Here is a 115,303-nt window from a genome sequence, read left to right on the forward strand (position 1 = left end):
AGACTAAAGTTGGCCAAGAAGTTCCAGAGAGGGCCCTCAGCAAAACGGGAGGTCACTCTAGCCTCTCAATAATAATCACAAGAAGAAGAGTTTCGTACCGGGCACAGAGCTGAAGGCTTTCTCTCATGAGGTTGGTTAATTGTCCTATGACCCTGACAAGGGGTTATCAGCATCTTCCTTTACAGATAGGCAAGATTAATTGGTTAACCTCTGGCTGGAGGTGGTGGCTCACACCTGTAATCCCAGCACTTTGGGAGGCTGAGGTGGGTGGATCACCTGAGGTCGGGAATTCAAGACTAGCCTGGCCAACATGGCAAAACCCCATTTCTACTAAGAAGTACAAAAATTTGCCGGGTGTGGTAGCAGGCACCTGTAATCTCAGCTACCCAGGAGGCTGAAGCACGAGAATTGCTTGAACCCGGGAGGCGGAGATTGCAGTGAGCCAAGATCGCACCACTGCACTTCATCCTGGGTGACACAGCGAGACTCCATCTCGAAAATAAAATAAAATAAAATAAAATAAAAAATGAAAAATAAAAACTGGTTAACCCCTAGACATATACCTGGTAAGTGGCATAAAGGGGACCATGGTCTCCTCCTCCCCTGGGAGCCCTCCCATCCCTAAACTCATACCCCTTCCTACAGCCTGCTGCCCTGCCCCTCACTCTCTATCTTGTTACCCTGCTTTGTTTCATTGTCACTCTTTCCCCCATAAATTCATCTCATTTACTTGTTTGTCTTTATCCCCTAGTAGAAGACACACATGCACCAGGCTGCATCCTGGGTGCTTAGCAAGGTGCTTAGCACATAGTGGGCACACAATGAATGTTTTTGGAAGTAAACAGAGTGGTGGCAGACGAAAGTCTCCTCTGAGGAAGTGATATTTGGGCTGAGGCCTGAGTGCTGAGAAGGAGCAGCCACATGGTAATCCGGTTGAAGGGCATTCTTGGCAGATGGAACAGCAAAGGCAAAGGCCTGAGGCAGGCCAGAGTGGTGTACCTGGGGAAGGACCACTGTGTCTGGAGTGAAGTGAGCAAGGCTCAGAGTGGTAGGTGACAAGGTCTAGGACATGGGCAGAGAGATCACAAACAGAGGACTTGTCAACCCTGGCATACAGTGGTATTGCCTAGGCACCTTTAAAAATACCAGGGCTGGCCGGGAACGGTGGCTCACGCCTGTAATCCCAGCACTTTGGGAGGCCGAGGCGGGCAAATCACAAGGTCAAGAGTTTGAGACCAGCCTGGCCAACATGGTGAAACCTGTCTCTACTAAAAATACAAAAATTAGCAAGGCATGGTGGCTTGCGTCTGTAGTCCCAGCTCCTCAGGAGGCTGAGGCAGGAGAATCACTTGAACCTGGGAGGCGGAGGTTGTGGTCAGCCAAGATCGCTCCACTGCACTCCAACCTGGGCAACAGAACGAGACTCTGTCTAAAGAAAAAAAAAACACACACACCGAGCTTACTCCAGACCTCTGGAGTATGGGACCCACGCATTGATTTGTTGTTGTTGTTTTGTTTTGTTTGTTTTGTTTTTTGTTTGAGATGAAGTCTTGCTCTGTCTCCCAGGCTGGAGTGCAGTGGTATGATCTCGGCTCAATGCAAGCTCTGCCTCCTGGGTTCATGCCATTCTCCTGCCTCAGCCTCCCCAGCAGCTGGGACTACAGGCGCATGCTACCACCCCCGGCTACCTTTTTTGTATTTTTAGTAGAGAAGGGATTTCACCACGTTAGCCAGGATGGTCTCGTTCTCCTGACCTCATGATCTGCCTGCCTGGGCCTCCCAAAGTGCTGGGATTACAGGCGTGAGCCACCGCACCCGGCTTTTTTTTTTTTTTTTTTTTTTTTCAACCTTAGTTGGCTGGGCATGGTGGCTCACACCTGTAATCCCAGCACTTTGGGAGGTGGATCACCTGAGGTCAGGAGTTCAAGACCAGCCTGGCCAACAAAATGAAACCCCATCTCTACTAAAAACATAAGAATTAGCTGGGTGTGGTGATGCATGCCTGTAGTCCCAGCTACACGGGAGGCTGAGGCAGAAGGATCACTTGAACCCAGGAGGCATAGGTTGCAGTGAGCCGAGATCACGCCACTGCACTCCAGCCTGGGCAACAGAATGAAACTCCGTCTCAAAAAAAAAAAAAAGAAAGAAAGAAAAGCTATAGTTGAGTGCCTCTGTCATGAGGCCTTGTAGTCCAAAGCAGGAAATCTGGATTTTATTCTAACTATAGGAGGAACTCACTGGAATTGGAAGCCAAGGCAATATTGGGATCAGCCCAAAAATCACCTCCTCCAAGAAGCCCTTCAGGATTCCCCAGGCTTTAGGACCCTCCTCTGTGCATGCTGAGCATGAGTGCTGACCCAGTCTTGGTCTCTCAACACTGGACCTTTTTTTTTTTTTTTAGATGGAATCTTGCTCTGTCGCACAGGCTGGAGTGCAATGGCCTGCCATCTCCGCTCTCTGCAACCTCCACCTCCCAGATTCAAGCGATTCTCCTGCCTCAGCCTCCCAAGTAGCTGGGATTACAGGCACACACCATCAAGCCCAGCTAATTTTTGTATTTTAGGTAGAGACAGGGTTTTACCATGTTGTCCAGGCTGGTCTCAAACTCCTGACCTCAGGTGATCTGCCAGCCTCGGCCACCCAAAATGTTGGGATTACAGGCGTGAGCCCTCGCACCTGGCCCAACACTGGTCTTTTAAACCCTGTTTGCGTGTCTCTTTCTCTGACTGCTCCTAGATGAGTTGCTTCTCAGGCTGACCTTGGGAAGAATGTCACAGATACTTGCAGAGCAGACCACAGTGAAGGTGGAGATGAAGGGTACCCATGGCTAAAGCAGGGGAGGAGAAATGCCTTTATCAGGAGCAGGGGGTTCAAGGAAGCAGGGTTGGCGGGCAGTGGGCTGCCAGGCCCCACTGGTCGGACTTGGGCAACCCTCCTTGGTCTTCAGTTGGCTATCTCGGGGCCCACACTGGAGGTGGAGGGGCGCACTGCCTCCACAGGAAGAATTTGTATGACCTCCCTTCTCTGTCCCCCGAGTATCAGAGTCCCTCTGGGAGGCACTGGGAAGCTGGAGCTGCGTCGTCGGGCGGGAACCAGCAGCTGTGGCCCCACACCTTGGGTGAATGGCAGACGCTGTTTCCTCTGGTTCGGGCTTCCGGCCTCTGCGTCTCAGTTCACCCGCAAAGGGTCCCCGGTTCAACGCGAATTCAAGGGTGCAGAAGCAGCTAATGGAAATACAGCTCGGAGGCCTTTGGGGTGGGACCACGGCTGCAGCTGGCCGATCACAGGCTAGCGAGCGGTCCCCAGTTTTTAAAAGGTGCTGCGGCGAGGTACCGCAGACCCCTAATTCTCTCTCAGCAACTGCCGGTGTTGGAGTGGATCTGAGCGGATCCCTGCATCGCCATCTACGGCGATGGCGTCAGCCAGCGGCAGGGTCGAATCGCCCGAGCTCTCTGGGCCGTGCTTCTCTTCAGCTGGCTGCAAGAGGCGTCGTCAGGGCTGCGCCTTAACAGCTCCCTGGGCAACGGATTGGAGAGCACTCGCCCGGCCCAGAGTCCCCGCAGCCTGGACGGCCTGGACTGGGTGGCGGGGGCAGTCCCGGCGCCGGCGCTGCGGGCACTGATTGCGGGCGCCTACTGGGCCCTGTGCGCTGTAGGCCTGGTGAGCAACGTGCTGGTGCTAGTCCTGGTTCCGGCAGCCGCGCCGCCACTGGCTGCTCAATTGCTTCCTCCTCAACCTGGCAGCCACTGACCTGCAGTTTGTGCTAACGCTGCCTTTTTGGGCCGTGGACACGGTGCGCGACTTCAGCTGGCCCTTCGGGGGTGCCATCTGCAAGGTGGTGCTGATGCTCACCGTGCTCAACATGTATGCCAGCAGCTTCTTCCTCAGCGCCATGAGCGTGGCACGCTATTGCACCGTGACTGGCACGCTGCCTCCGAGCCGGGCCAGCTGTGTGTGCTGCCTGCTGTGGGCTATGGCCGTCCTGGCTACAGCACCCACCGCCCTGTTCACCATGGCAGCTAGGGTGGGGGAAAAGCACTCGTTCCTGCTGCGCTTCCCCAACGGCGGCCCCAACTGGCAAACGCTCTACCACCTGCAGAGAAGATCGTGGTGGCCTTCGTGCTGACGCTGGCCACGCTGGGCACTTGCTCACTGCTGCTGCTGCGCTTCCTGCAATTGTGGCGCGCACGCTGGCCGTCGAGAGTCAGGCGCCGACTGCTTTCCTGTGTCACCTGCTCGCTGGCCTGCGTGCTGCTGGCCTTAGTGCTCTGTTGGCTGCCCAACCAAGCATTCACACTCTGAGGGATGCTGATCAAACTGAACGCCATGCCCTTGGACCGCTCTTACTTCCTGGCTTAGGCCTACCTCTTCCCGGTCTCCATCTGCCTGGCGCACTGCAACAACTGCCTCAGCCCACTGCTTTACTGCCAGCTGTGGCCCACTTCCGACAGGGCCTTCCAGAGCTGTGTAGCTAAGCCCAGCGCCCGGTGCCCCTCCCAGCTCCCGCAGCGCCCCAGCGTCTGCACTCTCCCAATGAGGGCCGCTTGTCTCTGCCTCAGTACCAAAGGCATGGGGTAAATTGGCTCATTTGGGGTTAGGGCGATGACATCAAGAAGCAGGGTCTGAAGTCTAGGCCGCTATTCTGGGGTCTCTCAGAAGGTCAGCGTTGGTCCATTGATGGAGATTACTTAAGACTGAAAGTCATCATTAACCTGCGTGTCCTAAGGTGAGCCCCATCTTCCCTGGCTTCAGTTTCCCCATTCGAAAAGTTTGGGGATGAGATGAATCCTGGGGACTCTGCCAGGTCCAGCACTTTGATCCTCCTAGCACAGCCTCCGCAAAAGGTATGAGCTCCATTCATTGCACTTTAAGGGACTTAACTGTCCTGGCTTCTGTTTTGTTTCCTTTCTATTTTTAGGAGGGAGCTCCCAGGGAGAGGTCTGAGCCGTTTTTGGAAACCTACAATGGAGAAACATCAGGCTCAAAGACAGCCCTCAATGACTGAAGATTTCTGAGCTTTCATCTTTAAGACCTTCCTGTTACATGTCCTCTTAAGATCCTGGGGACTTGGCTGACCCCAAGCAGCACTGATTCAGCAGTATGCTGACTCTGAGAATGTTAGATGTTGCATGAAAAAGGGCTGCAAGAAGCAGCCAGAGGGCTGAAGCTGTGCAGTTTGGAGAAGGGGACAGGGTAGTCACCCTCTCCCACCCCCAGGCTGGGTGAACCAGCAGTGGCCTGGGTGACCACAGAGGGCAGAACTAGGACCAGTGGTAGAAAAGTCATAGGAAGCAGATTTCAATCCTAATTATGACAGACTTTTTCCATTTTTGAGCAACTGAGCCTCATGAGCTCCCTGTCTTTGGAGGTATTCCAGCAGAGACTAGCTGATCACTTACAAAGAATGTTGGAGACAGAATTGATGCATCTAGTGAGGCTGTGGAGTGACTAGATGATTTCTGCAATTCCTTTTAGCCTGGTGACCCTGTACCTGATATGGGACCAGGTAGGAGTATAACTTCAGCGTTTGCATGCTGTAAGCCTTAGCAGTCAGCATCCTCTCTTCCCCTGCTCCCCAAAATCACCTGAAGGTTAATCTAAAGACAGCCAAGTTAGATCCTTTCTCTGGTAGGCAACACTTGAGTCTCATATTGATGCAAAGCCACCATAAAGCAGCATTCTCAATACACATCACTTGAGATTAGATGGCCAGAGGTCAGAATTTATATTTGGATGCTTGCAAAAAGACCTGCTCATAAATTTCATGCCTGTTGCGTTGAATGAGAAAGACTTGATGCTGGAACATAGAGAGAAAAACACATTCCACAATGCCTGCTGTCCAAGCAAAGAGCCTGTATAGGACCTTGTGTCAACCCAAATGTCTACAGATGTATCATCCCAGAGCAGCCTGAATTGGGGGCAATACCCATAGCTAGTGCCTGATGGAATAAGAGTGCCTGAACCGCTTGGTGTGGGCGATACTATTATTCCTTCAAAGTACTCCAGACTGAAGAATCTTAGCTCCTATCATAGTGGTTGTCTACTTAAAAGGAAAGTTACATTTTTGGAAAGAAGAAAACATAGTGTCAGTTCTAGGAGTCAGGAAACATTTAAAAGATAAAGAAAGAAGAGAATGCAGTGGTTCACAGGTAGCTCTAAACCTTGATTATTTTTCTTGGTGTTTTTTTGTTTTTCTGAGACTGAGTCTCACTTTGTCGCCAGGCTGGAGTGCAGTGGCAAAATCTTGGCTTACTGCAACCTCCACCTCCTGGATTGAAGCAATTCTCCTGCCTCAGCCTCCTGAGTAGCTGGGACTATACTACAGGTGCATGCCACCATGCCCAGCTAATTTTTGTATTTTTAGTAGAGACAGGTTTCACCATGTTGGCTAGGATAGTCTCGATCTCTTGACCTCGTGATCCACCAGCCTCGGCCTCCCAAAGTGCTGGGATTACAGGCGTCTGAGCCACCATGGCTGGCCTTTCTTGGTGTTCTTTTTAAAGTGAGTCATGGCCGGGCATGGTGGCTCACACCTGAAATTCCAGCCGTTTGGGAGACCAAGGCCGGTGGATCACCTGAGGTCAGGAGTTCAAGACCAGCCTGGCCAACATGGTGAAATCCCGTTTCTACTAAAAATACAAAAATTAGCCGGGCATGGTGGTGCATGCCTGTAATCTCAGCTCCTCGGGAGGCTGAGGCAAAAGAATTGCTTGAACACAGGAGGTGGAGGTTGCAGTGAGCCAAGATCGCACCATTGCACTCCAGCCTGGGCAACAAGAGCAAAACTCTGTCTCAAAAAAAAAAAAAAAAAAATGAAGTGAGTCATTTGTAGCTCATTTCTCCCTCAAGTGCAGGGGCACGTGTTTCGTGGGAGCAATAGAAGGGAGAAGAGTCCCCTACTAATGCTTTCTCCTATCTTCCTGCAGCCCATCCGCTGAGTTAGAACCAGTCCAAAGAATGAAAAGAGTGCTGAGGCAGGAGAATCGCTGGAACCCGGGAGTCAGAGGTTGCAGTGAGCCAAGATCCTGCCACTGCACTCTAGCCTGAGCGACAGAGCGAGACTCAAAAAAAAAAAAAAAAAAAAAAAGAATTAAAAGGGTGGAGGCCAGGCGCGGTGGCTCACTGCCTGTAATCCCAGCACTTTGGGAGGCCAAGGCGAGCCAATCACTTGAGGCCAGAAGTTCCAGATCAGCCTGGCCAACATGGTGAAACTCCATCTCTACTAAAAAAAAAAAAAAAAAAAATTACAAAACTTAGCCAGGCATGGCAGCACCTGCCTGTAATGCCAACTACTAGGGAGGCTGAGGCAGGAGAATCACTTGAACCTGGGAGCAGAGGTTTTAGTGAGCCAAGATCATGTCACTGTATTCCAGGCTGGGTATCACAAAGTGATAACCTGTCCCCCACACCCCGAAAAAGAAAGAAAGAATACCTTATTAAATAGAAGCCCAGGGCAAAAGTCACTTTTTTTTTTTTTTTTTTTTTTTTTTTTTTTGAGAAGGAGTTTCACTCTTATTTCCCAAGCAGGAGTGCAACGGCACAATCTGCAACCTCCACCTCCCAGGTTCAAGCGATTCTCCTGCCTCAGCCTCCTGAGTGAGTAGCTGGGATTGCAAGTGCCCGCCACATCCAGCTATTTTTTTTTTTTTTTTTTTTTTTGATGGAGTCTTGCTCTGTCACCAGGTTGGAATGCAGGGTCGAAATCTTGGCTCACCGCAACCTCCGCCTCCCGGGTTCAAGCAATTCTCCTGCCTCAGCCCCCAAGTGGCTGGGACTACAAGCGCCTACCACTACGACTGGCTAATTTTTGTATTTTTAGTAGAGACAAGGTTTCACCATGTTAGCCAGGATGGTCCTGATCTCCTGACCTTGTGAACTGCCCGTCTCGGCCTCCCAAAGTGCTGGGATTACAGGCGTGAGCCACTGCTCCTGGCCTACGCCCAGCTAATTTTTGTATTTTTAGTAGGCATGGGGTTTTACCATGTTGCCCAGGCTGGTCTCAAACTCCTGACCTCAAGTAATCCACCCACCTCAGCCTCCCAAAGTGCTGGGATTACAGGGTGAGCCACTGATCCCGGCCAACAGTCACTTCTAAAACCATTCTCTTTGAAGAATATTGCAGAAAGCTACACCAGTTACTCCATAAACACCATATAGTGGACAGCAGGGTCTAGAGGCAAAGGCATTCAACTTGGAGTCAGCCTGGTCAGAAGCCCCTGCTCTGCCTTGTCCTGTGACCTTAAGGAGGTAACTTTGCCTCTCTGAGCCCCAGTTTCCTCATCTATAAAATGAGAAAAGTTGAGTTCCTTGTGCATTTTTCAGATCAGTGGTTTTTACCCACTCTGTATTCTTTTCTAATTACTCTTTACGCACAAATTGTTTTTGGGTCATTTCTTGCCACAAAGTTGAGATCCTAGAAAATATTGAACTTTTAGTTTCTGAATGTTTTCTATTATCAAGGCCAGGGTGAAATTTTACTGGCTTTTGTTATAAAAGCATCAGGTTGTTCACCCAGAAGAGGACTGGCTCTTAAGAGGGGAAGATCAAATAAATACACATATTGCTAGTACTGGACTGTGCGCCCAGCTCTGAGCTTGTGCTCTTGAGTCCTCTGGGAACTGTTCTACAGTGTGGACATGGGTCTCTGGTGTGCCTCTAAAGGAAGGCATAGGGTTACACGGAGAAGATGGTCTGGATAGGGTGGCTGGAAGAGTGAGTAGTCAATGAATGCAGAGAAGAGAGACACAAAGGAAATGCATGCAGAAAAATGCAGAGTACATGAGGTTTCTGAAGGAAAGAACAAACCCCAGGGCCGGGCACAGTGGCTCACATCTGTAATCTCAACACTTTGGGAGGCCAAGGCAGGCAGATCACGAGGTCAGGAGATAGAGACCATCCTGGCTAACACAGTGAAACTCCGTCCCCACTAAAAATACAAAAAAAATTAGCCGGGCGTGGTGGCGGGCATCTGTAGTCCCAGCTACTTGGGAGGCTGAGGCAGGAGAATGGTGTGAACCCGGGAGGCAGAGCTTGTAGTGAGCTGAGATCATGCCACTGCACTCCAGCCTGGGCAACAGAGCGAGACTCTGTCTCAAAAAACAAAAAACAAAAAAAAAACCCCAAAGTTTGTAAAAGAGCCATGGGCTGGCATTTATTGAGCACTTGACAATGAGGCAGGTGCAGCACTTCATGTATGTTTAATCTTCACAAGTGTTTTTAGTGCATAATATTATTTATGCTGTATGGAAGAAACTGAGGCTCAGAGAGGTTATGAAATTGCCCATGGTCACACAGCTTATAAGATGGCATAGCAAGTGTTTCAGTTCACAGCTCCCTGATTCTGAAGTCCAAACTCTTGGGGCTTTTCATTTGTTTTGTTTTGTTTTTGTTTTCATCCTTGAGGCAGGGTCTCTGTTGCCCAGATTGGATATAGTGGCACAATGACAACTCACTGCAACCTAGACCTTCCGGGCTCAAGTGATCCTTCCACCTCAGCTTCCCTAGTAGCTGGGACCACAGGCACACAACACCATGCCCAGCTTTTATTTTCTTTATTTGTATTTTATTTATTTATTTTTGAGACAGAATTGCACTCTTGTTGCCCAGGCTGGAATGCAACAGTGTGATATTGGCGCACTGCAACTTCCGTCTCCCAGGTTCAAGTGATTCCCTTGCCTCAGCCTCCCTAGTAGCTGGGATTACAGGCATGCACCACCACGTCCAACTAATTTTGTATTTTTGGTAGAGACAAGGTTTCACCATGTTAGTCAGGCTGCTCTTGAACTCCTGACCTCAGGTGATCCATCCGCCTCAGTCTCCCAAAGTGCTGAGATTACAGGGGTGAGCCACTGCCTCCTGCCTTATTTTACCTTATTTTATTTTATTTTGTATTTAGACAGAGTCTCACTATGTTGCCCAGACTTGTCTTGAACTTCTGGGCTCAAGCAATCCTCCCACCTTGGCCTCAAAAAGTGTTTAGATTACAGGTATGAGCCACTGTGCCTGGCTCCAAACTCATAATCACTAATGGCTCATCTGCCAAGTGCCAAGAAGGGGAGCAAAGTGCTCTAAAAGGCCAAATAAGAACTTATATCCTGGTGCGCAGAGGCCACAAAGGAGCCAGGCACCTGGGAAAAGAATAGATGCTCTGGGTGAATGAATGAATGGCAGCTGGGTTGGTGTTGGTGTCAGATGCTGCAGAGGAGGGAAGGAGGGTGAGAAGCGATGTCCTGAGTAAATCATAAGCGTGTCTGATATTGTCATTCATCCCAGCACATCCCAGTCCCCTCAGTGGCAAATGGGAGAGGGGTGTGAGGGGCAGCCCTCGGACTCGTGCAGCCCCTCCAGGAGGGCAAAGGTGGGTGGGTATCTGAAAGAGCATCTTCAGCTCACAAAGGTGTCCCCCACCTCTCACAGCAGCCAGGCTTCTGCAGGCTAGGCCCTGTCAAGCTTTCTGTGCTGAATTCTCTCCCAAAGAGGGCAGGCTGCTTCTCTGAGCTCCCCACCCTAAGTCACACAGCCTCGCTAGCGCAGAGCCCCTCCTGACTCTGACCACCTTTGTCTTTTGCCCTTCAGACAGGACAGCCGCTGAGCCTTTCTTTTTCTTCTATTCCACTCACTCCTCCCCCTCCGTGGACTCTTCCAGGTGTTGGAATCTCAGGCAGAAATGTTCTAGTCCTGGCCAGGCGCGGTGGCTCACGCCTGTAATCCCAGCACTTTGGGAGGCCAAGGCAGGTGGATCACCTGAGGTCTGGAATTCAAGACCAGCCTGGCCAACATGGTGAAACCCCGTCTCTACTAAAAATATAAAAATTAGCTGAGAATGGTGGCAGGCGCCTGTAACCCCAGATACACCAGAGGCTGAGATACGAGAATCACTTGAACGCAGGAGGTGGAGGCTGCAGTGAGCTGAGATTGGCACTCCAGCCTGGGCGACAGAGAGAGACTCTGTCTCAAAAAGAAGAAAAGAAAAAAATGTTCTAGTCCTTTCCTTAGCCCCAGCCTACTCTCTTGGGGGCCCTTGTATTCCCACTTTGTGCCCACTGCTCTACTCCCGTGTGCCCTGTGCCCTTTCTCTGTCTGTATTGTGGCTCTCACTCTCCACTCCCGGGGACCTTGCACTTCCTCTGGCCTACCTGGCTCCCCCAGCACAGTGCTTTGCCTGTGAGGTATAGCAACCTGAATGCTGAGTATGTTTTCATGTCTTCTCCTCAATTATGAACTGTCAACGTGTGTCTGACTTTTGCTTGAATTGCTTATACAGTAGGTTCTCAATAAATAACCAATATGTGAGTGCACTGTGCAAGGTACATTCTCATTCTCCAGTTCGCCTGTGTATGATGCTGTCTTCGGTCTCTTTCCTCATTCCCTTAGCCTGAGCAGGGTCTGCCAAAGCCTCGCCTAGATTCCAGAAGGTTGCTCCTAAAATCCAAGCTCTTGAGGAATGGGCCAGCTGGCCTGAGTCTTCTCTGGCACTCACATTTGTTCAGCCTGCCACATTCCCCTTTATGTCATCATCTCAGTTCATCCTCATAGCATCTTTGGGAGCTGGATCTCATTATTGTTCCCACCTCCTGCAGGAGCAAACTGAGGCTTCAAGCAGAGGAGTGGCACGCAGTCAATCAACAACAGAGCTGAGAGACAATCCCAGGTCTCCCACCCTGCTTTGCCTTTAATAAGAGTTGTCAGACTGGAGTTAATCAAGACAGAAATGATTCAAGTAAATGTGGAGATTACTGATGGCTTGCTACTTTCTATAGTTGTTTTATTTTATTTATTTATTTATTTATTTTTGAGATGGAGTCTCACTCTGTCACCCAGGCTGGAGAGCAGTGGTGCTATCTTGGCTCACTGCAACCTCCGCCTCCTGGGCTCAAGCGATTCTCCTGCCTCCCGGGTAGCTGGGACTACAGGCACACTTGGCTAATTTTTGTATTTTTAGTATAGATGGGGTTTCACCATGTTGGCCAGGCTGGTCTTAAACTCCTGATTTCAGGAGATCCACGTGCCTCAGCCTCCCCAAGTGCTAAGATTACAGGTGTGAGCCACCATGTCCGGTCAACAGTTGTTTTATCTTAATAGAGGTTGTCCTAGAGACTTTTGGATTTGTGGGGGTTGCTTGAGGAGGGTGGACTTGGGTTTGCAGCAAAAGCTTCAAGATACTCTCTGAGAAACGGAGTCTTGACCACTGACTGATATAAGGCCACTCCTGGCTGAATTCCAACCTCCCAGGACAGGATGAGAGAGGCAGGGCAGGGAAAACCAGATCACAGCAGCTGGCGGAATAGGTGGGAGGTGAGGAGAAGAGTCTGCAATGTCCGCACATGGGAGCCGAGGAGCTGGGACTGCAAATGCAGACAGCCCTTTCAACATGACCTGGGATAGAGAAAGACAATGGGAAGTTGCCGTAGGGTTGTAAGAGAAGCAGGTGGCTCTTTAGGTACTTGTGGGAATGAGCCAGTAGAACAGAAGAGGCTGAAGACAGAAGAGAGAAGAGACCATGGAAGAGTGTGAGCACTTACGAGGGATGAGAATACCTAGAGTTATTAAGGGGGCTGGGGAGGTAGTTGTAGATAACATGAACCCCAAGATTGACAACCATATTTGAAAGAAGATGCTATTGTGCATTGAATTATGTCCCCCCACCTCCAAAAAAATATATTGAAGTCCAGCCCAAGATTAGAAGTATGGGAGTGGCCCCACATGGTCTAACAGGAAGCCACAGCAGAGGTTTTGGGCTCATGGAGGCTAGTTGAGTGGGAAGGACAGACAGCGTGAAGGTGAAAGTGGCTCTGGTTGCAGTAGAGGTAGTGTGGCACAGAGGAGAAAGCATGAGCACAGTCACTTCTGGGCTGTGCCTTCGGTTGTGAGTGAAGCATGCCTTAAAAAAATTTTTTTTTCCTTTTTTTTGAGATGGAGTCTTGGTCTGTTGCCCAGACTGGGGTGCAATGGCACAATCTCAGCTCACTGCAACCTCTGCCTTCCGGGCTCAAGCGATTCTCCTGCCTCAGCCTCCCGAGTAGGTGGGATTATGGGTGAGCACCACCACGCCCAGCTAATTTTTATAGTTTTAGTAGATGCGGGATTTCACCATGTTGGCCAGACTGGTCTTGAACTCCTGATCTCAAGTGATCCGCCCACCTTGGCCTCCCAGCATGCTGGGATTACAGGCATGAGCCATCATGCCCAGCCAAAATCTTGAGTTTTGTCTTCAAAAGTAGTCTAGTTGGTTGTCTGCTGCCTACTGTTCACAAGTTTATTTTACAATAAAAAAGAATGATCCCCTTCCCCCATCCTCAAGTGACTGATGCTCTTGGAAGATATTCCAGCTATATCCTGAGTAGCACTGTGGAGAGCCCCATTCTGAGAAGCATGAACTTTGAGAAGCAAGGTAAAGCCCAGAATCCTTTGTCTCCCCCATAGCCTTGGCATGGCCCAGACTCCCTCTCCAGTCTTCTCTGGCCACACCCCTCATGCCTGTGCCCTGAGCAAATCCACTTCCCGCTGTTCCTTCTGCCTGGAATGCCAGTCTTGCCCTGCGCTGCTGGGTGGGAGGTTTTCTTTTGTTCCCAAAGTCCCTTGTGTATCTGGTACTGTGGTGCTCTGTTGTCCTGGCTGCTGATCCCTAGACTCAGCACCCTGAGTCAGAACCCACTTCCCTTTTTGGCCTTCTTGCCTCTCAAAGCATTTTTTACCACCTCTTTTAAAGCACTCAGGTTCCACAGACAGTGGTTTGGGCCTGATGGAAATAATGTTTTAGATCCCCAGATATGGCGGAAATAATGTTTTAGACCGCCAGATATGGCAGATTTGTACTGATAAGTCATGCACTTGTTCAGGTTTCCTCTGGTTCCTGGGGGCCCTGAAGAGCACCTGCCACAGGGTGCTTCTGGTTCCATCCGTTGTGGGCATGGCACCCCCTTCCTGGGCTGAGCAGGAGCTTCTGGAAGCTGGGACCATGCTTCTCCTGTCTGTGTGTGTCTCCCCCACAACAGCCTCTGGCCTGGAGTGGGCAGTGGAATATTCCTTGCTGAAATGGAAATGTGTGTGACCCTGGCTCTTGACCTTTCCCCTCTAAGTTTCTCTGCTCTTAACTCCTTGATTAAAATGTCAAGTAAGCAGGGATCTGTAAACCCATTTTTAATTCCATGGGGAGTGGAACAGGGCTCCATTTTAAATGCCCTTTTGCTGTGGCTGGCATGAATAATCATCTCTTAAATGACACGCTTAGAGAATGGAAAAAGTAAGACTCTGTGTGCAGGGAGTGGAGGAGGCCACCCCTGCAGGGATCTAGTAGTCACTGTTTTTTCAGCACTGCCCCAGGGGAGTTGGCAATTTAGGCAAGGGACCAAAACATGCCATTAATCAACAAAACATTGGTTCAGAAACTGTGGAACATGTAAGCTAGAAGCATCCTCAGAGGTGCTATTGAATGTCCCTCCACCTTTTTTGTTTGTTTGTTTGTTTGAAATGGAGTCTTGTTCTGTCACCCAGGCTGGAGTGCAGTGGTGCGATCTCGGCTCACTGCAACCTCTGCCTCCCAGTTCAAATGATTCTCCTGCCTCAGCATTCCGAGTAGCTGGAACTACAGGTGTGCACCACCATGCCCAGCTAATTTTTGTATTTTTAGAGATGGGGTTTCACCATGTTGGCTAGGCTGGTCTCGAACTCCTGACCTCAGGCAATCCGCCTGCCTTGGCAGTGCTGGGATTACAGGCATGAGCCACCATGCCCGGCCTAAATACCCCTATTTTAGAGATGGGGAAATTGAGGTCCAGGGAGGGAGGCTGCTGTCTGAGGATACACCAGGAAAAGATGTCACAGCCTGCCTCTCTAAGTCTGACAGAGTCCCAGGAGGAAGCCAGGCCACCCCAGACAGGGTGACCAAGCATCCGGTTTGCTTGGGACTGAGGGAATTCCTGGCACGTGGCATTGCTAACACTGATACAGCCTCAGGCAAACACCGGTGGTGGTCATCCTACCCCTATGGGTCATGGGTCATGGTTTCTCTCTCTGGCTGTACAGCCTTCCAGACAAGTTCTAGAAAAGAGTGAAAAAGCAGAGGTATCTGAGGCCCAGTCTGTCACTTGGACCCAGCAGGACCAATGGTCCAGCTCGCAGTGAGGTGGGCCACCAGGCCTAAGGTGGCTGAGGCTCTAAAGTCCCAGTGTCTGCCTTGCTGGGCACTTCCCCCTGGGCCTCCAGCTCTGCCTGTCTTTGACTGTTGTGCTCTATCTGTACAAAAGACATGATTTTTAAAATCTCTCTTGGGCTATTTAACTTTGATCTCTGTAAACATTTCTTTCAATAAATGTACATCCACATGGTATGTATTTTGAGAGGCTCTGTTTAGCAATGTGCTGGCAAGTCTTTCTGATGTTCTGCAATTTAGGGAAATCCAGCTAGCTCTGTTCCTTGCTCTCTGTGTGACCCTGAGTAAATTCCCACATCTCTCTGAGTCTTGGTTTCCCCATGTATGAAGTGAGAAATGCTAGTATCTACCTTGTTGAGTTGCTCTGAGAAGTAAAGAAGAAACAATTGCAAATTGCCTGGCACCTAGTAAGCACTCAGTAAAAGATAGTTTTTTTTTGTTTGTTTGTTTTTGAGACTTTTTTGGTTTTTTGAGTCTTGCTTTGATGTCCAGACTGGAGTGCAGTGGTGTGATCTCTATTCACGGCAATCTCTGCCTCCTGGGTTCAAGTGATTCTCCTGCCTCAGCTTCTTGAGTAGTTGGGATTACAGGTGGATCTCATCACACTCAGCTAATTTTTGTATTTTTTGTAGAGACAGGGTTTCACCATTTTGGCCAGGCTGGTCTTGAACTCCTGTCCTCAAGTGATCTGCCCACCTCGGCCTCCCAAAGTGCTGGGATTGTAGGCATGAGCCACTGCATCTGGCCAAAATGTAGCTGTTCTTATCTCGACTCCCTGGTGGCTCTAGGTCCAGTTGGTCTCTACCTCTGAGGTTTGGAGGAGTCAGCCAGGGCTTAGTGAAAGCACTGGGATCCTCTGTGGATAGAAATTTCAGATTTCTCCTCCTGGCTCCTGCAGGTTCAGAACTTAATTCCGCTGTTAAATATGTATTAGTTTCCATGCAGAGGAAACTAATAGGCTTTTCACCGGAGCTTCTTTTCTTCTTAAATTCTCAGAACAGAGCTGGATTCTGAAGGAGGCTCATGTCTTCTGTATACAGAGCTGCCGTAATCCAACAGTAAGGGAGACCGGACGTGGGCAGGTGGAGGTGGAGTCAATGGAGGAGAGCAGGGCTGTGGGGCAGGACACTGGTCGGGGCACCAGGAGGCAGGGCTTGTCCCAAGTCCACCCCACATGTGAGAGATGTAAGCAAAGCCCTTTCCTCTCTGGGTCTCTGCTTCCCCTCTGTGAGATAAGTAGGTCAGAGTCAGTGATCTCCAAGGCTCTATCTAGGTCTTGATTCTTTGACTCTAGGCTCCTATATCCAGCCCTGTGCTACACACACAGTAGGCATTGATAAAGATGACATTTAATGATTGTTTAATGAATTGATACATGGGGCAGGGGACGTTGCTAACACTCATGGGGACTTTGACCCTTCCCTTTCTCTTCCATGGGAAGGGTCTGGCCCTGGTGTGACATTCACTTTTTTTTTTTTTTTTTGAGACAGATTCTTACTCTGTCACCCAGGCTGGAATGCAGTGGAGCAATCTTGGCTCACTACAACCCCCACGTCCTGGGTTCCAGTGATTCTCCTGCCTCGGCCTCCCTAGTAGCTGGTATTATAGGTGCCCACCACCACGCCCAGCTAATTTTTGTATTTTTTAGTAGAGACAGGGTTTCATCATGTTGGCCAGGCTGGTCCCGAACTCCTGACCTCAGATGATCCGCCTGCCTTGGCCTCCCAAAGTGTTGGGATTACAGGCGTGAGCCACCATGCCCTGCCGTAGGCACTTATTTGCTATCCATCCCTGGCAGCACGGTCCTGAAGAGAAGTGTTGAGGGCCGGGATATCTGTCTCCCCTCCCTGGGGTCCCAACCCTGACTTTCTCCTTCCAGGGGAGGAAACCTCTCTTCCAGCTGAGCTCCTCTGGAAAGCAACCAAGAAACCTCAACTCCTTTTATTCAAATAAACTGGTCTGTAGACCAAGGCTGCCCTACCTGATTTCTAGGATACCTGCAAGAGTGACTCTGGTTAGCCCAGGATGCTCAGGGCCCTGATGGCAAGAATGACCTTGACAAAAGAGCAGTTCAGGAGCTCTGCTGTTCTTAGAACAGATGGGGTGGGCTCGCTTTCCAGCTCAGGCTTCCCTGTGGGAGCTCTCACCTAAACTCACTGCACTTAAACTCTTTGCAACTGTTCCAAATCAAAAGGCGAGGCTCTCAATTCATACAGCAAAAGTTAGATGATGGCCATCGGTGTTTCCATTGGGAAGAAAAGGGATTATCCATCCTCATTCACTGGCCACAGCCAGTCTTCTTTCTCTTTCTCCTGTTATGATCAGCTCTTCCCCATTTGGGGCTTTCACTCTTGAAATTGGTTCTGTCTCTCCAGGACATTCTGCCCCTCATCTCCTGCCTCAGGTGACAGCCCTCGGGGCTCAGCTGAAATGGCACTTCTTCAAAAAGGTCTTCGCTGACCTCTAATCTAAAATAAGTGTCTCTACCACAGTTTTCGTTTGAGTTCTCTGTTCTTTTCCAAAATAATACTCACTGGCATTGGTGTTTCTTTTTTTGTTTATGTATGTCTATTCCAAGTTTCCCCTACTACAGTTAACGCTTATGGGGCGATGCCTTGCCTTTTTCATCAGTCTATCCCTAATATCTGGTCATCTTTTCATTTCTTATAATCTCTTTTTTCCCCTTTTTTGAATTAATATAGTCTCACCAGTTTTCTTTTCTTTTTCTTTCTTTCTTTTTTTTTTTTTTTTTTTTGAGACCAGGTCTTGCTCTGTTGCTCAGGCTGCAGTGGTGTGATCATAGGTGCCTCAAACTCCTGGGCTCAAAACAATCCTCCCACCCCAGCCTTCCCAGTAGCTGGGACTACAGGTACATGCCACCATACCCAGATAATTTTCTTTTCTTTTCTTTTTCTTTTTTTTTTTTTTTTTTGAGACACGATCTCACTCTGTCACCTAGGCTGGAGTGCAATAGCGAGATCTCAACTCACTGCAAGCTCCGCCTCCTGGGTTCAAGCAATTCTCCTGCCTCAGCCTCCCAAGTAGCTGGGATTACAGATGCCCACCACCACGCCTGGCTAATTTTTGTATTATTAGTAGACAGGGAGTTTCACCACATTGTTCAGGCTGTTCTTGAACTCCTGATCTTGTGATCCGCCCTCCTTGGCGTTCCAAAGTCCTGGGATTACAGGAGTGAGCCACCGCACCCGGCTTTTTTTTTTTTTTTTTTTTTTTCTGAGATGGAGTTTTGCTCTGTTGCCCAGGCAGGAGTGCAATGGCACAATCACAGTCTTGGCTCACTGCAACTTCTCACCTTCCGGGTTCAAGAGATTCTCCTGCCTCAGCCTCCTGAGTAACTGGGATTACAGGTGCACACCACCATGCCTGGCTAATTTTGTATTTAATTTTTTTATTTTAATTTTTTTTGTAGACGCTGGGTCTCATTATGTTGCCCAAGCTAACTAGCCCGCTTTATTTTAGTTAGTTGTTATGAGGCATATTTTTATCTGCGTCTATTTTAGGTGTTTCTCTTATAAACTTGGTTTTGTTTTACTTTTAATCCAGCCTGACAATTTTTTTGCCTTCCTAGTTTAGTTCATTCACATTTATTATGGTTTTTACTGTAGTGGCTAGATATGTTTCTATCATATTTGATACTTTATCATTATCTTTGTTTTTCTATGTTTTAATTTCCTCTCTTTTCATTTGGATTTAATTATTTTTCTCATTCCTTTTTTTCCCTCTAGTAGTTGGAGAGTAGTATACTCTACATTTAGTCTTTTAATAACTATCCTATAATGTTCAACATTTGTTCTTGTATCTCAAGCTTATCTGAGGCTCATTTTCTCTTTTTCTGAACTATTTCCTTTAAACATTCCTTTAGTGAAGGTTTGTTGATAAACTTAATTTTCCTTTGTCTGAAAATGATCTGATTTTCTTATCATTCTTGAAATATAGCTTCATTAGTTTAATTGTAAGTTGATTGTTCTTTTTATTCCTGCTCTTTGAAGACATTATTCTACTGTCCTCTGGTTTTCCATCCTTGCTTTTGAGAAGTCTGCTATCAATTTAATTGTTTTGTTTTGTTTGGTTTGGTTTGGTTTGGTTTTGAGACAGCGTTTCACTCTTGTTGCTCGGGCTGGAATGTAATGGTATGGTCTCCACTCACTGCACGCTCCACCGGGTTCAAGCAATTCTGTCTCAGCCTCCCAAGTAGCTGGGATAACAGGCATACGCCACCATGCCTGGCTAATTTTTGTATTTTTAGTAGAGACGGGGTTTCACCAGGTTGGTCAGGCTGGTCTCAAACTCCTGACCTCAGGTGATCCACCCACCTTGGCCTCCCAAAGTGCTGGGATTACAGGCGTGAGCCACCGCGCCCAGCTGATTTAATTATTGATTGATTTTAAGTAATCTGTCTTTTCCCTCTGGCTGCTTTAAGTTTTTGTTTGTTTGTTTGTTTTTTAAGAGACATGGTCTTGCTCTGTCATCCAAGTGGAGTACCGTGGCCCAATCATAGATCATAGCTCACTGCAGCTTCGAACTCCTGAGCTGAAGTGATCCTCTCATTTTAGCCTCTCAAAGAGCTGGGACTATGAGTGCACACAACCTCATCTGGCTAATTTATTTTATTGTATTTATTTTATTTTATAGAAACAGAGTCTTGCTTTGTTGCTTATGTTGGCCTTGAACTTCTGGGCTCAAGCACTCCTCTTGCCTTGACCCCCCAAAGTGCTGGGATTGCAAGTGTGAGCCACAGCACCTGGCTCCTTCCTATTTTTGTTAGCCTTTTGTTTCTTACTTATGTTTTCAAGTAGATCTTTTATTTCTTTAAACTAAATGTTATTATAAGTCTAATCATAGTAGCTTAAGTTTTTATGGGCATAATTATGCTGTCAGTCATGTCTGTTGATGTCACTTCTGATTGTGAGGTCATGTTTACATACACTTTATATCTAGGAATTCTTTGCCATCTGGATTGAGGGCAGTCTTCACCGGAGAGATTTTCATTGTTTCTGCCACTTTTAATTAAGATACAGCTTGGGCAGGGCACAGTGACTCACGCCTGTAATCCTAGCACTTTGGAAGGCAGAGGCGGGCAGATTACTTGAGGTCAAGAGTTCAAGCTGGGCGCGGTGGCTCAAGCCTGTAATCCCAGTACTTTGGGAGGCCGAGACGGGCGGATCACGAGGTCACGAGATCGAGACCATCCTGGCTAACACAGTTAAACCCCATCTCTACTAAAAAAATACAAAAAACGAGTTGGGCGAGGTGGCGCGTGCCTGTAGTCCCAGCTACTCAGGAGGCTGAGGCAGGAGAATGGTGTGAACCCGGGAGGCGGAGCTTGCAGTGAGCTGAGATGCGGCCACTGCACTCCAGCCTGGGCGACAGAGCGAGACTCCATCTCAAAAAAAAAAAAAAAAGAGTTCAAGACCAGCCTGCCCAACATGGTGAATGAAACACTGTCTCTATTAAAAATACAAAAATTAGCCAGGCGTGGTGGTGGGCACCTGCAGTCCCAGCTACTCAGGAGGCCAAGGCAGGAGAATTGCTTGAACCTGGGAGGCAGAGGTTGCAGTGAGCCAAGATCATGCCATTGCACTCCAGCCTGGATGACAGAACGAGACTCTGTCTCAAAAAAAAAAAAAAAAAAGAAAACAGCTTGTATTGTTTTGGACCACATCTTAGCACATGAAGTATATGCTTTAGGCCCTAAAACTATAAGCCAAAGCCACACTATAGTTATGAATTCTCAACAGGAGACTTTTTTGCCCTGGTTGCCAGGGGTTGGGAGGAAGGATGAAGAAAATGGTATAAAATTAGATAATGATGATAATTACACACACACACACACACACACGAAAAACCATTGAATTGTACAATTTAATTAAACAATTTATTTATTTATTTATTTATTTATTTATTTATTTATTTATTTATTTTGAGACGGAGTCTTGCTCTGCTGCCCAGGCTGGAGTGCAGTGGCCGGATCTCAGCTCACTGCAAGCTCCACCACCTGGGTTTACGCCATTCTCCTGCCTCAGCCTCCCAAGTAGCTGGGACTACAGGCACCCGCCACGTCGCCCGGCTAGTTTTTTGTATTTTTTAGTAGAGACGGGGTTTCACTGTGTTAGCCAGGATGGTCTTGATCTCCTGACCTCGTGATCCACCCGTCTCGGCCTCCCAAAGTACTGGGATTACAGGCTTGAGCCACCGCGCCCGGCCAAACAATTTATTGAATCTAATCCTCGACACTGTCTTGGCCTCCCAAAGTGCTGGAATTACAGGCATAAGCCACCGCGCCTGGCCTTTTTTTTTTTTTTTTTTAAGACAGGGTCTCGCTTTGTCACCCAAGCTGGAGTGCAGTGGTGTGATCTTGGCAGGTGGATCGCTTGAGTCCAGGAGTTCGAGATCAGCCTTGACAACATGGGGAAACCCTGTCTCTATAAAAATTACGAAAAATTAGCTGGGTGTGGTGGTGCGCACCTGTAGTCCCAACTACTCAGGAGGCTGACATTGGGAGGATCGCTTGAACCTGGGAGGCAGAGATTGCAGTAAGCTGAGATCACACCACTGTACGCTAGCCTGGGCAAAAGAGTGAGACCCTGTCCCCCATCCCACCCAAAAAAAAGTTAGTTGCCAACATTTAAAAATCAGGAGTTAGCCGGGCATGGTGGCTCATGCCTGTAATCCCAGCACTTTGGGAGGCCGAGGCTGGTGGATCACCTAAGGTTAGGAGTTCAAGACCAGCCTGACCAACATGAAGAAACCCCATCTCTACTAAAAATACAAAATTCCCCGGGCGTGGTGGTACATGCTTGTACTCCCAGCTACTTGGGAGGCTGAGGCAGGAGAATCGCTTGAACCCAGGAGGCGGAGGTTGCAGTGGGCAGAGATCGCGCAATTGCACTCCAGCCTGGGGAACAAGAGTGAAACTCCAACTCAAAAGAAAAAAAAAATTCAGAAATTTTCACTTAAAATCCAGATACCGGTTCCTTTCTAAATCAAGTCAGCAGAACCAGTGATCTTGGGCCTGCACGTCCAGCAGTGGCTGCCCCTTTAGATCAGACATTTAAAAAAACCAGTCTCGGCCGGGCGCGGTGGCTCAAGCCTGTAATCCCAGCACTTTGGGAGGCCGAGACGGGCGGATCACGAGGTCAGGAGATCGAGACCATCCTGGCTAACACGGTGAAACCTCGTCTCTACTAAAAATACAAAAACTTAGCCGGGCGAGGTGGCGGACGCCTGTAGTCCCAGCTACTCGGGAGGCTGAGGCAGGAGAATGGCGTGAACCCGGGAGGCAGAGCTTGCAGTGAGCTGAGATCCGGCCACTGCACTCCAGCCTGGGTGACAGAGCGAGACTCCGTCTCAAAAAAAAATAAAAAAAATAAAAAATAAAAAAACCAGTCTCACAGGCACCTCTGGCCCTTCACTCATCCAGTCAATGGCAGACCTGGGCACCAGAGCTCTTACAACTATACTTGAATCTCTATTCAGCCAATCAAGAAATTCTTCATAAGTCTATCAAAGTGAAAGGTCACATTCAACTGTCTGGTACATAATGGTAAGAGCATGGACCTTGGAGCCTGACAGCTTTATCCAAGTTCAAGCTCTGCCATTTATTAGCTGTGTGACCTTGAGCAAGTTACCTAACCACTCTGTGCCTCAGTTTCCTTATCCTTGTGATGATGACAACACTCCCTCCTTCCAGGATTGTTATGAGACTTACACGAGTTAACATACATGAAGTCTTAGGAAAGTCTCTGGGACATGCAAAATGAGAAGAGTTACAGAAGGAAGTTGACCGTGGCATTGGTAACTGGAGGCTTTGAAGGTGTCCAGGAGTGTGTGTGAAGCCCAGCACTGCCACTAGTTAGCTGTGCGGTATTGGACAAGTCATTTAGCCTTGCTGAGGTCCTTTTAGTACTTGAAGGGCCTCCCCAGAGTGGCGACTCCACAGATGGCTACTATGTTCATTAAGTGCCTGCTAACCTCTTGGCTTCATTCCGTAGCATTCACTAGCCCTGCTTCCCACCCCTTCCAGAGCTGGGGACTGGATACTGATCTGAAAGAGGGCTGAAAAGAACAAAGAGGCTCTGCTGGGCACAATGGCACCATTGTGAGCTCACAGGGCTCACAATTTCCTTTCTGTCCTTTCAACCTGAAGGGATGCCATTTGGGGCCTGGGTGGGAATGCATGGGGGCCCATACAGAATTCCACCAGCCGACTTCAGGGAGGGTCAAAGTTGTGCAGGATGCCAGAGGAGGGACAGCCTGCAGGATCCTGTGCAGTAGTCTCCTTGTTATGTAAATGGAGAGCCTGGAACTCCAGTGGGATGGAGACTTGCCTGGCACCACAGGGCAAATCAGCAGCGGACTTGGTGCTGGAAACAGAGCCTCACATGGGGGGCAGCAGGGGGCCCCACTGCTCCAGGCCATACCTTCCCAGAGGACATTTGAGACATTTTGACTCCAGACATTTGACCTTTTCTCCTTATGGAGTTGTCTATTCTATCATTAAACACACTGACAAGATGCAGCAAAACATTTATCTTGCAACTTAAATAAATATTTAGAAAATACCTAAACCCTGATAATCTTGTTTTGTCATGTTTTCCCTTCCTTTTAAAATAACAGCTTATTAAGATATAATTTACATACCACAAAGTTAACCCTGTTAAATCGTACAATTCAATGGTTTTTAGTGTATATATGTGTGCAATCATCATCATTATCTAATTTTATACCATTTTCTTTATCCTTCCTCCCAGCCCCTGGCAACCATTAATCTACTTTCTGTCTCTGTGGATCTGCCTCCTACATGGAATCATACAATATGTAGTCTTTCGTGATTGACTTTTCTTCACAGAGTAGAATGTTTTCAAGGTTCAGCCATGCTGTAGCATGTATTAGTACTTCATTTACTTTGTGGTTGAATAACATTCCATTATATAGAATATAATATTACAGAAGATTTTATGTCTCTACTCATCAATTGATGGACATATGGTTTGTTTTCACTTTTTGGCAATTTTGAGTAATGCTCCTATGAACATTTGTGTACAAGTTTTAGTGTGGACACGTTTTCATTTCTCTTGAATCTCTACCTAGGAGTGGAGTTGCTGGATCATATGGTAACTCTATGCATAACCTTTTAAGGAACTGCCATACAATTTGCCAGCTGCACCATTTAACATTCCTACCAACAATGTATGAAGGTTCCAATTTCTCCCCATCTCTCCAACACTCGTTATGATCTGTCTTTTTCATGCTAGCAGCTTGGCAGCAGTGTGGCCTTTCCTTGACTTTCAGGCTGCTCCCTTGTCATCCCCACAATGCCCCTGAATCTGCCTTGGTTGCCCCCTCCCTTACAATCCAACCTTATGTGATCTACAATACCATCTCCTCGATGTAAATGAGACAACTGGAGAGCTCATGACACCAAGCCGCTAATTTAACCGGCATCCCAGGCACAGTGGCTCATGCCTGTAATCCCAGGACTTTGGGAGACCAAGGCAGAAGGATCTCTTGAGACCAAGAGTTCCAGACCAGCTTGGACAACATAGGGAGACCCCATCTCTACTGAAACAAACAAGTAAATAAAAAATAAGAATTAGCCAGGTGTGGTGGTGGGGGCCTGTAGCCCCAGTCACTTTGTAATTCCAGCTACTAGGGAGGCTGAGGAGGAAGGATCTCTTGAGCCCAGGAGTTCAAGGCTTCAGTGAGCTATTATTGCGCTACTGCACTCCAACCTGGGTGATAGAGTGAGACACTGACACTAAAATAAAAATAAAAAAATAAATGAAAGAAAGAAAAAAAGGGCACCCATTAAGGGTAGAACACAAGTTCGGCTGAGTTCACAGATTGCTAGGAGGAAGCCAAGTGTTCTATGTGCCAGGCAGCACGTACCACACATATTCATTCACGCAGTCCTCACAATGCTCCTAAGAAGTAGGTAGGCAAAAATGCTCCTAAGAAGTAGGTAGGCAATTTTTAATGTCCTGTGGTTTTATGAGTGGCCTGGTCAGGATTTGAACCTAGGTGGTATCACCGGGTGCTTCCTCTCCGCACTAGCCATGGCAGAGGGACTGTGTTGAGTCAAAAGGGAGTACAGTCAAGTGTGGGTGTACGAGAGAGCACATTTGCCTTCCTGGTAAGCTGTAAGGCCTTCCTGGAGGAGGTGCTTCCTGATACAGGTCTTCCAGGATAGAGTTGAGAAAGGAGAGTGGGGAGCAAGTATTCCAAGGTAAGGGAGGAGTGCACTTGGCATCCTGGAAGCTTGAAAGTGCATGACTTGGCCAGGCACAGTGGCTCATGTCTGTAATTCTAGCACTTTGGGAACCTGAGGTGGGAGGATGGCTTGAGGCCAGGAGTTTGAGCCCAGCCTGGGCAGCATAGCAAGACCCCTTCTCTATAATTTTTTTTTTTTTTTTTGGCAGGAGGAGACAGAGTCTCACTCTGTCACCCAGGCTGGAATGCAGTGGTGCGATCTTGGCTCACTGCAGCGTCCACCTCTGGTTCAAGCAATTCTTGTGCCTCAGCCTCCCAAGTAGCTGGCACTACAGGCATGTGCCACCACGCACGGCTAATTTTTGTATTTTTAGTAGAGACAAGGTTTCTCCATTTTGGCCAGGCTGGTCTCGAACTCCTGACCTCAAGTGATCCGCCCACCTTGGTTGGCCTCCGAAAGTGCTAAGATTACAGATGTGAGCAACCGCGCCCAGCCAAATTTTTTTTTTTTTAGACGGAGTCTCGCTCTGTTGCCAGGCTGGAGTGCAGTGGTGTGATCTCCGCTCACTGCAACCTCCGCTTCCTGGGTTCAAGCGATTCTGCTGCCTCAGCCTCCTGAGTAGCTGGGACTACAGAGGTGCACCAACACGCCCAGCTAATTTTGTATTTTTAGTAGAGACCGGGTTTCACCATGTTGGTCAAGATGGTCTTGATCTCTTGGACTCGTGATCCGCCTGCCTCAGCCTCCCAAAGTGCTGGGATTACGGGCGTGAGCCACTGCTCCTGGACAAATTTTTTAATTAATTAAAAAAAAAAAAAAAAAAAAAAGGCCATTGCAGTGTCTCACTCCTGTAATCCCAGCACTTTGGGAGGCCGAGGCGGGCGGATCACAAGGTCAAGAGTTCCAGACCAGCCTGGTCAATATGGTGAAACCCCATCTCTACTAAAAATACAAAAAAATTAGTCGGGCATGGTGGTGAAGGCCGGTAATCCCAGCTACTTGGAAGGCTGGGAGAACTGAATGAAGCTGGGAGGCGGAGGTGGTTGCAGTGAGCCAAGATCGTGCCATTGCACTCCAGCCTGGACAACAAAGCATGACTCCGTCTCAAAAAAAAGAAAAGAAAAGAAAAGAAAGTGCCTGGCTTTGCCCTTTCCAGCAGCTCCGCATGGCTGGAACATCGGTATGGGTTGCCAATCAATTAGGCCCGAGAGGTAAGCTGAAGCTAGACCATAAGCAAGATGTGGTAGGCCTTGTTAAGGAGTTTGGACTTTGGACTTCATCCTGAAGCAGTGGGTAATTTTGCAGAGTTTTAGGGAAATATCAGAATGATTGTGCTGGCTACAGAGGTCTCCACAAATCACTGAGGAGTCTGGTTTAGCTGCAGTTGATATACAGGGGGAGAAGGGAAGGAGACTGGAGTCCAAGGGTTTTCGTGAGTCTCATCTCAGCCGTCTCCATGGTGACACTGGAAGATGGTACAGTTCCTTCTGATGAAATTTCCTTGCTGAAATTTCAAGTGTTTTGTTTCATGCTGGACTAGACCTTGGCTTCACCCCCTTCTCTCTGACACACAGAGGCAAACTGAGTAAGTGAGGGGATGGGGAAAGAAATACTGGGATGAGATGGGGAGAAGCAGAGGGGCCCCGTAGTGCCACCAGCCTGTGCAACCTTGGCCACCCATCCTCCGTTCTCCAGCCCCAGGCCCCTCCAGAACCAGCACCAAGTAAAAATCAAGTTGTGCCTCTCGGGAAGAAGAGCCTTTCTTCTTGTACTTACTCACACAGGCTCTAAATAGGGGACCAGCACTTTTGTCCAGGGTTCTGAGTGATCATCAATTCATGAGCTGTAAGGCTGGGAGGCTCTTTAGTGATCTCCTAAAGCCCTCCCTTACTTAGCCCTCCCTCTGTCTCTTACTCCGCCTTTTTATTTGTAGATGAAGAAACAGAGGCCTGCATTATGGAAGTGACTTTCATAAAGGTTAAAATTCCAAAGAGGCCAGGCGCGGTGGCTCACGCCTGTAATCCCAGCACTTTGGAAGGCTGAGGCAGGCAGATCGCTTGAGGTCAGGAGTTTGAGACCAGCCTGGCCAACATGGTGAAACCCCAACTCTACTAAAAAAAAAAAAAAAGAAGAAGAAATAGCCAGGCATGGTGGTGTGTGTCTGTAATCCCAGCTACTCAGGAGGCTGAGGCAGAAGAATTGCTTGAACCCAGGAGGCAGAGGCTGCGGTGAGCCAAGATCACACCACTGTACTCCAGCCTGGGTAGCAGAGCAAGACTCCATCTCGAAAAAAAAAAAAAAATTCCAGAGGAACGCTCAAAAAATTATAAATAGAATTACATGATTCAACAATTCCACTTCTGAGTATATACCCAAAAGAATTGAAAGCACGAGCTCAAACGGATATTCCCCATACCAATGTTCATAACAACATTAGTCACAATAGCCAAAAGGTGGAAGCAACCCAAATGTTCATCAACCGATGAATGGGTAAACAAAAATTCCCTGGTATATACATATAAGGGAATGTTATTCAGCATAAGAAATGAAACTCTGATACATGCTACCATACGGATGGACCTTGAAGACACTATGTGAAATAAGCCTGACACAAAAAAACAAAAATTATATGCGTCCATTTATATAAGTACCTAGAATACTCAAATTCATAGAGACAGTAGAATGGTGGTTAAATACAAAAATTAGCAGGGCGTCGGCCAGGCGCGGTGGCTCACGCCTGTAATCCCAGCACTTTGGGAGGCCGAAGGAGGCGGATCATGAGGTCAGGAGATCGAGACCTTCCTGGCTAACACAGTGAAACCCTGTCTGTACTAAAAATGCAAAAAAATTAGTCGGGCGTGGTGGCAGGTGCCTGTAGTCCCAGGTACTTGGGAGGCTGGGGCAGGAGAATGGCATGATTCCGGGAGGCGGAGCTTGCAGTGAGCCGAGATTGCGCCACTGGGCTCCAGCTTGGGCAACAGTACATCTCAAAAAAAAAAAAAAAAAAAAAATGGTGGTTGCAGGAGCTGATGAGGGGAGAGGGCAGTGTAAAGTTACAGTTTGCTAAGCATGGAGTTTCAGTTTGGGGTGATGAAACAGTTCTAGTGATGGATGGTGGTGATGGTCACATAATAATGTGAATGTACCTAATGCCATTGAACTTTGCACTTAAAAATGGTTAAGATGGTAAATTTTATGTAATGTATATTTTGGCACAATAAAAGGAAAAAAAAAGAGACTGGGCTTGGTGGCTCATGCCTGTAATCCCGGCACTTTGGGAGGCTGAGGGGGGAGGATTAGAAGGTCAGGAGTTCGAGACCAGCCTGGCCAATATGGTGAAACTCCGTCTCTACTAAAAACATACAAAAGTTAGCTGGGCATGCTGGCGGGTGCCTCTAGTCCCAGCTACTCAGGAGGCTAAGACAGGAGAATTGCTTGAACCTGGGAGGCGGAGACTGCAGTGAGCCAAGATCACACCACTGCACTCCAGCCTGCGTGACAGAGTAAGACTAATTGTTGGCCACATTTTAAAGTTTTATCTTTGCTTTACTTTATTTCTTCTTTCTCATGTACTTTTAAGAAATAACCCTTTTAATATTACAGAAGTATACATATGCATTTTAGAAAAGTTGAAAACAAAGACAAGCAAAAAATTTAAAAAGTAAAATGTTCAGATTCCCACTACCCAAATAACAATTATTAATATATTAGTAAATGGCCTTCTTTTTACCAAAATGACTGATTACATTTATTCTGTAACTTGCTTTTTTCAGCGAAACATCTCCACTTTCCATTACAGTAAATTTTCATCTCATCCAATATTTAAACTATATTCAAGTTTCTCCAGTTGACTCCAAAATCTCTTTGTAACTAGTTTTTCCAGAACAGTATCCAATCTAGGATCACCTGTTGCATCTGATTATTATGGCCCTTTTGTCTCTTTTAATCTAGCAAAAGTTGGCCAGGTTTGGTGGCTCACACATGTAATCCCAGTACTTTCGGAGGCTAAGGCAGGTGGATTACCTGAGGTCAGGAGTTCGAGAGCAGCCTGGCAAACATGATGAAACCCTGCCCAACATGGTGAAATCCTATCTCCACTAAAAATACAAAAATTAGCTGGGTGTGGTGGCACACACCTGTAATCGCAGCTACTCAAGAGGCTGAGGCAGGAGAATCACTTGAACCCGGGAGGCAGAGGTTGCAGTGAGCCGAGATTGTACAACTGCACTCTAGCCTGGGCCACAAGAGCAAAACTCCGTCTCAGAAAAAAAAAAAAAAAAAGAAAAACTAGCAAAAGTCGTTAAAAAAATATATATACTTGTTGAAGGTTAATTGTCCTGGAGAATTTCCCACCCTCTGACTTTGTGTTATTGGTTCCTTATGGTGTCATTCATCTTGTTCCTCTATCCTTTGTATTTCCTGTACACTGGAATTAATATCTAAAGGCCTATTGACATTTAGATACTAATTAATCAAAAACATTTTTTGACTAGAATAAATAATTACCATTGATTTTGTGTTGTATCACTGCTAAAGATACACTATCTATCTCGTTGAGGATTAGTAAAGCACTAGCAAAACTCAGATTAATTTCTGGATTAAGGTAATAACAACCTGAACCCACCATCATACAATGAGATTGTCCTTGCATCTACTAACCTGTGTGGTGTTACTTTGACCCTGTAAATATCCAGTTCTCCACCAACTATTAACATATAAAATTAACATAATGGTTTAGCCACAATTGATAACCCTTGTTTAAAAGGATTTGCCACTGCTGGGTGCGGTGGCTCACTCCTGTAATCCCAGCATTTTGGGAGGCCAAGGCGGGTGGATCACCTGAGGTCAGGAGTTTGAGGCCAGTCTGGCCAACATGGTGAAACTACATCTCTACTACAAATACAAAAATTAGCCTGGCGTGGTGGTGCACACCTGTAATCTCAGCTACTCGGGAGCCTGAGACATGAGTGATCACTTGAACCTGGAGGTGGAGGTTGCAGTGAGCCGAGATTGCCCCACTGCACTCCAGCCTGGGCAACAGAGCAAAGACTCTATGTCAATAATAATAAGAAGAAGTGAATTTGCCAAAGTATGCTTTTCTAATCCTGCTTTTTTTTTTTTTTTTTTTTTTTTTTTTGAGACAGAGTCTTGCTCTGTCACCAGACTGGAGTGCAGTGGCACGATCTCAGCTCACTACAACCTCCGCCTCCCGGGTTCAAGTGATTCTCCTGTTTCAGCCTCCCAAGTAGCTGGGATTACAGGTGCGTGCCACCATGCCCGGTTGTATTTTTAGAAGAGATGTGGTTTCACCATGTTGGCCAGGATGGTCTCGATCCGCCCGCCTCGGTCTCCCAAAGTGCTGGGATTACAGGCGTGAGCCACCGCGCTCGGCCTTTGTTTTTTTCTTACGAAGTAGGTTCCCTCATTAACTGGGACTGTTTGGCTACTGTGAAATCGTTTCTACTGGAAAACAGAATGAATCTTTATTTTTTTTGTTTTAGTAGGGAGAGGCTTGGAATAATGGTCCCTTCCCACACTGAGGTTCCATTAGTCTATGGAATAAATGTTTTCACTTTTTAGTTTTGAGCGTGAGCAAACTCTCTACGGTATTTTCAATTACTCGCTGAGACTGCTTTAGTTTTCCAATCTCTTGTGTGAACACCATGGTATGTCTTAGTTGAACCACTGTCATGCCAAAGAAAAGAATTCCGAAAATCTCTAAGTCACACGATCTCAAGAGGCCAGCCAGCTCTGCAGCTGGGTTTTCAGTTCCAATCGTTTCCAGAGAGTGTGCAGGAAGTTTCTCCCGAGACTTCTTTTGCAGTGGGCCACGAGGGTGCTGAGAACATCTCCGGTCCCCGCGCTGCAGGGGGTGGGCGCTCTGCCTGCGGGAATCTTTCGGATAAACTGGAAGCACCCCCACACTCACTCGTATTCTCCAGGCTGGAGTCGGCATCGCCTTCCTTGGCCCGCCTTACCTTTAAGGAAACGGAAAGGTGCTGACCACTAGAGGGCTGTTTACACATTTTTATTAAACAACAGAAGTTTGTGCGCACAGAATCAGACATGAAACACAAGTTTTAAAAGTCGTGGAAAACTTTGCAAAAAGTACATATACATGTATATAAAATGGAAAGATCGTTTGATACGAAATGCAATTTCTTGGAGCAAATCAGAACAATCACATTCCTTTGAAAAGATCTAGAAAGAAGGCGTTCTTGCGACTGCCCGGCTAGCTCAGTCGGTAGAGCATGGGACTCTTAATCCCAGGGTCGTGGGTTCGAGCCCCACGTTGGGCGGCGTTCATTTTGCTTTCATTTGGCCAACTTCAGGTCCCATCAATGTTAGTAATTTCACCAGTTTCAGTTCTCATCAACGGTAATAACAGACTTCAGCCTGGATGGTCTTATTTTCAAATAATTCAATACATACAAAACTACTAAAACTAAACTAACTTAAAAAAGGAAAAATGGGCCGGGCACAGTGACTCACGCCTGTAATCCCAACACTTTGGGAGGCCGAGGAGGGTGGATTACGAGGTCAGGAGTTCGAGACCAACCTGGCCAATATGGTGAGACCACCCCCCACACCGTCCCCCCGACCCCGCACCGTCCCCTCACCCCGCAACGTCTCTACTAAAAATACAAAAATCAGTTGGGCGTGGTGACAAGTGCCTGCAGTCTCAGCTGCTCAGGAGGCTGTGGCAGGAGAATCGCTTGAACCCAGGAGGTGGAGGTTGCAGTGAGCCGAGATCGGGCCGTTGCACTCCAGCCTGTGCGACAGGGCAAGACTCCGTCTCCAAAAAAAAAAAAAAAAAACAACAACAGTGAAACCAGAAAATTTCATCTTGTAAATTACGCAGTTAAAGGCTATCTGCCGTAGAAAAGTATTTGTTGCTGAGTGGCCTGCTTGAAGGGCAGCCGAACGCCAAAGGTTAGGGCATAAGAAGACATTAAAATTCACGAAATTGTAGAGTTCATAATATTGCCGAAGTAATCTCTGTTAAAACGCTTGAAATATTTTTTACTTAATATTATGTGATATTGAAGATTAGTTTGGAGAACAATTCTGCATATTTTTAAACCACCGTTAAGATTGTTTTGGTGATGAACAAATATGGTGGTTATTGTGAGCAGAGCCTTAGAACTTTTTTATCCTTTTTTTTTTCTGAGTGCTTCTATGTAGATACCCTTTTTCACTTCTTTCTTTCTTTCTTTTTTTTTTTTTTCTTGTTTTGAGACGAAGTCTGGCCTTGTGACCCACGCTGGAGTGGAGTGAGTCAATCTCGGCTCACTGCAACCTCCACCTCCCGGGTTCAAGCGATTCTCCTGCCTCAGCCTCTTGAGCAGCGGGGACTACAGGCACAGGCCACCACACCAGGCTAATTTTTGTATTTTAGTAGAGACGGGGTTTCACCATGTTTGCTAGGCTGGTCTTGAACTCCTAACTTTGTGATCCACCCGTCTTGGCCTCTCAAAGTGCTAGGATTACAGGCGTGAGCCACCGCCCCCGGCCAGAAGCTCACTTTCTTTGACCAAAACTATTGTATGTTGACAGTTCCAAGTTTTTTCCTCTACCTAAATATTTTTAGTCATTCCTAGCAATTCTCAAATGTTCTCCACAATTACTATATGTTATCTCATCAATTCAAAATACAGTTTCAGACCTTGGAAGAAAGATATTAAAAAATTTCAGCATCTGGCCGGGCGCCGTGGCTCACGCCTGTAATCCCAGCACTTTGGGAGGCCGAGGCCGGCGGATCACGAGGTCAGGAGATCGAGACTATCCTGGCTAACACGGTGAAACCCCGTCTCTACTAAAAACACCAAAAAAGAGCCGAAATTGCGCCACTGCACTCCAGCCTGGGAGACAGGGAGACTCTGCCTCAAAAAAAAAAAAAAAAAAAAAAAATTTCAGCAAATTTCAGCATCAGAAATGAAGATACCTAAACACCCCCATTATTACAGATGCATAATTAATCTCTAGGTGATGGGAGGTGAGGTGAATTTTTTATTTTTGTTTTTTAACTTTTTTTCTGAGACAGAGTCTTGCTCTGTTGCCAGGCTGTAGTGCAGTGGCCTGATCTCACTCACTGCAACCTCTGCCTCCCGGGTTCAAGCGATCCCCCTGCCTCAGCCTCCTAAGTAGCTGGGACTACAGCTCGCACCACCACACCCGGCTAGCTTTTTGTATTTTAGTAGAGAGGGAGTTTCATCATGTTGGCCAGGATGGCCTCGAACTTCTGACCTTGTGATCCACCTGCTTCGGCCTTCCAAAATGCTGAATTACAGGCATAAGCCACTGTGCCAGGCCCGGATTTTTTCCAGAGAAGTAAACCAGGTGGGAAAAAAACCAAATTGGTAAATTGATGAAAGGTCAATGAAAATGTTATATATTAATTTAAAATAGAAGAGTGGGGTTACTTGTGTCCCCCCCAAAATTTATATTTAAAGCGCTGACCCTCAGAGCCTCAGAATAAGATCTTATTTGGAAAAAGCTCTGTTGTAGATGTAATTAGTTAAGATGAGATCATGCCAGAGTAAGGTGGCCTCCTAATCCATTATAACTGGTATTTTTATTAAAAAAAAAAAAAGGGCGGGGGGGAGGAAATTTGGAAACAGACACACAAACCCAGACACCAACATCTGGAAACCTGGGAGAAAGCCATGTGCAGACAAAGGCAGAAACTGAGGTAATGCTTCTGCAAGCTAAGGAACACCAAATGCTCCTGCAAGCTAAGCAACGCCAAAGATTGCCAGCAAACCACCAGAAGCTAGGGGACAGGAATGGCACAGATTCTTCCTCACAGTCCTCAGAAGGAACCAAACCTACCAACACATTTATATGGGATTTCTAGCCTCTAGAACTGTGAAATAATACATTTATGTTTGGCACTCCTGGGAAACTAATACAATCAGTATTCCAGTTGGGAGGTAACTTTGATTTTAAATTTTTTTTTTTTATTATACCTTATATTAAGTAATTGTCATCATCTTCATTCTCGAAAAGTCTTTATGAGAAGCAATAGGTTTTTTTTGATGCAGTCCTAAATTAAGGTCAAGGGAGGAAGTTAGGATCACTGAGCCTTCAGAAGCAGCATTTTAACAAGCTTAATCTTAATGGATATTTTTTCTTATTGTTAGCTGATGATTCATTATGTTGAGTAGTAACTTATTGCTATTTGTACTAAAAAATGCAAAGATATACCACGTCAAATACATTTCATTCCCCCATGGAACTCATATTTGAAGATTTTATGTTCAATTAATCTACAAATGAACACTTTAAGACAGTCTGCTAATTCAATGCAGTCCAGTTTCTTCAACAAGTAAATGGCAAAAAAAGAGAGAGACAGAGATATCTTAATGAAATGAAATGTGTGGATTTTGTTTCCATCTTGATTTGAACCAGTCATAAAGAAACATCTATGAGACAATCAGGGAATCTGAACACAGACTGGGTACTTGAAGATAAGGAGTTGTTTGCAATTAAATGCAATAATGTCATTTAGAGATACATACTATTGTTTATGAATAAAATAGACATGATCTCTGGAATCTGGGTATATGCATTTTTTGGGGGAGAGGAATGAAGAGATATCAATGAAACAAGATTGGCCACATGTTAATAATTGTAGAAGCCGAGTGACCCACACAACAGAGTTCATTACACTATCACCTCTGCTACTGTATATGTTTACATTTTTCCATAAATTTAAATACCATTAGATTATGCAAAAACAAAACTGTCTTAACCTCTGTAGCCCAGTGATCACACTTAGCATCACTAACAGTGGGACAACCAGATATCATGTGCCTACTGATGTAATTTTATGAGAACTGCACAGCGTCACCTTTAAAATACTCTTGTCGAAACACTCAACTTAGATCTAATCAAGCCCTTAGACCTAACTTTACATTTATAGGAAATGTAAGTAACAAGTAACACTGTGAGTAAATAATCGGGTGAATTCAGAATGTCAGACATTCAACAAAGGCTTGGGCTCTTCAGAAAGCAAATACTAATACTAAACAAAGACTAATACCACTACTAATAAAGGGTATGTGTAGGGGGGCAGACTGTATTCGAGCCAAAGGCTTTCCCTCCAGCCCCACTGACCGTCTGGTGAAGCCAGTGAATTCTCTTCTCAGAACGTCTTAAATGCATTTTAAAAAAAAAACAGGCCAGGCGCGGTGGCTCAAGCCTGTAATCCCAGCACTTTGGGAGGCCGAGACGGGCGGATCACGAGGTCAGGAGATCGAGACCATCCTGGCTAACACGGTGAAACCCCATCTCTACTAAAAAATACAAAAAACTAGCCGGGCGAGGTGGCGGGCGCCTGTAGTCCCAGCTACTCAGGAGGCTGAGGCAGGAGAATGGCGTAAACCCGGGAGGTGGAGCTTGCAGTGAGCTGAGATCCGGCCCCTGCACCCCAGCCTGGGCGACAGAGCAAGACTCCGTCTCAAAAAACAAAACAAAACAAAACAAAAAAACCCCCACAAGATTATTAACAAAACTACATTGAAATACAGTTACCAAAATATTTAAAAGAACAATATGGTAATACACATGTTCCATTATTAATGCATTAAATAACAAGATCTAGCAGCAGGTCCAATAACTACAATAGTTTTATTTTATTTATTTATTTATTTTGAGATGGAGTCTCGCTTTGTCACCCAGGCTGGAGTGCAGTGGCAGTGGCGCAATCTCAGCTCACTGCAACCTCCACCTCCCGGGTTCACAGCATTCTCCTGCCTCAGCCTCCAGAGTAGCTGGGACTACAGGCGCCCACCACCACACCCGGCTAATTTTTTGTATTTTTCGTAGAGACGGGGTTTCGCTGTGTTAGCCAAGATGGTCTCCATCTCCTGACCTCATGATCCGCCCGCCTCAACTTCCCAAAGTGCTGGGATTACAGGCGTGACCCACTGCACCCTGCCTAGGAAATGCTAAATTTTAATTAGAATTTGGTGAAAATTAAAATGTAATTTTTGTCTCATCCAACTTCATGGACCCTTTCAATTGTATCCACGGACTCCTAGTTTAAGACCTTCTGCTCTAGGTTTAAAAAGACAAGCTATTTGGCTAGGCGTGGTGGCTCAAGCCTGTAATTCCAGCACTTTGGGAGGCTGGGGAAGGTGGATCACTTGAGGTCAGGAGTTCAAGACCAGCGTGGCCAACATGGTGAAATCCTGTCTCTACTAAAAACACAAAAATTAGCTGGGCATGGTGGTGTGTGTCTGTAATCCCAGCTACTCTGAGGCAGGAGAATGGCTTGAACCCAGGAGGCAGAGTTTACAGTGAGCCGAGATTTGAGACTCTGTCTCAAACAAAACAAACAAACAAAAAAACAAGAGATTGCTCAGTTCTGGGGCATAATTTAAAAAAAAGAGAGAGAGAGAGTTTAGCTGAGAGCAGTGGCTCACGCCTGTAATCCCAGCACTTTGGGAGGCTGAGGAAGGCAGATCACCTGAGGTCGGGAGTTCGAGACCAGCCTGACCAACAGGGAGAAACCTCATCTCTACAAAAAATACAAAAATTAGCAGGGCGTGGTGGTGCATGCCTGTAATCTCAGCTACTCAGGAGGCTGAGGCAGGAGAATAGCTTGAACCTGGGAGGTAGAGGTTGCAGTGAGTTGAGATCGTGCCATTGCACTCCAGCATGTGCAACAAGAGCAAAGCTCCATCTAAAAAAAAAAAAGAGAGAGAGAGATGTAACAATCAAATGCAATACATTGTCATTTAACGGGTCTTGTTTTGAAAAAAGGATGACACAAACAAGTGATGAAATTTGGAGTACTGCATAATTTTAGAAAACAATTGTTATTCCCCATTGACATAGGTTTCTAACAGCAACAAGTTGAAAGCAGACTGCATGTTATTGTGCTGGATGTGATATGGTATTGTGGCATGTAGAAAATGCTTATTTTGGAAGTACATACTAAAGAAACCAGGTGTGTTGGCCGGGCGCGGTGGCTCAAGCCTGTAATCCCAGCACTTTGGGAGGCCGAGACGGGCGGATCACGAGGTCAGGAGTTCGAGACCATCCTGGCTAACACGGTGAAACCCTGTCTCTACTAAAAAATACAAAAAGCTAGCAAGGCGAGGTGGCTAGTGCCTGTAGTCCCAGCTACTCGGGAGGCTGAGGCAGGAGAATGGCGTAAACCCAGGAGGCGGAGCTTGCAGTGAGCTGAGATGCGGCCACTGCACTCCAGCTCGGGCGACAGAGCAAGACTCCGTCTAAAAAAAAAAAAAAAAAAGAAACCAGGTGTGAACGGTCATTATGTGTTTACACACACACATACACACACCACATAAATATATGTTAATATAAGGCATATATGGGGAAATGTTCACAGCTGTTTAATGGAGGTGACATAAAATGTCTTTTTCTTCTTGTTTTTTTTTTTTTTTTTTTTTTTTTAATTTTTCTGAGATGGAGTCTTGCTCTGTCACCCAGGCTGGAGTGCAGTGGCACAATCTCGGCTCACTGCAACCTCCGCCTCCAGGGTTCAAACGATTCTCCTGCCTCAGTCTCCTGAGTAGCCGGGACTACAGTCATGTGCCACCGCGCCCGGCTAATTTTTATATTTTTAGTAGAGATGGGGTTTCACCATGTTGGCCAGGATGGTCTCAAACTCTTGACCTTGTGATTCACCCACCTTGGCCTCCCAAAGTGCTGGGATTACAGGCATGAGCCACCACAACCTGGCTGAAATGTATTATTCTTTTTGCTTTTCTGTATGTTTGAACTTTTCACAATAAAATCTTTAAAAAGTGACTTTAAAAATTTTTTTATTGAAGTATAATGTAGATTTCGTAAAGTGCATTACTAGTAAGTGTACAGGTTGATGGATTTTTACATGTGTATAACATGTAACTCCATCTAACCACACCAGATTAAGATACAGAACATTTCTGTCACTGTTCTGTAGTTTCCTAGTGCCCCTAATTTCTAACACTATTGATAAAGTATGTACTCTTTCATGTCTGGTTTCTTTTGTACAACACGAGTTCCTGTTATATTAAAGCCAGTTTTCATGCAGGGCGCAGTGGCTCACACCTGTAACCCGGCACTTTTGGAGGCTGAGGCGGGTGGATTGCCTGAGCTCAGGAGTTCGAGACCAGCCTGGGCAACACGATGAAACCCCGTCTCTACTAAAATGCAAAATATTAGCCGGGCATGGCGGTGTGCACCTGTAATCCTACCTACTCAGGAGGCTGAGATACGAAAATCGCTTAAACCAGCGAGCAGGAGTTTGCAGTGAGCCGAGATCATGCCATTACACTCCAGCCTGGGTGACAGAGTGAGGCTCCATGTCAAAACAAAAACAAACACCAGTTTTCAGAGACTCCATGATACCGTGTTTGTCAAGAATGTGGAAAAACAAGTCTTTTTTCTTAAATTGCTAGTTGAAATGTCAAACGATGAAACCTCTCATAAGGCCATTTAAAATGCCCACATTCTTTGACCTAGTAATTCTACTTCTAAGATCCTAAAAAAATAAAAGCAAAGTGCAGAAGGCAGGCATGGTGGCATGCATCTGTAGTCCCAGCTACTCTGGAAGATGAGGCGTGAGAACTGCTTGAGCCTAGTATTATAGCCTGGCTATACTGACACGCTACCCTGGACAACATAGTGAATAGTGAGACCCTGTCTCTTGAAAAAGAAAGAAAGAAAAAGTAATGTGCACAAAGATGAGATAAATCTTGAAATATTTATACTATGATATGTCAACAGCTATTGAAAACGTGAAGTATTCATGTTTGTAATCCCAGCACTTTGGGAGGCAGAAGTGGAAGGATTACTTGAGTCCAGGAGTTGGAAACCAGCCTGGTCAACATAGTGAGAGCGTATCTCTGCAAAAATAAAAATATTAGTTGGGTGTAGTGACGCCCATCTGTAGTCCCAGCTACTGGGAGCTCCTGAGGCAGGAGGATCACTTGAACCTGGGAGCTGCAAGCTGCAGTAAGCCATGATCATGACACTGTGCTCCAGCCTGGGAGACAGAGCAAGACCCTGTTTCAAAAAAAAAAAAACAAAAACGGGTGAGATAGACCTATATGTAATTTGAACAATCTCCAGGACATGTTATTACGTTAAAAAAGAAAGAAATTGAACAGGATGTACAGACCATTTATGTTGAAAATAAATAAATACATACATACATACATGCATACATACATGCATACATACATACATAGGCCGGGCGCGGTGGCTCACGCCTGTAATCCCAGCACTTTGGGAGGCTGAGGCAGGCGGATCACGAGGTCAGGAGATTGAGACCATCCTGGCTAACATGGTGAAACCCCGTCTCTACTAAAAATACAAAAAATTTGCCAGGCATGGTGGCGGGTGCCTGTAGTCCCAACTACTTGGGAGGCTGAGGCAGGAGGATAGTGTGAACCCAGGAGGTGGAGCTTGCAATGAGCTGAGATCACGCCACTGCACTCCAGCCTGGGCGACAAGAGTGAGACTTGTCACACACACACACACACACACACACACACAAAAGGTAGAGAAAAATGCACACACCAAATGGTGGGAAGGTTAATGGGGAGAAATAAACGTGTTCCTTAAGTTTTGCCCTGTATTTTAGATTTCTCAATTGTTGCATCATGAACCCAAATATTCGAATATTACCTATGTAATTAACACATAAAGGCAAGTAAGTTAACTTCAACACAAAAGCAGAAATAACACAAAGAGGGTTCTAGGATAAAAATAACTCCTCATGGATTCCCAAACAACTCATAACGGTGGTTACTTTGTAGGGGGAACTGGGCAGATGAGGGGTGGAGGTGGGAAAGAGGCTTTTCCCTATTTTCTTTCTTTTTTTTTTGAGACGGAGTCGCGCTCTGTCGCCCAGGGTGGAGTGTGGTGGCGCGATCTTGGCTCACGCCATTCTCCTGCTTCAGCCTCCGGAGTAGCTGGGACTACAGGCGCCCGCCACCACGCCCAGCTAATTTTTTGTATTTTTGGTAGAGATGGGGTTTCAGCATGTTAGCCAGGATGGTCTTGATCTCCTAACCTTGTGGTCTGCCCGCCTTGGCCTCCCAAAGTGCTGGGGTTACAGGTGTGAGCCACTGCGCCTGGCCCACTATTTTCATTTTTATATTTTTAAACTTTTGGATTAAAAAAGTATGTGCAGGCTGGGCACAGTGGCTCACGTCTGTAATCCCAGCACTTTGAGAGGCTGAGGCGGGTGGATCACCTGAGGTCAGGAGTTCGAGAACAGCCTGGCCAAAATGGTGAAACCCTGTCCCTACTAAAAATACAAAAATTAGCCGGCCATACTGGTATGTGCCTGTAATCCCAGCTACTTGGGAGGCTGAGGCAGAAGAATCGCTTGAATCTAGGAGGTGGAGGCTGCAGTGAGCTGAGATTGTGCCAATACACTCCAGCCTGGGCAACAGGCTGAGACTACAGACGTACTCTCAAAACAACAACAACAACAACAAAAATTGGCCAGGCGCAGTGGCTCATGCCTGTAATCCCAACACTTTGGGAGGCTGAGGCAGGAGAATCACAAGGTCAGGAGATCGAGACCATCCTGGCCAACATGGTGAAACCCTGTCTCCACTAAGATACAAAAAATTAGCCAGGCGTGGTGGCATGCGCCTGTAATCCCAGCTACTCAGGAGGCTGAGGCAGGGGAATCGCTTGAACCCAGGAGGCAGAGGTTGCAGTGAGTTGAGATTGTGCCACTGCACTTCAGCCTGGCAACAGAGTGAGACTCTGTCTCAAATAATAATGATAATAATAATAAAACATGTGTATATTTTATATTCAATAAAAAATTTAAAAGTGTACAGGACAGTTTTGGTGGGGTGGGGTTCAAAGAAGCCCTTGTCCCTTTTTACAGCTTAGTAATGGTGTCCAAGGGAGGGAATACAGTCATGGGTTCTTAGTTTCTGTTTCTGGTTGGGCCAGTAAAGCCCCTTCCTCATCCCTCTTTTCTACTTATTACTAGAGACTGAAACTAAAAACCATGGCTTCAGGGTGCTAAAAGCCTAAACAAAACAAAACAAAACAACAGCAAAATAAGGCAGGTTGGACAAGCTTGCAAGTAGCAGCCGTGACAAGATGGTGTATATTCAACTGGAATAACGAAGGTTTTTGTGGGTTTCTGTTGTCGAAGAAGGGGTTGTGTTAAAAAGACTGAAGGAGAAATGGAAGTCAGAAAAATGGAGAGGGGCCCGGAAATGGTAGGGTGTGGAACCCGGGCAGGGGAGGGCTTAGAAAAGCCATGGAGGCAGGCTGGGCACGGTGACTTGCTCCTGTAATCCCAGCACTTTCCGAGGCCAAGCCGGGCGGATCACGACGTCAGGAGTTCCAAATCAGCCTGACAACATGGTGAAACCCGGTATCTACTAAAAATACAAAAATTAGCTGGGCGTGGTGGCACGTGCCTGTAATCCCAGCTACTCCGGAGGCTGAGGCAGGAGAATCGCTTGAACCTGGGAGGCGAAGGCTGCAGTGAGCCGAGATCAGGCCACTGCACTCCAGCCTGGGCGACAGAGCGAGACTCCATCTCAAAAAAAAAAAAAAAAAGAAAGAAAAGAAAAGAAAAATATATAATATTGAAGAAATCCGTTTGTTTAGTGTGTGTACATTCAATTATGGCTCAAAAAATTAGATGACAAAAAAGTACAAACAGGGCAGGTACGGAATGCAGAGGTTGGCATATTCACACTAGCCTTTTGCGGATAGCAGAGCTCCATTATCTCAAAAAGCCAAAGCCTGACTAGTGTTTCCCACGTCATCTTCCTCATTTCCGCAAGGCCGGGACTGGAGAAGAGGAGGTAGACCTGGGAGCCAACAAATGGCTATCAATCCCACCAAATAGACTAGGCAGTGGGCTTGCTAAACAACGAAGCTTCCAGAAGCGGACCCCACTTCCCATCCTCTTGTGGCCACATTGCTGATCCTAAAGCTTTTCTATGCAAAAACTAGCGGAATGCTATTGAATATAGGTTTCCGAGGCAGCCCTATTCTCTCCGGCTACTTCAACATCAATGGGGGCTTATTTGCCCAAAGGACGTCGCAACTGGGTTTTTCCCATTCTTTCATCGCTGGTGGTTCACCGCCCCCACTCTCCCCCATTGCCCGCTCTGCTTTAACCTCCCACGTAATCAAATCCCCGCTTTACCAACCCGCAGCAGCCCGGGGGATGGGGAGTGGCGGGGGGGTGGGGAGGAGTGGGGTAGGGTAGCCGGCCCCTCCCCCACCCAGCTGCGCCTCCACCAACTAGAAACTACCAGTCCCGGCGTGCCCCGGGGCGGCGCGGGCGCAGGGGCGCGGGCGCGGCGGGTTGTCGTTGGCTGGAGCAGCGGCTGCGCGGGTCGCGCTGCTGTGAGGTCTGCGGGCGCTGGCAAATCCGGCCCAGGATGTAGAGCTGGCAGTGCCTGACGGCGCGTCTGACGCGGAGTTGGGTGGGGTAGAGAGTAGGGGGCGGTAGTCGGGGGTGGTGGGAGAAGGAGGAGGCGGCGAATCACTTATAAATGGCGCCGAAGCAGGACCCGAAGCCTAAATTCCAGGAGGGTGAGTGTGCGCCTTTGGGAAAAAGGCACCTAACGGCGCAGGAGGTGGAGGCGGGCTCGAGGTGGTTGAGGTTTGAGGGCCGGGGGTGGCTCGGGGTGCACCCTGAGAAGGCGGCGGATAGTGCTTTGTGCGGGGAAAGCGCATTGCGGATGGCAATTCCGATGCGTCATTGTGAGCGCCTTGTGAAGCGAAAGTGCTACGCAGGCGTTAGAGTGGGAGAGGGAGCGTTTGGCGCGTGGCACACCCTCGTCAAGTGTTTGTTATTGTTCTGAGGAAGAGGGCGCGGAGAGAGCAGCCTATTGTAGGGAGGCGACCAAGGCGCCATGGCGGCGGTTAGGGGAAGTGATGTGGCGGCGGGGGGAGGGGCGGCGGTGGTTTCTGGCTGTCCTGCAGCGCGCCCGGCCGCTTGGGCAGCCACGACAGGCGGTTAGGTGCTCCCTGGAGCCCCGGGGTGGTCGCGTTCGGTGGAGACTCCGAGCTGCAGATGGGGGTGGGTTTGGCGCCACGGGGCGGGAGAACTGCGTTGTAAAATGGCCGTTGCAACATGGCGGCTTCATCATGGCCGCTGGCGTCTCTGCCCCGTATGCAGGCGCAGCTTCAGGGCAGATGCAGCGCCCCCTTCCACGAAGACCGCAAGGTTGCCGGGTCCCTTCGCTTACCTCAGAGTGGTGGGTGGGGACAGAAAAAAAAAAAAAGGATCAGTGGGATGAGCGTTTTCCTCCGCTTTGTGTTGCCTGGAGGCCTCACTCTGCTCTTAGGCGCAGTGCCAAGATCCTATGGTAATGTTAGTGCGCTCTCGCTTTGCAGTTGATCGTAAAAAGTAAATAAAAATGATCTGAATGCAGTGTTAACGCCGTTTGCATTTGTAAGTCCCATTGTCTCGACGTCATTTTTTAAATGCAGTAATTGTTTGATTAGTTGCCGTGTTTAACAGTGACTTGAAAGTTGAGTTTATTTTTATTAATTGGTTTTCGATTGGCATGAGTTTTGGCCAGGGTTAGACTGCCAGTGGAAGGCAGCTCTTTAAATTTTCACAACGCTTCAATTTATGTATAATAAGGTGGAGGTCTAATAGCTAAAAAGGAAGTAAAATCCTGTTGAAAAGGAGGAACACTCTAATATTCGTTTTCATTGCTATGGAAATTTATGCTAGTTACCGTAAATACGGTGTTTCCATGCGTACTATTTTTGTTCTAGGGATTTTTAGACTTGCATTAAAATTCCTTTTAGAGACATAAATCTTAAACGGTAGTACTGCGTATTGTAATCTTATGGGATATTTAAGGGAGTTTTAGGGGTATTTTGTTAACGAGTGACTTTTTTGTTTATATTTTTGAGACGATGTCTCACTCTGTCACCTAGGCTGGAGGGCAGTTATGGTACTCGGCTCACCTCTGCCCCCCGGGCTAAAGCGAGCCTCCCAAGTAGCTCGGATCACTGACGCGCGCCGTCACGCCCGGCTGAGTTTTGTTCTGTTTTGTTTTTAGGGGTTTTTTCTTTCTTTGTGGGTTTTTTTTTTTTTTTTTTTGTATTTTTGGTAGGGACGGAGTTTCATGATGTCCAGGCTGGTCTTGAAGTCTTGGGCTCAAGCGATCCACCCGCCTCGGCCTCCCAAAGTGGGAGGATTACGGGCGTGAGCTATCGCGCTCAGCCGTGTGACTTTTAATACCCTTCTCCCACCTTGAGAATCTGTGACTCTACCTCCTATGGATTCATTATTTTACTAGACGTTTTAGAGCAGATATTCTTAGTCAGTGCATTCAGAGGGTCCGTGAAATTGAATGAGGAAGATGTGTTTTTTCTGTGTATCCAAGTTTAGTATTTCAGTTAACAGTGTAATTCCTCTCCCCAAACCCCGAAAAAAAACGCCGCATTAGTATTTTCAGTGTATTTTCATATCTCAGCATTACAGTTGTGGAAGATGTTTTCAGTTATCAATCATTCTCGTTTCTTCAAAATTAGGGTAGTTGCTGGATGAGCAGCCAAGTCTTTGTCCTGTAATGTCATAGAACGTGACATTTAAAATGTTTTGGTGTTTCGGTACAGTTGGTTGCGTTTGTACTACTGTGTGTTTTATGTATTTATGAAACCATTCGGCTCGTAGGCTGTATCAGACTGTCAAGGCACAAAAAGTTAATCGCTTCTGTAGGAACAGCCTAAGGTTGGCTGTTTAAGGAAGCGCTTTAGTTCTAGAGGGTTGCTAGTTAAGAGGGGAATAGCAGCAGAGAATTCCTTGTGCCGTTTTTTTTTTGTTTGTTTGTTTGTTTTGTTTTTGAGACGGAGTCTCGCTCTGTCGCCCAGGCTGGAGTGCAGTGGCCGGATCTCAGCTCACTGCAAGCTCCGCCTCCTGGGTTTACGCCATTCTCCTGCCTCAGCCTTCGGAGTAGCTGGGACTACAGGCGCCCGCCACCTCGCCCGGCTAGTTTTTTTGTATTTTTTAGTAGAGACGGGGTTTCACCGTGTTAGCCAGGATGGTGTCGATCTCCTGACCTCGTGATCCGCCCGTCTCGGCCTCCCAAAGTGCTGAGATTACAGGCTTGAACCACCGCGCCCGGCCCCCTTGTGCTGTTTTAAGTGGTGTAATTGGAGAAAGGTAGGAACCAAGGTATCCCCAAGTATGGTTTTGAAAGCTATGTGAGATATTCTGTACTTAACATTATTTTCCAGATGTATTTTCTACTTGTGTTTAAAATGGAATTGTATAACCATCTTTTAAAAATGATTTTAGTGGGCCGGGCGCGGTGACTCACGCCTCTAATCCCAGCACTTTGGGAGACTGAGGTCAGGAGTTCGGGACCAAGCCTGGCCAACCTGGTGAAACCCAGTCCCTACTAAAAATACAAAAATTAGCAGGGCGTGGTGACAGGCGCCTGTAATCCCAGCTACTCGGGAGGCTGAGGCAGGAGAATCGCTTGAACCCAGGAGGCGGGGGTGGCAGTAGGCCGATGTCGTGCCATCGCACTCCAGCCTAGGCCACAGCGAGACTCCATCTCAAAAAAAAAAAATTTATTTATAAGATGATCAGAGAATATCTTGCAAGGGAAAAGGAATATTTTATGAATGCTAACAGAATCGGCTTGAAACACTCCAGAGTAATGTAATGGTAGAAAAAAGAGTGGTGAGAAATAGTGTTTTTTTGTGTGTGTTTTTGTTTCTGTTTTCTTTTTGAGACAGTCTTGCTCTGTTGCCCAGGCTGGAATGCAGTGGCGCGGATCTTGGGTCACTGCAGCCTCCGCCTCCTGGGTTCAAGCGATTCTCCTATCTCAGCCTTCTGAATAGCTGGGATTACAGGCACGCGACACCGCACCCAGCTTTTTAGTAGAGACAGTGTTTCACCATGTTGGCCAGGATGGTCTCAATCTCCTGACCTCGTCATCAGCCCACCTCGGACTTCCAAAGTTATGGGATTACAGGTGCGAGCCGCTGCGCCCGGCCGAGAAATAGTGTTTTTTTTTTTTTTTTTTTTTTTTTTTTTTTTTTTTTTTTTTTGAGACGGAGTCTCGCTCTGTCTCCCGGGCTGGAGTTGCAGTGGCCGGATCTCAGCTCACTGCAAGCTCCGCCTCCCGGGTTCACGCCATTCTCCTGCCTCAGCCTCCCGAGTAGCTGGGACTACAGGCGCCGCCACCTCACCCGGCTAGTTTTTTGTATTTTTTAGTAGAGACGGGGTTTCACCATGTTCACCAGGATGGTCTCGATCTCCTGACCTCGTGATCCACCCGTCTCGGCCTCCCAAAGTGCTGGGATTACAGGCTTGAGCCACCGCGCCCGGCCCGAGAAATAGTGTTTTTAATGATTCTTGTAAACTTGTAAAAAAGTTTTTTTATTTGAATGTTCTATAAGCAATTCTTAAGGCATAGTGACTTCTTTGCAGTGGACTTGGTTTTCCGTTGGAAATGCTTTTTTTTGTTTGTTTTGTTTTGTTTTGTTTTTGAGATGGAGCATTTGCTGTCCTGGGTCATACTCCTCAGCGCTGTGTATTTTTTCAACAGAATACTAGGGCCTCTAGCTAGAATGGAGGTCAGAGGGCCTCCGTTTCAGTGCACTTTTTTCCGGCAGCAGCAGCGAAGGGGGAAAAAATGGTAGGCCATTTTCAGAGTGCCTTTAAAATGTACCTGGAGAGTGAAATTAGGAAACACAGATCTGATCTGATCTTTGGCGCTGTTACTAGCAGTATGGTTTAACCATTTTAGTTCTTGTTCCTGGGCTGTTGGAGAAGTCTTTGATCTCCCTGTTTTCCAATCTCCACTTTAATGCAGAAATGCTTTGCGTAGGTCCAGCAGCCTCTAGCAGTGATTCTTTATAGAGTGAACCACTTACAAGAATTAAATAAAGTTAATAGGTCGTGCTCTGGGAGATTCTTGTAATATGGGTCTCTGGTGAGGCTTGAAAATACATAGTTTAAAAATATATTTTAAATTTTAATTTTTTTTGAGGCAGAGTCTTGCTCTGTCATCCGGGCTGGAGTGCAGTGGTGTGATCTCTGCTCACTGCAACCTCCAGCTCCTGGGTTCAAGCAATTCTTCTGTCCCAGCCTCTCGAGTAGCTGGGACTAGAGGTGTGCACTCCCATGTCCGGGTGATATATGTGTGTGTGTGTATATGTGTGTGTGTGTGTATATGTGTATATATACGTGTGTGTGTATATATGTGTTTGTATATATGTGTGTATGTGTGTGTATATATATGTATATAAGAGATGGAGTCTCATTCTCACCCAGGCTGAAGTGCAGTGGCACGATCTTAGCTCACTGCAACCTCCACCTCCTGGGTTCAAGCGGTTCTTGTGCCTCAGCCTCCTGAGTAGCTGGGATTATAGGCACACGCCACCATGCCTGGCCAATTTTTTGTACTTTTAGAAGAGATAGGGTTTCTCCTCTTGGCCAGGCTGGTCTCAAACTCCTGACCTCAGGTGATCCACCCACCTCGGCTTCCCTAAGTACTGGGATTATAGGCGTGAGCCACCTTGTCATGCCTGCTCTGTTAATTTTAGAGCTAAAAAAGAGCTGACATTGTTGGATATTTCAGTTGTCCGTGGGTCTGTTGAAACCAAGTGGACTGAAAATGTGTGCAAAATCTTTCAGCTGTAGTCAAATGTAATCTGAGGTACTGCATAGAATTGCTTCCAAGACTTCCAGGTCCTGACATTTTGTTTAGTCTTGCGAGTAGGCTCAACATAGACTGTTAAGTTCCAAAGGTTAGGCTTTATTGTCTCATTTCTTTGTTCATTGAAGCAGCTTAGCACTTAGAACATCATTCCACATTTGAGGAATGAACATAGTGAGACCCCTTAATCCAGCCAATCTCTGATGTGTATTGATATTTAATTTGTAGGATATTTTACTGAGTAAAAGGGTTGGAAGCAGATATACAAGTGGAGAATAAAGGTCCTCAACTTAGAAAACCAGATGAGGAAATCTTTAAATAACTGTATTTTCAGATGTACAGTTAAAACCAACCAACCTTGACAGCGTTGCAGGAGATTCTACCTATGTGCTTGACAGGTGATAGATGATTTAATTATTTAAGTAGATTGACCTGCTAATAAATTGTTTTTGTTTTTACCATCGGATACCAACGGTGTTTTTGTTGTAGGGTGTGGTTGAAGTTTGAGCCAAAGTGGTACTCTGTATAGCTGTCCCGGCTTTTCCTAATTTGGCTAGGAATACCCTAATAATAGTGTGATGACTCTCTAAGATGTGAATCATCTTATAGATGAGAAGAAATTACAATTAATCCAGTACTTTTTCTCCCTTTACAGGTGAGCGAGTGCTGTGCTTTCATGGGCCTCTTCTTTATGAAGCAAAGGTATGAAACTTGTTTTCTGTTGAGAAGTTGGCCAAAACTACTGGTTAGATCTGACCGTTTACTATACAAGTGCAGTGTTTTGTTGTTGCCTCAGTAAGAGAGTTGCCTGTTTTAGGTTCGTAGTTAATAAATTTCTTCATTTTTCTGGGATTTTTATTGTTTTGCTTTAGTGGCTCAAATAAATTAAAACATTGCTACTGTCTTCCACTTTTCTTACCGATCTGGAAGTAGCATTAGGGGAAGATGGGTTGTGGGAAAAAATAGCATTTTATGGTTAATGACTTGGTGAGAAAACATTGCTCAAGTTAGTTTTAAAAGTAAATATATGCTGAGTAAGCATTGAGCTAATTATATTAGGTTAAAAGTAAAAGCTAATATTAAAAATAAATACATTTAACTTTTGATTGTTGGTTTGTCTGGCAAAATTTGAATCCTGGGAGGCTTCTTTTGTATCAGAGTATGCTCAAGTTTTAAAAACTGATTTTACATTTAGCTGAAGGTAAGCAGGAGAATGCATTCCAAAGTCAAAAAAAGTTACAGTATTTTGTTTCTGATAACTTTTTTAGTAAAAATATTTAAGACTTGACTATACCTTAAACAGTTGTAGCTCTAAAAATGAACCCGTAAAGTACAAAACAGTATGTTTAATTTATGCAATTTCTGCGTAAATTCTTGAATAGTTTTATACTATATGTGTCTGAAAATAGCCTTAATTATAAAGTGTCAGACAATTCTGACTAAATATTAGCCATTTTCACTACTTTTTTTTTTCCTGTGCTCTAAATACACAGAAATGTGTTTTTAAAGTTCTGAAGAGCCAAACGCGGTGGCACATGCATGTAGTTTCAACTACTTAGAAGGCTGAGGCTAGAGGATTGCTTGAGCCCAGGAGTTCAAGGCCAGTCTGGGCAACCAAGCGAGACTGTCTCTCCTGCTTGCCTGCCCGCCCCCGCCCCAGTATTGCTCTGTCGCCCAGGCTGGAGTGCAGTGGTGCGACCTCTGCCCCTCCGCCTCCCGGCTCCTGCCTCAGCCTCTTGAGTAGCTGGGATTACAGGGGCCAGTCACCACACCCAGCTAATTTTTGTAGTTTTAGTAGAGACGGGGTTTCATTATGTTGACCAGGGTGGTCTTGAACTCCTGACCTTGTGATCCACCCGCCTTGGCCTCCCAAAGTGTTGGGATTAGAGGCATGAGCCACCACCCCGCGGGAGACTCTCTTAAAAAAAAATCCTAAAATGGCTGAATTTGGATGTATGGAGATGGTCAGGAATTTCTAAGTATATGTATATGTACATATATCTTAATGATATAACGTTTATACAGTTTATAAGTGCTAAATTACGGCTCATGGCCAGGTGCCGTGACTTACAAGCTTGTCATCCTAGGGCTTTGGGGAGCCAAGGCAGGAGGATCTCTTGAGGCCAGGAGTTTTGAGATCAGTCTGGGCAAGATAGCAAGACTCTCTACCAAAAAAAAAAAAATTGTGTGTCCTGTTAATCATTTTTATCCCGAATGTTGTTTTTTGTGTATCAACGTTTGGCAAACTCTACTAAACTGGCTGAGGTTTCTCCTGGCAGCTGACACTCTGGTGAACAATTTTTGAATTGAAGCTATCAAAACAAATTAAACTGTTGTGGTTATTTTGGTTTTCTCTTAAAGACTTTTAAATCCAAATCCAGTTAGTCATCACTTCTCACAGTTAATGACTTGCTTCTAATAATTCCTTTTGTCTGCCTGCTTTTAAGAAAAATGTGAAATATTTTTAATTCATTGCTTTACAAGTTGTTTAATTTTTCTCAAACAGGTCCGTTTACTGCCTTTCATAAGCCAATGAAGTTCTTTTATAATATAGTTTAAAGACTTTGCTTTAGAGGAATTTGCTTTTGAAATAAATATAGCTCCTGGCTAATTAGACTGAGAAAACACAAGCATAGCTTTCTTTAGCTGTCCTTGGATGGCTTTTCTAATCCATTGATTAAAGATTTAGGGTGACCTTTTATGCTTGTGGTTCTCAGCTTTGTTGGACCTTTTGTGACTAATCTGCAGTTTTGTAACTTGAGTATTCTGCAAGCTTAAATAGTGTTCTCTTAGTCCTTTTGTTTAGGCCACCATAAAGCTTGTGTAGAGTGTCTTTGAAGGATGATTTGAAAAGGTAGTGTCTCTTTAAAAAATTTCTAAGTGAATTATTATTTTTTTTTGAATTTCAGTGTGTAAAGGTTGCCATAAAGGACAAACAAGTGAAATACTTTATACATTACAGTGGTTGGAATAAAAAGTGAGTATTAGATCTTACAATTTTATTTATAATTAACAAGATAGCTTGTGTCACGGACTGGCTTAACAAGCGTATGCTTTTCAATTCTTCTGCAGTTTTAATGTAATATAATACATATTGAAGCAAGGGTGAATCATTTGTAGTGTGACAAAACTATTGGAAATTAGGGTACTGAGCCATTTTAATTTAAATATACTTGGTTCTTGGGAGTATTTATTATGTGCTAGTGTAATACCTAATAGTCATATAGTCAACCAATTATTCTGGTTGAATGTGGCAATCACATTTTTCTGTTTTGTTTCTGTTTTTTTTTTTTTTTTTCCCAGTTTTGGTACGTTTTTAGGATGGCCTGAATTTTTTGGCCTTACCACAAACATTGATTATATATGTTATTTCAAGCAGCTGTGCTGAAAACCAGTTGGGTTTTCTGTCTAGAAAAGGGGAAAGGATAAAGGTTGCTTCATTGAGAAATAAAGACAGAATTTACCAACTCATTTTCTGAACTTCGGAAACATGATTTAGTGTTGACAGAAAATGACTTAATGTGACCCACTTTTTAGCATGATTTAACACAGAAATTCAATTATAGAGTCTTAATTTCTCACCCCTAAGAGTTAAGCCTTTTTTTTTATTTTGGAGATGAAATTTCACTTTTTTTGCCTGGGCTGGAGTGCAATGGCGTGAGCTTGGCTCACTGCAACCTCCGCCTCCTGGGTTCCAAGCGATTCTCCTGCCTCAGCCTCCTGAGTAGCTGGGATTACAGGCAGCCGCCACCACGCCCAGCTAATTTTTTGTGTTTTTAGTAGAGATGGAGTTTCACCACATTGGCCAGGCTGGTCTTGAACTCCTGACCTCAGGTGATCCTCCCAAAGTGCTGGGATTACAGGTGTGAGTCACTGTGCCCAGCCTTTGTGTGTGTGTGTGTGTGTGTGTGTGTGTGTGTGTATATGTAAAGCACCAATGTTACTGATCTATTTCCAGGAATGGACAGTGGGTATAGATTGAACACATTCTAGAATGTCCATCCAGTGGAGCTCTTTTTCAGTGATGAGACTTTTCTCCTTGGGCCTCACAAATAACCCTGTCTAAAAATTTACCCAAGTCTCCTATTTGGTGATTGTAATTAAAAGACTTGTAATTTTTACTGTGGGAGGTTTTACATTTTATTAATGATGCTTTGTCCTTCAAAGATAGCACTGCCATTGCTATTTAGTATTGTTCTTGCGAAATTGCCCTCTAGTAACTTAAGGCTTTGTGTCACCTGACTCAGGCTCTGGTACCTGGTTTACCATGGGAGCAGTGCCATCTGATTTGATAAGTATTCTGTTACTATGGAAGGAGTTGTTTTTTTTTTTTTTTTTTTCCCTGTGAAGTTCACTGGCCCTGTGACTTTGGTCTTGTTTCATATAGTACTCTATCTAGGTGACCAACCCAGTTAATTTTATTTCTTTGTTAGGAAGTTGTTTTCACGTATCAGATGTTTTCAGCTGAGAATTTATTAGACATTTCACTTCCATTAATATAAATGGGGAAAGGTAGAAATCTGAAATGCATAGAAGTGCATCCTGACAACTTGTGGGTTTTTTCCCCAGTTAATGATAATTAAAGTATTTCTAATAATCAGTGAGATGTGGTGGTGCGCACCTGTAGCCTCAGCTACTTGGAAGGCTGAGGCAGGGGGATTATTTGAGCCCAGGAGTTTGAGGCTGCAGTGAACTATGATGTGCCACTGCACTCTAGCCTGAGTAACAGAGCAAGACCTAGACTCCTTTAAAAAGAAACAATAACATCTATTTCTAATAATGATAGGTAATATCTAATAATGATAGGTAACTCCAGCCTCATGGACTTGTATTATAAATATTGAGAAGTTGGGAAAATAATGGAGAAAACTGTCTTGGTGAAAGTAAACTGTGCTTTTAGTACTAAATGGATTCTAGTATCTAGGAAACAGGAAAATAGTGACTCGTAGTGTATCTCATAGCTTTTTGTTACTAAACAGTGCCTTGCTAAAACTGCATTTCAGTCTCTATTAGACTTACATTTTATGTGTTAATATTCTGACAATATCCAGATAAAGTTGAGAGTGTTAGGAGAATCTCATTTCTCTACAGGAAAGATAATAATTTTATGCATACTATGAGTGGGAAAGACCATAAAGGATATAAGAGAAAAATACAAAGCAAATTTATGGGTTAGGCTTACTCTCCTCCACCTCCTGCATTTTAAAGCAATTGTTTTAGAGCCAGTATGGTGGTACCTATAGTTTTAGCTTCTTGGGAGGCTGAGGTTGAGCCCAGGAGTTTGAGGCCAGCCTGGGCAACATAGCTAGACACCCCTCTTATAATTAAGCAAATAAAAATTATAAAGAAGTGTTTGAGGCTGGGTGTGGTGGCTCACGCCTCTAATCTCAGCACTTTGGGAGGCTGAGGCGGGTGGATCACGAGGTCAGGAGATCGAGACTATCCTGGCTAACATGGTGAAACCCCGTCTCTACTAAAAATACAAAAAACTAGCCGGGCGTGGTGGCGGGCGCCTGTAGTCTCAGCTACTTGGGAGGCTGAGGCGGGAGAATGGCGTGAACCCGGGAGGCAGAGCTTGCAGTGAGCCGAGATCAAGCCACTGCACTCCAGCCTGGGAGACACAGCGAGACTCCGTCTCAAAAAAAATAAAAAAAATAAAAATAAAAAAAATTAGTCAGGTGTGGTGACACATGCCTGTAGTCCCAGCTGTTCAGGAGATTGAGGCAGGAGAATCACTTGAACCCGGGAGGTGGAGATTGCATTGAGCTGAGATCGCACCACTGTATTCCAGCCTAGGCTGCAGAGCGAGACTCAGGAAAAAAAAAAAGATTGAACACATAAGAAACGAAGTAAAGGAAACTATGAAAAAGGAATAGAATAAAGAAGATATTTTTAAAAACCTTAAAAAATTATTTTAGAATTTCACCTTAGTAACTGTGAATACAGCTTTTGTGCTTAGTTCTTTTTCACATACAATAGATACCCTGTATAAAATTGCACACATAGATGTGTACAGTGCAAAGACTGGATTTTAAGCGGCATTTGTAGCTTGTCACAAATTGTGAAAATACCAAATGCTTTGTATTTTCTGATTTTACTGCTTCGAAAAATTTTCCTCTTTGGTGTATTGTAGTCCAGTAACTCAAAGAAATGATAGGTTTGTGTAGATTTTTTTGTTCTCAACTAATTTGACACATATTAATTACTGTTGGGGAAAGTTAAGAAGAAATGGCATCAAATATTAGATTTGTTACTATCTTTGTAGATGTATTGAGGAATATATCAGAAATGTCTTTGGTTGACTTGGCGTGTAGATAAATATATGCAATATTGAAAGAATGATCTTAGCTTTAGGAAGTCTTCAAAGAAACCTTTAAATTCATTTTGAAAGGAGGAGGAGTTATTCAAATACCTAACGTGTTGTGTATTTAGTCTATGTAAGTACTGCCCATGGATCATTGACTCTGGGAAGTAGTCACGTTACCGTTAGAAAACTACGTAATTCTAGATGGGTGCGATGATTCACGCCTGTAATCCCAGCACTTGGGGAGGCCAAGGTGGGCAGATCATCTGAGGTCAGGAGTTCGAGATCAGCCTGGGCAACACAATCAGACTCTGTCTCAAAAAAAAAAAAAAGAAAAAAGAAAATTACGAAATTCTTTTATGCTTCACCTATATATAAAATTTTCTGAGTGGCCTTCAGTTATTACCATGGATCATTGTAACTTTGGGAATTGCACTCACAAATGACCTTTAGAAAATTCTGAAATTTGGGCCGGGTGTGGTGGCTCACGCCTGTAATCCCAGCACTTTGGGAGGCCAAGGTGGGCGGATCACAAGGTCAGGAGTTCAAGACCAGCCTGGCCACCATGCTGAAACCCTGTCTCTACCAAAAGTACAAAAATTAGCCAGGTGTGGTGGCTCATGCCTGTAATCCCAGCTGCTCGGGAGGCTGAGGCAGGACAACCACTTGAACCTGGGAGGCAGAGGTTGCAGTGAACTGAGATCGTGCCACTGCACTCCAGCCTGGGTGACAGAGTAAGACTTGTCTCAAAAAAAAAAAAAAAAATTCTTGCCGGTCAGAATGGCTCAGGCCTGTAATCCCAGCACTTTGGGAGACCTAGGCAGGTGGATCACGAGGTCAGGAGTTCAAGACCAGCCTGGCCAACATGGTGAAACTCCATCTCTACTAAGAATACAAAAATTAGCTAGGTGTGGTGGCGCGCACCTTTAGTCCCAGCTACTTGGGAGGCTGAGACAGGAGAATCGCTTGAATTCAGGAGGTGGAGGTTGCAGTGAGCCGAGATCATGCCACTGCACTCCAGCCTGGAGTGAGACTTTGTATTAACAAAAAAGAAAACATTCTGAAATTCTTTTATGGTTGACTTATATGTAAAAATTTCTGAGTGTTTGGCTTTCAGTTATTATCCTAGTAGTGATGTTCCTTAGAGCAAAAGATGTCCACTTCATTTTTCTTTGGTTCAGCAAGGATTGTCAGCTCTTTACCTATAAAGCAAACTCTTAACAGTAACTTTGTGTTTAAAGCAAGTTGCTTATTTAAATACATTTTATATCAGTGGGAAAGGGTTTATAACATTCTAAAATGGAAACTTGTAAGTGAAAATTGGCTAACTCCCTTTGATTTAGAGAGAATTGGAATAGATATAAATACATGACCAGGCACGGTGGCTCACGCCTGTAATCCTAGCACTTTGGGAAGCTGAGGTGGGCGGATCACCTGAGGTTGGGAGTTTGAGACAAGCCTGACCAACATGGAGAAACCCCGTCTCTACTAAAAATACAAAATTAACCAGGTGTGGTGGTGCATGCCCATAATCCCAGCTACTCAGGAGGCTGAGGCAGGAGAATCGCTTAAACCCAGGGAGGTGGAGGTTGTGGTGAGCCAAGATCGCACCGTTGCACTCCTGCCTGGGCAACAAGAGTGCAATTCCGTCTCAAAAAAAAACATATATACACACACACACACACACACACACACACACACACACACACACACATAAATATCTCAAAAATCTCATTTTGAAAATGGCTTGTGTGGGGTACTTTTTAAAATTCATACAACAAAACCTTAATCCCCAAATTGGAATTTTCTTAAACTTCAGTTAATCTTTTTTCAAAAACATACTAGATGATTGAGATTTCTAAATTTTCAAACCTCATTGGAATTTGTTGACACAGACACTTAAATATTCCATTTGTAAATGAATCTTAATAAAGCTAAAGCCAAATTCTGCACCTGGTCACTGAGATTACTTTGTACTATGCTGTCTGTATCAGAAGTGCTGTGAGGCCCAGGCGCTCTGAAAAATCATTGAAGACACGTGAGGATATTGTAGCCCTTTTTCCTGTTCCTGAAGGAGCTCCCTCAGTACTCCACCCCCTCCTGACCTCTAGGTAAATGCATGTTTTGAAATTTTCTCTAGGAAATCATGTTCAGGATTGCTTTTTATTATTCTCCTTTTGGCTGTATTATATGAGGTCAGAGGTGGGAAATCATTAAACAAAAGAAAGTCTTAAATTTTTTTTTAATTGGGTACCTTGAGAGTACACCTAATTGTGTCACTAAAGGAGCTCCATCAGCAGGAGAAAAGATTAACTGCTCAAAAAAATTTAGCATTCCCTAAGAAATAACAGTTTTGTTTGCCATTTTTGGTGAAAAAACACATAATCAGAAATTGTGTTTTGAACAAGCTTTTTGAAGTGCCAGAATGCCTTAACATTTTTAAGAGAGTTGGTTCTGCCTTCTAATATTTAGAAAGCCAGCTTTCTGATCAGCCTTGAAAGTTAGTGTGTGTGCATTTGTGACTGAATGAAGGTGAAGAATGGTGTCGAATCATTTTAATACTTTACATACTTGACTAGGTTCCAGTCTAGTTGGTGTTTGAGTATTGTAGACTTCCTTATATGTTTCTGACATATTTTTAGTGTTGTTTGTGTCAGGGATTCGCAGGTGTTTTACATGTATTCTCGTAACAATTTTTTGAGATAAGTACGGTTGTTCTCATTTCATAATGAAATGAAAACACAAAAAGCTATGTGGAACTTTGTCATTACATACAGCTGGTTTTAATTTTTAAAAATAACTGAGTTTTTGACTCCTGTGCTTTATTTTTGACAATTAAAGTCTTTAAGATAACATAAGGCTAGTCACTTAGTGAATGTTACATTAAGTGCCAAACTCTTAAGCCATTTCTAAAAATGATTTGAATAATCTGCTTTTGGACTCCGGCAGCTTAGATTTGGAATGCTGCTTTTTGAAAATAAAAAGTTTTCCTTTTTACAGAACAGACTTCCTTTAGATTTTCATTTTAGTTGAGACTACATTTGTAGTGCTAGTTCATCAAATTATTTCAGAGAAATCCAGTCTTGCCTCTTGGGTCTCAGAAAATAAGTTGGAGAACAGAGTATTTTTGAGTTAAATTTTAACTTTCCTCTTTTTCAGTTGGGATGAGTGGGTTCCAGAGAGCAGAGTACTCAAATACGTGGACACCAATTTGCAGAAACAGCGAGAACTTCAAAAAGCCAATCAGTAAGTTTGTTTTGTGAACTGAATATTAAGGAGAAATGCCTGTACATTAATTTTTGGGCATGGAATGAACAATGGAGATCATGTTGGCTACCCTGCCTATAAAATAATTTCTGGTACCTCTCAGCTGCTGTGTTACAGCTTTGACTTCAAGTAATCAGGCCATTTCTAGGTAAAGGAAGTAGCATACCTGCCATTACTTAAGCTTATCCTTAGATCTAGGTAGAAAACAGCAGAATGTTTTTGGAAATTGCTATAGGTGTGAACTCATTGGTAAACATCTTTCTTATTTTTGGGGCTCTGGAAGACAAATTTGGTGGGGAAACAAGAAAGCAAACGAGGCATTGCCTATTCTGTTTTTCATCTCTGAAAGCACAGGAAAAGGGACCCTGTAAGACTGTATGATCTATAGGGTAATTTCAAAGTTGAAATGTATATTTAAAAAATTAAAATGATGGCCGGGCACGGTGGCTCATGCCTGTAATCCCAGCACTCTGGGAGGCCAAGGCAGGTGGATTATGAGGTCAGGAGATCAAGACCATTGTGGCTAACACGGTGAAACCCTGTCTCTACTAAAAATACAAAAAATTAGCTGGGCATGGTGGCAGCCGCCTGTAGTTCCAGCTGTTTGGGAGGCTGAGGCAGGAGAATGGTGTGAACCCGGGAGGCGGGGCTTGCAGTGAGCGGAGATCACACCACTGCATTCTAGCCTGGGTAACAGTGAAACTCTGTCTCAAAAAAAAAAAAAAAAAAGAAGAACAAATAAAACATTGGGATCAGTGAATTCCAAAGCAAATGGAATTTTCAGTGCTATGAGAACTATTACAGTCACTTTTTATTACATTGATTTTAATTGAGCCTTTTTCTGTTTGTTGAGTATTTTGTTTGATTTTTTGGAAATATCCCTGTCCAACTTGTTAAAAACTTGGTGCCAGAATTTGAATATAAATTCCTAATGGAATCAGGCTGACATAATTTTTTTTTTTTCATGTAAATGCTCATTTTATGTTGACATTACTGAAATTATTTTTGAAGGGAGCAGTATGCAGAGGGGAAGATGAGAGGGGCTGCCCCAGGAAAGAAGACATCTGGTCTGCAACAGAAAAATGTTGAAGTGTAAGAAGCTCTTTGTTTTGATTTTGCATACTATATGTGAAGATAATATTTTATACTCATTGTGTGTTAGACTGTGTTGAAAATTGAAACTTTTGGAACATTGTCGGAACCAGTAAGAATCCCATTCCTCAGGTATCAGGTCATTAAAGTAGTTTAAAATACATATTGCTTAATTTTCCTCAGCAGATTCCCCCTCCCTTTAACTTGTGTGTATAAATATATGCGTGTGTAATGTTTTCTCTTACAAAGAAAGTATTAGTGGTTATAAGTTTTGAGATAATTTTTGGCAAGCCTTTTTAAACGTAAAAAGCAAGTGCTGGCAAGTGCTAAAAATACATACCAATTAACCCCCACTTTAGTGAAACCCATGGTAAGAATTTGTGAGAAGTTAAGGTTTCAAATAACTGCCCTTCCCGTCTTCACCCCCAAGAAAACCTTTGCTTTTTTTGAGACAGAGTTTCTCTCTTGTTGCCCAGGCTGGAGTGCAGTGGTGTGTGATCTGTGCTCACTGCAACCTCTGCCTCCGGGTTCAAGTGATTCTCCTGCCTCAGCCTCTCAAGTAGCTGGGATTATAGGCATGCGCTACCACGTCTGGCTGATTTTTGTATTTTTAGTAGAGATGGGGTTTCACCATGTTGGTCAGGCTGACCTCCTGACCTCAGGTGATCCACCTGCCTCGGCCTCCCAAAATGCTGGGATTACAGGCGTGAGCCACTGCTTCCGGCCCAAAACCATTACTTCTTGTTAACTCTAGATTTTAGAATATCTGATAAGAAGCCTAGAGTGAGAAAGTCATGTGCATGTATACATTTTGTATGTTTAAAGTTTGTGTAGGATGGTGTGGTAGCTCACACCTGTAATTCCCCTACTTTGGGAGGCTGAGGCAGGAGGATGGTTTGAGCCCAACTTGGACAGCATCGGGAGCCCCTGGTTCTACAGAAAAATAAAAAAATTAGCCTGGGGGTGGTGGCACATGCTTGTAGTCCCACCTATTCAGGAAGCCAATATGTGAGGATCGCTTGAGCCCAGGAGGTCAAGGCTGCACTTTAGTCTTGGCAACTGAGTGAGACCCTGTCTTAAAAAAAAAAAAAAAAAAAAGAAAAGAAAAAAAAAAGTTGATGTACCTGAAAGTGGATGACAAGAGTGGTAACTTAATAAGTATTCTTAAGTATTTGTTAATAATAAAAACAAAGATTATAATTTTTATTAAGAGGCCATTTTATTTCTTACCAGACTTATTGATCTGCCTTTTCTACTTAAAAGTAAGGTGTTGCTATCCCCAGTGCTTTGGGAGGCTGAGGGAGGAGGGATTGCTTGAGGCCAGGAGTTCTGGGCTGCAGTGATCTGTGATTGCACCACTGCCTCTTAAAAAAAGGTGTTACTAATGAAGGTATCTAGCATTTAATGCATTTGGAGATGTTTGAAACCATTTTTTTTTGTTTTGTTTTTTTGTTGTTTGTTTTTTTTTTTTTTTTTACTCTTTTGGTGAGAAGATAATTGGTTTGGCAAGGAGTAAGTGTGTTACTGTTTGAGGATTGCTCATAGTTTTATTAAGTGGTAACATGTTTTCATGATCTGGTTCTTTGTAAAACTGTAGTGTAGTATTTCATTAAGATTTAATAGTAATTATATCTTAAAAGGCAGCAATTTCTCTTTATTTAGAAAAGATATTTTTATCAAATAGTTTATAACTAATTCTTTATCACTGTGCTAAGTTACATAGAAATTCAAGTGGTAGTATGCCCATAAGTGCATTTGAATACAGTATTGTGCAGTTTCAACTACAAAAATAATGGCTGAGTAAATATATGAAGTAAAGCTTTAAAATTCAAATTTCCCATTCTTGAACAGTAGAAGCCTCTTCACATTGGCTTCTGAGTCTTTTGAAGGATCCTGACTCTAGATGTTTGAAGCATGAATGTCAGTCTCTTACTACTGGGACTTATTGAAGTGTATGGGTTGAATATCCCTTGTGTGAAGTGTTTCGGACCAGAAGTGTTTCATATTTCAGACTTTTTTTGGATTTTGGGATGGTTGCGTTATACTTACCTGTTGAACATCCCAAATACAAAATCCAAAATGCTCCAATGAGCATTTCCTTTGAATGTCATGTTGGCTCAGAAATTGGCATTTTTGGAGCATTTTGGCTTGGGGATGCTGAAGCTGTATATTTTATAGATCTCTTACTTTAGAGTTGAGATCACTTGTCAGTGTTTTAGTTTTATATTATAGAGTGAGTGGGTAAAGGATTGAGTGTGAGGACTCTTGGTTTCCCTTAGTCTCCACATATTGACATGTGCGACTAAAGTTCATGGTTGACTTTGTCCGAGAAATACAGTCCAACAGATTTTTACAAAACTAACAGAGAAAACCTATACTTCAGTTTGGCCAGATTTTTGTATTTATATCCAAGCATAAGTTAATTTTAATTATCAAACCTTTAGACCTAAATTAAATGAATATATTTAATTAATAACATTTATAAGTATTATTTAAAGCTACAGAAAAGTAAAAAAATCCAGGTGTTATAGTATCTTTCCATTGAAAGTAATCCATAATCATGGGCTTTATAAACTGTTTCCCTTGTGGTCTAGAAATAATAATGTAAAAAAGCAAAATTAGGCCAGGCATGGTGGCACACGCCTGTAATAGCAGCATTTTGGAAGGCCGAGGTAGGCGAATCACTTGAGATCAGGAGTTTGAGACCAGCCTGACCAACATGGTGAAATCGCGTCTCTATTAAAATACAAAAATTAGCTGGGAGTGGTGGTGAGTGCCTATAAACCCAGCTACTTGGGAGGCTGAGGCAGGAGAATTGCTGGAACCCGGAAGGAGGAGGTTACAGTGAGCCGAGATCACCCAACAGACAGAGCAAAACTCCGTCTCAAAAAAATAAATAAATAAAATAAAAAAGCAAAACTAGCAATTTTCCATTTGGCAGTATGTAAGTAGACATGAGTTAAGTTGCTGTTAGAGATGATAATCAAGATGAGGAGACTTAAGTGTTGTCCTAAATGTGGGATTATGGAGTGCGTAGTATTGAACAGGAGGGAACATAATTTAGAGAAGAAATAAAGTGAAACAAAGTTTGGACCAGTGAGAATAGAATAACAGATTGGTACTTAAGAAGTATACAAGCCTGGGCAACATAGTGCTAGAGACCTCTATCTCTGCAAAATAAAAAATAAAAACAGAAAAATTCACCCAGCATGTTCGTGTGTGCCTGTGATTCTAGCTACCTGGGAGGCTGAGACGGGAAGATTGCTGGTGCCCAGAAGGTCAAGGCTGCATTGAGTCGTGATTGCACCACTGTACCCCAGTCTGGTCAACAGACTGTCTCCAAAACAAAACAAAAAAACCCAACAACAAAAGAAATATACAAATCTAAAAATTAATATTTTGGGGAACAGAAATAATTGGAAAAAAATTCTAACCTTTGACACTTTTTTGGTGGGTCTAATAATGTAGTGTATACTATAACACATATTAATATAACCTTGGAAGAACGAAGTTGTTTAGTAAAGTGTTCTTGGTTTGCTTTTCTGTTTTTTTGTCTTTGAAACTCTGTCACCAAGACTGGAGTGCAGTGGTGCAATCTCGGCTCACTGCAGCCTTGGCCTCCTGGGCTCACGCGATCCTCTCACCTCAGCTTCACAAGTAGCTGGGACTATAGGCGCTTGCCACTATGCCCAGTTAATTTTTGTATTTTTTATGGAGAAGAAGATTTGCTATGTTGCCCAGGCTTGTCTCCAATTTTGAGCTCAAGAGATCCACCCCCCTTCACTTCCCAAAATGCTGGGATTACAGGCATGTGCCACTGCGCCTGGCTTGGTTTACTTTTTTCTATTATGTGGAGAGAGATGGGAATTTAACCAATTGTTAATAAAAATCCTTGTGTCTGAGTAGGACACGATTTACCACCTGATCTTTTATCCAAGTTAGTATTTCTCTGTGAACTTAACCCTGATAAAGGGAGTTGAAACAAAGGCAGTTTTACTGGAAATAATTATTTTTCTTCTTTTTCTCTCCTTTTAGGAAAACAAAAAAGAACAAACAGAAAAGTAAGAATATTAACTTTCTTAACGTTAATTTATGTTACCTTTATAACGTTGACATTTTTAGTTAGACTATTTTGAAAGCTATGAAATTTTGGAGTAGGCTTATATTTATTGATTATTTCAAATAGGTGTTTCACAGCAGTGTTATAAAATAGGTACATGGTGGTAGAGACCTTTTTTTTTACCAAGGAGAAACTCGTGAGCATTTATTTTCATCTGCTTTAGTCTTAATTACTCCCACTGAGAAGATAACATTTATAAATAAATGGAAGGTGGTGATACTAAATCCTATACTAAATGTTTGGTAGAGCTCTTCGTGAAAGTTGTATTTTTGGTGGGAATATGATTCTTTAACTTAGATTCAGGTAACAGCTGTGTAATGGAGAAATAATATAATGAAAAGGGAGAATGTGTCAAGAGACTATTTTCCTTATAGAATTTGTTAAATTAGCTAAAATGAGACTCCTCCCCCCCAACATTTACAGCACCTGGAAATGGAGATGGTGGCAGTACCAGTGAGACCCCTCAGCCTCCTCGGAAGAAAAGGGCCCGGGTAGATCCTACTGTTGAAAATGTGAGTTTTTCTTGAGTTTATGAGTAGCATGTTAGGATTTTTAGTCTCAGTTATATGACATAACCATGGGAGCTTTGATTCTCTACAAGATTTGCTTACATGGTTAATTCTTGAAATTAAACATTTTCTCTTTTGGGGTAAAGTATATGTTTCTGTACATCTTTATTTCACCTGTAGCTCTAGATTTACCTACCCAGTTAATCATCATTTGTTGTGTAACCTTCACCTACAAGACTATTTCTTTGGTGTTAGATATATATTTTTATGAGTTAAAGATGTACCTTTAAGATGGTTGTGTTTGGAATAGTTGTTTTGGTATCAATGGTAAATAAGAAAATATTAAGTTAAAATATATCAAGTCAGTGTGTTTCATTTCCTGAACAAGAGAAACCTTACTGAAGAATTTTTACCTTTACAAGAAAATGCTCTAAATAGACTATAGTTCGGGTCAGATTCTTTTCTCCCAACAGCAAACTATGTGTGGTCTTTTTCATTTACGATTTTTAAAAATGACAGTACGGCTGTATGTGTGGTTGGCTACTTTAAGAATTTATCCCTAGTGCTTCTAAAAGTCAGCTCCCTTCCATGTTTGGTATTTAGCTTTAGCAAGAAAGGTTAGGTTTTTAATACTCTTCCTATTTCTATTTAGGAGGAAACATTCATGAACAGAGTTGAAGTTAAAGTAAAGATTCCTGAAGAGCTAAAACCGTGGCTTGTTGATGACTGGGACTTAATTACCAGGCAAAAACAGGTAACTTGAAAAGCTACCTAGATTGTTAAGCTGTATGATACATTCCTGCTAGCAAAAAAAGTTTTTAAAGGAAAGTGTTATATTGACTTGGATTATTAAGGCATGACTGATAAAATAATACTGTAATTTAGAGGCTGAACATTTTAGAACTACTACCAGAAAGAATAACTTGGAGAAGAATAAAAGTTCACATATAAATTTTATGAATTTGTAATGATAAAGGTGGAAATAACTGGTTTTTGGAGATTGCTACGGCAGGAACTTGTTCTGAAAATTCGTAAAGGCAAAGAAGCATGTGTTTACTGTCTTATTGTCATTGCTGATGGTAGGACATAGAAAGCACACACCACCACCTGCAAGGTGTTCATGACCCTGAAAAGAACCTGAATCTTACTAAGCGCCTGAGTCTATTATTAGTTTGCAGGAAATAAGATGTTTAATGGAGCGACATGTTTATCAGTCATTGAACTCTATAATTGAGAGTTTTTTGGACAAACGAAGCTATTTAAACAAATGGCATAGGTAGGGTTAGGGATAGTGGGGGGAGATGATTAGGGACTGCTTGAGGATTATGAGACTTAAGAGACATATCAGTCTGTATGTGGGTACAGTTTTTCTGGATTTGAATCCTTTGGAGGATTATGCAATTATAGCTAAACTGCAAAGATTCAAGCCATGGCTGTATCACTTATTATTTGTGAGCTTGGACAAGTTTCTTAGTCTTTTTGTGCTTTTGTTTCTGCATTTAATGGAATAGTAGTTCCTATTTGACAATGCTAATGAGAGGATGAAAAGATAATTATTTTAATGCTTTAGACTAGGTCTAGCAAATAATATGCATAACAGTAAATGATGACTTGGTAATACTACAAAGGCACATTCATGTCTGTTGTGTGTCTAGCAGATTGACGTTTTTAAAAGTTTTGCTGTTCTGTCCAGTAGAGTTTCATTAGCCACATTTGACTGTTTAAATATATAGATGCCCCATAACTTACAATGGGGTTACATCCCAATAAACCCAGCAGAGAGCTGGAAAATTAAGTCAAACCATTGTAAGTTGAGAACTGTCTGTAATTAAATTTTTAGTTTCTCAGCTACATTATCCATGTTTTAAGTGCTGAATGCCTCCTAATTTGAAATACTGTTACTGTTACCTGATCTTTGTATAAAAACTTGCCTGGTATAATTTTTCTTTAAAAAAGAGAGTGCATATATTTATGCATGTTTTTGTCTTCATAGCTCTTTTATCTTCCTGCCAAGAAGAATGTGGATTCCATTCTTGAGGATTATGCAAATTACAAGAAATCTCGTGGAAACACAGATAATAAGTAAGAATATACATTTTTCAGATACACTCAAAGACATTTGAAAAAGTTTCTAAATAAGTCATCCGAAACTTGTACTGACTCCGAACCAGTACCACCAGAAACTAGCAAAATAGAATTTCACTGCTTTGACACTGGAATTGGCTGGCTGACTTTTTCTTAAAGGGCCAGATAGTAAATATTTTTAGGCAAAATTTAAGCTATCATGTAGGTATTTTGTATAACCATTTAAAATTTAACCATCTGAAAATGTAAGAATCATCTTAATTGCTTTAGTTTGTCAAACCCTGCTTTCATATGCCCATTTAAAACATCTCAGCTATGGTTCATTGTTACTAGCTCAGTTTTTAATTCTTTAAATTGGTTGAATTATTCTGTATCTCAGTTCTTTTCATTGACCAGTTTTGGAATATTTTTGTTCATTTATCAGGGAGTATGCGGTTAATGAAGTTGTGGCAGGGATAAAAGAATACTTCAACGTAATGTTGGGCACCCAGCTACTCTACAAATTTGAGAGACCACAGTATGCCGAAATTCTTGCAGATCATCCCGATGCACCCATGTCCCAGGTGTATGGAGCGCCACATCTCCTCAGATTATTTGGTAATATTCCATGTGGAAAATAATGGATTTTACTTTTTGGAGGGGTTTTCCCTAAATGAGTAAGAGGTAAAGTAATTCACTTTCCAAAACATGACTCCATTTTAATTTGAACTTTTGTCTAGAATGTTAAATAGCAAAATCTCTTTGGGAGCAAGGGTTTCAAAAATCATGTATTTTACTTTATTTATTTTTATTTTATTATAATTTTTTTTTGAGACAGAGTCTCACTCTGTTGCCCAGGCTAGAGTGCAGTGGTGCGATCTGCTCACTGCAACCTCCGCCTCCTGGGTTCAAGCAATTCTCCTGCCTCAGACTCCCAAGTAGCTGGGATTACAGGCGTGAACCACCACACCTGTGCTAATTTTTGTATTTTCAGTAGTGATAGGGTTTCACCACGTTGGCCAGGGTGGTCTCGAATTCCTGACCTCAAGTGATCTGCCTACCTTGGCCTCCCAAAGTGCTGGGATTACAGGCGTGAGTCACCACGCTTGGCCTAAAATCATGTATTTTAAAGGAATTGGTGGTGTTTGCTCACATAATTAAAATACATGGTTGTAGTGCTCCTGCCTTGGATGTAATTTTGGATAAATTCTCTTGTTTAAACAGTACGAATTGGAGCAATGTTGGCCTATACACCTCTGGATGAGAAGAGCCTTGCTTTATTACTCAATTATCTTCATGATTTCCTAAAGTAAGTCTGTGCTTGAAATTATAAACATGAATTTGAAAATTAGTGTGTAATGGGAGGGATTGGCAGTATAGATGCTAAAACATTAAACATTGTATTGGTACAGGCATAGATAGACCGTAATGGAGCAGTATAAGTAAGTGCAAATATAGTGGAGTCTTAGAAATGACAGACGGTATATGGATGGCATATTGGTGCAGTAGGGGAAAGCAGTGGAATCTGGTAGATGGTGATAAGACAGCTGACAGTCTGGAAGAAAACAAAGCCACACTTTGTGTGATGTCATGTACCAAACATCACATGTGTACCAAAATTCTAGATGAATCGAAGTTTAAAATTGTTAAGATAATGAGAGGACAAATGTAATATTTTCATAGTTCTGTAGTGTTCCATTTATGATAAATGGCTGGTACCTTTAATACACACAGAGTTCTTCGGTAAGAAATGAACAAACCAGTGAAAAGTAGGACAGGAAGTTTACAGCCATAGCAGCACAAAGGACCATTAAAAATATGTCAAAAATAATGATAGAAGTATAAACTGTCAGCAAAGTAGCACTTGTCAGATTGGCTAAGGTTTAAATGTTTGAAGAAATGGAGAAAAGGGCAATCCTGGTTTCTACTAGTTTTTGGAGGGCATTTTTATAATAGTGAAGAATTTGAAACAAGAACTTAATTAAAAGGATGAGGTCATTCTAAACATACTGATAAAGATGTCTGTGTTTTCATTTGTAGGACAGCCAAGTTGTGGTAGAGGAGTATGGTATAATTCTTACTTGTAGAGAAACATTATTTTAATCTTTGCATAAGATCTGGCTTTCCAATGTGGATCTTAGTTAATACTGGATTATTTCTTGGGAGTAGTGTTGGGAGGAAGGGTGGGAGTTTTCAGTTTCTACTTTGTATATTTCTGTATATGAATTTTCTCATTACAGTCGTTTTACAGTAAATTTAAAACTGCAACGTGGACTTGAGAATCGAGGCAAAATTTACTGTTTTTGCTTTACTAATGATAAATACCTTCTTTATGGAATGTGCTGTACTACTGGACATTTCACCTTCTCTTTTATATAATGATTTTTTTTTTTTAAAAGTTTATTCATTTAGAGATGGAGTCTTGCTCTGTTGCCCAGGCTGGAGTGCAGTGATGGCAATCACGGCTCATTGCAACCTCCACCTCCTGGGTTCAAGCGATTCTCGTGCCTCAGCCTCCCAAGTAGCTGGGATTAGAGGTGTATACCACTATGCCTGACTAATGTTTGTATTTTTAGAGGGGGTTTTGCCATGTTGGCCAGTCTGGTCTTGAACTCCTGGCCTCAAATTTTTCTGCCTCGGCCCCCCAAAGTGCTGTGATTACAGGGGTAAGCACCCACTCTTGGCCTGATATGACTTTTTTTTCTTTTTTTTTTTTTCTTTTTTGGAGATGGAGATTTGCGCTTGTCCATGCTGGACTACAATGGCGTGATCTCAGCTCACCACAACCTGTGCCTCCAGGTTCAAGCAATTCTCCTGCCTCAGCCTCCCAAGTAGCTGGGATTACAGGCATAAGCCACCATGTGCTAATTTTGTGTCTTTAGTAGAGACGGGGATTCTCCACGTTGGTCAGACTGGTCTTGAACTCGCAACCTCAGGTGATCGGCCTGCCTTGGCCTCACAAAGTGCTGGGATTATGGGCATGAGCCACTACTCCCGGCTGATAACGATTTTTTTCTAAAGAAGATATCTAGATGTTCTTTTAGGGTAATGCTGTCATGTAATAGGTTAATTGTTTCTTAAAGATAGTTCAAACTCCCAGGTTGGTATTCTGAAGACATAACTGTTCTTTGCTGTTTAGAAATAGGGGAGTAATTCCAGAGTTCATTCTTTTGTATATGCATAGTGTTGTTTATTATAGAACCTTATTTACCTGAATTGTCATTATGTGTGGTTTTATTGTGAGAGAATGTCTAGTTTAATGTATTTTAGGGAAGTGTTTTCTGTGGCTTATGTATATAATATATAGGAAGAGATTTGGATTAAGATAATGACTTTAAAAAATTTTTGTAATGAGTATTTTATTTTTAGGTACCTGGCAAAGAATTCTGCAACTTTGTTTAGTGCCAGCGATTACGAAGTGGCTCCTCCTGAGTACCATCGGAAAGCTGTGTGAGAGGCACTCTCACTCACTTATGTTTGGATCTCCGTAAACACATTTTTGTTCTTAGTCTATCTCTTGTACAAACGATGTGCTTTGAAGATGTTAGTGTATAACAATTGATGTTTGTTTTCTGTTTGATTTTTAAACAGAGAAAATAAAAGGGGTAATAGCTCCTTTTTTCTTTTCTTTTTTTTTCATTTCAAATTTGCTGCCAGTGTTTTCAATGATGGACAACAGAGGGATATGCTGTAGAGTGTTTTATTGCCTAGTTGACAAAGCTGCTTTTGAATGCTGGTGGTTCTATTCCTTTGACACTACGCACTTTTATAATACGTGTTAATGCTATATGACAAAATGCTCTGATTCCTAGTGCCAAAGGTTCAATTCAGTGTATATAACTGAACACACTCATCCATTTGTGCTCCTTTTTTTTTTTTTTTTTTTGTTTAATGGTGCTTAAAGTAAAGAGCCCATCCTTTGCAAGTCATCCATGTTGTTACTTAGGCATTTTATCATTTGCTCAAATTGTTGAAGAATGGTGGCTTGTTTCATGGTTTTTGTATTTGTGTCTAATGCACGTTTTAACATGATAGACGCAATGCATTGTGTAGCTAGTTTTCTGGAAAAGTCAATCTTTTAGGAATTGTTTTTCAGATCTTCAATAAATTTTTTCTTTAAATTTCAAAAAAACAGTGTGCTTGTGTTGATGCCTTACAAAAACCATTGTATATTTGTGTATTCCTTGTATTTAGACAGTGGTTTTTCAGGTGCGTGCTTTGTTTCTGGTATGGCCTTGGTGGAATGATAATGCTTTAGCTTTAGTACGTAGCGCTAATCCATAGCAGCTTTGGCAGTTTGCTGTCTTGAGTCCTAGCTAAAAAGTTAGAAGTTTACATGACTGTTTTTTTACTTTCCCCAAATTGTTACTCTGAGCATTAATTAAGGGCATTTTTACCTGTATAAAATTATGGTCAGCTTTTTTTCTGTCTGTTTATTTTACGGGTTTACCCTAGAAACAACCAAAAATGTCAGTAGACAACATATTAAAATAACACAAAGGTTGTAAAGGGCAACATTTCTCCCCTTTGATAGAGACACTAAAGTGGTCTGTACTTGGGTAGAGGGTGGCAGATGCTTAGAATTAAAATGCAGCCGAGTGCAGTGGCTCACGCTTGTAATCCCAGCACTTTGGGAGACTGAGGCAGGTGGATCATCTGAGGTCAGGAATTAGACACCAGCCTGACTAACATGGAGAAACCCCATCTCTACTAAAAATACAAATATTAGCCGGGTGTTGTGGCGCATGCCTGTAATCCCAGCTACTCAGGAGGCTGTGGCAGGATAATTGCTTGAACCCAGGAGGCGGAGGTTGCAGTGAGCCGAGATCGCGCCATTGCATTCCATCCTGGGCAACAAGAGTGAAACTCTGTCTCAAAAAAAAAAAAAAACCTCCAAAAACAGAATTAAAATGCAAAGCAGCAGATAAGTTCAGTTGGCAAGAGTTACAGCAGCAATACAAGAGGGAAAATGAGTGCAAGAGGGAAATAGGAATAAGTTCCAAAGAAGCAGAATTTGCTTGGGTTGTTTAAAGGGAACTGCTTCTACCCATAGTTGCCTTCGTGCTGCCTCCTTCATTCGGCTTCCTTGTTCTCTTTTTCGTTACCCTTTCCTTTTTGTCACAACTGTACTGATATATTTAGTTGGACTTCTAACAAATAGGGATTGTTGTTGCCTGGTGTCTTTGAGCTGTTGAATGTTCTCGTTTATGTAGATGTGACTTAAAAAAAAATGAAACACTTCAAGAATTTACATGTCATTCTTGGGCGCAGAGGCCATGCTAATCTTTATTGTTTGAATGTTTAATATTTTTGCTAACAAAATGAGCCCTAGATGTGATTTTTTAATGTGTACTCACGGTCTCTTGAACATTAGTGTTACTGGTTAGGTATTTAAAGATTTGCTTGCTGAGCGTGGTGGCTCACACCTATAATCTCAGCACTTTGGGAGGCTGAGGTGGGAGGATTACTTGAGCCCAGGAGTTTGAAACTAGCGTGGGCAACATAGGGGAGGAGACCTTGTCTCTACAAATAATATAATAATAATAATAATAATTTGTTTTGAGGCGGAGTCTCGCTCTGTCGCCCATGCTGGAGTGCAGTGGCACGATCTCGGCTCACTCCAAGCTCCGCCTCCCGGGTTCACGCCATTCTCCTTGCCTCAGCCTCCCGAGTAGCTGGGACTACAGGTGTCCGCCACCACGCCTGGCTAATTTTTTGTAGTTTTATTAGAGACAGGGTTTTACCGTGTTAGCCATGATGGTCTCGATCTTCTGACCTCGTGATCCACCCACCTTGGCCTCCCAAAGTGCTGGGATTACAGGCGTGAGCCACTGTGCCTGGCCTCTACAAATAATTTTAAAAGTAGCCTGGCATGGTGGCATGTGCCCGTGGTCCTAGCTACCTGAGAGGCTGAGGCAGGCGAATCACCTGACCCCAAGATATCAAGGTTGCAGTGAGCTGTGATTGTACCATTGTGTTCCTTCCAGCCTGGGTGACAAGAGACCCTGTCTCTTAAAAAAAAAAGTTGAGGACTCAAAGGATCTTTTCGTTTATGTTATCAGTATTTACTATGGTAGAAATTAAAACTTTAAAACTTAGAAATATGTGTGTTTGTTAGTCATCAGAATGATACTGTCACACACGTAACCTCAAGAAAATTTCATGTACACTTGACAAAAAACCAATGATTTAAAATAGCTTTAACCTCCTAGGCTGCATGAAAATATCTCAGGTACTGCAGAGATCTCTGCACCACTCGTTGAGAACTGCTGCTATAGATATTTGTGTCCTGAGGATTATAACAGTCTTAGGGTTCTGTATTTAGAAATTTAAACGTTCCTTCACAAAACCTGAAAGTCAGGATTTTCTTCATTATTCATTAAGCCTCCTGCCTCCATTTAAACATGGCATTAGAATAAAGCATTGATGGGTTTACTTGATGACACTAAAAGAGGCAGTGGTCTTTGGATATTAAATCTACAGAGTATTTTGAATGTTTTCATTTTCTAGTAATTCTCACTGTGGCTCCAGAATATCTTACATATTAGTAGTACGTAGCTGGAATGATGTAATCAAAATCATACTGATTAATCATTGCTTACCAAAAAATGAAATTAGATTAATATTAATATTAGTACCATTAAGTTTTTTTATTTTTTTATTTTTTGAGACAGAGTCTCGCACTGTTGCCCGAGCTGGAGTGCAGTGGCGTGATCTTGGCTCACTGCAACCTCCGTCTCCCAAGTTGAAGCAATTCTCCTGCCTCAGCCTCCCAGGTAGCTGAGATTACAGGCATACGCCACCACGCCCAGCTAATTTTTGTATTTTTAGTAGAGACCGGGTTTCACTGTGTTGGCCACGCTGGTCTTGAATGCCTGACCTCGTGATCCATCCGCCTCGGCCTCCCAAAGTGCTGGGATTACAGGCGTGAGCCACTGCGGCCGGCCTCAATACGTTCTTTTAAACCTAGGTCTTTATTTCCAGGCATGTTTTTTTTTTAGAATCTTGCTCTGTTGCCCAGGCTGCTGAAGTGCAGTGGTGCGATTGTGGCTCACTTGCAACCTCTGCCTCCCAGGTTCAAGCGATTCTCCTGCCTCAGCCTCCCACAGTGCTGGGATTACAAGCGTGAGCCACCATGCCCAGCATGTTTCCAGATGTTTTTACCCTCCAGTGTTTATTAAACAAGGCAGTTTGAGTCTCAGCCATGTTAGAGATTTTCCTGGATTAGTTGCCTTATAGTACAATCTAGAGAATTTTTAGTCTTCAATTTATTTCTTGAACTAATCATTCAAGTAGATTGAAGGAAGAGTTACTGGAAGGGTAGGAAGAAGCATGGCTTGTGATAAAGGGTGCATTTTGACAAGTATTCTGGCTTTTTGCCATCTTCTCCTTTTCCTGTTACTGCTTCTAATTAAGGGTTCTGGTCTATAAGTAATACATAGGGGTTTTTTTGGTTTTTTTGTTTTTTGAGACTTGAGTCTCGCTCTAGAGTGCAGTGGCTCGATCTCAGGTCATTGTAACCTCCACCTCCCTGGTTTAAGTGCTTCTCCTGCCTCAGCCTCCTGAGTAGCTGGGATTACAGGCACCCGTTGCCACGGCCTGCTAATTTTTTGTATTTTTAGTAGAGAGGGTTTTCACCATGTTGGCCAGGCTGGTCTTGAACTCCTGACCTCAAGTGATCTGCTGCCTTGGCCTCTCAAAGTGCTGGGATTATAGGCGTGAGCTGCCGCGTCCGGCCAACACATAGTTTTGTTTATTTGTTTGTTTTGAGACAGAGTTTCGCACTTTTTGCCCAGGCCTGAGTGCAGTGGTGCAATCTTGGCTCACTGCAACCTCTGCCTCCCGGGTTTAAGCTATTCTCCTGCCTCAGCCTCCCGAGTAGCTGGGATTACAAGCATGCGCCACCACGCCCGGCTAATTTTGTATTTTTAGTAGAGACAGGGTTTCTCCATCTTGGTCAGGCTGGTCTCCAACTTCCGACCTCAGATGATCTGCCCACCTTGGCCTCTGAAAGTGCTGGGATTACAGGCTTGAGCCGCCATAGCTGGCCTCAATACATAGTTTTTAAAAGTTCACTTTTTTTTTTTGAGATGAGGTCTTGCTCTGTTGCCCAGGATGGAGTACAGTGGCGTGATCTCTGCTCGCTGCAACCTCCCCCTCCTGGGTTCCAGCGATTCTCCTGCCTCAGCCTCCTGAGTAGCTGCGCTTACAGGTGCGTGCCACCACACTGGCTTATTTTTGTATTTTTAGTAGAGACGAGTTTCACCATGTTGGCCAGGCTGGTCACGAACTCCTGACCTTAAGTGATCTGCCCATCTTGGCCTCCCAAAGTGCTAGGATTACAGGTGTGAGCCACCGCACCCGGCCAAAAGGTCACTTCCTTCAATCGTAGTCTTTGTTTCTAAAGCGTTATATTAACTATTTTCAAATCACTTGTAAAATGGCAAATGATATGTAATAGGTACAATGTTAGAAATTGATATACATGTTCATGGAGAAATAGATTTGTAAAATTGTAGGCTGTGGTTGTGTCATTAGGAGTAGGATATACTTGTGAAAGACATCAGCTTTTTTGCCATATTTTATGTCATCTGACAGCATTGACGTAGTGGTACCTTGTTTGCGTATTAGGCACTTTGGTTTTTTATTTATTTATTTTCTTTCTTTCTTTTTTTTTTTTTTTGAGACAGAGTCTCGCTCTGTCACCCAGGCTGTAGTGCAGTGGCGTGATCTCGACTCACTGCAAGCTCCGTCTCCTGAGTTCACGCCATTCTCCTGCCTCAGCCTCCCGAGTAGCTGGGACTACAGGTGCCCGCCACCACACCCGGCTAATTTTTTGTATTTTTAGTAGATACAGGGTTTCACCGTGTTAGCCAGGATGGTCTCCTGACCTTGTGGTCTGCCCACCTCGGCCTTCCAAAGTGCTGGGATTACAGGCATGAGCCACCATGCCTGGCTGGTTTCTTTCTTTTTTAAAAATTTTGTTAATTTCCAATGAGCACAAGCCAGGCACTCCCATTGATCAGTTGTGATATTTTCTAAGTTTTGAAATTATTTCCTCAAAATCGAGATAATTGGCCCTTGATTCTCCTTTCTTGGGCATCCTAACTGCCATGTCTTATGGGCATTTGTTGTAGTAGTATCTGCTGTCATTTTTGTAGTGTATATTTCAAACAAAGTTAGTTACAGAGGTTTGGTAACCCTTGCCTATGGTCTGGTCATTTAGCTAAGGAGTGATAGAGCTGAGTTAAACACCACCCTGTTTCCCAGTCACACCCTTAAACATTTAATGCCTGAGTCTTATGAATTACCAAATACTTTTGTCTGTCCTATCTGCCTCTTAAATGTCTACAGTGGAGAGTGTATTTTAATAGTTTTCTGGATTAAAATAATCATGCTCCTTTCTCCATTAAAACAAACTGTTTCCTGTATGATAGTGTTTTGAGTCATGGGAGTAAAGGCCAAGTTAGGTTAAGGTACAAACTCTGCTAAACACAGCTTCTGTAGGGTCCAGCCCTGTGGGGCTTAGTGGGTGTTCTCCCCGTGTGCGGACACGAGAGATTGTAAGAAATAAAAACACAAGACAAAGAGGTAAAACAGCTGGGCCCAGGGGACCACTACAACCAAGATGCGGAGACCGGTAGTGGCCCCGAATGGCTGGACGTGCTGATATTTATTGCATACAAGACAAGGGGGCAGGGTAAGGAAGGTGAGTCGTCCAAGTGATTGATAAGGTCAAGCAAGTCATGTGATCATGGGACAGGGGGCTCTTACCTTTCAGGTAGCCTGAGAGAGGGAAGGCAGCATACGTCAGCGTTTTCTCTATTCACTTAAAAGAAAGATCAAAGACTTTAAGACTCGCTATTTTCTTCTACGGCTATTTTCTAAGAACTTCAAAGAGGAACCAGGAGTATGGGAGGAACATGAAAGTGGACAAGGAGTGTGACCATTGAAGCACAGCACCACAGGGAGGGGTTTAGGCCTCCAGATGACTGCAGGCAGGCCTGGATAATATCCAGCCTCCCACAAGAAACTGGTGGAGCAGAGTGTTTCCTGACTCCGCCAAGGAAAGGAGACTCCCTTTCGTGGTCTGCTAAGTAATGGGTGCCTTCCCAGACACTGGCATTACCGCTTGACCAAGGAGTCCTCAAGCGGCCATTATGCGGGTGTGACAGAGGGCTCACTTCTTGCCTTCTTGGTCACTTCTCACAATGTCCCTTCAGCACCTGACCCTATACCCTATGGTTATTCCTAGGTTATATTAGTAATGCAACAAAGAGTACTATTAAAAGCCAATGATAATGTTTATCATTAAAGCATCTGACCCTATACCCTATGGTTATTCCTTGGTTATATCAGTAATACAACAAAGAGTAATATTAAAAGCCAATGATAATGTTTATCCTAATGACTGATAATGTCCATGATCATCTCTATATCCAATTTGTATTATAACTATTCTAAGTATTTTCTTTATTATACTGAAACAGTTTGTGCCTTGAGTCTCTTGCCTCGGCGCCTGAGTAATCCTTCGCCCACAAGCTTCCCCAGTCTTAACATCACCATGCGGTGTTTCAGTCAGTTCTCTTTTGTTTTTTGCTTCTAAGCTTGCTTTCACATGCTGTTGAATGGAAAAAGCAAGTTGGAGAACAGTAATACAGTATATGAAAAAATACCGTATTTCCTAGGGTATATACATATGTGGGTGTGTTTTTTGTTTTGTTTTTTTGAGATGGAGTCTCTGTCACCCAGGCTGTGCAGTGGCATGATCTCGGCTCACTGCAACCTCCGCCTCCTGGGTTGAAGGGATTCTCCTGCCTCAGCCTCCTGAGTAGCTGGGACTAAAGGCGCTCGCCACCATGCCTGGGTAATTTTTGTATTTTTTGTAGAGATGGAGTTTCACCATATTGGCTAGGCTGGTCTCCAACTTCTGACCTTGTAATCTGCCTGCCTCGGCTTCGCAAAGTGCTGGGATTACAGACCTGAGCCACTGTGCCCAGCTGGGTTGGTTGGTTTTTTTAAGGTCTGGAGATTTGTCATGGGGAGCTAGACTACAGAATACCTAGAAATGTAAGATAAAATACAACTTTTTTTTTTTTTTGAGACGATGTCGCATTCTCACCCAGGCTGAAGTGCAGTGCCATCATCTCAGCTGTCTCAGTTCACTGCAGCCTTCACCTCTCAGGATCAAGTGATTCTCATGCCTCAGCCTCTCAGGCGTGTGCCACCACTCATGGGTAATTTATTTATTTATTTTTCTGAGACGGAGTTTTGCTCTTGTCTCCTAGGCTGGAGTGCAGTGGCACAATCTCGGCTCACTGCAACCTCCGTCTCCCAGGTTCAAGCAATTCTCCTGCCTCAGCCTCCTGAGTAGCTGGTATTACAGGCACCCACCATCATGCCTGGCTAATTTTTTGTGTTTTTGGTAGAGATGGGGTTTGCCATATTGGGCAGGCTGGTCTCGAACTCCTGACCTCAGGTAATCCGCCCACCTCGGCCTCCCAAAGTGCTGGGATTACAGGTGTGAGCCACTGCACCTGGCCAAATACAATTTCCTCTTAAATGCATAAATGAGCAAATAAAGGGAAGAGACTAAAACTGAAAACCCCCAAATTTTACCTGCCTTCAATCTCGGTAATAGAGAAATACTGCATACAAAGTATTTAAAATACATAAAAAGAATTGAAAACGTGAGAAAAGCAAACAAAATAGACTTAACCAAGACCAGTATAAAGTAATGGCATACTTTGTAAATAATTCAGAGCAGTCTTCCACTGAAGACTAGAAAATAAGCAGAGAGAGAAAACATCTGCTCGAAGGCATTGGAGACCTAAGAAAATGGTGATGGGCCAGCATTTGGTGAAGAATTGAGTTTCAGGGCTGGAAGTCCATGTTCAGTGTGGCTTTTATTTTGCAGTTGTTTGCCAAGGTCAGAGAGGCTTATAGTCTGGTTCTTTTGATAGTCTCACTTGGACATGATTTGGAGTCTGATACCTGGCAAGAAATTAGGACCCCAAAAGGATACCCCAGGAATAAAGATGAACCAGATTTAACTATTTCTTCAAATGCATTTTACAATTTTACAAATATATGCAGCAAATAGCTAGTTTTGCATGAGACAAAACTACACGAAGTCAGGTGTGGTGTGTGTGTGTAGTCCCAGCTACTTGGGAGGCTGATGTGGGAAGATTGCTTGAGCCCAGGAAGGCTGCAGTGAGCTGATTGCCTCACTGCACTCCGGCCTGAGCAACAGAGAAACCCTGTCTCAAAAATAGAAACCCTTTTTCTTGATGTTAGGAGAAAACATCAAGAAACTCATTTGAGAAACAGAGACAGGATATAGGCTGTCTGATCCAATTTACTTTAGAAATAACAAGTGCTGGCTGAGTATGATGGCTCCTGTCTGTGATCTTAGCACTTTGGGAGGCTGAGGCAGGAAGATCACTTGAGCCTAGGAGTTGGTGATCAGCCTGGGCTACATGGCAAAACCTCATCTACAAAAAACGCAAAAATGAACTGGGCATGGTGGCACACACCTGTGGCCCCAGCTACTCTGGAGGCAGAGTTGGGAGATTCACTTGAGCTCAGGAGGTTGGGGTTGCAGTGAGCTGAAATTGCACCGCTGCACTCCAACCTGGACAACAGAGTAAGACACTGTCTCAAAAACAAAACAAAGTGCCCTACATCATTCCTTAAGTAAGCAAAGTCAGACACTGGCAATGTAAGACATTTAAAAAACTATGCTTACTATATTTAGATGAGATAAAAGAACTTAAACAGCAAACTTTAAAAAGCATATCAGAATTCCAGATGTAAAACGCAGTAGCTAAAATAGGAACTCAATGAATAGGTTTAACAGATTAAAGAGTGGGAAGATAGGTCAGGAAACAAATAGGCATATTGAGGGACAGAGACATTAAGGATAGATAATGCAGTGGTAAACCTAATTGAAAATACAATTATTGCAGGAGCGAATGGGGCAATAATTGAGATTGATGACTTTGCAGAACTGTTAATAAAGTGTTAACTTTAAGCATGACAAAAAAAAAGCCAGTTAAAGATACTAAGACTAGGCATTGCAGCTTAATTAGTGTAATCCTAGTACTTTGGGAGGCAGAGGTGGGAGGATTGCTTGAGCCCAGGACTTCAAGGCTGTACTCCAGCATGGGTAACAGAACCAAGACGTCTTTAAAAAAAAAAAAAAAAAAAAAAAAAAAGGCATATATAATTAAAACCTAAAGACAATTTTAAAGGCATCCTGATTAAAAAGACTTGACAATGCAAATAATGGAAGCCAGAAGACAATGGAGTATGTTTAGAAAACGGAAAGAAAACTGCAATTTAAAAATTCTAAACTCAGTAAAAACCCTTCAAGAAAACATTTTCATACAAAACTGGAAAAATGTTAGAAAACTTACCAGCAAACCCAAACTGGAGAAAAAAATACTTTGTTTTTTGTTTTTTGAGATGGAGTCTCGCTGTCACCTAGGCTGGAGTGCAGTGGTGCAATCTCGGCTCACTGCAACCTCCGCCTCCTGGGTTCAAGCAGTTCTCCTGCCTCAGCCTCCCAATTAGCGAGACTACAGGCACACGCCATCACACCCGGCTAAGTTTTTATATTTTTAGTAGAGACGGGGTTTCACCGTGTTAGCCAGGATGGTCTCGATCTCCTGACCTCGTGAGCCGCCCGCCTCAGCCTCCCAAAGTGCTGGGATTACAGGCGTGAACCACCGCGCCCGGCCGAGAAAAAATATTTTGTAATAGAAGGTCAGAGATCCGTGAAGAAGCAAAGAAAGCTCAGTGCAAATGACAGATTTGTGGGTACGTTAATGTTGACTGTATAAACCCATGGTGCTGTCTTTATAATCCCATGATGATCATGACATAAAAGATCTTTCATTGTCCAAGAAGGTGGTAATAATCAAGAAAACATGTTTTGCAGTCTAGGGTAACCATTGGAAGACTGCTAAGAGTAGCTTCCAAGCAAATGCTTATTAGTTTGCTTGGATTAATGCACATTAATTTTTTTTGTTTGTTTGTTTTAAACAGAGAAGAGGAACATAGGAGAGGTAGAACAAATAGTGAGATGACAGGTTCTAACCTAACCTAAATATATTAGTAATTAAATGTAAATGGTTAAATGCTTCATCATAAAAGATTGTCAAACTGGTTAAAAGAACAAAACCGAACTGTATGCTATTTACAAGGGACATGTTTAAAATATAAGATTGAAAGAAGGATGGGAGATAAATACAAAGTTTGTCTCGGTTATCTGTTGCTGGTGTAACTACCCTGAAACTTAGTTTGCTTAAAATAATGATTTATTATTTCTCATGATTCTACAGGTTTGCTGGGCTCAGCCGGGCAGTTCTGCTGGACTTGCCAGGGATCATTTATGAGCCAGATAGGGGAGATAAATCACGAAAATTCAGGCACTTGCCACTGGGTGGTGGTTTCTAGGAGGGTGGGGTATCCATTCATCTGGAGCCTGTTGGTACGTTCCCATCTAGGTGACTGCCATCTTGCTTCTAATCTTGCATAAGCAACCACTAAGAAAGGAGGCACGTCATGTAGTAGATTTCTTTGAATTTTGATACCTTGTAGAGCACATTTGAGTTTACTGCTCTCGTATGTTTACTGAGTAACCTAAAAGACCCAATTTTGAGTAAGGCCTAAGCAGTGATTCTCATTTTGTTTTCAGAACATTTTGAGTCATGAACTTTTGTCTGTGTGGATTATGCATATTGATACTTTTCATATTAGAGGTTAAATGGAAAAAAAAATTCATAAACTGCTCTGTGCTTCCTGGAATTGATACTTAGATAATTTTTCTTTTTTGTTTTTTGGGGATAATGTCTTGCTCTGTTGCCCAGGCTGGAGTGCAGTGGCATGATCATAGCTCACTGCAGCCTTGACCTTCTGGGCTCAAGTGATCTCACCTCAGCAGGGACCACAAGTGTGTGCCACCACGCCTGGCTAATTTTTGTATTTTTTGTAGAGATGAGATTTCACCGTGTTGTCCAGGCTGGTCTTGGACTCCTGAGATCAAGTAGTCCACCCGTCTCAGTCTCCCGAAGTGCTGAGGTACAGGCGTGAGCCACTGTGCCCGGCCCTGATGCTTGTATTTTTCTAGTACCAGCTTAAATGCTTTGACTTTGCCATATTTTCTCATGGAGACTCCCAGGGCTTTTAATGTCTCCAGAATATGTTTTTCCATTTTCCTAACACTCAGTAAGCTCCAAAAAATCCACTAAAACAATTCTGCAAGAAGCCGGGCGCGGTGGCTCAAGCCTGTAATCCCAGCACTTTGGGAGGCCGAGATGGGCGGATCACGAGGTCAGGAGATCGAGACCATCCTGGCTAACACGGTGAAACCCCGTCTCTACTAAAAATACAAAAAAAAAAAACTAGCCGGGCGAGGTGGCGGGCGCCTGCAGTCCCAGCTACTCGGGAGGCTGAGGCAGGAGAATGGCGTGAACCCGGGAGGCGGAGCTTGCAGTGAGCTGAGATCCGGCCACTGTACTCCAGCCTGGGCGGCAGAGCAAGACTCCGTCTCAAAAAAAAAAAAAAAAAAAAAAAAAAAAAAAAAACAATTCTGCAAGAAACAGATGAAGAGGACTTTGATGAAGGTGGTCAGAATGAGATGAGTGAGCAGGAAGAGGAGTGTGAGAATAACTCCAGTGTGGCCAAAGACTAAATACCTTGAAAAAGTAGTGCAGTCTTGTGTGCCACGTTCACCTGAAGACAGGCCTAGATTTTGGAACAAACAGTCGAAGAAACAGTTCACAAAGGGTGAACTAAGGCTAAATGGGGAACAATTGTGGCAGAAAAGCAGAATGAAGCCCCCAAAATCCATTGTATTTTATCACCATGAATAGCATATTTTTAAATTAAAATGGTTACCCTCAAAAGAAAATTTAGTGAGAAAAGTGGCATTGTGTTATGTTTTCGCAAATTGACAACTCATTCTATTTCAGCATTCAGTCTCTTGCAGTACATTTTTTTCAGTGGAGGTATGTGGAGAAAATCGAGCCTCACACAGAAAAGGGAGCATTTTAAAATAGCCATTTCAGGTAATTGTGGATATTCTTTGAGACCACCAGAACAAAATAGGTGTATATTGTTAGTTTCTTCTTTTTTTTTTTTTTTTTTTTTCGAGATGGAAAATTGCTCTTCACCCAGGCTGGAGTGCAGTGGCACGATCTCGGCTCACTGCAAACTCCGTCACACCATTCTCCTGCCTCAGCCTCCCCAGTAGCTGAGACTACAGGCGCCCGCCACCACACCCGGCTAATTTTTTGTATTTTTTAGTAGAGATGGGGTTTCACCGTGTTAGCTAGGATGGTCTCAATCTCCTGACCTCGTGATCTGCCCTCCTCGGCCTCTCAAAGTGCCGGGATTACAGTCAGTTTCTTAAATGTTCATTGCAAGGTGGACTGTGAAAGCGTATCACAATTTTAAAAATTCTTGTTACATTAGAATCATTTAGTCTTTGCATGGATATTTTGCTCATGCATGGTTTTGTAAGACTTTGCATTGGTCATTTGGAAAATACTGAGTTACGCAAATTTTTCAAATATTGACATGCCTTATACAATATGGAAGGTTGATGCAAGGATTTCTGAGGAGGAGTTATATAGATGGGCCTCTTTAGATCCAGAGTGAAGATATTAGTGTCTTGTATGAAAGTTCACCGAAGGGCATTCATGATAGACAAGGCTCCCATATGTCATCTCACATAAGAAGACTTATTGGTGTTTTAACCATGTCCCCAGCTAGGGTCTCATCATTGCCAGACGTGAGTAAGCCTTCTGATGATTATAGCTCCCAGTCTTTGAGCCCTCCCAGTTGATGCAGAATGGGACAGAGATAAGCTGTCCCCTTCAGCTCCTACCCAAATGGCAGACTTGTGAGTCAGATAAATAATGTTCCAAGCTACTAAGTTTTGGAGTGGTTTGTTATGTAGCAGAGGGTGACCTGAGCACTTGGCTACTTGCCATTGCTATTGCCAAATCTGCCATCCCCTGATATGGCACCATTTCCTGAGGTTACAAGCCAGCCACCTGGTGACAGGTTAATTACTTTGGACCCCATCCATCATTAAAGGGATGCCAATTTTTCCTCACTGGAATAGACATGCATTCTGGATATATGGATTTATTAATATTATAAATATGAATACCTTCCCTGTCTAATGCTTTCGCTAACACCATCATCCGTGGACCCAGAAACCTTTATTCATGGTAGTCAGTGTAACATTGCTTCTAATGTACCCTATCAGCCTGAGAAAATGGTAGAATGAGCTGTTGAGGAGTCAGTTGTGGTGCCAGTTGGGAGACCTGAAAAGTTGAGGTTCTTAATTAAAGGATGCAGTATGTGCTCTGAATGAATGGCCCATATATGGTGATCTCTCATGGAATGCATAGGTTTGGAAATTAATAGGACTGGCTTCTCACTATGACAAACCAATTACAGAATGTGTGCTTCCCATTCCTGTAACTTTGGGTTCAGTTGGTATAGAGGTTTTGGTTCCCAAGGAGAAATTCTGTCATCCAGGCAACATGATAGTTCCATTGGATTGGAAGTTAGACAGCTATTTTGGTTTCCTCATACCACCGAGCCAACAGGCAAAGAAGAGAAGTACTGCACTGGCTGAGATGATCGACTCTGATTACCAAGAAGAAATTTGGGTGCTGCTATACAATGAGGGGAGAAAGGACCTTGTCTGGAACCCAGAGGATTCTCTGGGATATGTCTTAGTACTTCTATGTTCCTAGGTAAAGTTTAATAGAAAAGTACATAAATTTAAAAACACAAGACCACTGAGGTTTCAGATTCTTTAGGAATGAGTTTTGAAGTCACCCTATCTGGTGACAAAATCAGACCAAAACCAAAAACAGCTGAGGTGCTGGCCGAGAGCAAAGGAAACATGGAACAGGCAGGCAGAAGAAATATCAACTAGATAGGGTCTTACAACCAATTATGAAGATAAGATGAAGACAAGGACTATAACAACTTTGTGCCTTTTTTCATGTGGTAGAATATCCACATGGGATTACATTTGAATTAGAAGAGTAATTAACATTGCACAGTGAGGGATACAGACTTGACACTGGTGGAGAGGATGAGAGTGTCTTCCTTTGTATGAAGGATATTGTATCTTACTAGGCTACAGCATGAAGTAGTGGTGGTATATGGTGATGAAAATATGTGTGGAAGGGTATAGATGGATGCTTAGCATCCTAAGGAGAGCACTGAGTTGGTTATGAAGTTACTGGATCTCAGCTCTAAATCCTGCTCTGTGATCCTGTGGCTCGGACCCTAAATTATTTGTCAGCTGGCTTCTTGTTAGGTTCTGCCAGTAGAGGGCGTTAGAGGGAAACTGGAAGGCAAGGGTCGGGGCGAGGCGGGTGGCGGGTGGCGGGTGCGGGGGAAGGTTCTTCCTCCTTCTTGGTAGCTTGCTGTTCTGTCAGTCGCCTGACAAAAGCTGTTGGGTCCAGTCTCTATTTTGGGGGTAGAGCGGGGATGCTCAGAAGTGGCTTCAGAGGTTCCAGCACCCAGAACAGTTTTGCCTTCTCCTCCTTTGCTCCTTGTAACACATATAAATCACCTCTTGGGGGTGGAATTGCCCAGGCTGAGAGGTAGCAGTATCTCCTTGTTACAGTTACCACATCTCTGTATTTCTTCCAGATGGAGAAAGGATTACAAAAAGGCAAATGGCCAAGCCTTGTTTTACTGGGACAGGGTTTTCCAAAGGACCAGGCAAAAGCCCCATTTTATTTATTTGTTTTTATTAAAAAACTTTTTTTTTTTTTTTTGAGACAGACTCGCTTTTTTGCCCAGGCTGGAGTGCAGTGCAATCTTGGCTCACCACAACCTCCACCTCTCGGGTTCAAGCAATTCTCTTGTCTCAGCCTCCCAAGTAGCTGGGATTACAGGTGTGTGCCACCATACCCAGCTAATTTTTTGTATTTTTAGTAGAGACGGAGTTTCACCATGTTGACCAGGCTGGTCTTGAACTCCTGGCCTCAAGTGATCCACTCGCCTTGGCCTCCCAGTGTTGGGATTACCATTTGATTTTAAAACACAATTGTGGTTATATCATTCTGATATTTTTAAAAAGCTTTATATGAGGTTTGTATTCTGGCTATCTTTTGCTGCACTAACAAACTATCCCAGAACTTTATAGCTTAAAACAACCATTTTGTTTTGCTCATACCTTTCTGAATCATGAATTCAGGATAGGCTTGGTTGGGCAGTTCATCTTTGATCCATTTGGCATCAGCTGCCGTGGCTGAAATTGGAGGATCTGCTTCCAACATGGTTTCTTCACTTACATATCTCGTACCTCTGTGTTCCTTGGCCCCTCTTTCCTCCACACAGCATCTCAACCACGGAGGTCTTCTCTGCATGGTTTGTACATCTCATACTGTGACTTGCCAGCCTGAGGCTGGCTGGACTAATTACATGGTATCTCAGAACTCCAGGAGCGAGGGTTCAAAGAGATAAGAAATGGAAGCTGCCAGGATAGTTAAGGGCTGTGCTTGAAAGTGCTATTTTTATTGGTGAGAGGAGTCATAGAGCTTTTTCAGATTCAGGTGCAGGGAACACAGACTCTACCTGTCAGTGGGAGAAATGTCACAGAATTAGAGGTCCGCTCGAAACACTGGGATTACAGCTGTAACCAATGAAACATTCTAGGGTGGAGTGGACTATTTTCTCACTGAAATGATCTGTTCTTTCCTGGGAGGAATAGTAGGGTACTTCAGGAAAATATTGATTAGATATACTAAAATATTTTTTAAAGCATCTTAAAGGAGAACTCAGAAATGGAAAAAAAAAAATCTGGAGTAATTTTTAAACACCATATGAGGGAACATCTTTGAATATTCCAGGTTTCAAATTCAGTCCTTTGCAAGTACAGGGTCATTTTGGTCTTTAGTTTCTTGGTTGACTTTTTTTTTTTTTGAGACGGAGTCTCGCTCTGTCGCCCAGGCTGGGGTGCAGTGGCCGGATCTCAGCTCACTGCAAGCTCCGCCTCCCGGGTTTACGCCATTCTTCTGCCTCAGCCTCCCGAGTAGCTGGGACTACAGGCGCCCGCCACCACGCCCGGCTAGTTTTTGTTGTATTTTTTAGTAGAGACGGGGTTTCACCGTGTTAGCCAGGATGGTCGCGATCTCCTGACCTTGTGATCCGCCCGTCTCGGCCTCCCAAAGTGCTGGGATTACAGGCGTGAGCCACCGCGCCCGGCCGGTTGACTTTTTTTAAGAGTCCGTGCTCTGCTGAAATTTATTTTTATTGTATAGTTTTCCAGAATAGTTTTAACCTATGGTTGGTATGATTTCAGCTTACCTAGTAACAGAGCCAGATTTCATAAATCATGATATTGCCTGGTGTAAAGTCCAAGGAAAGAATCTATCATTTCTATGCGCTAGGCATGATGTTATTATTTTTTGGTCATTGCTTACATTTAAAATTTACTCTTTTTTCTTATGGTGAAAACTGCATTATTCAACGGAGAAAATTTGGATAGAGACTTACCAGGTTGCTAAAAGTTAAAAAGTAATGCTACCGTTTCTTGTAGGGATGTAGAGAAAGGGTACTCATTATGGCTGGTAGAAATGTGGATTATTAGAGCCTTTTGTGGAATGCAATCTGGTAATATCTTAAAAAAAAAATCCAAGTATCCACTGACTCTCTATACTAGTTGGGATTTGGTCAGGTTGTGAAGAGTGTAAAGCCTCAAATGAACAGCAGCTTAAACAAGGTAAAAGTTTACTTCTTTCTCTTGCATTCTGAAGTCTGGAGACAGGAAGTTCAGTGTGATACTGTGGGGCCAAGGACCCAGGCACCTCTTCTTGCTCCGTCCATGGTTTCTGTTCCCAAGGCCACCTTTTGGTTCGAGGTGGCTGCTGAACCTTCTGTCTGTCATAGGGTCTGCATCACAAACATCGAAGTGGGAATGAGAGAAGGAAGACATGGCCCTTCTCTCCAAAGGCTTTTCTTTTTCCATTCCAACTGGCTGTGTCTCAATTCAATTCTGGCACTGACCGCTTGGGTTTAGTGCAGACCTCACAAGTTAAAGGGCACAGTCCCCACCAAGGGAGCCCTTATTTTAAATTACAGCTGCAGCTTCAGAGTCCTGAGGCCACCTGCACTTTGGACCAACTGGCTATAAATTTAGAGGTTCCTGTGACTCCCCCAGATTCAATAAACTGCTAGAATAACTCACAGAACTCAGGAAAATGCCCCCTCCACTGAAAATATGAAATCACAGCTGTGTGAAGTTCTGTGATAGCCTAGAGAGGGGACTTGTGTTCCTCAGGGAAGGCTTCCCTCAGGAGGTGATGCTGAAGTTGAGATGTGATACATGGAGAAGAGTTCACCGGGCAGAGGGCACAGCCTGCACAGACCTCATGGCAGGAAGGGGCGCGGAACATAAGAAGGACTGGAGTCCGGTGTGTTTGGAGCAGCTTCTCAGATCCAGCAATAAAGCAGATAGTATATTTTAGTTCCCAGTGGCTCCATGCTTGCTTCTTAATTGGCTTAGCACTTATAAGGGAAAGGGGTATGATTAACAGCTCCAGACCTCTTTTTTTGATTTTGTTTTTTAGAGACAGAGTTTTTGCCCTGTTGCCCAGGCTGGAGTGCAGTGGTGCGATCTCAGCTCACTGCAACCTCTGCCTCCTGGGTTCAAGCAATTCTCCTGCCTCAGCCTCCCAAGTAGCTAGGATTATAGGTGCCCGCCACTGCACCTGGCTAATTTTTTTATTTTTGGTAGAGATGGGGTTTCACCATGTTGGCCAGGCTGGTCTGGAACTCCTGACCTCAGGTGATCTGCTTCAGCCTCCCAAAGTGCTGGGATTACAGGCATGAGCACCGCGCCCGGCCTAGACCTCTTAATAACAAACGATATATGTGCTTTGTTGAAAGAAAGTAAAATTATCCAGAAATCTATTGATTCTTCTTCCTCACACTTATTCTTGGTTAAATACTGTTTAAAAATGTGGTGTAGATCCTTCCAGACTTTCCCCTGTGACCAACAGCTGAATTTTAGTAGGGCCAGGGCAGAGGTGAGAAACCCAGCCCTGGGGGACTCAGAGGAGGGAGGACAACAATCGCTAGGAATGATGGAAACATTCAGCTGTCCTCGCAATTGATAAAACCAATAGTCACACAGTGGGGTGGAACTCTCTGCCCTTGGGTTTGCTGGGCTGGGTGGTCCCCATGCCCTCTGGGGAGAATCTGGTTAGGGGAAGCTATGAAAATGAAATCAAAGGGAAAGTAGTCTTTTTTTTTTTTTTTTGAGAAGGAGTCATGCTTTTGTTTCCCAGGCTGGAGTGCAATGGCGCAATCTTGGCTCACCGCAACCTCTGCCTCCCTGGTTCAAGTGATTCTTGTGCCTCAGCCTCCCGAGTAGCTGGGATTACAGGCACCCACCACCACGCCTGGCTAATTTTTGGAATTTTAGTAGAGACAGGGTTTCACCATGTTGGCCAGGCTGGTCTCTCAAACTCCTGACCTCTGGTGATCCCCCCACCCTGGCCTCCCACAGTGCTGGGTTTACAGGTATGAGCCACCATGCCTGGCCAGTAGTCTTTATTTTCTAAATTTTAAAAAATATATATTTTTGAAGACAGGGTCTTGCTCTGTCTATTCAACCAGGTCTTCCAGGGTCTATTCAACCAGGCTGGAGTGCAGTGGCATGGCCATAGCTCACTGCAGCCTCAAATTCCTGGGCTTACATGATCCTCCCGAGCAGCTGGCACTACAGGTGCAAGTCACCATGCCCATCAGGAAAGTAGTCTTTACACTTATTTATTTCTTGGCATTTAGAATATTGGAAACAATTAGGAAATGACGAAGAAGAAATGTGAGATGAATGGTTGGTTTCAGAAGAACAGAAGCATGTGTGTTTGTGATACAGACTTAGGGGAGAGAGAGAAGGGCAGCTGAGCCTAGGATATACTTCCAGTCCTGGGGAGGGGTTTGGGTGGTTGCTGGTGGTGTGTCTAGAGTGATTAAGTTTAGACAAACCTTTGAGTGTGTGCGTGTGTGTGTGTGTGAAGAGGGAAGTTTGGTATGTCCTTGACCTGGTGCTCTCTGGCATAAAGTTACCATGGGCAGAACTAATGGCAGATTGTCCTGGGCCTAGGAATGGTCTCAGCATTGCAAAGCCCCCTGGTGAACCTGAGCAATAAAGGTAGCACGTTTCCTCTATGCTTGTGACATATGTGAGGGCTACATGGTTTCCTTCAGGAACTAAGTCAGCCTGCCCTTTCTGATCCCACAGCCGGAGACACAAGGATACTCACTGTAGGTGGACCGATCTGGGACCCTGGAGGTTCCTGATACAATCTGTGTCAACTTGGGACACATTCTTGCACTTTTACTTTTCCAGAGGATTGTGCAAGCCTTTACTTCCACAGGCAGAGAATCTCATTCTTCCCCCTTGATCACCCTTCCCTTCATTATCCAAGAATTCCAGTCTTTCCAAAGCCATACTGGGAGACCAGAAAATTAGATGTGTGCACTATGTTACCATAGTGGCCATAAGGTGTCGCTGTTGTAAGGGTTTCCCCACAATCCATGGGCTCAGCCATTCTGCCCACCTGCACTGCCCACCTGCACAGGGCCGAGGTAGCATCCTACTCGTGCCCTAGAGCTGCTCCTTTCTCGGCCACCTCATGTTCCGCCATCATCCCTCAGAGTAGGGCACCCACCAGAGTTTCCAAGCTCGCAGTATCTTCACTCAGCCCTACCCACTGTGGGAACCTGGCCTCTGTGAAATTTTAGATCCTGAACTGGGGCCAGCCCCCTCTCTTCCCCTCCCTTCTGAGGGAGTCCCCTTAAGATCTTTTCCTGCCATGAGCCTGCTTCAGCGCATCCCAGACCACCCAAATGGCTGTCCCCAACTTCATCTCTGGGTTCCTGTGCAAATTGGTCCACCTTGCACCCTGGAATTCCAGGAGAGATCGTCTTTGCTGAACTACGCACAGCAAACCAGAGATCTTGTGTATAGCCTTCCCCTAGAACCACACACACTGACTTTACATTCACGTAACCACAGGAAGTTGGTCAAATGATTTTTCCCATAATAATGAAAGTCTGTTCTCTGTCTCTAGCCTAGACTTACTCTATCGCTCTACATTTGCATAATTCCTTTAAAATGTTTTTAAAAATGCCAAGAACTATTTTTTTAAAAAGCATCCCATAATATTACCTTTCAGCTACTCCCTTGTATCAGCTAGGCTCCCTGAGAAAGAGCACAGTCTACTGGGTACTGTGAGGAGAGCTTGATAAAGGACTTGTTTATCAAGGTGGACAGGAGGAGGGAACCCACCAGGCCTTAGATGGGGCAGTGCCGTAGATGGAGTTATGCAGATGGACCTCAGCTATCACCCTGGGCCTGGCGGGCAGGGCCAGTTCTCCTCTGAGCATACATAGTCATTTTGAATCACTTTCAGACTTTTTAAGAATCCTAAGGACTCTGCATCCTCTTTGGAGAGGAAGCAGAGAGGGAGGCTGAGAACAGAGACTGAGGTTGGAGGGCTCGGGTATAAACCCTGATTCTGCCACTAACCGATTTTGTGGTTTGGGGCAAGTTGCTTAACCAATCTGTGCCTTGGCTTCCTCATGTGAAAGTGGGAATCATGATAGTATCTACCTCACAGTGTTGCTGTGGGGAGTGAGTGTGCTGTGTATTTCTTAGTGCAGTGCCTGGCAAATAAAGTGTCTGTTAAATGAAACCAAGAAAATGCCAGTGTTTGAGCTGAACTGATTAACCTGCTTCACTTGCAAGAAGGAAGGGCTTCTCTCTTGCCCTTTGATAGAGGTCAAAAGACCAGCATGTCCGTAGGCTCTCAGAGCCCCTCAGGAGCATAGGGGAAATTACTCTGTCAGTTTTCTTTTTTGAGATGGAATCTCACTCTGTCACCCAGGCTGGAGTGCAATGGCGCAATTTCGGCTCACTGCAACCTCCACCTCCCAGGTTCAAGCGATTCTCTCGTCTCAGCCTCCTGAGTAGCTGGGATTACAGGTACCCGTCATCATGCCTGGCTAATTTTTGTATTTCTGTAGAGAGAGGGTTTCACCATGTTGGCCAGGCTGGTCTTGAACTCCTGACCTCATGATCTGCCCACCTCGGCCTCCCACAGTGTTGGGATTACAGGTGTGAGTCACCGCACCCAGCCTACTCTGTCAGTTTTACCATCTTCTCCTTAGGTTTCTGGTGCAGGGGCTTTGACTTGACAGGCCAGGAGTGCCCTTGGGCAAGGTCACCACAAGGGCTGCAGCCCTGATTCAGTATTCTTAACCAGCTGGTGGGATGCTTCCTCCTCTGTCCCCCATGGTGGCTGTTTCCCAGGAGGCCCTGTGGTCCTTCATGCAAGTTGCCTCTGGCCCCGCTCTCCAAGTCAGTCCAGGCTAACACAGCTTCATGCTGAAATCCTTGTGTTTACTTAAACTCCGAGTGCTGTTTGGATGCTAAGAACAATTACTAAAGAAAATGTATATATACACAGTGGAATACTATACAATCTTTAAAAAGGAAATCCTGCCATCATGATAACATGGATGAACCTGAAGGATTTTATGCTAAGTGAAATAAGCCAGACACAGAAAAACAAGTACCACACGATCTTCACTTATATGTGGAATCTTAAAAAGTTGAACTCATAGAAGCAGGGAGTAGAATGTTGATTAGCAGAGGCCCGGAGGGGGAGACATAGGGAAAGGGAGATGTTGGTCAAAGATGTTGGTTTCAGTTAGACGTTTTAGAGATCTGTTGCATAGCATGGTGACCATATATTTCAAAATAGCCAGAAGACTAGATTTTAAACATTTTCACTGCAAAAAAGGGTACATAGGTGAGGTGTTGGATATGTAAGTTTGATTAATCTTTCTGCAATGCATACATGTATCAAAACATCACATTGTACCCTATGAACATATATAATGATTCTTTGTCAGTTTAAAAAAGTTTATATTTCATCCTGAGTTCAAAACCTGTAACTGAAGTGACTGCTGGTGGGAACCAGGTAAACCTTCCATTCAGCTTAACTTTTGAGATGAGCTTGGCATTTCTTGATGTGGCTAGGGGAAAAACCTCAGGAGTTTTGTTGTAATGGGAAATTAAGAGTAAGATTGCTGATTTCATTCATTAGTTCAGTGAGTTTCTGTAATGAAGAATATATGTGTACCCATAAGAGTCAATATGCATATTTACTTTATTATCTGTAAAGAAAAAAGCATCTGATAAGGAATGAATGGAATTTGGCCTCTTGGTTTTTTGTGTAATTACATGTAATGGGGACTGGGTTTATCGCTGACTGTGGGGTCTTCCTGGTTCATTGTAGTGGTGCCGGTGGGCTGGGGTTTTATCCTAATGTCACTCTACCATGGGAAACGTAATGATCTGTTTATTTGGAGCCTTAGAACGATGCTACATCTCTAAAAAATACTTTGACCATAAGTTTTCAGGTCATACGTCCATTATGTCAAGTAGATGCTGTAGTCCTGTGAGGAAGGTGTTAGTCTCGCTTCCATTTTTGAGGCTCAGAGCAGGGGTTGGGAAGTAGGAAAGAAGAGCAGTAAAGATTTTAGGAGTTAGACAGACCTGGGTTTGAATTCCAGCTCTTGCATTAGCTGTAGGGCCTTGGGAAAGTGACTCATTCTCCCACCTGTAAAATGACGATATTAATAAATCCTACCTTACAAGTCATTGTAAGGACTGGAAGTAATAAATGTGAAATAGCATAGTCCAGCATAATACAGCAACGACACTGGAGTAGGTTTTTATTGATTTTTGCTCAAGGTGATAAAGTGAATGGCTGAGCTGGAATTTGAGCCCAGGCAACCAGAGGCCACCACCATGTTGTACCTTCTTTGTGTTCGGGTGATGATTAATTCCCATGAATGATGGCATGGCTCCTGCTAGAACTGTGAATGCTTTCTGCTCCTGGAAGCCAGTGAGGATTCCTGCATGGGTTTCTGGGCCTCCACCTGGCACATGTTCTGGATGAGAGGTCTGGCACAGGTGGCCACCAAGAGCAGGGCCAGTAACCCCAAGAGCAGATGAAGGCTTTATGTACACCAGAGCACTTACAAGGCAGGTGGACCCAAATAGGGTGACCACTTTCTGTTGGTACAGCTGGCTGCATCAAAGTGAAAATGCAGGGCCCTTTGTTCAAAAAGCAGGAAACCAGGCCGGGCACAGTGGCTCATGCCTGTAGTCCCAGCACTTTGGGAGGCCGAGGTGGGTGGATCACATGAGGCCAGGAGTTGGAGAACGGCCTGGCCAATGTGGCAAAACTCCGTCTCTACTAAAAATACAAAAATTAGCCAGGCATGATGGTGTGCACCTGTAATCCCCGCTACTGGGGAGGCTGAGGCATAAGAATCACTTGAACCTGGGAGGTGGAGGTTGCAGTGAGCTGAGATCATGCTACTGCACTGCAGCTTGGGCAACAGAGCAAGACTCTGGCTCAAAAAACAAAAAACAACAACAAAAACCAACAAAGCAGGAAACCAGTGCCATTAAAGGTATGAGAAAATACAAAATGTTTTCTCCTGCGGCCTCTCTCTTGACCTCTCATTGTGTTCTCCATGTGTTATTTAATGTTGCGCTCCCTTGGGCATAGGGAGAATTGCCTGGCATGTACAGGCTGTCATAGGCATCTGGGGTCCTGCTGTGCGACTCCATGCACACATGGCCCATCAGCCTCTGAGCAAATGCCTGGACCCAGCGGGGGCAGGAAGTCAGTCTCCCCCTTCCATGGCCATGCTGCTCCTAACCATGCAGACAGGTGGCCCACAGGGATTGCAGCCTCTGTGCTGGAACATGTTTTATATCTGGATCAGGGGCGGGTGAGAGGCTCACCCCCACTGAACTGCCTGCCTGGTGTGCCATAGAGCTGCCAGCCTGGGTCAGGGGCAGCCACCGCCATGCCCCATCCTGAGCTGCTATGAAGCGTGTGTGCCTGGCTCTAAATCCTCCTGATCTCTCATTCAGGCCTCTGCCATGTGTTAGAGAAGTGAGTGGCTCAGAAACTGGCCAGGAGAGGCAGGAAGGTGGTGGGAAGTGGTAATATGTCTCAGCTGAGGCTCCACGCCCCCTGCCATGTGCTCCAGTTGTCCCCTTGGACTTCACTTACAAAACACATATTCAAAGAGAAAATAATTATGCATGTTAAGATGATGACAGCAGAGTATTAAAACCCCAGCCCTGTATGACTTCACTGGTCACACGCCCTTGGAGCCAGCCCTGCCTGGCCATTTTCCTGAGACTTTTTGCAGTTTTAATAGCACTAAAAGTTCTAGGTCCCAGAAGTACCCTCAGTCCCAGGCAAATGAGGCTGGTTGGTCACCACACACCCAAAACAAGGCTACTCCCAGCCTAAATTCTTCTTCAGTGACCTTAGCTAGAATTTGACAACCTAGAAGGAAGCTATTAATTTTTGCATGCATGCACATTTGTGACATTTCTTTTTTTTTTTTTCTTGAGACTAGGTTTGCTCTTGTTGCCCAAGCTGGAGTGCAACGGCGAGATCTTGACTCACTGCAAACTCCACCTCCCAGGTTCAAGCGATTCTCCAGCCTCAGCCTCCCAAGTAGCTGGGACTACAGGCATGCGCCATCATGCCAGGCTAATTTTGTATGTTTAGTAGAAATGGGGTTTTTCCATGTTGCTCAGGCTGGTCTTGAACTCCCGAGTGATCCACACGCCTCAGCCTCCCAAAGGGCTGGGATTACAGGCACGAGCCACCATGCCTGGCCCATTTGTGACATTTCAAGCGATATACATTTATTCTACATTTTATTCACACACACACATATCTGAGTAGGAGAAGGGGCTTAATCATCCCAGATCTTAGGACTGCTGAAGGTCTTCAGCCTGGTCCCCAGCAGGGTGGCTTCTGTGCCCTCCAGTGGTGGCTGAATTCACAAAAGGGGGCGAATCAATTCACACCCAGCTCTGCAGGAGTGGACATTTTTGCACACGCCCCTGAATCACTCCCAGAGGCCAGGAGCAATTGTACCAAAGAGAAGGTTCCCATACTGATAAAACCAGCCCTTCTCACAGGCGTCTGGTTGGGTGGAGCATGTTGGCTAGGGCTCAGGCCACCCCAGGTTCCTCTCCTATGGCTTGTAACCATGGGCAAGCCACGTCATCTCACTGAGCCTCAGCTTCCTCTTCTATAAATGGGACTATCTTGCCTCATAGGCCAGAGGGAGGACTAAAGGAAGTCAGATGACTGGAGTGCCAGTACAGAGCCTGGCCTGCACTAGGTGCTTAATGAATATGAGCTTGATCTACGCAGATGGAACTTTTACAACAGTCCCACATTAAACCTGGCTGGCAGGATGGCTCTTGGCTGTCTCCAGGGCAAAGTGAAAAGACTCACTTTGGTGAGGAAGCTCATGAGTTTGTAGGTGCAGCTAGTAGACCTGACTTGCCCCCGCTGTGTGCCTCCTCTGCCTCCTAGGGCAGGGCTGGGCATGTGTCAGGGTTTAATACACGAATGTTGGACAAATGAGTGAAAGATAACTCTCTTTTATGAGTGCTTTCTAAGAGCCAGATGTGGCACTGAGCAGTTCCATAAATCATCTCAGTTCTGTCCACAAAATCGTGAAGAAGGCCGGGTGCGGTGGCTCATGCCTGTGATCCCAGCACTTTGGGAGGCTGAGGCGGTATGATCATTTGAGTCCAGGAGCTTGAGACCAGCCTGGGCAACATAGTGAAACTCCATCTCTACAAAAATTAAAAAACTTTTAAAAATTGTGAAGAAAATATGATTATATCAATTTATAGACAATGAAATGGAGGCTCAGAGAGGGTAACTAACACCCCCCCACTGCGTAGGTCACACAGAAAATTCAAGGGAGAACTGAGATTGGAATCCGGGTGTGTCTGCTTCCAAAAAGTTGTGTTCCATTAACATTCTTTCCACTGGATATTCTGGCAGGAGCGGGGCTTCCTGTCATGGACGCTATGGTTTTGGGAGGAGATGCTTAGTTCACTCACACTAATAATGACCATGGCAGGCACATGCCCTGATCTTCTACAATTAATGTGTCTTGAAATTTTGAAGTCTTGAGTACACAGGCTTCTGCTTTGTTTTCTTCTTCTTCTTTTCCTTCTCCTTCTTCTTCCTCCTTCTTCCTCCTTCTCCTTCCTCCTTCCTCCTCCTCCTCCTTCTTCTTTTCTTCTTCTTCTTCTTTCTTCTCCTTCTCCTTCTTCTCCTCCTTCTCCTCCTTCTCCTTCTTCTTCTCTTTTTTTTTCTTTGAGACAGTATTGCTCTTTACTCAGGATGAAGTGCAGTGACACAATCATGCCTCACTGCAGCCTTGACCTCCTGGGCTCAAGTGATCATCCCACCTCTCAGCCTTCCTGAGTAGCTGGGACTACAGGCTCTTCCACCATGCCTGGCTAATTTTTTGTTTGTTTGGTATTTTTTTTGTAGAGATGGAGTTTCGCCATGTTGCCCAGGCTGGTCTTCAACTCCTGGCCTCAACAAATTCTCCTGTCTTGGCCTCCAAAAGTGCTGTGATTACAGGCCTGAGCCAGGCGTGTGCCTGGCTCATAGAATTATATAACGTGTAGTCTTTTGTGTCTGACTTCTTTCACTTGGCCTGGGGTTTCCAACGTTCATCCATGGTGTAGCCTGTGTCAGCACCGCTTCTTATGCTGGACATTTCTTTGTATAGATGTATCGTATTTTATCTGTCAGTTGACAGACGTCTGGGTTGTTTCCACATTTTGGCCATTATGTATAATGTTGTTAGGAATATTCATGTACAAGTTTCTGTGTGTACATGTTTTCACTTCTCTTAGAAGTGGAATTGCTGGGCCATATAGTAATGCTTTTTTTTTTTTTTTTTTTTTTCATTTTGAGACAGAGTCTCGCTCTGTCACCCAGGCTGGAGTGCAGTGGCACAATCTTGGCTCACTGCAGCCTCCACCTCCTGGGTTCAAGCAATTCTCCTGCCTCAGCCTCTGGAGCAGCTGGGATTACGGGTGCACACCACCACGCCTGGCTAATTTTTGTATTTTTAGTAGAGATGGTGTATAATTCTTTTTCTATGTTGCTGGATTTGGTCTGCTAGTATTTTATTGAGGATTTTGGCATCTGTATTGATAGGGAACATTGCTCTGTAGTTTTCTTTTCTTGTGATGTCTTTGTTTTTAACCTTTGGACTTTAACTGTTTTTCGTTTTTTAAAAACTCTGCTATCTTTCCCCTAAGTGTGGGAGCACCTTAGTGTCAAAGACATAGTCCATGGGCCTGAGATTCCTAGAGGTCCGCACAGGGCCTGTCATGGAGTAGGGGCAGGGGTGATGACTGAGACCAATTAGGCAGCACCTGCTCTGTACCAGGCTCTGTCGCATCCTCAGGGTTCAAGTGCATTTGAAATTTGTTTATCCCAGTTGGAAGTAGCCATGTCTGCCGATCTCTTTAACTCCAAACAGCACCAAGGCACAGGCCATTCTGCTTATTTCACAACAGTCCTGCCAACACTGGATGCTATAAACATCCTTGTGTGCTCTCCGGTGCCTGGTACAGGAGAGGACTGCATACACTGGACACTCTGTAGGTGTTTGATAAATGGCTGAAAAGGAGGGAATTGGCCCCTGCAGCACCCCCTGCTCCTTTCCCCCCTACTTTTTTTTTTAGATGGAATCTTGCTCTCTTGCCAGGCTGGAGTGTAGTGGCGCGATCTTGGCTCACTGCAACCTCCGCCTCCCGGGTTCAAGCGATTTTCCTGCCTCAGCCTCCCAAGTAGCTGGGACTACAGGCGTGTGCCACCATGCTAAGGTAATTTTTTGTATTTTTAGTATATATAGGGTTTCACCATGTTGGCCAGGATGGTCTCGATCTCTTGACCTTGTGATCCACCCACCTTGGCCTCCCAAAGTGCTAGGATTACAGGCATGAGCCACTGCGCCTGGCTGCCCCTTTTATTTTTTATTTTATTCTTTTGAGACAGAGTCTCGCTGTCACCTAGGCTGGAGTTCTGTGGCGCCATCTCAGCTCACTGCAACCTCCCAATCCCGGGTTCAAACAATTCTCCTGCCTCGGTCTCTTGAGTAGCTGGGACTACAGGCACACACCACCACGCCTGGCTAATTTTTGTATTTTCAGTAGAGATGGGCAACTGATGACCAGCATGCTCCATCCAGGGAGGTGCTCACTCAATGTTTATTGAACAACGAATACAGAAAAGAGAGTCCCTGGAGCTCTATGTGTGGAAAGTAGCCCTTCTGGACAGAAAGAATGTTCGTGGTCCACGTGGTTTGAGTCTGTTAAGAAGGACACTAAGGCACATGGCTGGTGATCTTTGCGTCACAGACGTAGGTGAGCTCGTGGTGGAACTCCTCCTTCTCTGTAGGTTCCTAGGCTGGGCACAGAGGTGAGGGCAGAACGCTGGGGGTCCCAGTGGATCTCCCCACAACTTCCTCCAGGGCAGGATTTCCACCCAGGCCCAGGCTGCTCGTTTCTCTCCTTCTCCGCCAGTCTGCACTGCGGCAGCCATGGCTCACACCAGAGGGATGGGGTAGGAGGCGCAGGCAGCCAGGCCACACATGTTCTTTCCGCGCTCGATGAGGAAGTACCTGGGCAAAGAGAGGAGCTGAGGCCCAGCCGGCGGTCTCCTGACCGCAGGCCTTTCTAGAATGTTTTGCTGCTCACCAAGAGCTGACTTTAGGGATGAGACCCTCTGAATTTATTCATAAAACAGTAGCATTCAGCTTATTTGATCACCAGCAAATCACTGACCTGACTTTATAAAGAATTCATTCTTCCTTCTCCTTGACTGCCAAATGAACATTCCATATCCCACTTCTCCCGAAAATTTACCGAGGGCCCCCTCGTAGCCCTGGCCAGGCCCTCACACAGCTATTTAATCAACAGGGCCCTGAGGGAACAAACACGAAAGCTCTCCTTTTCAGACGAAGACATAGAGTCTGGGAGGAGGACAGAACAAAGGCATAGCAGCATGTACACCCAGGCTGCCCCATGCCAGCCTTTTCTCGCCAAAGGAGGGGCTGTCAGTGATCAGGGGTACATTTGTTGCCTTGATTTCTCAGAGACGGACCCTCCCAGACACTGATTTCGTGCCAGCAGAGTTCCGAGTTCTGAGCTGTTTTCCTAGCAGTCCTTCTGAGCCAGCTGGCCTCCTGCTCTCCCTGCAGCATCCTGAAGACCTGGGGCCCTGTGAGGGCTGCAAATGGGGGCTTGGAGATGTGGAGGCTACGTTCTCATGCTCCCTTTCCCCCGGCCTGGGCTAGGGCTTGGCTGCCCAGCTCATTTGCGGAAGCCGTAACTCTGAGGTGGAAGCGATGTCCCCAGGGCCTCCAGGCCTGAGCAACAGCCCCCTCCCAGCAGTGGGACCTGGGAGCTGCTTACCCGTTCATTCCCCACTGGGGACCCCAAGAGTTTTTCACGATCCAATAAGGGATCCCATTTTCTTCTCCATACCCAACAGCCAGTACTGCATGGTTTACTTTATCTGGAGTTTTATGGCAGGAAGTACTGGAAAACAAAATTTAAAAAGAGGTGATCATATGGGAAGGATAAAAGCAATGACAGTCCCATCTAACAATGCCTCTTTGAGTGCTTTAGACCAATGTTCCCCACAGGGGACCAGGGAGGCATGTAAGGTGGTGATTTAATCACATTCAGTCACCGCGAGAGAACTCCTTTCAGTTCTTTTTATTTTTGAGCTGGAGTCTCACTCTGTTGCCCAGGCTGGAGTGCCATGGTGCTATCTCTGCTCACTGCAACCTCTACCTCCAGGGTTCAAACAATTCTCCTGCCTCAGACTCCTGAGTAGCTGGGATTACAGGTGTGCGCCACCACACCTGGCTAATTTTTGTATTTTGGGTAGAGACGGGGTTTCATCATGTTGACTAGGTTGGTCTCGAGCTCCTGACCTTGGGTGATCCACCCACCAAGGCCTCCCAAAGTGCTGGGATTACAGGTGTGAGCCACCACACCCGGCCCTTTCAGTTCTTTTGGTTCTTCTGCTCCTGTTGGGAGACTCACCATATGGTGCTGGCCCATGTCTCACCCCTGACACTTTCTACTCCCTCTTTCCTAGCAAGGAGAGAGCCGCCTTCCCACTGCACCTTCTCCAGGCAACAGCGTCTGGCAGAATTTAACACGGCTTTGCCTCGTTGCCACTGCATTTATTAAATATTACTTTACACCTATGGCAAAAATACAACTTCTTCTGTTTACAAAAGTGAACTAGCTTCCATAAGGAAATTCCAAGAAATTCAAGAGAACAAACTGCAGTGGTCAGGTGTGAATTCAGCTGATGTGCAAGTGGGCCATGGGCTCGCGCCAGGCCCGGGGCCAGGTGCGGGGATCCAGGCAGCATGCATAACTGTCCCTTGGAAGCCCTGTTTGGCAGGGAGCAGGTTGGCAAAGAAGCTGCTTCTCTACAGAGGCCTGAGGGCTGTGACAGTGGGAGGGTGACAGAGCCCGCAGGAGGGGGATCCAACCCACCGGGGCGGGGGTGGGCAGGGTGGGTCAGGGAAGGCTCCCTGAGGAGGCAGGGAATGCCCATGGAACTATGAACCCTTCTGTGTGGCTGGGGTGGGGGCTGCAGGGTGGAACAGAGGAGACAGGGGTTTGATGGCAGATGAGTGTAGAAAAAGAGGGAGGACCAGATCATGAGGGTCCCCCCGAGGGTAGGACCCTGGGAAAGCAGGGACACTGGTGTATTCACAGGTTGGTGTGTCAAGAGGAGTGTTTCAGAAGGCAGAGAGCTCCCAGTGGAGGCTGGAACAGTGTGTGGGGGGTTAGGGGGTCCAAGGACAATGAGGGCCGGGGCAGAGCCTCAGGGAGAGACAGGAGAGCACAGACGTGAGTGACGTTAAAGGGCAGCAGCTGATGAAGGGAGGGAAATGAGGCTGCAAACCAGGTAGGCGAAGAGGTGCTGGTGAGAGAAACCCCGTAGTAAAGAGGCTAAAGCTTGGTTTTTCTGAAGAAACCTGGGTGACTCCTCCAGTGCAGGATCCTGGTGTGTGAGGGCAGCTACTCTCTCCTCCCTATTTTATGTCTTTGAATTTTTAAACATGGGTTTTCTTTATCTGAGACAGAACTTCGCTCTGTCACCAAGGTTGGAGTGCAGTGGCACAATCTTGGCTCAGTGCTACCTCTACCTGCCGGGTTCAAGCAATTCTTGTGTTTCAGCCTCCCGAGTAGCTGGGATTACAGGTGTGCACCACCATGCCTGGCTCTTTTTTCATTTTCGTATTTGTAGTAGAGACGGGGTTTCGCCATGTTGGCTAGGCTGGTCTCTAACTCCTGGCCTCAAGTGATCCGCCCACCTTGGCCTCCCAAAGTGCTGGGAGTACAGGCGTGAGCCACCACGCCTGGCCTGAACATGGGTTTTTCAAACTGGAGGCAGCTCTTCTGTTAAGGAACACAGAGCTCTCACATTTTGGCCCTAGCTCTCACTAGCCAGGTGGCCTGTGTCTGCTGTATCCTTTCTGACCTTGTCTCCTTTGCTGTGAGAAGAGGCCATGGCTCCTAGCCCTTGGGGCTGTGTGAGGATTACCTGAGGGATGTGTAAAACGCCCAGCACCTGGCAGGTGTCATGAAGGGTCTGACACAGAGGAAGGAGTCTGGGCTGTGAGCCCAAGTCCCATGAGTGGGGTGTGAGGAGGCCCACCAAGGCCCTCCCCACTGTCCCTCCTGGTTCCTGGGACCCCGACTCACCTGGAGTAGATGCCCGTTTTATACATCATGAAGTCCTGAGTCACCTCGAAGGCAAAGCTCACAGGGTTGTAGAGGGCCACAGCCTCTACCATCGCTTCCTCATCATACTGTAGAAACAGGACCGAGACAGACACACACGGCCTGTCACCTCCCCACTCCTTTCACAGTACAGCCTTTTGCCTCAAGCTAGGGGCTAGAGGCCCAGAGCAGCATCATGGCCAGAACTAGCTCCCCTGTGGCCTCTCTCCCTTCCCATCTCTGGCTGAGTCTGTCTGGCCATCTCTCATTCCTCTCCCCAACTCTGCTCCTAGGAAACCCTGCACCCTCTGGGATAGGGACCTCGGGGGACAGCGTGGACCCACTCATTCAGTCATTCACACCCATTCCCTGAGGTCCTCTCCTGGGCCAGCAGCTCTCAGGGCTGCAGAGATGGGTATGATGTCCCACTACCCCAGGACGCCCTATACCCATAAACCCAGTCCACAAAGATTTGCTGCTAGAACACAGGGATTATACACCATGGACGGGTAGGTCCCAGATGGCGGTGGAAACAAGAGATGACCCAGCTGAGGGCTGTGTGCCTTCTGAGTAGAATCTGTCCCCTCCAAGGTGGAAGGCAGGTGGGGGAAGTCAGGGTGGCTTCCTGGAGGCTGCAGCTTTGGAACAGAGCTGCAGAGACCAGGTGACAGCAGCAGGTAGAACCTCATGTGGAACTTTAAAAACACCCCAAGTCCAGGCTGTGCCCCAGACCAACTACAGCAGTATCTGCAGGGTGGGGCCCAGGCATCAGCACTTTTTGGAGCTTCTGGGTTGGGGGTGGCTGGGTTCAAGTGCGCTAACGAAGAGACCTCTGGGAGTTGAAATGGGGGTGAAAGTTACCTGCGCTGACGCCAGGGCCCTGCTGAAGGGAAGCAAGTGCAGGAGGGACGGGGCGCCCAGCCTCCCTCCGTCCTGCCTCCCTGGAGGGGTGGACAGAGACCCAGCGGTGAAAAGCAAACAGCTGCCTGGCGAGGGAGTGCCTTCCTTCCTGGTATGTGGACGAGGCCCTGTGAGCTCGACAAGTCGGGGCATATCTGAGACATGGAGGGCACAGAGGCCGGCCCAGCACAGGGGTGATGACTTCTGTGGGTGGCACCATTTCCACCCCATGGGCCTGCCCAAGAGGGCTGAATGCCAGTTCTGGCCTGGTCGTCAGGGCCCTGCAGGTGTCACCAATGAGGCTCTTCTGGGGACCACGCACAGGATACCTTTGAGGCCCCAATTCACCTGTCTGTGGGATATCACGGCCCAGAGCAGCCAGCTTGAGTGACAGCAGCAACATTCTGAAGAGGGTGATATCCTGAGTACAGGGTGTGGACTGTACGCTGTCAAGGCAATGAGCCCTGGTTCTGGAATGACATACTCTTAGTTCAAATCCAGCATCCATTTCCTAGCTCTGTGGCCTTGGGCATGTTACTTAACCACTTGGAGCTCATTTCCTCATCTGTCACATGAGGTAATAAGGATACTCATCTCCTAGGGCCAGTTCGGGTCTAGAGGGGATAGTGTGTGTGGAGGGTTGGTACATCGCCTAGAAGTACTCCATCAAGTTAAGGATGTTACTGCTGAGAGCTTGGCATATGCTTCAACTAAATGGCAGCTGCTGTCATTGCACAGACATCACGTTTGTGAACTGTACATATATTGGTGGGCACACACACAACCTGAGGGATATTCCTCCACTCCTCACACATACCCTCCCACACTTGTACGCATGCACACTGGAGTCATGAGGGCATTCACTCACGTTCCAGTTCTCTCTGGGAGAAGCAGGGTAAGACCACACTTCCCTATTCACTTGAGGTCAACTGTGACTGGGCGACTTGCTTTGGCTTTAGAGCTAGGGCATCATTTACCACCCTCTTTCCCTCTAGTCCTGGCATGAGGCCAATGACACCGAGCACACACCACCCTCCCTAAGCTGTGCATGGGCGCAGGGGTGCCGCACACCCTTTGACTGTTGTCAGCCATGCAGATTGGGCACAGTTGTTATTACAACAGAACCTGGCTCATCCTGAGTGACACACAGTCACCCTCCTCAGTCTCACACACGCTGTGTCAAGCACATGCCCATACCCGCTTCTGTGGGATGTGGACAATTGCTTGCATTTTACAGGCAAGAAAAGAGAACCATAAGAATGAAGGCATGGGTGGATCTGGAGTTCAGAACCAAAGAGCCTGCCTGCCAGTTCGCACTTTCCCTCCCATCTCCCACCTCGCCACTGTCACAGCAACTGAGACCCAATGATAATCTGAACTCATCAAAGGGATGTGCTGCCAGAAAGGCTGCCCTGCTGGGCCCATTGGCTATCGGACAGCGTGAGAAAGGTCTCCTCATCAGGACACATTCCCCATCCCAGGGGGGATCGGCACTCACGATTGTGATGTTGGCTACATCCTTGACAAAGCCGATGGCCTTTCCAGGCTGGAACTTGCAATCACCATCCTGTTGAGGATGCAAAGGGCATGAAATACAGGTTAGGGACCTGAAGTCTCAGCCTCCCCATGCAGTTCAATAACATTTACTAAACAAAACAAGATGTGCCAGGGCCTGGCATCCTTGTCTTCAAGGAGCTTAGGGTCTGGTAGCAGATGGTCCCGTCCTGGCTTTGGCAGAGGTGGGCACACATGGTGTGTGGTGGGAGCCTGGGGAGGGGCCTGACCCGGCCTGAGGAAACTCGCTGAGAAGTGGAGGCCGAGTCAGAGCCTATGTGGCAGGGGAGTGGGGACAGTCTCAGCCCCAAGAGGCAGGTGCAGAGGTAAAGTCACAAGGAGGGAAGCACAGCCCTTTCAAGGCAGGAGAAGGCAGCAGGACAACCGACAGGACTGGAGGGAGGGCAGGACCTGGCATTTAGGAACCAGCATGGGGCTGGGCGTGGGCGTGAGGTTAAGAAGGGAGAGTCGGCCAGTTGCAGTGGCTCACGCCTGTAATCGCAGCACTTTGGGAGGCCGAGGCGGGTAGATCATGAGGCCAGGAGTTCAATACCAGTCTGGCCAAGATAGTGAAACCCTGTCTCTACTAAAAATACAAAAAACTAGCTGGGCATGGGGACGGGTGCCTATAATCCCAGCTACTCAGGAGGCTGAGGCAGATAATTGCTTGAACTCGGGAGGTGGAGGTTGCAGTGAGCTGAGATTGCGCCACTGCACTCCAGCCTGGGCAACAAAGCAAGACTCCATCTCAAAAAAAAAAAAAAAAAAAAAAAAAAAAAAAAGAAGGGAGAGTAAAAGAGACAGGGACAGGGAGACTGAGCTGGAGTCTGGGCTTTCTCCTGAAGGCCTCATGGAGCCTCTGCAGCTTTCTGATTCAGGCAGGCGTGGGGTCTGAGCTGGGTCTGAGAGGCCTGGGGGAGGCCACCCTCAGGGGTCTGGATGGAAGCCCCAGTCTGAGCGGTCAGTGACACAGATGGGCAAAGGGAGTTCTGTGAGGTCTGTGGTGGTCAGCAGGCTGGCGGCAGGGCAGGGTAGGGAGGGGGACCGGCCTGACAGGACTATGGACACCCAGGAAATTCTGAGGAAGGCCAGTGCTGCTCGTCACCGCGAGGGGAAATACAGGAGGAGCAACAGGTCTCGGGGAAAGACAAGTCACTTGGCTGTGGCCAGGCTGGGTGGAGGTGATGGTGGGGAGAACCAGCAGCCTTGAGAGCGTGGGGCTGGGGGTGGGCCCCCAAAGGGTCCTTGGCACAAGAGGCCGACTGCATGGACAGAGGCTAGAGGCGAGAGGATGGCGCTCGTGGCAGGAGGGAGAGGAGCCCGGAAGATGGGGCAGGTGGGGGGAAGGAGGGGTCCTGAGAAGGCTGGCTCAGGAAGGAGAGATATGGTACTGCAGAGTGGGTATGGGGTGAGAATAAGAGGCCCCTGGACTAGTGAGAGCAGTGGGCTCAGGTGGGTGGAGGAGGGGAAGGAAGAATTTGGAGAGCACAGATGATTGTGAGAATTCCAGTGGGAGGGAGGTGGGGGGAGAAGGGATGTCTTCCAGGCTGGGGAGGGGGTGAAACTAGGCGTGCTGTACACCAAGGAGACAGAGCGGAGGCTGCTGGAGTTACCTTGCCCTGGTAGGGGTAGGTGTCTTCACCCATGATCCCCTTGTTGTACAGGATGTACTCGAAAGCCTGGCTGGGGAGACCCCTGTAAGAAGTACACACAGGTGAGCCCACCTGGGGCCGTCCTGATAGAGGCGGGACCCTCGGGGGCTGGCGCAGCAAGATGTCTGGCCTGGCAGGCTGGGGACTTGGTTGGGCGTGTCCCAGTGGCAGAGGAGGTCTCTGAGAGGCCTTGAGATAAGACTCAGCAAACTCAGGTGAGGCCACCGGAGTCCAAGGACCAGTCCAAACATGCCTCAGTGGGACAAAGACCCCTCAAGGCCAGCCGCCCTGTCAGGAGCGCACAGCCCCACACCACGGTCAACAGCATCAGCCCAGAGCAGTCATCAGCACGGCCGTGCCCCTGAGCAGGTGCTTCCCAGGCACGACTCCCTGACCCCTCGTGTCGACCCTGTGTGGTAGATGCTGTAATTTGCTGAGGCAAAGAGGCTGAATAACCTGGCCAGGGCCACGCAGCTAAAGCTGGGAAGTGGTTCAGAAGTGGGTCTTTTTCTACATCACATGGCCTCCCAGAATAAACAAAAACTCAGCAGCTGCCCAGCAATCCCCATCCCTTCTGTTTCTCTCCATAGCATTCCGCACCACCTGACCTAGTCTAGCCTTGACCGTGGTCTGTCTGAGCCTGTCAGAATGCCTGCTCCTCCAGTTCTGCTGAGCGCTGTATCCCCAGGGCCTACACACAGTGGGTGCTCTGTGATATTTGTTGTATGAATGAGAAAAGGAAGTATCATCCCGAACCAAAGCAAACAGACTCCTTTGAAAAACAGGCTGGATGTGGTGGCTCACGCCTGTAATTCCAGTACTTTGGGAGGCCAAGGCAGGCAGATCACCTGAAGTCAGGGGTACGAGACTAGCCTGGCTAACATGGTGAAACCCCGTCTCTACTAAAAATACAAAAATTAGCTAGGTGTGGTGGTACACACCTGTAATGCCGTGGACCACCGCCAGGAGGCTGAGGCAAGAGAATCGCTTGAACACAGGCAGCGGAGGTTGCAGCGAGCCGAGACTGCGTCACTGCACTCCAGCCTGGGCGACAAAAGCGAGACTCTGTCTCAAAAAAAAAAAATAATAAATAAAAAATGAAATAAAAATAAAAACAGTGGGACCCCAGAGTGCCCAAATGTCAGACTCTTGTTATGGGTCGGATTTCTAAGCTGTGGAACGGAAACAGACCAGAAGTGAGGGGACACTGAGCAGGATGGTGGATCTGAGAGCAGGCTGTGACTTCACCCCTGGGTCCCCAGGACTCGGCTGCAGCACGGCCCCCTGCAGGAGGAAGAGCCAGCTCAGAGGGGCTGGGGCCTGGGAGAGGGATGTGCCGCAGGGAGGTGGAGGGGAGCTGAGGTAGGGCACCCCAAGGGCCTGGCTTTATGCACACCATGTGCCAGGTGAGCAAAGACCACCGAAATGTCTCAGAGCACTGCATGAAGGGAGGGCTACAGTCACTGTAGAAATGTCAGCAAATTCCTGGCAACCTGCTTTAGAGTGGGCCAGGAAAGCAGGTCCAGGCAAGGTACAGCCCTTATGCATGGCCACCTCATCCTCACAGGGTGCAACGAGCTTGGGAGGCTGGGACTTTAGCAAGTTCATCTAAAGGCCAACCCTATATCTGTGTGTGGATCTCGGGTTTGGAGGATGATGTGTAATGGTGTGTTGCTCACTCTATTAAATTCTTTTAGCCACACTCCCAGAGGCCTTGGTGGCGGGTGGGGTCAACCGTGCTGTGGAGAGCCAGGTGATACAGTGGAGAGAGGACAGAGGCCTGGGCTCAGATTCCAGCTCTGCCCTGTCCTGGCTATGAGACATGGCCATGTGAGGTGACCGCCCTTGTATGACAGAGACCATTTAGCCATCACCCAGGGCAGTGGTGGGATTATATCTGTGGCACAGCCAGCACACACTGGATCCTGTTGAAGCGGTCAGTGGGAAATGAGGAGGTTTTGGGCCCCTCCTGGTCAGGGACATACCCTTGGCAGCCGTGATTGTTGAAGTCCTGGGCGCAGTCCACCAGCTGCTGTTCAGCCTGGAAGAAGGACACAACCCAGTAAGCTGCGAGCTGAGAAGCCATCAAAGGTTTGGCACGAGGCGCTGAGCCTCCCTGGCTGAGCCACATCTGGGGCCCCATCAGTGCTGTGTCCAGGTGATCAAATTATAAACTCCCCAAGGGCAGGAACAGTTGCTGTATGTCCTGCAGTGCCAGCTCAGCAGCTGGCATATGTCAGGAGGGACTCAGTAAGCAGGGGCAGCCAGGGAAGGTGAGAGGGGGCGAGGGCTGCTGGGTCCAAGCCCTTGCCCTGTAGGTGTGCCCATACGATGCAGAGCATGGGGTCCCACAGCGGTGTATAGGATGGGGGAAACAGGCCTAGCCAGAAACCCAACCCCCATCTGTCTTCAACCTAGGGCCCTCATGGCCTCACCAGGCCTGCTGTGCACACTCCCTCCTTCCCACACAGAGGCAGGGGCTAGGACAGTTCCTGCAGGGGCATCATCCCTCTCTTGTGGGCGAGGGGATGGATGCATAGGTCCCAGCTCTTCCCTCATGAAGACAACTGAGGCTGCTGGGAAGGGCGTAGCTCCTAGCTGGCTACCCACTAGGCAGGCTCCGCCTTTCTGAACCCCTCCACGGGGAAGGCTCCAGGCTGTCAAGCTAAGGACCACCCAGATCCACCTGGGAATGAGCCCTTGGGCCAGTTCCTTAATAAACTCAGATCCTTCCCACGAAAAGCATCAGTTAAGATTCTCATGCTAGATGTCCACAAGGCTGGGGCATCTGGGTCCACCAGAAACAGCACCCTTAGCCAGTGCTCCAGGGAGACCAAAGGCTCAGGCCTGGCCCACATCAGGCTGGGGTGTCTTCTGCAGGGGGTGGCCTGTGGCTAATTTCTTACCAAGGACAGCATCTTCCCGGTTGCGATGGCAATCGCAGACTCCAGGGCCCCGGTGGTGGAGAAAGTCCAGCAACTGCCGCAGGCACCCTGGAAAGGCCAGGGGAGGGCAGAGGACATCAGTGATGGGGACACCGTGAGACAGCCCTGCCTTCTGCTTTCCTCTGCTGATCCTGCCAGAGCTCCCGAGTCCTCAAGTGCCTTGACAGTTTACAATGCCCTATTCTAGATCCATTCATTCTGAGCCTCACAAGTCCTGAGAGGCTTGCAAAGGAGAGGAGCAGCAGGTGGCCTCTGACCAGCACGTGTGGACTCCCAATCCCCACCTCTTGGTGGCCAATCTCCACCATCCTGCCAGGGCCTGGAGTCCCCCACCCCATTCTACAGTCTTCTGGCTCTCTTCCTTCTCAATCTTCAGCTGGCTCCTCTTTTCGCCACTGGTCCCCCACAGAAGGATGCCCCAAAGTTCTGTTTTTAGAACCTTCTCTCACCTTTCCACCTCCAGTCTCATTCTGCCCACAGTCCTGTTAAACTAACAGCTCCCCAAACCCTAGCCCAGTGCTGACCTCTACTCAGGCTCAGACATCCAACTAACTGCCAGCCAACCCCACCCAGACACCCCTGACACCCCAGACTCTGGGGGACCCGCCCTATCCACCCATCTCCCCACCTTCTGACAGTTCATTGCCGCTGCCTGGCCCCCTTATTCACAACACCTCCAGAATAACATGAGGGTTAGGTGTGGGAGGCTGCAGCCTGCCTGCCTGGTTCACATCCCAGCTCTGCCACACACCAGGTGGGTGACCTGGGCAAGTCACTTCCCCTCTCGAAGCGTTGGCTTCATTGCTTGTAAAGTGGGAATGGCGAGGGTTCCTGCTTGCAGGGCACTAGCAGGGTTAGGTCAGATCCTGCTGGTCAGGCAGTCGACCCCATGGGCACAATGCTGGTGGCTGCCGTAAGGATTTCTCTCGGGCTCATCCCTGTTCCTTTGCCTCACTGGTTCAGTCTTTTGTCTTCGGCTTCTGAAATGTCTCTAAGTCCCCTTCCTGCCTTCCATGTCATCATCCCAGGTTCACACTGGCCTCCCCCAATCTCTTCCCTTTACATATCTCTCTCAGCTGGGGGAGGGAGGGACGGCCTGGTGAGAGAGTCCCTGAGACGGTCAATGAGGCAGGCGTGGCCACTTCAGGGGAGACTATGCTCACTGCTGAAGGAGGCGGAGCTGGGCTGAGTCTTGGGTGCTAGACTTGGGGCAGGGGCCTGGTTTTGAGTCACTTACTTACCTTGGACCTCAGGCAAACCACCCTCCCTCTCAGGCTCCCCCCTTGTAAAGCGAGAAATTCTCAAAGGGGGTGCTGAGCTGATGGACGCTGGGGCTGCTGTCCATCTCTATCCCCACACAGCGGCCACAGTAAGAGACAGCACACATCTATGACAGGAAGCACCTCATTCTGCTCCCTTAGCCCAGCTGGCCGCGTTCTGCCTGATAGCCCGGGATCAGTTAACAGGAGGACTTGGAAAATTCTTGGTGGGCCTCCCTTTCCTACCTGTCCAAGTGGTGAGCAGGTTTAGGTTTCCACACTTACTACGTGTTGCCCTGAATTGTCATGTGGTTCTCAGAGGGTCTAAAAAGGTCACAGGGGCAAAGGTAGGCTTCTACTCCACTCCCTGCAGCAAGGAGAGGTTTGTTTTGGCTCCTGGGTGCTAGTTAAACATCCAACACTTGGCAGGCTCCATGAACACTGAGAGCCCGGGAGGATTTAAAGCTGTGCTGCATGGCTTTTTGGAAAGTGAAAAAACATTTCTTATGGAGAATTTTGATGGAAAGCCAGGAGTTTCCAGGAAGGAAACCTTCACTTCATATTTCCTAGAGACCAGTGGTCAGCGTCTTTCTGAAGAAGGCCACAGCAGGTTCACTGCTAGGGGAGGGGCCACAGCAGGCCGGAAGAACAGCAGGGGCAGGGTCCAGACTCTCTGGGACAGGGCCTGTGTTGAGACCCCCCCACTGCTCCCCCATGGAGGAAGGCAGGGCCTCTCACCTTGCCAAGCCCTCTGTGCCCCACAACGAGGGCCATGGAGGCCAGCCCCTGCCATGAGAAGCTTGCTGATGCATGACACATGGACTAACCAGAGGGATGCGGCCAGCCAGGGCAGGGGCTGGACCCTGGTGGCTCGGAGAGGAAGGAGTGGGGAAGAGGAGATGCATGGGGTTCTGGTGTCCAGATGGGCACAGGGAACATGGTGTTTCAGATGGCTCTATAGGAGAGACCTGGCACCAATGGGAAAATGTGGGGCGTGGCGAAGGAAGGCAGTGAACTTTAGCCCAATAAAGAGGAACTTTTGCATCCTCCAGAGCAGCCTAGAGAAGTGCTGACCTCCCTGGCCCCTCAAAGGAAGAGGGCTGGAGAGATGCTGAGAGGAAACAGAGGCAGGGATGTGCTTAAGGTGGTTTTGTGGACCTTTTGAGTTGTTCTTCCTAGTGTATTGTCTGGGAGTGTGGCTGTTTTGCAGGGAGAGGATGGAGATTGCCAAGCATACCTGATTTTTCACAGGTGAAACAAAATTTCCTTTTTTCCGCCAGTCCATGGAAGGTGGGTAGGGACCAGTACCTCGAAGGTAGTTACTTTTGGTGGCTGAGCAATTCTGGAACAACCAAACACATTATTTTCAGGAAAATAAACAAAACCAAAAACCTTTCTGACAAGAAGAAGAAGAAATGTATAAAAATGGAATCACCAAGAGAGAATGAGAAAGACTGCAGCTGTCAGAACCTTCCCTCTCCTGTCTACTGGTCCCAGATGCTAAATGACATGTCCCCTTGAGAGTCCAGAGCGTTAGGATAGTGTAGACAGATGTAGCAAATAAAAATACAGCCCACCTAGTTAAATTTGAATTTCAGGTAAACAACAAATAACTTTGTAGTGTAAGTATATCCTGTGCAATATTTAGAATATACTTATGCTAAAGAATTACTTGTTGTTGATCTGAAATTCATTTTTAACTGAGCGTCTATATTTTAATCTGGGAGCCTGAAGTTAAGGGTCCACATTGCTAAGGCCATGGGCCTGGACTGCTGAGAGCTGACTACTCTGGTTCCCCCAGAGAATCTGGGGACACCCTCAGCTGCATCTGGGGATGGGACTGAATCCGCCTAGAAGCAGAGCAGGCTCCACATTTATTCCAAAGGTTTCACTAAAAGGATTCAGATTTGGTTGCAATGGATTATACCTACCTGAGGCTCTGACCAAAGATACTTGTGCTTTATTTCAGCAAAGCTCATGTCTGAAAATTGGTTCAGTGCCACTACAAAGAGGAAGGAAAAAACCAAAATAAAACAGGTGACTAGTGAATCATTAATGAAGAGACAAGAAAAAATGATAAAACCTCCTGTTTACCTGTATCCTGTTTAGAACCACTGCAACTCATCTCCTTTAAGTTTCTGTATTTAATATAATTCAGTATACTAAGGTCAGCCCTTACAGTGCTGCCAAAATACCTGGGGAGCTTTTTCGATGGTATAGATATCCGGGCCACACTCCAGAGATGCTAATGCAGTTGGTCTGGGGTGGAGCCTGGGCACTTACGTTTTTAGATACTCCCCTCGTGAATCTGATGGATGGCTAGGTAAAGAGCCACTCCACTGGTGCCAGCGGCCTTCCCACCTGCTGCCTCATTTGGTCTCTACACAGCCCCAGGAGGGATGCGTGATCATTTCCGCTTTTTCTTTTTTCTCTTTTTTTGAGACGGAGTCTCGCTCTGTTGCCCAGGCTGGAGGCAGTGGCGCAATCTCGGCTCACTACAAGCTCCGCCTCCCAGGTTCAAGCGATTCTCCTGCCTCAGCTTCCCTAGTCGCTGGGACTACAGGCGCCTGCCACCATGCCTGGCTAATTTTTGTATTTTTAGTAGAGATGGGGTTTCGCCATGTTGGCCAGGCTGGTCTCGAATTCCTGACCTCGTCTTCAGGGATTACAGGCGTGGGCCACCACACCTGGCCTCATTTCCTCTTTACTGCCCATGTTAGCATCCCTGAAGGTCACAGGCTAGGACTGGGCAGAAATGAGTTTCAAGCCCAAGTTTCCTTCCAGTTCATGCTTGATGCCTTTATTACCAATTTAGTCAACTACCAATATTTCTCAGAGTCCTTAGCAAATATGCCGGACGTGTGTGTGAGTTTCTAGTGAAGTTAATCCGGAGTGAAGGCAGATGTTCCCAGGGGCTGCTCTGAGCCCATGAGCAACCCCTACCCCCGACAACAATCCAAAGACAGAGCTTGGCTTCTAGGCTGGACCCTCAGATGGCAGGAATGGGGCAGGGGCTTCTACAGTCTCTTGTAAACTTCACAACCACCCAGAGGGGTACCGGCTTTGTCCCAAATTTACGATTCCACATGACACAGAGAGTAACAGCGGAGCCACAATCTGAAGTCAGCCAAACACAACTTCAGAGCCTGGGCTCCTGCTCCCTCCACCCACCAGCACCCAGTGGGCCCTTTCATGGGCTGGTTCACTGACTGACTTCTTTCCAGGAAGGAAGGTGTCCACATACTTTTAAATGTGTGGTTCCCATTGTTGTGGGCATTTATCTTCCTCCAGTTGCTGGCAAACGTCTGCATCCTGTGGTGGTACTCCTCCGTGCTGTATGTCTTATGGTGCTAAAACAAAACACGCCAGCAGCAAGTCATGAAAACAGGATACAGCTCCCCAGAGGGAGACGTTTTTGTTTTCATAAGAGGAAAGACGAAGGTTTTCTTTCTGCTATCATTCACAGGCCAAATCTGTGTTTATGGGCGGGGTACTGCCCTTAGTCTCTGCTGAGAAATTTGGGAAGTTACAAAACAACCCCATCTTCAGGGTCCTGTGGCCAGAATGAAAACCATGCAGCTGCTTGAAAGTCAGCTTGCGGTCCAAGAGGCACTGGTGGACAGACCCGCCACATGCGGGGCACTCCTGGACGCCGCTGCTGGTGCTGGGTCAAGTTTATGGCAAAAATCACCATTTTTCAAAAGCACAAGCACTGGTGTTCCTCAACTGAGTTTGCAACCCAGTACACGGTGTGCTTTGGTTTTCTAAAAACAAATGTGTAGAATTTTTTATTGATATATAGCTGATGTACTTTTTTTGATACATGTAATATTTCGATATATCATCTGTAATAATCAAATCAAGGTAACTGGGATATCCATTACTTTAAACATTTCTTTATGCTGGGAACATTCAACTTATTCTCTTATAGCTATTTGGAAATACACAATAAATTATTGCTTACTACAGTCCAATCTACTTATTTGCTAAACACTTGGTTTCATTTCTTCTATCTAATTATTTTTGGGCCAGGTGGGGCTCACACCTGTAATCCCAGCACTTTGGGAGGCTGAGGCGGGTGGATCACCTGAGGTCGGGAGTTCAAGACCCACCTGGCCAACATGGTGAAACCCCATCTCTACTAAAAATACAAAAATTAGTTGGGCGTGGTGGCAGGCACCTGTAATCGCAGCTACTCAGGAGGTTGAGGCATGAGAATCGCTTGAACCCAGGAGGTGGAGGTTGCAGTGAGCCGTGAGTGCATCACTGCACTCCAGCCTGGGTGACAAAGTGAGACTCTGTCTCAAAAAAAAAAAAAATTTCTTTGTATTCATGAATCAATTTATCTTCATCCCTGCTTCCCTACCCTTCCTAGCCTCTGGTAGTCACCATTCTACTGTCTTTCCTCATGAGATCCACCTTTTTATCTCTCACATATGAGTGAGAACATGCAATATTTGCCTTTCCATGCCTGGCTTATTTCACTCAACATACTGGCCTCCAGTTCCATCCATGTTGCTGCAGATGACAGAATCTCATATTTTTACGGCTGAATAATATCCCATTGTGTATATATACCATGTTTGCTTTCCCCGTTGATAGGCACTTAGGTTGATTCCGTATCTTGGCTATTGTGACTAGTTCTGCAATAAACATGAGGGTGCAGTTATCTACCCATTATACTATTTTCCTTTCTTTTGGATATATACTCAGTAGTAGGCTTGCTGGGTCATATGGTAGTTTTGCTTTGAGTTTTTGGTGGAACCCCCATACTGTTTTTTTTTTGTTTGTTTGTTTTTATAATGGTTGTACTAATTTACATTCTCCACAATATGCTTTGAATACAAAATACAGAAACGAATCCCAGGGCTTGGAAGGTTGTCAGCCAAGTTCATCACTTGGGACCACTATTTGGAAGGAATTTACTTAACTGCATCTTTCCCAGTGTTTGGCCAATTCGACGTCTGGAAAGACCCCATTAGGCAAAGTTGGAAATTCCCTCCTTCATTGTCTCAAATCTGGGACAGTTTGGTTTGATAACAGGAAACTGTGAAATGAAAAACTTCAGAAAGAAGAAGTTGGGCACTGACCTTAGACATCCATGACTTGAAGTGAAACTTCTCTGTAAAAAGAAAAAAAAAAATTAGGTCTGGGCACATCACAGTACTGTTGAGTCTATAGTAAAGTAGGGCACTTTAGAACTGATTTGCATTTTAGAAAACTGGGCTAAATTTGAAACATCAAAAATGGTGTGATATAATGCAGAATGCAAAAAGAAACTCTGCCTCTTCCTGGTTTTGTACCCCAAATTAACGTGACAAAGTATGTACTGTTAATCAATGGTGTTAAAAGTCCAGAGAGTCGCTATGCCTACTGGGTGGGGGCACAGAAAGCGCTTCTGGGGTGCTGCTCATGTCCTGTTTCTTCATCTGAGCACTGGTTACCTGAGTGTGTATAGATGGCGAAAATGTGTGGAAATGCATACTTAATGAATTGTGCCCCTTTCTGTATGATGTTATATTTCAGTAAGAAGTTAATTTAAAAATCTATCTAATCCAGCTGGGTGCGGTGGCTCATGCCTGGAATCCCAACACTTTGGGAGGCCAAGGTGGGTGGATCACTTGAGTTCAGGAGTTCAAGACCAGCTTGGCCAACATGGTGAAACTCCGTCTCCACAAAAATACAAAAATTAGCTGGGTATAGTGGTGTGTGCCTGTAATCCCAGCTACTCAGGAGGCTGAGGCAGGGGAATCGCTTGAACCTGGGAGGCGGAGCTTGCAGTGAGCTGTGATAGTGCCGTTGCACTCCAGTCTGGGTGACAGAGCAAGACTCCATCTCAAAAAAAAAAAAAAAAAAAAAA

The 115,303-nt window shown here is 45.5% G+C and overlaps 2 protein-coding genes, 1 non-coding gene and 1 pseudogene across 9 annotated transcripts in view; 2 read left to right on the forward strand and 2 right to left on the reverse strand.

The window, feature by feature from the left end:
- The first annotated feature begins 13,275 nt into the window (after positions 1–13,275).
- MORF4L1 (mortality factor 4 like 1) lies at positions 13,276–69,519 on the forward strand. Of its 6 annotated transcripts, XM_025389795.1 has the most exons (13): positions 42,653–42,929; positions 48,687–48,733; positions 50,941–51,008; positions 56,330–56,446; positions 57,495–57,581; positions 58,614–58,694; positions 62,730–62,755; positions 63,238–63,326; positions 63,976–64,077; positions 65,317–65,405; positions 65,833–66,005; positions 66,612–66,696; positions 68,757–69,519. In XM_025389795.1, exons 1-13 carry the CDS (start codon positions 42,890–42,892, stop codon positions 68,839–68,841), a joined length of 1,089 nt encoding a protein of 362 aa, XP_025245580.1. In that variant the 5' UTR covers positions 42,653–42,889; the 3' UTR covers positions 68,842–69,519. The 6 variants fall into 6 exon arrangements, with proteins under 6 accessions (XP_025245581.1, XP_025245582.1, XP_025245580.1 ...); XM_025389796.1 differs by lacking the exons at positions 42,653–42,929; positions 56,330–56,446 and adding an exon at positions 13,276–13,390; XM_025389797.1 differs by lacking the exon at positions 56,330–56,446 and having other exon boundaries at positions 42,648–42,929.
- Positions 31,609–31,681, forward strand: TRNAK-CUU. The gene has a single exon. It is a non-coding gene; the product is annotated as a tRNA-Lys (tRNA).
- Positions 69,520–70,611: 1,092 nt separating the features above from the next.
- Positions 70,612–70,709, reverse strand: LOC112628246 (annotated as a pseudogene).
- Positions 70,710–97,559: 26,850 nt separating this feature from the next.
- Positions 97,560–115,303, reverse strand: part of CTSH (cathepsin H) — a 21,552-nt gene continuing 3,808 nt past the window's right edge. The window contains exons 2-13 of one of the 2 annotated variants that reach the window (XM_025390348.1): positions 114,534–114,565; positions 113,069–113,207; positions 112,688–112,793; positions 111,375–111,445; positions 110,681–110,785; positions 108,146–108,232; positions 107,225–107,815; positions 105,201–105,282; positions 103,532–103,600; positions 101,116–101,222; positions 98,794–98,919; positions 97,560–98,000 (exon numbers count right to left, since the gene is read on the reverse strand). In XM_025390348.1, coding sequence (XP_025246133.1) covers positions 97,925–98,000; positions 98,794–98,919; positions 101,116–101,222; positions 103,532–103,600; positions 105,201–105,282; positions 107,225–107,382 — 618 coding nt within the window. In that variant the 5' untranslated portion in view covers positions 107,383–107,815; positions 108,146–108,232; positions 110,681–110,785; ... (2 more) ...; positions 113,069–113,207; positions 114,534–114,565 and the 3' untranslated portion in view covers positions 97,560–97,924. The remainder of the gene's footprint in view (positions 98,001–98,793; positions 98,920–101,115; positions 101,223–103,531; positions 103,601–105,200; positions 105,283–107,224; positions 107,816–108,145; positions 108,233–110,680; positions 110,786–111,374; positions 111,446–112,687; positions 112,794–113,068; positions 113,208–114,533; positions 114,566–115,303) is intronic. The other variant, XM_025390347.1, reaches the window with a different exon arrangement.

This window comes from Theropithecus gelada, chromosome 7a (genome assembly GCF_003255815.1).
Source record: "Theropithecus gelada isolate Dixy chromosome 7a, Tgel_1.0, whole genome shotgun sequence".
Classification (NCBI taxonomy): domain Eukaryota; kingdom Metazoa; phylum Chordata; class Mammalia; order Primates; family Cercopithecidae; genus Theropithecus; species Theropithecus gelada.

What these genes read in the sequence shown, in the direction of transcription:
- MORF4L1 (XM_025389795.1), top strand. Translation starts at nt 42,890, where the DNA reads ATGGCGCCGAAGCAGGACCCGAAGCCTAAATTCCAGGAGG. An exon ending in CACCCCCTCCTGACCTCTAG is followed by an intron (nt 56,447 to 57,494) that starts GTAAATGCATGT and finishes CCTCTTTTTCAG; the next exon opens with TTGGGATGAGTGGGTTCCAG. An exon ending in GAACTTCAAAAAGCCAATCA is followed by an intron (nt 57,582 to 58,613) that starts GTAAGTTTGTTT and finishes TTATTTTTGAAG; the next exon opens with GGAGCAGTATGCAGAGGGGA.